Source organism: Medicago truncatula, chromosome 5 (assembly GCF_003473485.1).
Source record: "Medicago truncatula cultivar Jemalong A17 chromosome 5, MtrunA17r5.0-ANR, whole genome shotgun sequence".
NCBI classification, from domain to species: domain Eukaryota; kingdom Viridiplantae; phylum Streptophyta; class Magnoliopsida; order Fabales; family Fabaceae; genus Medicago; species Medicago truncatula.
In genome coordinates this window covers 40,606,607-40,750,785 of record NC_053046.1, presented here as the reverse complement: position 1 = coordinate 40,750,785, position 144,179 = coordinate 40,606,607, and the positions used below count along the sequence as shown (strand labels likewise).

Sequence of the window (144,179 nt, the reverse complement as noted above, 5' to 3'; positions counted from 1 at the left end):
CCTAAAATCACCCCTCCTCGATGAGTGAAAGAGGAAGAAAACTTAAAGAGAAGACGGTGTTTCTCTCACTAAAAAATTAGGGCCGACTATTTTTCTTGAACAATTTGCTTTTAGTCACCAATAAGATTGCAGCTTAATTTTATCAAGTAATTGTCGTAATGAATCCTCTTTTTGTTGAAGAACACGAGTATTCTTTCATTCTAGATCACCCACACACAAGAGAGTCAAATGAGATTGAGAGCTAAGCGAATACTCATTGGAAAGCCACCTAAAGTCCCAAAGTGAATTAAATGATCTGATAAATGAGAAGGGAGAACCGTAAAGATACCAGGTCAGCTAGTTACGCCATACCAAATTTTCCCTAAAAAATCGCATAAGAGAAATAAGTGATTAACATCCTCCATTATACCACACCTACCCACACAAATATGAATATTTGGTTGAATGACGTGTCTCCTAATTAAGTTGTTTGTTGTAGGTAATCGATTACGCAGAAGACGCCAAACAAATAAATTGACTTTGAGAGGAACCTCGTTGTTCCAAATTGAGACATTGTTATATCAGTTGGTGAAGTGTTGTCTGATGACATCAAATAGTTGTAAGCACTTGAGATATTGTAATTTTTGAAAACATGTAATTGCCAAAGCCACCTGTCAGAAAGATTAGGTTGTAAAACAATATTAGCTAAAATCACACTACACTCCCTAACCTTATCCTCGTCCCTAACTACTCCCTCCATTTCAAAATGAGTGTCGCTTTAACCAATTACACACATATTAAGGAATGAAATAAAGTAGTCAAATGTCATAACAATTTTACCAAATTATCCTAATCAACTATTGATTTGTTTTTCATTAAAGAGAAAATAATACTTTGGAAGTAGTGTAACATATTATTAATTGAAGGGTACAATTGAAAAGAAAAAGTTATTATTGCATTGGAAACTGAAAGTGACATTCATTTTAAAACAAATTTTTTGGGCTAAAACGACACTCATTTTAAAATGGATGGAGTACTAAACTTCGCCTCCACTTCCACGCATCACCATTCTCCCTCCACCCTAGACAATACATTTCAACCACCGTATAGCCATTAAAAATATATAAACTTTTTTTTTTATTATAATCAAGTAATAATTACACAATTTTTTTTTTTTATAAAAACGTATATATTTTGGTTGTTTAACCAATGACCACATGACAAAAAAGGCCTAATATATCTGGTTGCTGGAAAAAAATGCATGTCTATCTTATTAGATGCGGAAACAAATGAAGGCTAATGATTTATTTTAAAATAATGTAAATCTAATAAAAAATACTTTTTTTTGAAAGAATCTAATAAAAATATTTAAAATATATAATTTATTTTAATAATTAGGTTAAATACATTTTTTAAAAGGTTAAGCATATTATTATATTTTTATATAACTTTGTCGTTTTAATATTTGTCCTTTGTTTTCTACACAGTTATCTTTATATAGGTTTCTTTTACAATTATCTAAGTTTTGTTTTTTTGAAGGACAATTATCTAAGTTTTGTTTTTTTGAAGGACAATTATCTAAGTTTTATTTAGGCCTTTTATTTATATGTAATATACTTTATATTTAATAAATATAAGCTAATTTTAATATCTTAGGGAGTTACGAATCAAGATAAATGTCCGTAAAAAATAAATCGAGATAAATGCTTGTATTTTTTTCTGAACAAATTAAAATGGAATATATGCTCAAATGAAAATTGATTCACCCGCACAAGATTTGCTAAAAGTGATGAATCGCACAATATCTTTATACTAACAATTTAGAGTTTTTAGAAATAGCCTATTCCAAAATCCTCTCCTCTAAAGATGTCCACATCATCATAATCCTACGTGGCATTTGTTCCAAAAATTTCTCCTAATTTTTAATACAAGCTTAATAATTATAATTATTAATAAAAACCGTTTTTTATTAATCATTAAATTGTACATAAAATACATAGTTGGTTACAATCAAATAATTATTAATATAATAATGGTTTTGATTAAAATTTATATGTTACATTAAAATTTTGTATGTTAGAATCAAATGATTATTAATATAATTATTATTCAATTAACATTTATATGATACATTAAAAATTTGGTAGGTTACAAAATTATAATAAATAACTTGAATAAATTATATTTTGAATTTTGGTCCGTTACAGTATGACAGTAACCTACTAATTAAAATTTTAATTGTAGTAATTAATTTTTAAGGTTATATAATTAATTTTTATTCGTTACAAAATTATATTACTTAATATTAATAAGATATTATTAAATTTCAAATGTTATGAAGTTAATTTTTTGTAGGTTACATGAAATATAATCTAATTGTTTAATGCACATTTTATAATATTAAATACGTTGATAATGTTAATTTTAAAACGGTCAAATTAATAATTATTAGATATTAACCGTTATGGTACTATTTTTTTATATAAATAGTAGCGTTTTTGGGTCGAGTACACAACAATCACAAAATATAGTTCTTCTTTTTCTGTTCTTTGGTTCTATGATATCTATTCTAAGTAATTTCTGTAATTTTTTCTATTGCAAAGAAAAATGTCTACGAAACACTATTTCATCTCTGATGTTTCGCCAAGAAAATAATCGTGGACATTGTTTGTGAGGGTTGTTCGTCTCAAGACTACAAAAATAAAAAAACTACCATTTTCTAAGGAGTTGGTTCTAATGGATCGAAAGGTACTTTTTTCATACCGTTTTTGTTTTTTGTATTTTTTTATTTTTATTTTTTGTATTTTTGTGTTTAAAGTATAGTGTTTTAATCTTTGTTATCTAGGGTGATCGAATAGGTGAGTTTATACAAAGAATATTGATCTAAAAGTTCAAGGAGCAGCACTAAGAGGGAATGGTGTTCACGGTTTCCTCATTTGATTTTGCTTGCAATATTGGTTCGTATAGACCATCACACAACGAATACAAACTGAATTTTACAATTAACACAAAAGTCAAAATATATAAATCTTCTTTGGTCCCTACAAACATCTATTCGTTTACACTGCATATGATGTTTTCAATGACTCTTAGGACATGAAATGTAATTTGAATCATATTTTTATCATCAAACTAATTTCAAACCCTCATCCCTTTCTAACAACATGAAATAAATTAAATATTTATGTAGTTGGTGTCTTGACTGGGATGGATTTTGTTTGTATGAAGACCTCAAATCAATTATATTAAAAACCCTTCAAGCACAAGATGTGCCTAATAAAGGAAAATACAAAGTTCAAGATGCATAGATACAAAAGAACCAAATCATGAGGTAGAATAACCAAGACAAGTAGAAAGATTATTCCACCAACATTTCAACTCAAAATACATACATGATTTCTTAGCATTTTGTATCCAGTAAACGAGAAATGTAAATTTATCTAACAACACCATAAACTGGTTCTTGTGACAAATAGTAAGAATTTTTGTCTTTCCAAATAATCCAAATGCAAGTCAGCAAAATCAACTAAAAACTAAAACGAATTTTTTTTTGGAACAATTGAGAACCACTGAAATGAAGAGTACCCTCACAATAATTTCAACTACTTTAGAGTATTATGGCATATGCTACTAAAGAATTCACACTAAAAATAAAAAAGATAATTCTCCTCTTTTTCACATCTGCCAGAACATAAAAATAAGTCCATATTTTAACTACTCCATCAAGCTAAGTTGTCATTTATTAGAATTCAGATATTCAAGAGCCTCCACGAAAAGAGAGAGACATTTAGAGGAGCTACTTTGTTCCTAATGAGATTTTTTAGAGTCATAGGTTCATCATGCTCCACTTGCAACTAGATGATATACCCCTTTGTCAGGGTACCTTTCACCATGATCAACTTTAAAGAAACTTATAAAAAACGCTAGCCTAACTTAAAAATAATGTTGTCCAACAAATAACAACAATATATCCCCTGCACCTCATTCCAAGAAAAATTCTATGGCATCGTCTCCACCGCATTCAACCCTAACCTACGTATCTCCTTAAATGGCATATAGTTATTTTGATATAACTCAAAAGTTCTTCTAAATATATCACACAAAGGACCACTCTACAACCACGAATCATTGTAAAAAAATGAGTATTTTTCCCATTCTGTCCACTATCATCAAGTTGTCATCAAACCAATTTCTAATACCCATCTCCGCCCCTATTTTAACACCATGGAAGTAATTTTACCACACATATGCCTAATTGTCCCCACTCTTCACATGAACTCACCCAACCTATTCTAAGAAGCTAAAACTTTAAAATGCAAACTCATTGATCCATGTTAGCCTCCAAAACTATTCACGTAACAAAGATAAGTTGAAATTCTGCATTATACGAACCCTCAAGCAACAACTATATCGATAAAATATTAAGGATTCAATAAAATAATTTTTACTTGAGTAAGCCTTGAAGAATGAAAGAAATTAAACCAATTGTGGTGGATATTGAAGGAGAATGCAAAGATACATTTCAAGAACATTTAATTGAATTCGAATTGGTGAAATCGATTTGTTTTTATTTTTGATATATAATATATTATGATATTTAATTATTATTTTAATTATTTGTGGATTAATTTTTAAGAGATATCAGTTTGTACGTACTCTTTTTTCTATCTTTCGGTAAATTTAAAAAGTCGAATCTGACAATTTTGTTGGCAAAAGTTAAGTTGTTCCTAGGTATGTATTTATAACTATCAACTTGATTATTTAATATCATTGAAACGTACATATTTATTCATTTACTTGAACCATTTTATTTGTTTCTTTAGAGATTGGAATACGATGTTACAAAATTCATTTCAATCAACTAAGATCAAATTCAACCGTTAAATTATGGAGACAAAAAGAACTAAGGAAAATGTATGCTTATTTTGATGAAGGAGATTTTTTCCACAATCCTTTTAGTAAATACATTTTCTAATAAATGGTAAAACAATTACCTTTATTTTTAGTTGCCTGATCTATCCCACATTAGCATACCAGAAGAATTTTTTAACCTTACTCTTAGGATCGCCATTGAGGAGTTGAAGAACTTGCATGAAATTGAGTGGGTTGACATAGATCTCCTACCTTTTTCTTCCCATGTTTGATGGAGGTTTTAGTTTGTGGATTTTGGTTAGGAACATTAAGAAGGATGAAGTGTTTGCTTGGAAAGAAGGGGAAATGATGAATTCGAAATCATAACTACACTAAAACATAACGAAATTCGGTTAGATTATTTTAATTTGTGACCCTTGATCTCTAATTAAAAAAAATGAAGAGAGAAGATTAAATAAAATTATTTTCTCAAATTTTTCTCACTAGAGATAATTTGCTTCCGAGAGAAATACTCACTCTCTCCAATATTTTTTTAGGAACACTCTCCAATCTTAGATATAAAAAATAAACAACTACCTTATATTATCTTAAATTAAAAAAAATATATATAACTTACTTTGACTCTATTTAATGTTATTTATCCTAATATACATTTTAATTCATGTAAGTTTTATTTTAATATTTTTTTATGCTCATGAAACAAGTTTCAATAGATGGTACTTTTCATAAATTTATCTTTTTTTTGGAAACATTTGAGAAAACTAATTGCATATAAGTAAATTTTTTAACATAGATATTTTTTTTATAATTGAAATCCGAGAGAGTATTGTGATTAAATAAAAAAAGTAATAGCTTTATTCAAAGTGGTAGATTTTTTATTATATTTTTATAAGACAAGAGCAAAAAGAATAATCTCAATTAAGTTGGTACCCTACTTTAATCGATTGTCAATTGCTTATATATATTATTAAAAAAAGAAAAAAATTATATGAAATTTGGGAAGACAAAAAATCTGATCCAGTCAATCCAAGTAGATCCAACCTAATGGGTAATACATAAAAAAAAAAAGATCAACAAAGTGGATTCAACCCTAATTAATTTTAACAAACAAATATCATTAACGATAGACGTTTGTGAGGGCAAAGCGGGTCTATAATTTGGCGAATTGATCGATCTTCAACACAAAATCGGATCACGTGCCATAAACTCCCTGCAACAACGGCAACAAGCATTAACGACTCTTTCAAGTCCACACAGTCTCATGCCAATCAAGGATTAATCGGATACGAAACACATACATATTCTTGAGAGTGTGGAGTAGATTCAACCGCCAACACGGTAATTAACAAATCCATACGCACTAACAGTTTACTGCTATGATCAACATCAAATTAACAGTCATTTCTGGCCCATAGCAGATGCGGTACTGGTTGAATCGGAAACCAACGACACAAATTGTTATGGGAACCGGAAAAAGGGTGGTGTGGGGGACGACGCCACTCATCGCACCATCGTTGCATGTTGGTACATCGTAAGTGATGAAGGTATCGAGAAAAAGGGGTGAGGTGGCGGAAGATTTCTAAAGAGAGGGCAGAGCCATAATGGTAGATTATAAGAGAGGTAATCATACCTCTTATTAATTAGATATATTTTTAAGAATATAGTAATTATTTATGTATTTTTGTATTTTAAGCATAGTTGTACTTTTTCTCACTATTTTAAGCTGAGTTGGCATGTCCCCGTCAATTCTGTCTCAATTTTAAATATGAAGATAAAAGTACTACATAATATCAAAATTCTGAATCAAATCAAACTAAAAAAGTCAAATAATATCTAAAAAACTTATTTATGTGTAAACCCTGTTAAAACATTTTAAATAAAATGTATCCCGTGCTTGGCACGGGGCGTTACACTAGTATGTTACAAAGTCATGGCACCTAGCGAATAGATAAATGCTTGCATTTTTGCCCATTCAAAAAAAAAAAAAAAAAGATAAATGCTTGCATTTTACTACTGAAATTACATGAAATATTTTTTATACTTTAAAGTATAAAAAAATATGAAACTCTAATACTCCTAAAAAAAATAAAGTTTATACTTTATATTATATTATTTGTTTTAATATCTAACGAAATATTTTTTATATACATCTTTTATAAATAGTTTATCAATCTTTTGTTAATTTAAAACACATTTTATTTATTTCTATTTTTTAAAGAAATTTTATTCATTACTTAATCTCAACCATATGATTTGGTAAAAATAATACGGCTGATTTAATTAGTTTATTTTGTACATTTTTAGTCAAGTTTTTTTGTATAGTTTAATTAGAGTTAACGACTTCAATTCAACGATTAAGAACTTGTTTAAAATTTTCAGAAATACAAAGACTCTTTAAAATCTGTAAACTATAAAGACCCAATTGACAATTCAATGTAAAACTCGGTTTAAACTACCCCCACCTAATATTTTCGAGGTTTCCCATTTTGTCATTCATTTTAATACTCGAAATTTAAAGATGTATACACCAAAAAATGAGTATTAAATTAACATTAATAAAAAGTCTCCTTCCTTTTAATTTTTTTTTTAATAAAAGGTCTCCTAAAAAACAGTACTATAAAAAAGTAGGTATACCTAGCGACTCCAAGGTCAGAAAGACTAGGGAGTATATGAAGAGTTCAGCTCTTGAAATGGATAAGAATGTAGTGCAGTCTTAATCAAAAAGAAAAGAAGAATGTAGTACAGTATTTGAGATGATTGATAACCCAACTCTTCTCTATAAAAAGAATATAAGTTTGACTGGATCCATTTCATTCCCGTCAATAGTCATAGTCCAATTTCGTGTGCAAAATTGAATTTCCAATGTTAACTGAAGATTAATATATAGCAAATTTAAATCTAATCAAATCTAAATGGCATAACTACATTTGGTTTGAAAAAAAAAATGGCCCAACTAAAAAAATGACGCACAAATTGAGTAATGATACATATTTCTCACCATTTGGAGATGATATTACTGAATTTTGGTTAGTTATACAGAGGGAAAACATTGCTATAATTTATTTATTTTTAAAACTCTGGTGTTGACTTAAATAACGGTCTTTATAAACTTAACTTAATTAATAGAAACAATGTATAATATATGCAAAGTTTGAGGTCCGTAATTCGAATCTCAATCACCACAAAAAGAAAAAAAATCAAAGACAACGATCACTCATACTTTAGTACATATAGCCATATTCTTGGTTAACTTCATTGACGTACACCAACATGTATTGCAAAGTTGTTGCTGGTTGTTGTAAACATCCTTTCCTAAAAATACAAGTCTCAACACCCTTCATATTTGGTTAATCACGTTATAATATGTGGTTAATGCCAATTGATAGTTTATATTAAGGGACTTGTTAAAGAGTGCCCCCGGACACTCTTTAAGTATTCCATATTTAGTAATTATTCATTTAAAAATTCAACTGTTACAATTTCCAATGCATTTGATACACGACTTTTCAATAAAAACTTACTATTTAAAATGCTTAAGAAGTGCTCCGAAGACACTCGTTAACATTTCCCTTATATTAATTCACGACCAAAATTATGGATAGTTCAATTATGTGATCTAAGTTAATTATATACCCAATGTCCAATGATTTTTTTCTCTCCTTCTCTCTTTTCTCTTTGAACAAATCTTAACTGACCCCACTTTTCTTTTTCTTGATTTATTTAAGAGGGATGATTTTGGATCAATTGTTTTTCTTTTTCTTTTAGTTAAATAATTGATTTTCATATAATTAAAGTCTTCTTTCGTTTGTTTTGTGATTTTGTTGTTTTAACACGAATCTATTTATTTTGAGTTATAGTCTTTGTGTAATGCGTTGTTGATTTCCCGTCTTAGTACGATACTTATTTAATTCATGTTAAAAGATTAATTTTGATCAAGTGTAGATCCAACCAATGTTTAACATCTAGAAATATAAGTATTTTGGAGACTTGAATATAATCATACTTGTATGCATATTGTTTTATGCTATTAACATAAATGTTGTCAATTTGTTTGCAAATTCATACTTTTAGTTTTTAGCGACTTTGGATTTGTATTATATCAATGTACTCTATTAATTTGAATGGATGAATATTTTTTATATTTGTAAAAAAAAAAAAAAAAACATATACTCACTTAAATGAACCATAGTTTTATATGTTATTAACCAAGTTTAATCCAATGATTTTTAAAGTATACCCAAATTAGCGATGGGATGATGGATGGATGATGGATCTATATTCTACTGGATCGCCCTTAAGTGGTCGTGATGATAGCAACAACATTGTGTAATCCCGTATATCCTCATGCAACCCTAAGTATGACATATATTCACAAATATGAGATTTCTATATATAGTCTATAGGCACTAAAAATATAAAAATATATACTTAGCTACCACCATTATTTTGGATTGAGTTTGATCATCTTCTCCTTCTTATATTATATTTGCAAGTTGATGCCATATTTATCAACCTTCTCCTTTTTATATTTGAATTGTCATATTATTTATGCGAGTTGGTGCCCAAATATAGCTTTCCGCGAAAAACCTATAGCATATTTCTAAACGACGGCAAACTTTTGGAAAATAAAAAATAAACAACTTTGTTTTTCTTTTTTTTCTTCTCAGGGAAAACAAGTTGGTTTGTTACCTACTTATGGACAATCATAGGTGGTAATACACCTCTTAACATCCACACAAAAATCTGACACGTGATCACATGGACCCCATACAATCACACTTTCTCTTTTATCTCCTCTTCTCTCTTCCTAATACATGAGGTGTACATGGATCTATGAGAATAAAAGGGTGTATCTATGAAACATTTTCCATACATGATATCTGTCTTAAAAATCATATAAATAGTATTTTGTGACTGTTTGACGATATAAATTATTTTACATGAAAGTGCATCAAAGTTAATTTCTAAAAAAATAAAAAAATGTGATAGATTATATGTTAAAAAGAGATATGCGAAATTCAATTCCAAAATAAGCAATGTGAAAATTCAAGGGCCATTTGTTTCAAAATAGGACTTATACAAATCTTTAGGCTAAAAGCTTAAAAAAATCAATTTAGTTATAAATATATAATATAAAAAAATAATTGTATATGTTTGTTCAACTCAATCAGTCAAGATGAGTGTCTCATATTCCTTGTTTTAAGTTCAAAGTTTGGACTTAACAAATATATTTTTTTTAAACTGATTTGTTCGGTGAAGATTAGAGACATGTAGTGGTGGTTCTCCAGTAAGGATGGTTGTTGTCGCGGTGGTGCATGGTGCTCCGGTGTGGAGGAAAACAACTTCCTTCTTGAAGGAGAATGGTGCATGTTGGTGCGTTAGTACTACAACGCTCAAGTCAACATGTGTAAGAGGTGGATTGTGTGCGAAATAGGTAAAGTTAATTATATCTTGAGTGTGACGCTGAGTCACGCTTATATAGGCGAGCTAGTTGATAATTGCCTCCTTTGTTTTGCGACGTGACACCATGAGTCACGAAAGCCGTTAGAGATGGCTTTGACGACAATTTGATATGGGTGTGTTCCTGTGTGGTAATCCGAGCAGGGCTTTACATACGCCTTCACGAGGATTTTCTCCAAGTGATGCAAGCCTTTGCTTGTTGGGCCGTTCTTAATGGGATTTATGCCGGTCCGAAACAGAAAGCTTGTGTTATTTTTGAAGTTATTTTAAAATGTCTCACTACGTATGTGTTGTATCAACCTTGAAAAATATTAGAAATATGCTCCTATATTAAAACAATCACCTATATTCATGGATAAAGGGGTAGTCAAGGAGTGACTCTTGCCTCTCCATCTCACAACTTAGCCCATGTTTGGTTTAATTTTTGAAAGACTCAAATATGATTCTAGAGTTGTAGAATTATTTTTTACATGTTTGTTTGCTCACATGTAGAATTAATTTTGCCACCAAAATTGATTCTAATTTGAAACTAAAAATTGAAAATTTTGCTTCATGAATTGAATTTTATGCAAGAAAAAATATTGATGAAAAATTTATTTTATTATTAACTATTTTGGCTCCAGTACAATATGTTTTTGGATGTGTTACATAATAAAAAAATAAAAAAATAATATTGTACACTTAAATGCTAAAGTGCTTCGCTACAGTTTGTTCTTTAGATTAATAAAAAAAATGATTGATCGACATTCATATGAATGTATATCTATCTTTGGAGAGAAAGAGATAGAGTAAGTGAGTAATATGATAGATATGATAGTTGGTGATTTGATAAGAAGAAAGAGCTAGACAAAAAGTGATCTCTCTTCTCTTGTTTTTTGTTTTGTTTTTGTTTTTGACTCAATCAAATTAAAGGCATTTCATTAATGATAATAGTAACAATATAATGTGGAATTGAATTAATCAAAAACAATGCGAGAAGCGGAAGATTAAGCTGCTCGTGCAAAAGCATGAGCGCTACCATTTGCTTGACGCCCCGTAAACATAACTTTGTAATTATTGTGATGTGAGAAGAGATATTTACAATATTTCAAGATCACATCATCCTTGTTTTTATTGACATCATCAACGATCGATTTACAATCCATTTCCAATATGACGTTGTGGTGTTCCAACGTATCAAGCCATTCAAGTGTCCTTTTCAAACCCCCAACATTCTACCTCTGAAGTTATCATAACAACATTGCAAACATCTGTTATAGCTCCCAAAAAATGTCTCGTTGCATTCCTAAGGCAAGCACCCATACCTACTTTTTGAAAATATGTAGAGATTGCCACATCTATGTTGCATTTGACATATCCTAGCGATGTAGGTTGCCATATGATATTCCGATCGGCCTGGCTAATAGTATTTGTACTCATACCGATTCGACGTGCTTGCTGCCATGTGTGAAGCATTCCAAAAGCACGTTGTATCATATTATCAACTGATTCATGTTTGTCCTCCCATAATTTTAGATTGTGTTTCTTCCATAAACCTCCAAGCGGTCATGGTAAATGTAACTAGTTGCTCTTGACTTATATGTTGCCATATTTTTTTTTTTTTGTCAAGTAGTCTAGTGACTATAGCTCACATAATTAAATTGTGAAGAAGTAGAGTGTCCATGATTCGAACTCTGATCCCTGCATATAATATACAATATCCCTATAGTATATTAAAAATGACATCTTATTTTTTTAAATACGGAAAATTAAATCTTGTCAAAACTTCAAAATTTCAGCAAAATTACAATATTAAAAATAATTTCAGACTTTGATTTTATTAATTACTAATAAGAGTGAATGTGCTAACAACAATGTCTCCAAAATAGATATAGAAAATTAGCATATGATTATATTTGTTCACTACTAAAATTACCATAATTCTTATGAACAGTGAAATAAAATTTCTTAAATCCCAAGAGTTGACTAATAACTCGTATTATGCCATTGTTTTTTTGTAAGAAAAAAAAACACACCAAATTGTTCATAATTTATTTGACTACCCTACAAGCTCCAAACAAAATATCCCATATATAATTCTTTTCACATGCTACCAAGATTGACTTTGATTCTGAATAGTAAAATAAATGCTCCTACCTACCAAATTCACCTTGCTCTACGTTATTCTATAAATACATGCATGCACCCTTCTACCTTATTCACCAAACAAGGCAAATACTCAACTACTAGTAGTGAAACATTCTCCTAATCTAGTCCCCAAAATGTGTATTGGAAAAGGAGAATTCACCGTGAAAGTTACCAACAAAGAAATAGTGGCTGCTGCTCTGCCAATGCAAGAGCACTGGCTTCCACTATCAAACCTTGATTTAATTCTTCCCCCAGTTGATGTTGGTGTGTTCTTCTGTTACAAAAATCCTATAATTACTACTGCCACCCACCATAGCATTGTGGGATGTTTGAAAAATTCTTTAACTGAGGCTCTTGTTTCTTATTATGCCTTTGCTGGTGAAGTGATGACTAACTCCATGGGTGAACCTGAGTTACTTTGCAACAATCGTGGAGTGGATTTTGTTGAAGCTTTTGCTGATGTTGAGTTACAATCTCTCAATTTGTATAATCCAGATGAAACTGTTGAAGGGAAACTTGTTCCAAAGAAGAAACATGGTGTGCTTGCTGTTCAGGTAAAATATTATTCATTTAAAAATCAATGCAACATGTCTACAAATTTATTAGTATTATTTATAGTGTTTTAATTATCATTGTTACTATGCAGGCAACTTGGATGAAATGTGGTGGTTTAGTAGTGGCTTGCACTTTTGACCATCGTATAGCTGATGCCTATTCTGCAAACATGTTCCTTGTATCATGGGCCGAGATAGCTCGGCCCAATGATAACAAGTCTTTGATCCCAACAACGCAACCTTGTTTTCGACGGTCACTTCTGACCCCACGACGCCCACCTTCCATCCATCCTTCAATTTATGACATGTATGTCCCCATCTCTGATCTACCTCCACCACCAGAACCTGAATCTGATATTAAAACCGACCCAATAATAAGTCGCATATACTATGTAACAAGCAAAGAACTCAACAACATGCAGTCACTAGCCAACTCAAACAATAATGGTGGTAGTTCCAAGCGCTCAAAACTCGAGTCCTTTTCTGCTTTCTTGTGGAAAATGGTTGCCGAAGCGGCTTCAATCAATAATGAAAATATTGTTGCAAAAATGGGGCTTGTGGTTGACGGAAGAAAGAGGCTAAGCAACGGTGACAAAAACAAAGAAGAGCTTATGAATTCATATTTTGGGAATGTGCTTTCGATTCCCTATGGTGGTAGATTAGCAGAAGAGCTGGTTGATAATCCGCTATGTTGGGTGGCTGATCGAGTTCATGAGTTTTTGGAGGCAGCAGTGACAGAGGAGCATTTCTTGGGTCTAATTGATTGGGTGGAAGAGCATCGACCAGTTCCTGGATTGGCTAGGATTTATTGTGGCAGCACTGGTGGAGAAGAAGGACCAACATTTGTTGTATCTTCAGGGCAGAGGTTTCCAGAGTCGAAGGTTGATTTTGGATGGGGGAAGCCTGTGTTTGGATCTTATCATTTTCCTTGGGGAGGTAGTGCTGGCTATGTTATGCCAATGCCAAGCCCTAAAAGGAATGGTGATTGGTTGCTCTACATGCACCTTCCTAAGGGACACTTGCACTTCATGGAGGCTCAAGCTCCCCATTTCTTTAGACCAATCTCTTGGGATTACCTCATCAATTAAAGTTTGTGCTACTAAATTCATTTGTTTGTTTATTGTATTATTCCTACATCCACATGGGTTCATCATATAGTAACTATAATAAATTTGCATTATGCTATTAATTTGCTTTGAATTTAAGATGAATGATAATGTAATGTTCCTTGCTAAGGTTGTAAAATATTTATCAAAAATCCGATCTTCACCCTCTCTATATGTCTTGTGTGTGGATTATGCACTCCAATCATGCAGGAGGAAAATAGTACGTAACTTAAAGTGCTTGAATTTGCATGACTTGAAATAAAATGTGAAAAATAAAAAGACTTGGAATTAAAATTGTGAATAAGAGTAAATAAAAAGAAAGATTGAATTGAAATGTCAAAGAAATTAAAGATATGAAAGACATACTTAATGTTCTTAGAAACTTGAATTTGTTCTTAAAAACTTGAATTTGTTTCTATACTTATCATATTGCTATAGTTTGTCGATGTTCTCCACTTTTTGGTTGAAATATTGACTTTCATTAGATTTCTTGTCATCACCTTTGAACTCATTAGATTTCTTTGATGAACATAATTGAAACAAGGTTGAGCATGCATGATTTTGTGTTAGGTGAATACTATAGTATTCTGAAATTCTGTTTGGTGTGTTAACTATCATGTAATATATCATGTCATTTTTTTATATTTAATTATTTTAAAATAAATTCAATTTTGAATTAATTCTTCCTATGAAATACTGGTATCCAACAAAACTTCAAAATAATATTTTTTTTTATTATAAATTTGCAGTAGTATAAATCAAAATCTGAAGAAAACACAATTGAAACAAAAACCTAAAAACAAGTTGAACACTAAACAGAAGTGAAACACATTAGATGATCAAGCCACCTAAAATGATAGTCAAAAGCAAGTGTAGCATAATTCGTTTTTAACCATAAAAAAGATCGTAACTTAAAAGAAAATATATATAATTTTGTTTGCAATAAAAGAAAATATTGTTTGTTTTTAAATAATTGTTTCGCAAAAAAAAAAAATCTGAAAAGATCCTCACTTTTAGTTTTTAAATCAGGTGTTTGCTTTAAATAATTGTATGTTTTAAATAGTTGTTTCAAATAAGGCGTTTTTAAAGGGATTTGGAGTTAAGAAGAGAAATTTGATGGTGAAGAAGATGTTTGATTTTGAGAAACATATACTTGAAGATAGTTCAGATTTTATAATCTCAACTGAAAAAAAATATATGCTCTAGGTTATAAAATTTGAAGTACCTAATTTTTTTTTGGTAAATCAAAGTATGTAATTTTGTTAAAAGAAAAAGATTTTTTATTTTTTGTTTTTGCAAAGGAGGGGTTCTAAAGGTAATACAAGATAAGTTCAAGTTCTAAAACCCTAAACAGCAAAAACACATGGGTAATTCCTAGTGTGCGTGAGAAATTGGGGTGAAAAGAATTTGACCGTGGTCTTCCCTTTGTATCGTTGACTAACTTTTATGAATGCTAAGCTTTCTTTGTTTATAAATAAAATACTGTAGGTAAGTGTGAGTGTGACCAATACCATTCTACGTCAAATTACTAATATACATGCTTTAACGACTGTATACCAAATCCAAATGTGTATAGTTTAATGAGAGATTTTACGACTTCATTGATTAAGAACTTGTGTTGGAATTGTTCAGAAATGCAAAAACAATTTAAAATTTGTAAGCTTTAATGACCCACTTGCCAATTCAATGACAAACTCGGTATACAACTACCCCCACCCGGAACATCATCTTTTGGAGGTTTCCCATTTTGTTATTCATTTTAATACTCGAAAATTAAAGAAGTTACACAAAAATTTATTAAATTAACATTGTAAAAAAGTAGGTATACCTAGCGATATATTACACCAAGGTCAGAAAGACTAGTACTAGTTAATATATGTAGTGTCAGGGGATAAAGATGTAGTACAATATTAGAGATAGTTTAGGAATTTAGGCACTTACATTATAATGTTTGGAATGAAAGCATTGATAAGCTCCACTTGTGTGTCATCAAGAAAGGAATGGTTGATATTGACCAATTTAATTATGATATATAAGTCAACTTAACTATTTTTATTTTTCAACGTATTTTATATTTAAAAAAATTATATTGCTACATGTCACACTTGAATTATCAATGTCATGTGATATTATCTAATACAAGTATATAACCCAAACATTGATAAATAGCAACAAAAAAAAATTGGCAGTGACATAGCTAATCTCATCTAAATGACCTAATTAAATTTGGTTAGAAAAAAAAAAAGTTTGGCGCAACTCCAAAAATAAGCATAAATTCACATAGTTTGACCCAGTAACGCTTTCACACATAATTTATTTTTTAGGCTAAATTACATCATGGATCATTTAAATTTTACGATTGTAATAGATTTACATTTAAGTTATTTTTGTTTCATATCAGTCCTTTAAATTTACAAACATGTGCAAAGTTACCCTTCTATTAAAGTGACATTACAAACATTGGTTGTTAAGTGTGTGACATGGCATAGTGGAGTTCAAAACATAGTGTTTTGTGTATCTGACGTGTCTAACTTCATTTTCATCATTCTTTCAAACCATTTTCCCCCAAATTTCAAATTCTAAACTCAATTTTTATTCATACCAGAGCTTAAATTTCTCAAATCAATGGCTTTCAAGTGCGTCAATGGTTCAAATTCGGTTGCAAATTGAAGAAAACACATATTAGTGGTTCAAATCGAGTTACCTTTGAGCAATTTGTGTTTTTAAGCAAATCAAAAGGGTTTTTAAGCAAAGCAGATGGGTAACTCTACACACGTTTGTAAACTTAACGGATTCATATGAGACAAAAATAATTTAAAGAACTAATATGTTACAAATATGAAACTTAAAAGACCCCTGAGTAATTTAGCCTTTTTCTACACGTGTAACGTTTATTTATTTACTTTTTCATCTTGTTTTTTTAGAGGACTTTTTTCTCTTGTTGAAAGGGAAACATTTAGATTTTGTTTGCGAGTTTGGAGGGGGGTGTTTGAAAAAAAAGGAAGGAGCAAGTTGAAGAAATAGAGGAGATTGGGAGGGGAGGGAATTTTGAGGGATTAATTTTGCTTCATAATACAAAACCCTCCTTATTTGAGGTAACTAAAAAAAATTGTATTAGAAAATGGTTTTGGAGGATTTTTATATGAATTTTTCAAATTTAATCTGTTATAATATTCTTAAGATTAAAAATATTTGAATCATATTCATTAGTTTATCATTTTCTATAAACATACTCTTTCAGAAAAATGTGAAGATTTGTCAATTTCCCTCTATATTTTCCACCTCCAAAGTCCTCCCTTCCCATCCCCTTCAAACTATCAAACAAAGCCTTAGTTAATCATGTTTTTTAGGGATTAATTAATCATGTTATATATGTAGTTATTTCTATATTTACATCGAAAATTGTTAATATTTCAATTACGCGATTAACTATAATTTCACAGTTTATAATGCGATTAATCATAGTTTTGTATGTGCTTAATTAGATGTAGCTAGCTGATGTTGGGAAAATTAGGTGTTGGTTACATATTTTTATTTAAAAAATAGAGTAATGATATTTGAACAGTTAAAAGTTGACAATTTTTGAAAACTCTCTTATACTCTTATTGTATTCTTATTCGCTCTCTATTACTTTTAACTCAAAAGAAGAATGGAAAAAAATGTTGTCGTAAAAGTTGTTAATTTTTTGTTTTTCAAATATTATTAGTCTTAAAAGTATACTCAAATTAGTAGTGATAACACTGATAAGGAATGGATTTTCTCATGTGTATAATTTACACATGAAATATTAAAGCGCGATATATAACCATTCAAAACCCACTTTATTTAAATTTTTGGTGTGCTTCTCTTTTCTGATGAATGATAGGAAATTACATTTTACTCTTTGATGTGAAAATTACATGTAAGAAGATCTATTTCCGTAATAAGGGATGTTATTTAAAAGTGATAGGATATATATATATATATATATATATATAGAGTTTGTTAGAACACACCTCCTAGTTTTTATGTAGGAGTGTTTTAGCAAGCTACATCTTAAGGTATATTTAACTACTTTTTAGTTATAACTTGCTAAAACACACCTTCTAAAAAATAAGTGGGTGTATCCTAGCAAATGGCTATAGAAGTTGCTAACATACACCACTTATTTTTTTGATGGTGTGTTTATCAACATTCACCTTAAGATGTATTTAACAACTTTTTAATTATATCTTTGCTAAAACACATCTTAATAAAAACTATATATATATATATATATATATATATGTGTGTGTGTGTGTGTGTGTGGACCACCAGGACCACCCTCAAGTGGTTGTGACATATATCCTCATGCACTCCGAAGTATTTGACATATTCACAACTACGAGGTTTCTAACTTTAGCAACTAACAATAGGCTTAAATGCTCTTTTGGTCCCTTAAGTATTTATTTTGTATCGTTTTGGTCCCTTAACTAAAAAAAAGATTGTTTGAGTACTTTATCTTCATCTCTGTTACCTGTTTTGGTCTCTTCTGTTAAAAAAAATCAAAAAAACGTTAGGGTTTGTACTATTCCTCTTCTTCCTTCTCCTTTGATCCTCTTCTTCATGATCTTCATCATCAACAACACACCAACCCAGGAAAAAAAAATATTTCATTAATCTTTACCAATTTAGAACCCAAAATCCATCATTTCTTCAATCTTATTCTTCATAGTTTCCTAAAACCATTTCCATTTTTCTCTCTCACCAAAACCTTCAATTTAGAAAAACGACATTGGATAGTAGATCCTCCCATAAACGGCGACGATGACTGTTGATGATGAGTTATTGAACTCGAAAATGAATCAATGTCCTGCAAGATGAATTTGGGCATGGTTAAATAAAATAGGGGTTATGGATTTGGGTTGAAGATGAATCAATGTCCTGCAAGATGAATCAGTGGATATTTTTTTTTTTAGTTTTTTTCGATTATTTCCTTTTTTTTCTGGATTTAATTGATGAATATGATGAAGGTTTTGATGAAGATGAAGAAGATGATAAAAAAAGCTTAAATTCTCTTTTCGTCCCTTAAGTATTTATTTGGTATCACTTTGGTCCCTTAATGTTTCCAGAGCCAATGTCAAAACGACACGTGTACCACACTTAACGTTTTTTATTAAACCTAACAGAAACCTAGCGGAAGGGACCAAAAAATGTAACGAAAATTAAATTAAAGTGCTAAAACAATCTTTTTTTTAGTTAAAGGACCAAAGCGATACCAAATAAATATTTAAGGGACCAAAAAAGCATTTAAGCCCTAACAATATAAAGAGACTTCGCTACCGGTCCTACTACTACTGTCTAGTACTATGAATTGAGTTTGATCATCTTCTCCTTATATTTGAATTGTGTCGTACTATAAGAGTTTATGCCATATATATCACACATCATGCACCCAAACAAAGCTTGCCATGAAAGACCTATAGCAAGAACAATAAAGCATTACAAACGACGACAAACATTTGAAAAAATAAACAAGTTAGTTTTTTTAGCAGCAATTTTTTTTATTAATTATGAAAATAAGTACAAGAGATATTTAAACACGAACTTTAATAAAGTACATGAAGTATTCACCCCCACCAAAACCATGGTTAGACTACAATAAAAAATTTAGGTCTTACTTCATTAGAATATTTGATTTTAATCATATCTATTTCAAAATTCATACAAATAATGATGTGTTATTGTTTGATAGTGTAAATGATTTTACATGAAAGAAGATAAAAATTAATTTCTAAAAAACAGATGGATCATATAATAAAAAGGGTATTTATAAATTTGAAGACTGATCCAAGGATCAAACGTTCTAAACTAAAACTTTAGACCTCAAAATTTTAGGTCAAAATAAAGCCTAAAAAAATCAATTTCCTTATAAATATATAATATGGAAAATTCATTGTACATGTTTGCCAACTCAATTAGTCATATACTTGCCTTGGGATTCAAACCTTGTACTTTGCGAATTTTATGTTTTTTTTCTTCTGAAACGTAACTTTGTATTATTTTTTAAAGTTATTTTAAAATGCATGTATTTATAAAATAATGTAAAGCAAGCTGAATTTGATAAAAATTGATTTCAAGTGAAATGATTTTATAAGATTTGAAGATTTGTCGGACGAGCTCGAGTGAGGTGTCAAAATGAAGGACTCCAGAGAAGTTTTAGGGAGATGCAAGCATATTCGCTAGGTGAGCAACAATTTCCTATCGAATCAAGACAGTTTTAGTGACCATTTGGATGAAGTATTTTTCCTCCATATGAAGAAACCTCGTATTCGCTGGGCAAACGTATTATGCTAGGCGAATATGCACTTTACAGACTTGTATATAAATAGATGTAAATCATTTTAAAAAAACAAATCAATGTACCATATAAGTCTTTATTTAGATAGAGAAATATAAGAGGAAGAGTTTAGTTTCACCATTTAAGACTATTTGGAGCTTGTGTTCAAGCCTCAAATGCTTCTTAGTATAGTTAGCTAGGATTTCAATGTAAACTTTTAGTCTGCCTGTGTGAAAGATATAATTCTCCTTTTCACTTTTTTATTTGGTGCTGTCCTTTTTGGATGTTCTTTTGGCTTTTTACCAACAAAACCAAAACAATAAAACTGGACCACGGTAGAGTACGATCCAGCTCAATAGCATGTGATAGGTAAAAGGTGATCAACACAGTCAAAATAATGATTATTACTTTACTTGATCATTTCCTCTTGTCTCAAAAAAGATTGAATGCGTTAGGGTTAATATATTTTTTAATATAAGAGGGCTAATTAGATTTTTTGTTACATGAAATCAAAGAAAAATGGTTAAAGAAGTGTCTAATTAGCATATTGATTTGAGTTGCTAATGTAGTACCCAAGTTATTTTCTGTTAGCATAACCGGTCATTGTTAATAGTCAGGCTAATGTGCAAAATTCATAGATAAATAGAATAGATCACACTAATATGCATGAAATTAAACACATTTTCGTAGCAAGTATCGTGCTGGTTGCATGAGAGATTTAACCACTGGCACCGTAAAATAAAGCTACAATGATGATTGATAAGGATTATTACTAGTTATGATCCACTATTTCATGGAAAAATTGGATGCAATGCTTTGAGTATTGAGGAAAAAAGGTTAAGCTCCTCATAAGTGTGGTTTTAAGAGCTGAGATAATGAAGAAAATAATTTAATGTTAAACAGTCTATATAATAATATAATACACTGTTCTGTATCCGACGGTATAAAATACTTGCTCATAATAAGAGATTAGTGACACTCTCTCACCGGAGACAGCGTCTTAGAATATTGAAACTATATGCATATCTCTATAAAAAAACATTAAATATTGTAAAAAATTTAAAAATTTGAGCCCTAAAGAGAATGACGAACTTCAACAAATGATGAATCGTTTAAGATAACATAAGTTTATTTATCTGTCGGCCGAACTCCAGACTCCTAGAACCCCTTCCTCTAGAATCTGATAGGTAAAAAATAAAATAAAAGCCAAACAACTATATTCACTTATTGTTTAGAAAAAACACCAAAACCATTCAATTTATTTGCGTACCGTACTCCGTACAAGCTCAAAATAAAATATCTCGTATTTAATTGTTTTCACATGTTATCACGATTGACTTTGATAAAGAATAGTAAAATAAAAAGGAAAAATACCACCTACAGAATTCACTTTGCTTTACATTATTATTCTATAAATACATGCAATGTCACCCTTCTACCTTATTCACTAAACTAGAGGTGAAACATTCTCCTAATCTAGTCCCCAAAATGTGTATTGGAAAAGGAGAATTCACCGTGAAAGTTACCAACAAAGAAATAGTGGCTGCTGCTCTGCCAATGCAAGAGCACTGGCTTCCACTATCAAACCTTGATTTAATTCTTCCCCCAGTTGATGTTGGTGTGTTCTTCTGTTACAAAAATCCTATAATTACTACTGCCACCCACCATAGCATTGTGGGATGTTTGAAAAATTCTTTAACTGAGGCTCTTGTTTCTTATTATGCCTTTGCTGGTGAAGTGATGACTAACTCCATGGGTGAACCTGAGTTACTTTGCAACAATCGTGGAGTGGATTTTGTTGAAGCTTTTGCTGATGTTGAGTTACAATCTCTCAATTTGTATAATCCAGATGAAACTGTTGAAGGGAAGCTTGTTCCAAAGAAGAAACATGGTGTGCTTGCTGCTCAGGTGAAAAAAGATTTATTTTATTAACAAAACATTTTGTTCTCAAGGGAATATTCCAATTGGCAAAGAATTACTATAAGCATGTATTGTTATAATAATCATTATCAGGGCCGTCCCAATAAAAATGGAGGCTCGGCTCTCAAATAAAAATAGGCCCCTAGTCAAAATAAAAATACAATTTTTTTAAAAGAGCAAAAAAAATTATAATGTTTTTTATTTTATATTTTTAAAAAATAATTATAATGTTTGTTGTTAGAGCTTATTGTAATAAGAGGAGATAGTATTTAGGATATATAAACCTCAAACCCATCAAAATTAGGCAAAAAAAGACCCTATAATGCTGGAAAAATAAATAAATGATAAAAACACAAAAATCAACACCCACAGGAATTGAATCGGAGTACATAAGTTCAATATCTCCAAAATTTATCACTGGGGCGCGCCTTCAATTTTGTTAAGATTACAATGTTATCTGTATATATATTATAATTTCAGTGCATTATATATATATATATAAAAAAAATTGGGCCCCAAAATTTGGGGAGGCCCAGCTCAGTAGAGCTGTTTGCACCTCCCCAGGGATGGCCCTGATCATTATCATAATTAGTACCAGCGTTTAGACGGACATTCATTACCCGTCAGTCTTATCTTTTTATTGCACCGATGTGGATAAATTACAAACAATAGATTTTATTAAATTTTAATTTTTAACGACTTGGTTGGTCTAGTGGTGTAGGTTTGGGACCGCTTTGTATATAGTATAGATTATAAGTGTTTTAATCGTCATTGTTACTATGCAGACAACATGGATGAAATGTGGTGGATTAGTAGTGGCTTGCACTTTTGACCATCGTATAGCGGACGCATATTCTGCAAACATGTTCCTTGTATCATGGGCCGAGATAGCTCGACCCAACAATAACAAGTCTTTGATCCCAACAATGCAACCTTGTTTTAGACGGTCACTTATGACCCCACGACGCCCACCTTCCATACATCCTTCACTTTATGACATGTATGTCCCCATCTCTGATATGCCTCCACCACCTCAACTTGAATCTGATCAAAAAACTGACCCAATAATAAGTCGCATATATTATGTAACAAGCAAAGAACTCAACAACATGCAGTCACTTGCCAACTCAAACAATAATGGTGGTAGTTCCAAACGCTCAAAACTCGAGTCCTTTTCTGCTTTCTTGTGGAAAATGGTTGCCGAAGCGGCTTCAATCAATAATGAAAATATTGTTGCAAAAATGGGGCTTGTGGTTGACGGAAGAAAGAGGCTAAGCAACGGTGACAAAAACAAAGAAGAGCTTATGAATTCATATTTTGGGAATGTGCTTTCGATTCCCTATGGTGGTAGATTAGCAGAAGAGCTGGTTGATAATCCGCTATGTTGGGTGGCTGATCGAGTTCATGAGTTTTTGGAGGCAGCAGTGACAGAGGAGCATTTCTTGGGTCTAATTGATTGGGTGGAAGAGCATCGACCAGTTCCTGGATTGGCTAGGATTTATTGTGGCAGCACTGGTGGAGAAGAAGGACCAACATTTGTGGTATCTTCAGGGCAGAGGTTTCCAGAGTCGAAGGTTGATTTTGGATGGGGGAAGCCTGTGTTTGGATCTTATCATTTTCCTTGGGGAGGTAGTGCTGGCTATGTTATGCCAATGCCAAGCCCTAAAAGGAATGGTGATTGGTTGCTCTACATGCACCTTCCTAAGGGACACTTGCACTTCATGGAGGTCCAAGCCCCTCATTTCTTTAGACCAGTCTCTTGGGATTACCTCCTTAATTAAAGTGTGTTACTAAGTTTGTTTGTTTGTTAAACGTATTCTTCCTACATCCTCATGGGTTCAACACATAGTAATTATCAACAATTTGCAACTTGCTAGTAATTTGATTTGAATTTAAGATGAATGATAATGTAATATTCCTCGTTAATGTTGTAAAGTGTTTATTGTTTTCTTTTCCGGTGAATATATACACACACATAAAGACTTTTCTTAATTGGTTTATCATACATGGTTAAGAATGATTAAATCTCAATCTTATGATCTTCACCCTCTACGATATATGATTTATAAAATATATAAATAATACATATATCCAAATTATTAAGTTAGATAACTTTTTTTCCTTTTTAAAATAGATAAATATTAATATATTAATTGTTAATTTGTAGGTGTGAATCAAATTCGAGATCTCTCTTATTACTTCACTCCTTACGGGGTCGGTCTTAATATTTTTGGTGCCCTATGCGAATTAATAAAATTGTGCCCTTTTAATTATATGAATGTCTTTCTTCTTGCATTTTTTATTGTAAAAGTTTATTCATAATCAAAGTTCTTTAAAAACATATTTTCAATATAATCAATAAACACGCTTTAAAAAATATATATTCATATAGTACTAACTACTACGTAAAAATAATAATTTTGATGCCCCTGTAAAAATGGTGCTATGGGCTGCCGTCCACCCACAGAGCCACCCCTAACTTCTTAACTTTTTCACATTTGTCATCAAGTCAACTTTATAACTCTCAAGGTAACTCTTTTGAGAGTTCTGATTAAAATTTAGCAATAATATATTAACTAGGATCACACTATTTAATACACGTTAACATATTTTTAATGGTTAAAATTCACACAAATCTCGATAAACATCAAGGATCTACTCATATAAGTTTTGACTAACCAAAAAAATTCGTGATGAGTATACGTCAAAGTGCGAGTTGCTAATACCTAGTATTATTCTTTCTTAATAAGATCATAAGGATGGCTCTAATTTTGATATGCAAAAAGATATTACATATGTCTTTATGTGTTTTATTTTTTTTTCATCCCATCTTTATTTAAGTCTTCTTGTTTTTCATTTTTAAAGAAAAAAAATTTATTATTGGCAATGAAAAGCTAATATATCCAAGTGTGTATATATACACTAATCTAAACACAAGTGTGCTTGGATGCCAAAGCTAATATATACAAATTACATCAAAAACAGGTGTGCTAAACAACAAAAAGAACCTGAAAATTGTACATGAATCTCGAGCTTTGTCAAAAAAATTCCATAAAGATTAAAAGTCCTAAATGATAATTTGACTAATAGTTTTTTTCTAAATTTTAGAAACTTAATTCAACATTGGTAGCATAAGAATGGTGATAATGCTTCAACTAGCCTTATTCGCAATGAATGGTGTGGTGGCCGACAATAAAATGGGTAAATTTGTATCATATGAAATTTCTTTCACGAGCTAGACTTAAAATTCAGAAAATATCAATCACATAGCCTTGGAGCATGATCAACAGAAGAAAGCATAAACATGCATGCATGTAGAGTACAAATGCTTGCAAATCATTGAAGAGAAAATCCCATCATCATCGGAACGCTGCCATGGGTTACTAGAAAATTGATCGGAGAACTGTCGTGTATCCGCCAGGGTCCGTCGTGGTTAGTGGCGGCCATTGACCACAGCAGCCACCCCATCACATTTGTTTTTGGAATTGAGCCACCCCATCACGTTTTTTATTATTTAATTAATATTATGAAATATTTCTGAATTATTTAATTCATTGGCCTTTCCTAAAAAAAATCACCGGGCTAAACAGAAAAATTATTATTTGGTCTTGCTACATAAAATATGTTTGGACATGTTTCAAATTAATAATACACTAGGTTACTACCCCCCACCCCTCTTAAAAAAATACAGTAGGTTATTAAATTAGGCAAATTCTATTGTACACCCAATAAATTTGGATGTATCGATACACCAAATCATAAAATTAATAATAAATGAGTTGTTTTTTTGAAGAAAAATAATTATTTTCTATCATTGACAACTAAGATAATTAAATTTTATATACCAAAAGTTTCGACGAAATAAAATTTAATTTTTAAGAATTTTTATTACTCATAACAATGAATATTGATTATTTTTTATGATAAAATGTAAATTTTGTAATATGATCCTTATAAACAATGAAATGATGGTTTTTCTTATGAAATGATGTTTTCTAAAATATAAATATTGACAAATACATTTTTATTTTATTAAAGTGATCTTTAATTTATATATTTTATGAAACAAGAATAACGGTACACTCAAAATTGTGAGTGTACCATAGAAGTTCCCATTAAATTAATGTGTAGTGGGTTATTAAATTAGTTTATGGAGAAAAAAATTAATACACTTTAAAATATAGATTGGATGGACATTCATCTATTAATAATCTAATAATGGATGGATCATATGGATTTTATACTTAACATATTGGATTGAATGGACTTTTTTGAAAAACATTTATTGAAGTTTAATGGATAAATGGATTGTTTTTATTCATATATTAGGATCCAAATTCATATCCATCCAATCCAATCCATCCATTTGTAAATGTTATTTTTATTTGTGGAAGATGATCAAAAGGTTGAATCACCAAGTCTTCCGATTTCATCCTTCTTCTTCTCTCTTAGAAGAAAAAAAATTATTTTTATTAGTAGTTTTTCCTTGTTGTTTCTGCTTCACCCATCTCAAGGAGAATTTATCATCATTAGGATATATTTTGGAAAATGCTTAATGTCGCAAAACATTATTTCTTGAAAAAACACGAATAGGCTGACAAAGGGTAAAACGTTGAAAACAAGTATTTTTTCAACCGCTCATGTATTGTGCCAAAGAGAATATCTTACGTTGACAAGGCTTTTTTGAAGCATTTGTGAAATTGTCGTCGTGATATATAGCAACGCTCATATATTTTTCTACCATTATCATCTGCACTACAACACATGCTCGTTTGAAGACATATGCCTTTACTCTTGATGGATCAAATGCATACCTCGCATGGTCTAGTATCTTTTGGATTGCATGCTTCTGCATCCATTCTCACGCTTCCAATCATATCTGCTCCAACTCTGAAGACTTGAGAATTCTCTGATGTTGTGCAACATATCTATAGAGAGGCTTAAGGAGCCTTCTGAAGGGATTTCAAGAGGGGTTTATCGAAAATTTTAATCCGCTTAATGGAACAAATCTCATGAAACGGATCTTGATTAAATAATTAATCACAAATCATAAGCACATACTTAAACACTTTAAGGATTCCTGAGTTTATCCCTTGAAGTGCAGAACCTTTGTAGCAGAATAGTTTCTGATCACAAGCAAAGCAACGTAGCGATGTCTCTACTCAGTCCACACAAACAGATTTAGAGAGCGACGACTAGGGTTTCTAACTTTTTAGAATTTAGTTAAGCATTTTCAACTCATAACTTGTTTCAACACAAGGGTTCTATTTATAGAACCACTTGTATCCTCATAAAGCCAAACACTTAAGTATATATTGTACCTTACGGTGCACTATATATAACTTAAACACATTATACCTTACGGTAGACCGCAATTCTCTACTTTCATAAATTAAATAATAAATCATACTTAATTATTTAATTATTAATAAGTCCTACTTATTATTTTATAAATAAATCTTACTTATTTATTTCTCTCACTTATATGTCCTTTGTGTGTGACCCCTGTAGAATCCAATAACATTGGCAATAATATTAAATCACATATTTAATATTATAAATAGTTAGCGGTATCTAGCAACACAACACCGCTACCCAAGTGACGAGAATATCATGTGATCTGACGAAACATTTATGTGAAAATGATCATGTGTATAATTATCATTTTGCACTCATGTCTATATTGAACACAAGGCATAACATATGTCACCCTTGTCCAATTTATTATTGGGTTTGTAGACATTTCTCTTGTTATGTAGGAGGGGAAAATTCCATCTAGGTCACTCATGTCCCTCAACATGATTCGTGGAGTACCTACCAACCAACTTTATAATCATCCTATTCCAAACAACATTTGAATGGTGATAAAGCACTCGACTGAATATACCACTATCACTATGAGAATATTTTATGACACTTTTCATAACTTTTACTATGTAGTATTTTCATGGTGGGTCAATCCAATATAAATATTACTCCTAATATTTATATCTATGTGAAGACTTGATAACTCTTTATCCATGATCTGTGAAATATGACCATCAGTCTACCCACATAATAGTCTTCATGCTTTAATGATATCCCACTTCACAATAAAGCTTAACTATGGATATTTTAAGAATAGTGTCCTTACATTTACACTGTGTTTGGTTCTAAAGAGAAATTGTGAAGATAGAAATTGGTGAGGGAGAATGTGAAAAGAGAGAAATAAAAGAGAAATTGAGTAGATTTAGTGTATTGTTTGGTAGAAGAGAAAGATGATAGAAATGAAAGAGAGAGAATGGTTGATTGTTCATAAAAGTACAAAAATAACCTTGAATTTTAAAAACATGTCATTAAAGTAATTATTACTAACTTTTTTTTAACTTTAATTAACTTGTAGGAATTAATTCAATTAGTTTAAACTATGACAATTGATTATCAAATAAATTCATTGATTTAATAGTATTTTTATAATTTAATTTGTTCATTAAATAATCCTAGACCCAAAAAAAAAAAAAATCAACTTGATGATATATTGATATAGATGTGTAGTACGGTAGTAGTATATCCAAGGAGAGAGATGGGCAATATTGGAAACAGTGGACTCTCTCCTCTTTCTTCCCACAAGTGGAGAGAAACAAAATGTTGCTGGGACCCACACTGTTTAATTTCTCTGCCGTATTTCTTCGGTGCTCCAAACTGAAGAAATCATATGTTTCTTTGCTTTTTCTCTCTTCCCTTTCTCTTTCACGCCTATTTCTTGCCTACCAAACAAAGCATTAATGAGGTCTCACAATTAAGTTATACTTAATGTTCCATTAAACGAACCAACTATTCTAAGGACTTAACCATTTTGAAACAAAACAAAATCATTAAAGAAATGGCTTGTTATTATATATTCACAATATATATCTATATCAATATTATGATACAAAGCTAAACTCAGTCAACATAGATTGGCTATTAGGGCTTAATCCAACACCTTCATGTAATAATGGAGGAGGGCAGGGCCGGCCCTAGGGCATAGGCCGCAAGTGCGACGGCCTAGGGCCTTTGCCGGTAGGGGGCCCAAATTTTTTTTAAGGAGGGGGTGTATGTAAAAATATTTGGATTTTGGGGTATATATAGCAAAATTCTCTGAAAAGGCGCAAACTTTGACATGATATAAAAATGGGCTGAAATCTGTTTATTTTTTTGGCCCTTTAGTGAGATTTGCTATATATATCCCATGCAGCACAAAATTTCTATATACACCCTCCTATAAAAAACATTGATTGTTCTTAATAATATGCTCGAAAATATATTATCGAAGAAATTGGTGATATTTTTTTGGGCCCTTTGTTCCTAATAATGTGCTTCACTGATATTAAAAATATCGACGCTATTTATTATCGAATAATTTTCATAACAAAGCAAATTTTATTTTAGTTGAAAATGGGGTGCTAAAATTTCAGTTTACTTCGCATGTGCTATTTTTCTCTACTTCTAAGATATTTTATTTTGTTTTGGTGTATATAGAATATTTAATTTATTTTCAGATGTTTAAAAAACATTTATTTGGTTGTAAAAAACGAAATGAAGAGCTAAAAAAACACAAGAATGAGCTAAAAAACACTTATGATGTATTATGTAAGGGCCCTTTTTCATATTATGCATAAGGCCTGCAAAACTCTAGGAACGGCCCTGAAGGAGGGTTGGAAGTGTTTGTGCGACCTAGTAGCATATTACGTTATGTTTGGATATTTTCATTTCGATGATTTGTATATTATATTGTATTTGGATATTTTCATTTGCATATTTTATGGATGTATCATATTGTATTTGGATCTAAACTTGTCTTGCAACACATATCCTATAACCACTAATCTAACCAGAATAAAATCTTGGTCCCATCACCAACCACCCTTACCAGTCTCTCATCAAACCAATTTCCCACCCTCCAATCTTACACCTTTAGAATGGCTAAAATATCCCTCCACTAACTGGATCTTGTTCTCCCTCCCTCCTTCACCATGCCGTCCTTCTCACACTCCATCACTGCATCTTTTTACAGCTTCACAACAATTGCTCAACTTGTTTGACAAAATCAACAATAACAATCATTATTAGTTCCAAATAACTACCTAACAACTAAAACTTAATCAATTCCTATAATCCTAAATAGACATATATTAGATGATTTAGGTCATGCAATCACACAATACATCATTAAATTAAGGGAATAATTAAAAGGTAATGACCAACAATATCGTCCATGCGTGTAAAGGAACCCCAAATAACCGAAACCAAATTCATTTTTCTTGATTTGACAACGTTGGATACAAAACACTAAATTCCTCGAAGAAAGAGATAAACCAAAGACTTTTGTTCAACTCGTAGACACAATCTAAATGTCGGTAAATCTCGCATCTATAATTTGTTGTTGTAACTACGTATTATATCACAATCAGCCAGCGTTTGTACCACCCCATTACACGCCTACTGCCTATCCGTCAAAGCAACTTTAAAAGATAACATATACCTTCTCTTGAAGGAAAATCGAATTACAGAATAAACAACGGAATAAAATTTTTGTTTTTCTTTCCTTTGATCATCACAAAGTTGTCACGAATCCGTGATCGATTGTTACCTCGAAGTGTGCAGTCTGGAATCTTGATCACAGCTAAGCAAGCAGCAGAGCCTCTAGCAAGTCCACACAAACGGTGCTTCTCCAGGTCTCGGTGCTAGCTAAGCAATCAACAGTTTCATATTGTTAGGGTTTCTAAAAAACGTGTAACTCTGACTTCAGCACAAGGGTTCTATTTATAGAACTCCAAGTGTGCTATGCAAGTCAGATTTCAGTATTGGGCTTCCATAAGCCCAATAACGAGTTTAGTCTTTTGCTAACTAATTTTGTTATTTACTAAACGCACCCATCATATAAGTCATACTTATATTTCTCTTTTGACTATTCATTGTGTGTGACCCCATAGGTTCTAGTCACGTTGGCAATAATATTATATTTAATATTATAAACAATGAGCGGTATCTAGCAACACATCATTGCTACCAGTGTGACAAGAATGTCAAGTGATCTGACGAAACCTTTTCCATGATAATATTCATTTGTACAATTACTCTTTTGTCCTCGTATTTATATTGATCACAAGGCATAGATATTGTCCCCCTTGTATTGAACAATATTTATATTTCTTGATCCCGAAATATAATGAATAACGAATAAGTCTAATATCTCATATTGACTTAGTTCGGCATGACCATGCAACTTTACAGTCATATTTCATCAAGCCTAAAGATATATCTCCTGTTATGAGGAGCGACAAATCCCATCTAGGACACTCATGACCTATGAGATGTGGTCATCAGTCTACATACATAATAGTCTTGACGCTTTATTATTATCCCAATTCATATTAAAGTTTGAGTACGGATACATTTAAGAATATCGTTCTTTAAGGTAATGTAATCTCATGATTAAGTCACACTTAATATACCATTATATGAACTATCTATTCCAGGGACTTTATTAACATTATAACAAATATAATAAAGAGTGTCATATATTATTTAATAAAAAAAATTCATGATACATAACGTAAATTTAACATAAACTATTGACCTCTAGGGCATACACCAACATCCCTTGCCAGTCTCAATGTTGTTATTCTTTTCCCTCCCTCATAATAATTTTTTTTTCACCTCACCCTCACCAAATAACTCTCTTTTTTCTCCCTCACCTCCACCTTGTGCAACCCATTATTCCCCCTACCATCACCCTTACCAAAGAAATATTCTCCTTTGTTATAATGATATTATCATTTGTCTCTCGATGCTATCACTCGAGAGATCGCGAGTAGAGGTAGGTCTATATTCATGTATAACTTTTCGAGCTTATGTCATATAAATAATCGACTATTTTGCCACTGATGCATCAGAAGTCAGTTGTTCTACGGATCTCGTGTGACACACGATATTAATAGCGTCAAAGTTAATTCAAAGTAAAATTTTGATAAAAAAAAAAAACATTACACAATGTGCCTAAGTTATACACTGTTTTGTTCAAACAATATTATGACATTGCAAAATGGTAAAATATGATTTGACTGATATATATATAATTTTTTTTATATAGTGATTGTATGCGTAATTATTAAACTAACTTTTTTAATACCACGGGTTTGACCAACTCTCGTTACGTGTATCTAGTCATTTTTATATTACCTTCCTTTTATACTTATATCATTTTTTTTAAATATAAACAAAGAGTTCAGGACTATGAAATTTTTATCATATAGCCGACTAGTCTCTTCTGAATTTTCTTGAGCTTACTTTAGAGTATTATTTTTCATAGTCATGGTGAATAATTTTTGGGCTTTGCGTAGAGAATTAACCCAAAACAATGGCTCTAGCCCTCATGTTCAGCCTGATAGTCAAACTCCTAATAACCATCAATCAACAAATGGTTACATCACAATACCACAAACCATGATGCAAAGACCCCAAAACCATCATCTAATGGATGTCAACAATCAATCAACAAATGGTTTTACTCATCCTATTCAGCATGACGGTCAAACTCACAGTAACCATCAATCAACAAATGGTTACCTCACAACACCACAAATCATGCTCCAAAGACCCCAAAATCATCTCATGGGTGTCAACAATTTCAATCAAGGTATCAATCTTATTACTAATGTCTTTTTTTTAAACTTCATATCTTAAAAATAAAAATTTGTTTTAGTGATAGTAATCCACCATAAATTTGTGTCTTCATTTAATTTTTGCACGTCATTTGGGTTTGTTTGTATATGAATTTTCAAACATCAAATGTACAATATATGTGAACACGTGAGTGAAGAACAATAGATTTAAACACCAAAAGCTCATATTAAAAAAAATCATAGATTTGAATTTCGAAAGTTCATAGCAAATCGATCAAAACACGAAAAATGACATGAAAAAGTAAAGGTAAAGAACGAAACCGCTACATGAAAGTAGATTAAAGAACGTTGAGGCTCTCTAATATATTATAACTTTAAGTTAATATTTGTTTCACATGTCAAATGCAGAGAGGTACCAGAGGAATAACACTGCTGATGTTGGAACTATGTCAATGAGGAATTTTTCCTTTTCTGCCAATGATACTACATCATTCATAACAGCAACTCGATATGGTCGAGAGCTACCCTTAGGCTCAGGTCTAACAAGTAGCCCACAACAACATATGAGCTCAACCAACACTACTCTTCTTTCTTCATATCATCCAAACTTAGCTCGAAATTCCACATCCAATACTGTTGGTTCCCAAGGTTTTGCAAATTGGTCTCGAAATCATTCGAGACCGATTATTCAGAATCAAAGGAACTCTCGATATCTTCCATATGGAGAGGGTTCAAATCGTAGGAATAATTATTTTTTATCAAATGATTCCAACCTTCGTCCAACTGGTCATACGAATAGATTTCACAGTGTGAATGATGGCTCTATTCCAAGTTCAACTCCTACTCCATTTTGTCCTATTAACAATAATGATTTGAACGTGCTTCTTTCTTCTGGCAATGCTAACTGGGATTCAACTCGTGATACATCAACGAGTCATCGTGTGTTCGACATTCGAGACAACGAAGCTAGGAATAGATCAACTCCTCCTCCATTTTGTCCTATTAACCGTAATGACTTCAATCCTCATGCAGATGTTGATATGAATAGATTTCATGTGAATTATGGCTCGATACCAATTACAACTCCTCCATTTTGTCCTATTAACACTGAGGATATGAGCATGTTTCTCTCTTCTGGTAATGATAATTTGGATTCAGCTCATGAGACATCAACGAGCCAGAGAAGGCCAATGACTCCTCCTAATAACTGTTTTGAAACAATACAAACTGAAAAGAAAGAGCTACTTCTTTTCAAGGATACAGATCCTACAAGCCCAGTGCCTGAAGCTGCTGATGCAAATCAAAATAATGATGAGCGTTTGGATCTCTCGCTTCACTTATAAATTATGCAAATCCTATGTACTTTTGGTTTATTGAATCGTCACTTTTTCTACCTCATAATAAAATTTATGTGTTACAACTCTCATTAGAGATGACTCTCATTGCTGTATGTTTTTTGTTTTGTTTTGTCCACCATGTAATAGAATGAATTACTTTATGATTACAATCGAAATACTAGCGACTTACTTTTATTTAAAAATATATTTTTCTTTCGGTGTGTTACTTTATACATAGCTTTGTTTTAAAGGTGTTCTCATAAATAGACGGTAAAATTAAACCTCTTGAATTAATCAATCATTGTGTCACTACCGAGTTTTATAAAAATATACATACTTTCAAGCAAACATAATTTTAATGAAAACAAAAGTTTCTGGGTAGTTTTAAACAAAAAATATTTTGTTTCAAAATAGGTGCATTAATAATTTATGGATTTCTTTATCAAATTAAAAATAAAAATAATATATGGATTTGTATAGCGACAACACAATTTGCGAGTAATACGACTTTGTTTATTTTGATTTCCTGTCTTTGTGCGGTGTATTTTTTATTTTCCGTCTTTGTACTGTGTTTATTATATTCAGGTTGAAAGATTATTATCTTTGATCAAATGCAAATTCAATAAATGACTTTTGCGTCGTTAACTTTGCAGATTCGAAAACATTAGTATTTCGGTGGCTTGAATATAGTCATATTTGTAGGCATATGTACTCGACCGTTTTATGCTATTAAAATTGATGTTGTGAGTTTGCTCGCAGATTCATCGTTTTTCTTAGCGACTTTGAATATGTATTATATCGATGTACTTAATTAATTTAATTGAATGAATATCGTTTATTTGTCTATTTTAAAAATAAAAAAACAAGCTGATGAATTTAAAAGGTAATTTTTGCTCTCTAATGAGTTCTATAAAATCTGTTATTGGAGTAATATAAATATGTAGTATTTTTTTAATAATATCCTTACATAAATAAATTTTTTAAGGATGGTATAAATAACTTATAAGCTTGTGAAAAAAACTTATATGCTAACTTTAATTATTGTTCGAAATTAAAATGGTATAATTCTATCCGTTAAAAAGTGATTTCTTTGGCTAGAATACGACTTTGTTTATTTTGCTTTCCAGTTTTTGTTCGGTGAATTTTTTTTATTTTCCGTCTTAGTACAATGCTTATTTGATTCAGGTTGAAAGATTAGCTTTAATCAAGTGCAAATTCAAACCATACTGATTCTCCCCTTTCTTCCTCTCCCTCTTCTCTCCTTCTCAAACCCTAGCCGTCACCCCTTTATTCTTCATCTTCTCAGATGGGTGATTTAAGGTCAATTTTGACCCAAAATCATCCCTCCGAGTTGTTTTCCTTCTATCGTAATTGAATAAGTGATTTCACATATTTCTGTTTTCTTTTGTTTGTTTTTGTGATTTCGTTGAACGACTCTGATTGTTTTGATTTCCCGTCTTTGGACGGTGTGTTTTTTATTTCCACTCTTAGTACGATGTTTATTTGATTCGGGTTGAAAGATTAGCTTTGAGAAAGTGCAGATCCGATCAATGAATGACTTTGGCGTCGTCAACGTTGCAGATCCAGAGACATGAGTATTCCGGAGACTTGAATATAATCATGTTAGTCATATTTGTAGGCATATGTACTTTGCCGTTTTATGCTATTAACATGGATGATGTGAGTTTGTTCACAAATTCATCCTTTTCGTTTTTAGCTAGCGAATTTGGATTCATATTGTATCGATGTACTCTATCAATTTGAATGAATGAATATCGTTTATTTTTGTAAAAAAAAAAAGTGCAAATTCAATCAATGACTTTTACTTTGTTAGTGTTGCAGATTCGAAAACATGAGTATTTCGGTAGCTTGAATATAATTATATTTGTAGGCATATGTACCATGCCGTTTTATGCTGTTAACATGATGATGTGAGTTTATTTTTATATTCATCCTTTTTGTTTTTAGTGATTTTAAATATGTACTGTATCGATATACCCTATCAATTTGAATGAATAAATATCGTTTATTTGTAAAAAAAAAAAAAAAATTAAAATAAAATCAAGCTGATGAATTTAAAAGGTAATTTTCGCTCTCAAATGGATTTTAATAAAATCTATTACTAGGGTAATATACATATATAGTATTTTCATAATAATATCCTTACATATTTTTTTTAAGGATGGAATAAATATAAATTTGTCAAAAAAAAAATACTTATAAGTTAAACTTTAATAATTATTTGAAATTAAATTGGTGTAATTCTATCTGTTAAAAAGTGACTTCTTTTACTTTCTTTTTTTGTTAATTTTAAAAAAGTGATTTTTTTCCTTTAAAAAATTAAAAAAAGGTGATTGCTAGACCCTCATAATTAACATAACAACATTTTTATTTTTATAGAAAACCTTTTAACCTAAAATATAATGAACAAACATTCTCAAAATTATACATAAATATGTTAATTATGAAATAAAAATTAGCAAAAGTGCAAGTCCAGAAATGTTATTGTGTAATGAAGAAATTAAAGCTTATTCCTAAATATTTTTTTATAATAGTTTAAATCAAATATATGTGAAAATATATTTTATTCTACCTTATTTAACATTTAAACTATCATTCAAAAAAAAAAAAAATCCAAACTAATATAATTACCTTAATTTTAAATAATTCTATAAGAGGACGTCTAGTATTGACACGGTTCAAAGGTGAATCTTACTAGTTTTAGTAAATTTTAATAAAATATTATATCTAATCTCTATTTTCTATTATTATAAAATTCTTTTTTTTGTAAAAGATAGTAAGATTCCACATTTGGAACATTTTTAAATGGTCAATATTATATTAGCTTGACTCATAATAAAAATTACTTCTTTAAAAAAAAATTACTTACTTTTTATTTTAAATTTGTAAATTTTCCTTTAACTCATTTTTTAAGACTTTTTTCTTTTAAATATAAAGTAAGGAATTGAAAAAGATAATTAAAAATCAAAACCTTCTTAACCTATATATTTCAATTTAATTAATAATTATTTCTCAAAATAAAATAAAATTAATGAAATTTTTGCAATTATTAGTATATTTAAGAGGATTTCATAATTACTAGTATACTAAATATATTATTATATTGCTATAATTTTTATTTTTTTTGGTTACTAATTATTATTATTTTTAAGAAATAATTACATTTTTTTAAAAATATAATTTCTCTAAGGAATCTTATTAATGGTTTTGAATTGAATTGATCGGAAGGATTTAGAATGATATTAATAATGGTCAACTAGCTATTTTTTCTAAAAATTGAAGAAGGAGAAAAAAATTATCATTTTTTTTATGGTGGCCGGAGTTTGAACCCCGACCTTGCATATTTTTATGCATTGTCCCTGCTAACTGAGCTAAGCTCACGAGAACAAAAAAAAATCATTTAAAATAACATTTACAATCGTTTTAGAATTTTCAAATTAAATATTTACTACTGGTATTTTAGGACTCGTTTTTTTTATAGATTAAAAAAATATGATTTTTCATTTATATTGTTAAAAATGATATTTTGAGAATTTTTTCATTCACTAACTTAGATATATAATGTAAATAAATTTAACGTAAAAAAATAATTTATTTTTTTCAAAGTAAAAATGTTTTTACAATTTTTTTTTAAAAGTAATTCAAAATGTTTTTTAAATTTTATTATTCTTGGACACCACCAAAATAAAGTTTTACTCTTTGTCAAAACTTAAATCATGAACATCTAACTTATTAATCATTAGTTTAAAGGCTTAATTACACTTTTGGACCCCTATCTTTCCAAAAGTTGCGGTTATGGATTCCTAACTAATTTAAATACAAAACAGCCCCCTATGTTTTGATTCTTTGGCAGTTTTGGACCCCAAAGGCAAAAAAAAATAAAAAATTGACATGTGGCACCTCACTTAGGGTGTCACGTCAGCGTTGACCGAGTCAACAATAGACTGGGGGTCCAAAACTGCCAAAGAATCAAAACATAGGGGGCTGTTTTGTATTTAAATTAGTTAGGGGTCCATAACCGCAACTTTTAAAAAGATAGGGGTTCAAAAGTGCAATTAAGCCCAGTTTAAATTAGTTAAACTATCTAACCTACGCATGGGTGTGGCTAATGGGTAGTCCTTATGTGTTTTTAAGTCAATTTTAAACTTTTGTACATTTGTTTTTGTTGAAGGGATTTGACTTTTGTACATAAAATTGATTCGTAAAATTGAGTTTACGACGTGTATAAATAAATACGAGGGGGGAAATAGCAATAACAATAACAGTCATTAGCTTCTTTCAAAATAATAATAATAATAACAACAGCCATTAACTAGAAATTGGAATCGTGGCCTTTCCTTGATCACCTAGTTGCCCACATGTGTTCAAATCGAATGGTTCAAAAATGTCTTTTAGGATAAAAGAGCTTAGGTTTTTACAAATCAAGATTTATTTTTATTTTTTTTGGTCAGGAAAAAAAGTGAAAGAGGTGCAACACAAAGACTTCTCAGAAAGTCATCCATCTTAGAATCAATATTTATTTTTAATGATGAATATTAATAGTGAATTGTTAGATTAATATTTATTCACTCTTTCTGTTTGCATCCCCTTCATAACTTTTAACATTTATTAGTTGAGTTAGTCAACCATGAATTTGGAGAAAATGCGCACAAATGACACAACTGAACTTCTACTCCGATAGTTTGTTTAAAAATCACACCCCTTCATATAGATAAATATAGAACAACAATGTTTTTTCTGTTTGAATTCTTTTTTTTTTTTTTTTTTTGGTAGATAGACGAAATGGCAAAGCCATTATAAACTCACACACAAGTGGAGGTACCGGGGTTCGAACCCCGGTCATGGCATCCAGCCTAACAATTTCGGCATTTTACCAGTTGAACTAGGACTTCTGAATTCTAAAGATCGAGGATGTGAAAATGAAATTTATGACACAATCATGGAAACCCTAATAACACGGATATTAAAAAATTTAAACTACGTTCAATTCCATGTTTCATAAATGCAGTTCTACCACATTCTAGCCGAAGTTTTACACGTCATTCATTCTGCAACGACTTTTCCAACATTTCTAACTAGCTAGCTGCTCTTTCCACAATTAGAAGTTTTCTTTTACTCCCTCCGTCCAAATTGTATGGCGTTTTGGCCATTTCAAACATATTAAGAAATGTAATTAATATTGTGTGGGGAAGAGAAATTATGAGTTGTTTTACAAAATTATCCTTAATAAATGGTATGGAAAAGATAAATGAAATAATTGAAAGAAGGGAGAGTAATTAATAGTTAAGGATATAATAGGAAAAATAACATTAATATTTCATTGGTATTGTAAAGCGACATATAATTTGGGACAAATTTTTTTTCCAAAGCGACATATAATTTAGGACGGAGGGAGTAGAAACTATACGTCATGGTAGCTTATTATTTCACAAGTTAATTACTTTGGTTTGCTTTGTGTAGAATATAATATAATGGATTGCCAATGATGTATAAGAATGTTAATAAGTACTGTCATAGGAGAATTCTTTAAAGAACTTAAAAAAGAAATTTTATTTTAGAAATACAAATCAAATATTAATTTGTCATGTGAGTTATAATCAAATAATATTGATTAGGAGAGATACTCATATTTATTGTTGGACACGCTTCAAATATGATAATTACTTTATGTGAAAGAAATCTAAAAAATCAAAATAAAAACCATAGTCACAACTATGATTTTAATAATCCGTTAAATATTATACAACTCATTTCAAATTAGGGTTCAAAAATTTATAGAAGTTTAACGTCAAGGCATCTTGTAGTGTGACCAAAGGGAATATGAGTCCAACATTTCATCGTGTGATGATGAATATAAACATTACATAGTAAAAGTTTACGACTCTGAATCTAAACATAAGTAGGCCATGCAATTAATGCATATAACAAAATGACATCAATTGAAGCCATCCAAGCATGACCACATCTTTTCAATAGGAAAATATTGGACCACATGCAGATGCAAGGTAACCCTTTTTTCCGAGTCAATGTAAAATAAAAAAATAATAAAAATACCCGAAATTGAGACATAAAAACAAACAAGTTGATCAAGTTTAAGATTACAACACCACTGTCCATACATTTTCACACGTATATGCTACAATTGAACACATAAAATAAAAGCTTATATAAAAAAAAAATGATGAACGCATAAAAGCCTTACAATCACATATTTTTTTTCTATATATCTTTGAGAACCATCGAGATTAAAAAAAAAGTGCAGCTTCTGAAAAAGACTTTTCAAAGTTTCCTAACTCATTCTTTTCTCCCTCTCTTTTTTATAGTGTCCACTAAAAAAATTCTTCATTTCAAGAACAATTTCCTAGAGATGTCTAGTGTTGTTGTTAGGGTGAATTGTGATGCAAAATCATTTGTGGGTATATCTAGAATTGGAAGAAGAGAAAGGAGTGTAAGACTGTGTTCTAAGGTAAGGTTTGGAAGTGGGGGTGCAGTGGTAGCAGAACCTTCAAGAAGTTCAGAGGAGAGGGTGTATGAAGTAGTTTTGAAGCAAGCAGGTTTGGTGAGAGAAGAGAAGAGGGGTGCAAATATAGAATTTGATTTTGAGAAAACAATTGAAGGTGATTTTAGCAATGGAGATTTATTGAATTCTGCTTATGATCGGTGTGGTGAAGTTTGTGCTGAGTATGCCAAGACTTTTTACCTAGGTATTTTTCTTTTATTCTCATTTCTCTATGCCACAATATTCAATTGAATTGAATTTAATCCATTTTTGGTAAGTTTCATTGTGGGCTGAATCATCCACACATAGGCAAGAATGAAGAATCATTATCTCATTTCTGTTTTATTTTACAAAAGAAATTGTTTCTATTTACATGTTGTTTTAAAAATTAATATTGCACTAATTAATTTTTAAAAAATATACTCAAAAGAGCTTCTCATTTAAAGAAATTTTTAGATTTTTTTTTTCAATTCTCATTTTTATATATTTTTAACAAACATATAAATATTTAAAAAATATTTTTTTTGTTAAAAAACCGTTTTTTTTCACACAAAAAACGTAACAAACAAAAGAGCCGCAGTGAGTTGGATTGAAAAAAGAAGTTAGTAATATCACGACGATTACTTTTCTCACATTCATTGTTTCTTAAAAATACATGAAAATGATCAAAAACATTCCATCGATAGTTAGGTTCATATATTTATTGTTGATTTGACTCATCTTTCGAATTGGACGGATTTGGGTTTAGAATTGTCTAATGATAAGTACTATATTTATTGTTGATTTGACTCATCTTTCAATTTTACAATTTAGGTACACAATTGATGACACAAGAACGCCGGAAAGCTATATGGGCAATCTATGGTATGTAGATTAGATTAACATTCCAAATTAGAATATTATTTTTTCACCCTATTGCATTCTTCCGTCCACTCTAAAATTTTTAAAAATGCCTTTATGCATTCCGGATTTTAAAATTCGGATTCATATTTACTATTTTGGATTTTATAATCCGGACAATTCTATGTATAATCAGCCATCAGATTCTCTTATATTTCAGTAGTTTTGAGTTTTGCTTTTAAAAACAACAAAAAAACTAAGTAAAAAATGCTAAAAACCTATCAAATAAAATCATAAAAATAGCACCAAAAAATTCTAAAAATCAAATAAAACTAATACAAATTTTTTCGGATTTTTATGAGAATATGAAAAATTGGTCTAAACGATGGAATTTTGGATTTTGAGGGGCAGAGTCCCACAAGAAGTTCCTTCTAAGGGAGTCATGGTCCTTGAATTTTTTCTGATTTTCTGGGGAAATTTCGGAGCAATCTGATCAAGTAGTTCGAAAACCCAATTTTGGACTAAGAACAAGTAACAATGACCCAAAACAGAAGGATGAGAGTTAGGAAGATTAATATTGTTCCTAAAATGACTATACATATTACAAATATGTTTAGAATTTGTGATGATACAGTTCGGATTATATAATCCGAACTGTTTTACCTTGAAAAAGGGTGTTTAGGGGGTTTCCGAATTATGTAATCCGAAAACATCATGTAACACGCCCTATTTTTTTAAGTTTCCGGATTACAAAATCCGGAAAAATCCATTGCTCATTTTTTCACCCTTTAACAAAAGAAAACATCATTTCGGATTACATAATTCGGAATGCTCCGAAGATAATTTTGAAAAAAATAGGACGCGCAAGGAAAGGCATAGGGCGAGAAAAGTAATGCTTTCCAAATTATGATATCATCAACAAAAAATAAAACTAACATTCTAATAACTATTAAGTCCATTTTTTTATTTTTGGAATTGACAATTTCATTGTGCATTGCAGTTTGGTGTAGAAGAACTGATGAACTAGTAGATGGCCCAAATTCTTCACACATTACACCAGCAGCCTTGGACAGATGGGAGCAACGGTTAACTGATGTTTTTGAATGTCGACCATATGATATGTTTGATGCTGCTCTCTCACTCAGTGTCTCTAAGTACCCCGTTGATATTCAGGTACTACTTCACATCACATGCCCAAAATTTAAATTTCAACCTTAACAATATCGACATTGAGTCCAAATAAAGGTGTCAAATTTAACAATATCGATATTGTCTGTTAAGTTAGGCCTTACGGACCACATAATTGTCTTACTTTTAATAATTTATGTTGGAACATTGATGTGATGTTGGATGAAAAATTGAAAGATTAAACACCAAATAAATATACTTTGATCTAATGTTGTGTGAATTGAAAAAATAGAGTGTGGGGGTCCAGCATAAAATAGAACACACACATTAAATTGTGGTATTTAATTTTAAATACTTGATAGTGATAAAAATAATAGTAATTATTATTTTATTCGAGAATATCACTTTCCATAAATTTAGCTTATGGTAGTTGTGATAAGAATAATAATTTAATTATTATTATATTTCCTTCATTCAAATCCAATAGTTTGGTTCCTCCACTTTTGTGGATTTGTTTATTTTGATCCTATCCACAAGTGTTGTTGAACTGATTAATGGATAAACTTCATTTTAATCTTATCCACTAGAGTAACTGTTGTCGCAATTTTTGCTAAAACAGTTACAGAATCTCTATATAAATAGAGGACTCCACTCAGTTCAAAAAACACACCAAAGAATTTTATCGAGTTGTCGGGAACTCTTTCTCTCTTCTCCCTTGACTTGTGTTGACGAGTCTTTCTTCTCTTCATCTCCTTTTTCTGTCCCTTCGGAATAAAGAGTGTTCTTAAGACCATAGTCCCTATTCGGTTTAAATGTCCCTTCGGAATTAAGAATGGTCTTAAGTTCATAGTCCCTTCGATATTTTTATGTCCTTCGGAATAAATAATAATTTAAGATCATAGTCCCTTTTCGGTATAATGTCCCTTCAAAAATATGAATGATCTTAAAATATATTCTTCTTCGATTCTTGAAGAAGTTAGACGTTAGAATGGTGTAAAACCATATTTGAGTGATCATAGTATCATAGTTGGAGAAGTTAATAATTAGAATGGTGGTAACACCATATTTGAGTGGTCTCAGCACCATATAGAGTGGTAACAGTGCCATATTAAAGTGGTTTCAGTATTAAAGAGTGGTCTTAGTACCATATTTGGAGGTGTAATTCTTGAACGGTTTTCTACAGTGCAGTAGTTAACCGCACAGTTGCAGCTGGACTTGTTTTATCCTGGAGGCGGCGTGGTTGATAGTCTGTCTTGCACAATTTTGGGCGGTGCCACGAAACGTCTTAAAGAGAGCGACCTGGTCGTGACTCAACCTAGTAACAACTTCGATAGATAATAGAATTTGGAAATCCAAATACTAACAGTTTGGAAATCCAAAAACAACAATTTTAAGACGTTTGGTACTGCTATGTCTACCGAAGAAGTTACTTGTTGAGCTTCAATTGTCCCTAAATACAAGAAGGATAAATCAAGTCATAGAATTACATCCTTCGACTGAAACAACAAAGTGCTTGTTGTAAACAACACTATGAAATTCACAATACGTTCTGTGAATAAATAACCTTAATTGGTACATGAATAGAACCCACATGTGTTGCTGCATCGTTTCTAATTTTCTACTGAATCCTTGACAATCGACAAAGATATAACAAACTACTTGAAACAACATATCAAGGTCGGTAAAGTATGGTGGTCAAGTATTGGAAAATTTGTGTACAGTGCAGTGGCAAATTATGTTAAGGTTCTAATTTAATTAAGTGTATGTTAGAAGCATCTTGGGCACTGTGTATGTTATATACATCTCGTGCCTTCTTTATCAAAGCTCGGCACATGAACCAAATATTTTGGTAAATTAATGTAACAACATTACGTCATCGAAAATAACTATATGCTAGAGCATCAATTTTGGTAAATGGATATAGACTCGAGCACTTAATTATTTTGTGATTTTGATCCTATAAGAACAAGTCAAGTGACTTGTACACCATACATTCTTGTGGAAAAAAGACTGCATCTTTGAGTAACTTTGACTTAATCTCAAAGTTATATAATTAGACAATTTTAATTTTTTTTTTACAGTCAAGATATATGAACCAAAAGTTCATATAAATTAATGTTTAGAGAATTGAATCTCTAAACTTAATAGATTATGATATGTGTGAACTTGATGGGACATAAATTAGAAATGATAAAATGATATTTTATCATATTTATTGATGACTGTGAATTTTGGAAAATAAAATTGATATGCTTGATATGCTCAATTTTTATAACGAAAATTGAAATTTATAGAGTACCCAAGTTTAAGAACAAAAATTCTAATTAAGAAATTTTGGAAGAAAAGACAACTCAACTTGTCTTATTTTTTGAACTTGGAATTGTGTGGACTATATTTAGATTCTGGACCCCAAGAGAGTTGAACTCACTAGTAGAGCCTATGAATGTATATTCATTGGGTATGCTATAAATAGCGAAACATATAGGTTTTATGACCTAAATGTTAAAGTGATCATAGAATTAAAAGACGCCGATTTCTATGTAAATATTTACCCCTTTAAACTAAAGAATAGTGGGGGCACTAGTGGGAGCACAACATTATCGGGGGAAAAATAAATTTCCTTCTAAAAATTAAGAACTAGTGGGGGCACTATATCTGATCACATTCATGTAATCAGAAATAGTTATGAAAACATCGTACCAGATGTTATAGAACCTCGAGGAGGTAGGAAAGCTAGAATAGCTAAAGAGTATGAACTCAGTTTATACATTGGAAGAATATCCATTAAGCCTTAAAGAAGTTATATCCTTATTGGATGCTGAATTATGGCAAGAAGCAATAAACGATGAAATGGATTTTCTAGAGTCTAACAAAACAAGACACTTGGTTGACTTGTCTCATAGTTGCAAACTAATCGGTTGTATTTGGATTTTAGGAAAAAGAACTAAAACCTGATGGTACGGTTGATGAATACAAGGCTCTCCTTGTAGTCAAAGGTTTTAGATAGAGAAAAAAATATAGTCTTCTTCGACATTTATTCACCAGTCACTAGAATCATATCCATAAGAGTACTAGTCCCTTTAGCCGCCGTTCATAACTCGATAGTACTCCAAATGGATGTGAAAGTTGCCTTCTTTATGGTGAACTAGAAGAAGAAGTCTATATTAAACAACCTAAAGGTTTTGTGATTCATGGACTAGAAAACAAGTTCTGTAAGTTAGATAATTCTTTGTGAGGTCTAAAATAAACTCTTAAGGAATGACATGAAAAATTCGACATTCTAATTCTATCGAATGAGTATAAAGTGAATGAAAGTGACAAATAATATTTTCACGATCATATGTCTCTATGAAGACGACTTGCTCATATTTGGTTTAAAGATTCATGTTATGAATTATATGAAATCATTGTTTATCAATAACATTGATAAGAAAGACCTAGACAAAGTTGAAGTAATTCTTGGTTTCAAGATTACTAGATCAGAAAAGAGAACTTTTCTGATGAATCTCACAAAGTTGAGAATATCTTAAGAAAATGTAATTCTTTGACTGTAAACTTGCAAGTGTAAAACTTTTCAAGAACACTTAAGTGTGAGCATCATTGGCAGTCTTTAGACATGCCATTGAATGTATTAGAATCGACGTTGGCCACGTCGTGAGACTTTTGTTCAAGTTTACTAGTAGACAGATGAGAAGCATTGTCATGCTACTGAAAGAGTCATGAGGTGCCTTAAGAAGATTATGACTCTAGGATTACATTATGAGAAGTATCTTATTGTACTTGAATGGTACAAGATACAAATGAGAAGTATCATATTGTACATTTTTTGAACAAAGTATCATATTGTACATGAGTGGTACAAGATAAAAAAAAAAAAAAAAAATTTTTGAACATCCTTCAGATGAGTTTCAAAGCGACTAGTGACTTCCCATTGAGCATCACTGGAGGAGTTATTTGTTGAAACAAATAATATTATGGAATGAATCTGAGATGAGAACACTAGACAAAACTAGTGAAGAAGCAAGTTGATAAGATGCTTGCTAGCTAAGAACCTTCAGTGGGTGAAACCGTTGTCCGAAGTGTTGATTTTTTGTGATAGTCTGCAGCTATTATAAAATTGAGAATCGTTACCACAATGGTGAGAGACGATAATTAAGGCACGAACACAGAATGATTAGAGAGCTCTAAAAGGAACGGTTAAAGTATATCGTGCACGTACGAAGAAAGAATCAGTCAATCCTTTGACGAAAGGAATTACTAGAAAGAAAGTCCTAAACACATCCAATAGGATGAGACTAATGCCCAAAGATCACAAGTGATGGTAACCCGACCTACATGATTGGAGATCCCAAGAAATAGGTTCAATGGGTAATAACAAGTCATGAGTGATAGAACATGCTATGAGAAAAATAAGAAAGCATGATTCCTGGAGTGACAGAAGGATGAGATAATAGAAACTCTTAATGAGATCTCTACTCTATGTGGAGTGGAGTACCTAGCTACAGGAGTACTCTTGATAGACTCACCTATGCGAATGTGGAACTTAGGCCGATTCCTATGGTATTCGGGGCAGAATACCTAGAACGTTCGTTAAAACTGGGATAGACGTGCAGGGCCATAAAACGCACGAGCTTTTAGAATACACCTTAGGAAAAGGTTTGTGTGTGGGTTCTATGTCTGAGATAGAGTTCAATGCTGTAAGCAACTCTTGTTAAATCAGAATATTATCCGCTATGCAAAGGTTCAAGTTATAGGCGACACCTTTGTTTATTAGCAACCTTATAGAAACATTTTGACGTTATTATTGAAACCATTTTTTAAATTCAAGTGGGGGATTGTTGGAACATTGATGTGATGTTGGATGAAAAATTGAAAGATTAAACACCAAGTAAATATACTTTGATCTAATGTTGTGTGAATTGAAAAAATAGAGTGTGGGGGTCCCGCATAAAATAGAACACACACATTAAATTGTGGTATTTAATTTTAAATACTTGATAGTGATAAAAATAATAGTAATTATTATTTTATTCGAGAATATCACTTTCCATAAATTTAGCTTATGGTAGTTGTGATAAGAATAATAATTTAATTATTATTATATTTCCTTCATTCAAATCCAATAGTTTGGTTCCTCCACTTTTGTGGATTTGTTTATTTTGATCCTATCCACAAGTGTTGTTGAACTGATTAATGGATAAACTTCATTTTAATCTTATCCACTAGAGTAACTGTTGTCACAATTTTTGCTAAAACAGTTACAGAATCTCTATATAAATAGAGGACTCCACTCAGTTCAAAAAACACACCAAAGAGTTTTATTGAGTTGTCGGGAACTCTTTCTCTCTTCTCCCTTGACTTGTGTTGACGAGTCTTTCTTCTCTTCATCTCCTTTTTCTGTCCCTTCGGAATAAAGAGTGTTCTTAAGACCATAGTCCCTATTCGGTTTAAATGTCCCTTCGGAATTAAGAATGGTCTTAAGTTCATAGTCCCTTCGATATTTTTATGTCCTTCGGAATAAATAATAATTTAAGATCATAGTCCCTTTTCGGTATAATGTCCCTTCAAAAATATGAATGATCTTAAAATATATTCTTCTTCGATTCTTGAAGAAGTTAGACGTTAGAATGGTGTAAAACCATATTTGAGTGATCATAGTATCATAGTTGGAGAAGTTAATAATTAGAATGGTGGTAACACCATATTTGAGTGGTCTCAGCACCATATAGAGTGGTAACAGTGCCATATTAAAGTGGTTTCAGTATTAAAGAGTGGTCTTAGTACCATATTTGGAGGTGTAATTCTTGAACGGTTTTCTACACTGCAGTAGTTAACCGCACAGTTGCAGCTGGACTTGTTTTATCCTGGAGGCGGCGTGGTTGATAGTCTGCCATGCACAATTTTGGGCGGTGCCACGAAACGTCTTAAAGAGAGCGACCTGGTCGTGACTCAACCTAGTAACAACTTCGATAGATAATAGAATTTGGAAATCCAAATACAACAGTTTGGAAATCCAAAAACAACAATTTACATACACAAAATAAATGACAAAATTGAAAAACAAAGCACAAAAGAAGAAAACTTGAATCTTATTTTTATGTGCTAGCTAAAATTGATCTTGTTGACATTGGAATGTTTATTTGAAATAGCCATTCAAGGACATGATAGAAGGGATGAGGATGGATTTGACAAAGTCAAGATACAACAATTTTGATGAGCTCTACCTTTATTGTTACTATGTTGCTGGAACAGTAGGTCTTATGAGTGTTCCTGTAATGGGGATAGCACCTGAATCCAAGGCTTCAACAGAGAGCATTTATAATGCAGCATTGGCACTAGGAATTGCAAATCAACTCACCAATATACTCAGAGATGTTGGAGAAGAGTAAGTTCTTTGAACTCATAAATATCATATAATTGAACCAAAAACTATATACTATTTCAATGATTCTCACTTTCATTTCTTTCCAACCCACCGAAACTAGGGTCTTATACCACCATAGACGCCTTAATGTTTTCCGACAACTCACATCTTTTTAGCCCACTATGAGACTAATCTTTGAGTCGGCTGCGAGACATCGATTTCTTTTTTTTTTTTATATGGGGTTGAACTACCTCTCAGATTGACTTCAAAAATTGAAATTAAATTCCTTTCTTCGGGAAGAGTGTTACCAACTCCCTGGCCATCATGTTGGTTTCTTAATACCTTCTAACTAAAGGGCTTCTCACATTTTGAATTTTTTTATTGATAGAAATAAATAAAAATAGTTAAATAAAAAGGTTTTCCTTTTCGTGATCGGTACTTAAACTATTTGAAATTTTTTAAATAAGCCTTTGAACATTTTTTTTATAATTAAATCCATGAATTTGTCAATACATTATAATTTTCCCATGGCTTTAATTAGGTTCATAAACTTTTTAAATTATTTGTAATCAATGATTATTGACAAGTTCAAATATATAATTAGTAATTACAAACTTTTTTTAGTCTAATTAGAATTCTCAAATAGTTCAACATGTAGTAAACTATTTAATTCAATTGTGCATTATTCTAATTGTTTCTTCTTGTTGAATATGATAGTGCTAGAAGAGGAAGAGTGTATCTCCCTCAAGATGAGCTAGCACAAGCTGGCATATCAGATGAAGACATTATGCGTGGAAAAGTAACAGACAAATGGAGAAATTTCATGAAGGGACAAATAAAAAGGGCAAGAATGTTTTTTGATGAAGCAGAAAAGGGTGTTTCAGAGCTCAGTTCTGCTAGTAGATGGCCTGTATGGGCAGCATTGTTGTTATATAGGCAGATATTAGATTCTATTGAAGCCAATGATTATAATAACTTCACTAAAAGGGCTTATGTCGGAAAAGTCAATAAGCTATTATCCCTACCAGCTGCTTATGGAGTTGCACTTTTAGGTCCTAAAAAGTTAACCAAATTGTTTATGAGATGATGTCTATTTTAATAATGTGTCTATGATTAGCAAGTGCTACTTTTTTTGTTTGAAAATATAGATTTTAAGATATAGAGTTATGATGTTTATACCTTTTTTTTTGAGTTATGATTACATACATCTCAAGTAACCAACATGTATAGAAGAGTAACACATTCATGAATCATTGCATGAAGTAGGTTTTTCCTTTGGTATTCCTTCCTCTACACTCATGAATTAGGTATTTTTCCGTCTTAACCCTCTGATTAAGTGAAAAGAGATTCTGATAATCTAAAATTCGATGCAAAAGTAAGTAAAAGTTAATCAATAATTGTTTCAATCAAAGTTTGAATTGGATGACAACATATTGTACAACCTTTAGATAAATAAAAAAAAAAACATGTGATTTTGGACTCAGATTTAACTGTCCTATACAGTCCAACATGTGTATGGTTGTGTGTGTACATGTGGGATTTTGTTTGTTATGTTACTTTTCTTTGTAGAGAGAGATGTGTGAAATGTGAATGTGAGTGTGCCCCACTCCTGTCCTTGGACTCCTTGATAATACTTTATTTTCTGTCCCTTTCTAATGGCAGCACACAATCAGCTGTTGCATGTTGGTAATTAAAAAACCTTCCAGTAAGGTAGGTGGATCCAACTTGTTCTATGGATAACAAATCTTACACAATATTTTATGAGTTTTTATATAGACTATTAGACAAATTATTCTGCATGATTCAGTTAATCTACCAAATTAGAAAACTTAAGCATTTTTTTCCCTTTTTCTATGTAATGGAGATGAGTCAGCAATCAGCTGACCTCACAAACAAACACTTTTTTAACTTTTTGTTTAAGAATCTTCATGGAAATTATTAGTATTATTAACAACCAAACAATGCCTAGTGACAAATCTTGTTATTGCAATGAAGTTTCTATATCCCATTGGAAGAAATTACAAAGCAAATTCCTAATTATATCCAATTGCAACTAAAATTGTGTGACATAGTTTCTAGGTAATAAAATTCCTTAATTATATTACATGATTATAAGCAAGTACATTGACTTAGTAAAAATATCTCATGTGCATTTGTAAAACAACTAAAGTAACATAGCATCTTATTAGCAAAACATGCTACTGTTGGCTACTTGCAAGTTACAACATTACATCAAAAGGCCAAAACTTATATAGCAACTACTCTTGAACAAAATGGACTTCATTTTCTCCTCACTTTGTGGTTAAGACTTTCCCTACGGGCTGACGATGATGTAGACGACAATGCAGATGAAAAACCTGATTGGTTATTTTCAGCCATATCCTTGTGAAATGCCTTCTGCACCTCATCTTTAAGTTCCATGAACCGCGCTTTCTTTGCTCTCTGCTCTTCTTCCGTTCCCTTCTCTAGGACAAAAACATCCGGCATATCATCGTCTAGATACTTATCAAGCACTTCAGAACAATGCGGAAAAAAACGCCTACCATTCTCAACTGCACACAGTTTAATTGGAGGAGTTTTAGTAACTTCAAAGCTATTTGACGATCATATAAAGATTATGGATAAACTATTATAAGCAAGATAATGAAAAATGCATTTGATCATACCTATTTTTAAAAGGGATTGTAATCTTAATTGGAGTTTTCTTGTTCTAACAGAAGGAGTTTCATTTAGATCTACTTCTTTTATATTGCCCTTCAAAGCTGTTGAACTTGCATAGCGTGGTGTTGAATCTGCCCCAGCATTCTCTATGGCTACCCTAGCCTCAGCAGGATAGAACAGCGTAGCAAATGCAACTGCAACATATGAAGAATGTAATTTTCTTGTCCATAATAAGCTTCCAAATTCAAAAGTTTCATGCAAATATTTTGGTGAGGTTCATATGCATGGATTGGATATTCCTAAAGTATAATAGCAACTAACTATGTGTTTGATTATGCGGTGACAAAAAATTAACATTTAATGAATTGATTCTGGCTAAAATTGAGTTAAATGTAAAGTGATTGAATTTTCGATAAATTTATGTAGGAGTGAATTGAATATTATATTCGATGCTAAAAATCAACTGTAGAGATAAACAAGTCAAAATCAATTCTACACCTCTAGAATCAATTATAAAGGTATGGATATAATTGAAGGAATGTGAAAAGGACAAATACCTCTATTTTCAAGGTAATCCAGTCTCATGTGTAAATCATCAGCAGTTAATTGTGACAAAACTTCCATGTTCACTGACATGGAACTTCTTCTCATCTCTCTCTCAAGTACATCAACACAAAGCCTATCCTTGTGAGACTCCTTCCCCGTCGCCGTTTTCTCATGATAATCCTTTCGCCTTGTCAATCTCTGACAAATTGAAAGAGCAGTTTGTCCATCAAGAGTGGTTTCTGATGCACAAGCTCCGTTTTTCAATAGTGCAACCAAAATGGATGGATCCTTTCGTCTTGCGGCAACATGAAGAACCGTGTATCCGCGAGGATTTTTAAGGAGAATATCAGCCAATCCAAGTGTAAGAACTTCTTGAACAACCTTAGAATCACAATATGCACAAGCATAGTGCAGTGCATAGGCATCATCAAGAGTCACACTAGATTCGTCTAAAAGAAGCTTCAGTAACTCGACGTCATCAGAGTCCAATGCCTTAAGGATTTTCCTGATACTCTTATCACTCACAATCACAGGTTCCACTTCCATTGAATCCGGTGTTGATTCCGGCAGAGATTGGACTCGGAGGGATTTGATTTCAGTCACAACTTCATGAGGAAGTTCTCTTTCCAAATATATGATTTCCATGTCAGACCTTGCTACTCTCTGAATGCAATGAGAGAGAAGTTGGTCTTGTTTGCAGTGATGTGCAGCCATTAGAATTGGAATGACATCTTCTACAAGAGCCTTGTCAACATAATTTAGGAGACACCTCTGCATCAGTAAAGAGATATTTACATTAGATTAGTTCAAAAAAGACTCAAGTTTTTCTTTTTCTTCTGGCCTATTCCATGTAGCACAAAGGAAAAGAAAGAGATTTCTTTTGAAAATTATAGTATCAAGTCTTGATAGATACACCAAAACACAGGAAAACATATTTGGATTGTCAAGCTGTGTGAATGAGGGGAATTGCTGACTGAAAAATGTATAAATAAAATGAGGTGATGAACTACTCAAAATGTATAAATAAAATGCCAATCTGCTGTTGCTTATTAGTCTAAGCTAAGCTTTGGAACTACTCAAATAGTGAATGCTTTACGTAGTTTTGTAGGTCTTTTGTTAGAGCAACAACCCTAGATCAAAAGCAAACAGATACGAAAAACGCAAACAGAGAACAAACAAGATTTGATCACAGAATTCAGCCAAAATGCCTAGGTCTCCCGACTACAGAGCAGCTGCAGTACCTTTCTATTATTCAAGCTTAGGATTTACATTTTACGGTCCATTTCACAAGATGGATCCTAAACTTGTCAGATTTCCTCTCTTCTACACAAAATATGAGCAATAAAAATAAAGGAGAAAGTACAAGAAAATGATGCTTAAGGAATTATAGTATTTATACCTGAAAAACTAAAGCGAGCTCTTTCATCTGAAAAGTGGAAGAAGCATACATAAGTTCCAAAGCAAAGTTAATAGCAGGACGACATGAATCATGAATACACGCTTCATCAACACATGTTGTCACTTCTGGTGGTGGAGCCTTTAACTTTCCAGTATACAAATAATGCAAGAAAACAATGAAAGCTTCATATCCAACACTACCATAAGGCACCAATTCTTTCATGAGATACCTTGGCTTTCCCTTTCCATCCTTAACTTCTCCATCTTTTCCTTTCTTAAAAAGTTCATGAAAAAATTGACTTCGTGAAGCCAGTATACATCGATGAATACCGACCGGGATTTCTTCAACAAGAATCTCAGCATCACAATAATCATAATCAACATCACTCAATAACTTCTCAAGGCTTCCACTGAGCTTATTCAAACTCACAATTTCAGTATTTGCCATTGCCACATGTTCATTGTTGGTTGAGGAAGTTATGTTGTGATTATTACTTGAAGCATTTGATAATTGAGATGATACAAAACTCAATGATGATGATGCTTCATTTGAATTATTATCCATGACCTCAAGTAAATCAAAGGCTTCAATTGAGTCAATGGATTGGTTGACTTAATCTTGAACCAAAAAACAAAGAAATCAGATTCATACCCCTTTAAGGAAACAAATCAATGCAAAAGCTATAACAACATATTCTAATTCTAGCTAAACAAAGCTCAAAACTCAAAAGAACAAACTTTTTTTATAAAGAACTTTCTCCACAATCACTTGTACTTCAAGCAACAAAAGTCAGATTCCAATCATTCCATGAAACAAAAACTAACATTTACTTAATACCATTTTGGTCCATTTGATGACCCATTAAATATATTCAAGATTAAGAATGAAAAGGTTAGACTTTAAGCACTTAAATGAAATTTAATGACCTTGGTAAGAGATTAAAAGAAAAACTACATACATGGTCACCCTTTGATTTGAGATTGAAGATGAAACCACTCAAAATAGCAAGCTTGTGAGAGAAACAAATCTTGAGGAACAGTAACAAGTTGACCCTGAAGCTTATAAAAGACTTATACAAAGATAGAAATATATGGATAGTTTTGCACCAAGAATGTTTAAAGGATTCTAAGTCCATTCAACCAAAGAAGCCATGACCAAGAAAGGAAAGAGAAAGTGAGACAATGAACTAAGGTTGACCCAACAAAATGATGAGAGAGATTGTTTGGCCAATGATGTTGGTAACTGAGTCTAATGGGTTACTTTAAAGGGAAAGAAAACTTGGAACTATATATGTGTTTTATTTTATTTATTATTCTCACAATTTTCTCATGTATGTTTAATTAAAGTTTATAGTATAGTATATAATTATTTTTTTTGTTTAAAAAAAAGCATATAATATTTTTATGTCCATGTCAATGTTTATCAGCATAAGTTTTTATTTGGAGTGTATGTAGTGATAGTGATTGATTGCATGCACTTAGTTATATCTAGGTTGTTCCATTGATATTGAACGGTCCAGATTTTGGCTATTTTAAATTAAGAATATTGAATTTAAATTTTTTATGATTAGATATTGATTAAACGGTTCAGATGTTATTGAATGCATGCAGTGATATGGTTGTGACCGTACACATATGTGATTGGAAAAGGGGAATGAATCTAAGCATAAAGAAGCTAAATCTATTAGTGTACGGAAAAATGTTATTTAATTATTTTTTTTTGAAAGAGGAAAAATGTTATTTAATGTAATGTCCCTTTATTTACCTTTCATATTTGGAAAAAAAATATTCTCAATGTCTATGTTTGTCTTCTATGGGTATGAAAATGCAAACACAAATGCTTGATGGTATATATTAGCTTTCTCTCCAAAAATAAAAAAAAAAATCGAAATATATATTAGCTTGTTTTTAGATATTGAGAAGAAAAAAAAAACTTGTGTTCAGATGGACCGGCTATATAGTTAAAAATGCCTCTTGATTAAAATCGATTATTGATGTCTCGACTACATGAATACAAGATCTTCTTATAGTAGGGATTTCAAATTTGTGTTTAGATTTGCGTTGTAGTTATAATTCTTGCTTTTTTATGACTAAAACTTCAAATTAAATTTGTGTTTGAATTTTGCGTTCTATTTTGGACTCTTGCTTCTTGGTGCTATTTTAATGTAAATATACTGAAGTTACAAATTCAAGCTTTTGATGGTTGCATGTTCGAAGGGATTCACCATGGTTTCATATGTAAGCTCGCGCTTATGACGCATGTGGGTTGAGAGGGATTCATACCTACTTGTTCCAAATGTGTGCGTAGAGTTTTCTTATCTAAAAAATTTAATTTTTAGAGAAGAGAATTTTGGAGAGCTAAGTATATATTTTAGCATATATATATTTAAGGGAAAAAGAAAAGTTATTTGTAAAAGGTCTAACACACAAAAAATCACGAATTGAAAATAATCTTTGAATGTAATATTTAGTTTAAATTTTTTCTGACTGGTTTATTTCAAAAATATAAAATCGGTTGTCCAGGTGTATTTGTAGTAAATTGTGCTTTATTTTCATCATGCTATACAACAATTTGCGTATGTGAAGTTTTAAAAAATTAAAAGAATGACATGATAAATGATCATATATCATTTTTTATTTTAACAAAAGATGATCGTATATCATCTCCATAACACCTTAATTTATCTTTAAAAGTAAAAAAGGAAATTAATCATTTTTTAGAAAGAATTAATCAATATATGAATTATCACGTTAAAGTGGAACATTATTGTTCCGTTTGCTCGTCTATTTATGTTAAGATGCTATTTTGAAAAATATGTTTGATGATTCTCCGATGTAAAAATAAAATTTATTGGATTATTCTTCAAAAATGTTGATGGCTTTCACTGGCACAAGAATTGAATCTTATGGAGGTATTTTTCGAAAAGCAAATCGATTATGTGGCCAGCATAAATTTGTTATTTATTTTTTTGTCAGATAGCATAAATTTTTTGTTATTACTATGATACTATCATGTATTTGGTTTTATGTGGTTAAAATTAGTTTGCAATGAATCATTTTTATAAGATATATGTGGACAAAACGAAATCATTTTAATTTTGTACGCGCTACTTTTGTCAAAAATTTGTACCCACTACTATTTTTAGTTGGATAAAAAAACACTATTCTGCATCATCAATGTAGTTAAAATGAACGTGCAAATAACAAATTTGAAAGGAATACTGAATATTGTTTGAGTCAAAAAGAAAAAAAGAATATTGAATATTGCGGACATTTTTGTTCTACAAATAAGGAACATGTCTGATTCTGAACCGTTAATATTGTTCGGATTTACTTCCAATTAGCAGCATCTGATTCTCAGAAAGCTTTTCAATTTCAACGTTAGTGCAGTAATAATGTTCCACATGAAAATTATTACTAGGAAATCATAACACATGTGACATTTTATATAAATGTAAAGTCACTGATGTCATGTCATGATCCATCCACGGGACTAATCAAATGGGTTTGGTATAAAAATAAAAAAATTCAAGTTTTTTTTTTTTTAACAAGCTGATGTCACGTTGCTTTATAACCAGTTATTGTGACTTTATGTAACCCAATATCTATAGTGCATCCTAAATCTCCAATGTCAAAGGATGAAATGAGAACTATAGTGCATCTAATCTAAGGAGGAAATCCATAAATGAATGCACAAAACATGAGACGTGTTAAAACAACTTTAGATTTTTTTACTCAAATTATATTGTTAGTATGATGAAGGTATCCAAGCAAATATATTCAATGCACAACCTACATATTACAAGAGTGAATGTCAAGTACAACTTTGATACTTACTATCACATATTGACATAGCGTGAACATGAGTCTATTTTTCACATATCCTACACAATAGGGTTATGCTGTCATGTTAAATGAATTTAGCTCATGGGGCGGATGCATTGTGTGGCTAAAGCCATACATCCACTCCTCAAAGTTTTTTAAAAAATAAAACACACAACTATATCAAAATATTTCTCTCTCACGCGAAATAAATAAGTGCAACATATTTGTTACGATTTATAAACTTTTGAAGTTGGCTTTGCCCTTGTGGGTAACAATTACAAGTGTTGAACTTGTTTTTTGAGCTACTAAATGTTCTTTTAAAAATCAGCAACATTGTTATTTCAGTTCATTTTCAACAAATTGATGGAAGACAATTTTCATTGTAATTGTATTGTATCAAACAATGTTATATCTTATTTTTCATATAATTTGCATTATTATTTTTTCTTCAGTTTTAGCTACACATATACCGAATATCCAAATCCATCCCTCTCATGGTCTTAAAAACTAGGCCAAAAAATAATGTTTCCCATACAAGATTTTGATTCTATGTCTTTTGGCTCAAGAGAATATGAAAGGTAATAATATTTAACATGAGAGAGAAAGTAAATCAAGAGAGAGATTGAAAGAAAAAATATTGATAATATGAAGAAACTCAAATACATCTTTAATAAGACGTAGAATGAATTACAAAACGTTAATGTATCTTTAATAAAATGTATGTTTAAAATTTAGATCAAATATATTAATTTTTGCTTATAGTTAAGAATCTCATTTAGTTTTAGTTACTTAACAACGTTAATGTGGAATTTAAACGTAAAAGATGAAGCAAACAAAGTTATTGAATATGTGGTCAATGATGCAAGATGGTTTCTAACAGAAAAAGTGGTGAAACAAAGAATAGGATGAACCGCGTAAGAAAAAACAAGACAATAATCTAGTGGTTCAATTTTGTCACTATGTCGTGTTAAAGATGAGATGCTACGTGTGTGAAGTGTTAGCATAATAGACTAATAGTCTGTTTGTTTATGCGGTACAACAAACTTAAACCACGTTTTGGCTAAAGCTTCAAATTGGAATTTCTATTTTTTCACGTTTTTTATGCATTGGGAAGTGAGAATAGTGCATTGGGAAGTGGTTTTAGTTTCCAAAAGCCTTCCCATGTTTGAAATAGTTTTTGTTTTCAGTTTTTGAAATATACAAGTCTTTTTCTCACAATAGTTATTCTTTTACATGTTTTAGTTTTAGTCCCCAAAACTAAAAAATTCAAAACAGTTTCCAAAACTGTAATTTAAAAAATAGTTTAGCAAAAAAGTTTTTAATTTTCAAGTTTTTAAAAATTGAAAAAGAGTTTTTGAGAAGTGTTCTATCCCAGATTCATAACTAGAAAGTTTTTCTGGCCCTTTTCTAATTGGAGCTAAAATTCCAGAAATCAGAAATGCCAAAATAGGAATAAAGATCGATATTATTAGAAATGTCCAAAAAATATCATATTCATAAAGCAAAAACATAAATGTACTCCTATGAATGTGAAAAATATACCGGATTCTTATTAATTTTTAGTCGATTTGAATTGAAATTTTCAAATTATTAAATTAATGAAAATTAATCTAATCTAAATACTAAATAGAAATGCTTTTTATTTTATTAAATTTACATTATTTCGGATCAAATTCGTACTAGTATCTGAGTATACTAATAGAAATATTATTCTATCCAATATTAATCTATTCAAATAAAAATTGATTCATTTTTAATAATACTAATTAACTAAAAATATAGTGTATTTAAACTAGTAATATTACAAGTATGGAGTATTTAGTATTCCATATAATATTAATATAATTAATATTATATTATATAGTACTAAATAATATATAGTACTATATCAAATATATCTACTATTATATAGTATAGGTAGCAATATTATGGCTATACGGACTCGAACCGTAGAGCTTCTCGGTAAAATAGATTAAACTATTATTATCAAAATGATTTGAATTGTTTTAAAAACCCAACATGCATTTTTTTTTTTTTTTTTTTTTTGCATTGGGCTTTTTCATTAACCGATAGAAATATCAATTAGTTTACCATCTTTTTTCTTTACACAAAGAAAAAGGAAATGATTCCCTGTGCTCTGATTTATTTTTTTCTGACGTAGGTCTGCTTTTGGCCTGGATCAACTAAAGTTAAATGGACTCTCTATCAACCCACTTAAATAAAAATATCAAATAGGAAATGAAACTTCATACACCTTAAAGTTCATAAGATAGGAAGAAAAGAGAATTTTTTTGAGGTCCCTAGACTCATTTGCCTAGCATTGAATAGATTAAGTATTCACCTTATCAATATCTCAAATCCATTATGAATTTTATTTTACGTTTAAATCCTTTCTCAGGCTATTGTCCTCTTATTATATTCCTGGAGTAAGACATGGATTTCTCAATAAGATCAACTCTTTTAATTACATGATGGACTCCTATGAAGAAAAAAAAACATTGGCGCGTGTGTAAACGAGGTGCTCTACCAACTGAGCTATAGCCCTTGTGCTTTTGATACATATTTTATTCGATAAATAAATTCTTGTCAAGATTAATATTACATGATCGAATCTCTTTGATTGATAGTGTGTTGGTATTGTTTATAAGTAATATAACATTTATAATCCATTGATCTGATAGATGGGTACTTTTTTTTATTTAGGATGATAAACGACCTACTTAACTCAGTGGTTAGAGTATTGCTTTCATACGGCAGGAGTCATTGGTTCAAATCCAATAGTAGGTAAGGTATAGATAGAACTTATTAGATACCATTGATTCTGGTATCTAATAAGTTTTTCTACTCACCCTTTCTTTTTTTATTGTAATTTTCTATCTTTTTCTATTTTTTCAATTTTTAATTATTTTGCTGGACCAACTTGTTACGAGATCCTATTGATAGCCTCTACTCGTGTCCTAGCTCATCGGAGAGCTAGATTTGCCTCAATTTTTTGTCTTTTCCCTTCAGCCTTATTCAAGTTAGCTTATGCTATTTTTAGAGTTTGTTGTGCTTCTTGTGGATCAATGTCAATACTCTTTTCCGCATCATTTGCTAAAATAGTGATCTCATTATTGCCTATTTTAGCAAAACCGCCCATCAGAGCCATCGTTACCCATTGTCGGTTGTTATTGTTAAGGCGTATTTTCAAAATACCTATATCTAAAGCTGTGGCAATAGGCGCATGATTTTTTAATACCCCAATTTGTCCACTATTAGTAGATAAAATAATTTCCTTCACTTCCGAATCCCAAACAGTTCGATTTGGGGTCAGTACACAAAGATTTAAAGTCATTTCTTGAATTTATTCTCCATTTACAAGTTCGCAGCCTTCACAGTAGCTTCATCGATATTACCCACCAAATAAAAGGCTTGTTCAGGAAGACTATCTAATTCTCCAGAAAGAATCAATTTAAACCCTCTTATTGTTTATGCTAGACCAACATATTTTCTTGGGGAACCTATAAATACTTCTGCTACGAAAAAAGGTTGGGATAAGAAACGTTCAATTTTTCGTGCTCTTGCTACGGTTAAACGATCCTCTTCGGATAATTCGTCCAACCCAAGAATAGCTGTAATATCCTGAAGTTCTTTGTAACGTTTGTTTAACCCTTTGCGCAATTTCATAACGTTCTTCACCAACGTTTGAGGTTGTTTTTGCATATTTGTAAATTTGATACACGGACAAGGAAATAAGATATGCGGATGCTATATTTTGAATATGAGATTTTTCATGTGAAATTTTGATCATTAAACTATTTAACAATAAAAAAAATGGTTAACATTTAAACTTAACTACCTTATATTTAACGCAGACACTACTATTTTTTTTGGTTGCAATATACTACTACATACAAAGAACGAACTTAATTTTTTTATTAGAAAAAGCTTACTATTTTCACCTTTCAAAAACAAAATTATTATTTTCAAGAAAACAAAGCAAACATTGTAAAATATGCATTTTTTTAATGATAAAATGATAACAGTTATTGAAAACTACTCCCTCCGTCTTGAAATATAAGCAAAAAAAATTCATTTTCTTTGTCCCAAAATATAAGCAAAAAAGACAAACTTTTATTTTATTTAATCTTATTTTTAAAAAAAATATCTTTTCCAATAAAAACTTTTTCTTATTCTCATGAAATTAAATGCAAATTACATTTAATTTTCTCTCTCTTTTATTTTTCCATAACGAATTGCCAATGAAAATTGTTTTTACATCTTACCATAAAACTTATTCCAAAGAAAACACAAAAAAACTATGCTACAAATTCTTATACTTTAATTTTTTTAATAAGTGTGATTTTTGTTTTTTTTTTTATAATTTAGAACGGAGGGAGTATATATAAACGAAGGAGTCGAGGTCACGAAACTCAATCTAATAAATTAAGCATTGTTTTTTTTTGAAGGGGATAAAATAAGCATTGTTTTTTTTTTTGAAGGGGATAAATTATCTACATAATTTTTATATCCAACATAGAAACTACAATCAAATAAAATTATAGCAAGAGTTGAACTTCTAATCTTGAATGAGTTAACACTTTCACCTTTTAAAAAATAATACTCCATCCGTTTTAAAATGAGTGTCGCTTTAGTCAATTACGTACATATTAAAGAATGAAATAAAGTAGTAAAATGTCGTAACAATTTTACCAAATTATTCTAATCAACTATTAGTTTGTTTTTCAATAAAGAAAAAAAATAATATTTTGGAAGTAGTGTAACATAATATTAATTAAAGGATACAATTGAAAAGAAAAAGTTATTAATTGCATTGGAAACTGAAAGTGACATTCATTTTAAAACAATTTTTTTTAACTAAAACGACATTTATTTTGAAATGGAGGGAGTATTATTTTCAAGAAAATGAAGCAAACATTACAAAATATGCATTCTTTTTTTTAAGGGTACAAAGTATACATTTTTTTCTTCTTCTTTCTTTTGAGGCAAGAATATAGTACATGTTTATTTGTATAATAACTTTTCAGCCGTATTAAAAATACTACTTACTCAATATTCCTAACAAATATTATCATCAACGACGAAAGACACGTGGCTAAATCACAAGGACTTAACAGCATGATCTTCGATAAACTCCAAAGCATGAGAACACAGCTTCTCCAAATCCACATCCTCCGTCGTATCCATCACCAACTTCGGCACACCCCCCACATCATACTCATCGCACCCCCCATACCCTTCCACAATCTTCTCCAGCTCCTCCCACGTCGCCGGCTTATGTCCCCCTCCACCACCTCTTTCCTCCACCCTCCTCCTCCACAAACCCTTATCTCCCGGCCTACACTCAATAATCACAACCCTTGCGCCATACTCACCGGCGAGGCTTCGAAGACGGTCGAGGTGGGACCTACGAGAGAGAGGAGAGTCGATGATGAGGCTGAGACCAACGCGGAGTTGAGTTGAAGCGATTTGAAAGATGGCGGAGTATGATAGTTCGTTGAGAAGTGAAGGGGGTGTGGTTTGAATAAGGGGGGTGGTAATACAGTCTTTGATGTCGTCCTTGTCGATTAGAGGGATTTTGAGAGATGATGCTATTGATTTTGCTAATGTGCTTTTTCCAGTTCCTGGATGGCCTTTCATTGCTATTATCACCCCCACTTTCACTTTCTCCATTTTCTTTCCTTAGTTGATTACTTGATCTTCAAATAAATAAAGAGATTGAAATTATGAAAGGTTGTTGGAAATTTCTAATTTTGCATGTATATCCGATAAACTTTCTGTTGGACACGTATTTTCTATGGTGACATTTTCGTGGTACATTTAAATATTCAGAAAAGATGTTTTTGTCTTGATGCTGAGAAATGGATATTGCAATAATTGTTAATTTTTCTGTCAATTACATTACGGATATAAAATGGTGTTTTCAGTTTATTTTGTTTCTCTCAAATTGTTTTTTTTCTTTTTCTTTCTCAGCTATGGGAATATAGCAATGTTAAATTTCCTGAGGGAGAACCTTGTTCCATTGTGGTCATAATCGGTTCGAGGTATTAGTATGTGCATTTGTGCGCAAAGGATACCAGTTAAAAAAAACTATATAAAAATATTTAGTTTGAGTCCATTTGTATGGTCAACACCAAAGTAAATATCTCAAGGAAACCTTTGAATTTGAATCACATTGAACAGTGAGGAATCAGGATAGTGAGGTTGCTAGAATTATATCATGGTCTCATGATCCTCACCCGAAGAGTCTCTTTGACTTGGTCTTAGATTTTTCATCATGTAACGCTTATTTACCATTATGAGACTTCCGAATCTTATTTCACCCTCATATTTTAGGCTTCCAAATTGGTAGACCAAATATAGAATTAGAAAGACATTTCTTGACTTGAGAAGTAGTCCCTAGATGAAATCTTTGCATAATAACTTCTCTACCTCATCATAAATGGAAATAGCTATGCAACTTGATTCGATGACATAGTTTGGCAGCCCCATGATACCACTTTGTGTGAAAGTAATGCAATGAGAACCATACAATCTTTTATTGAGTATTTCTTTGAAACATTTACTATACAATTTTTTTTCTTTGGCAACGATATTCTAAACATGCATTTAAAATGTATTACATCATAAATGTTTCTTTATGTTAATGAAAATTATTAGTGGTGCTAATTTACTCCTTTTTTCTATCAAGGTTGAGGGAGCACCATTCAAAGAAGGATCCATTTCAGGATGGTGGTGGTGTTCATGTTGATCCGAACAGAGTGACATACACATTTGAAGTGGCACACCTTCGTCTACGATGGAAGTGGCACACACAGATACAAAGGATTCATGTATCTCTCCACACTGTTGGAACAAAATGTGTTTCACAATGAACCTTATTAAGTTTTGATGATAACAAAGTATTAAAAATTGTCAATTGGTTATTACTAATAATTGTTCAAGTGTACAGGACCAAAGGCTACTCAAGTTATTTCAATAGGTCTTGGAAGAACAATGGAAAGAAAAAAGAAATTCTGAGCATCTGAAGAAAACTGCTCCTGAAGCTAAACTGCTCCTGAAGAGATGACGTCATCAGAAGCAGAAAGTCATCAGAAGCAGAAAGTCATCAGAAGCAATATCTTCACCAGAAGCTACTTTTGATCCTTTAATCAAACTGAAGATTCAAAGTTGCTGATTCTCAATTCAGTCTTATCAAAGAAGAACAAAGAATTGAAAGGGAGGTATCAACGGATATATGGATAGCACTGAGCTCTTGTCTCTCGTTAATAGAGTTGACAAAGTACAAGTGTACAACCACTACCTCCACTACTCTGTTTTCTGTCTACGCTACAAGACAAAACAACAGCCATGCCTGCAGAATTTGTACACTCAAGATGGGAATGAATTTGAAGTTTATTCTTCAAAGGACTACACCCAAATCAGGCAAAGGATCACTGGTGGATAATCAAAGGATTTCAAACGACTCTTTAGACGTGCTGATTATCTCAACGTCTCTTTCACGCCTCTATATAAAGGAGTGAAGACTTGAAGATAAAAGATAGAGATACATAAGTTCAAAAGCGCCAAAACTCTGTCAATTTGATTCTACAAAGCACACTGAATTTCTGCACTGATTTGATACATCTTAGAAATTCAAAGTCTAGAGTCTTTTCTGTATTGTATTGTGAACACCACTGATTGTATATCAAGTGTTCAATTCAAACTCAATTCTCTGTATTTTTGTTTGATTAGAAGTCTCTCGCCTGCGTGCTTGAGCATTAGAAGTCTCTTGCTTAGTGCTTGAGCATTGGAAGACTCTTGCGTGTGTGCTTGAGCATAGTTTTGTGAAGTCTCATACTTAGAAAGTATTGAGCAGTTGTAATCTTTGTGATTATAGTGAAATCTCCTTGGAAGTGCAAGGGGGACTGGACTACTTCCGTGTTGTGGAAGGAACCAGGATAACTGCTTGTGTCTTTGTCTTTCTTTTCTCTGCTCTGTTCTTTTCCGCTGCAATCTGACTCTGATCATTTCATCAGAAGCAATCAAACTGCTTCTGAAGTTTTATCAGAAGAAGTTTTAATTAAGAGAAAAAGAAAACACAATTCAACCCCCCCTTCTTGTGTTTTTCACCTTCACACACAAGCTATTGAAAGTTTGAAACTCAAATCTCTACATCAGTTAAGAAAAATAAACGGACATTTTTACCATAAAACACTTTATCCTCAACGATAACGTTTTTTTAGGGTTGTAAATATTGGTCGGTCTTGTTCATCTATTTCCCATTAAAAATGTGCATATTGAATACACAACAAACTTTAGTGTCATTTTAGTTTAGTTGAAAAAGAAGAAACTTAAGAGGCATTGACGAAAAAGTAAATGTAAAAGAATATTAATGACAAAAAAGAGGTATTTTGAAATACCTCAATTAATCAAGGGATGCAATCAAAATTTGCCTGTCTCGAACCCAGTCTCGGTAGGTTGTGAGTGAATCAAACCAACCAACCAACCACTGGGGAAATGGCGAACAAAGTTAGCTAAAAGTTGTAGATAAACATGTATGTTCCTTTTGATGGTTACAAAAAGAAGATATGAAAAAAGTGAGATACTCCATACCCTGCAGTCCTTGAGTCAGTCTAACAACTTCGCTGTTCTTTCACATTTTGGTGATAGTTTCTCTGTTGGGGATGATAGTACAGGCACTGATGAACGAACGTAAAAGGTCTTTGGTTCGGCATTACCTAACCCCAAACGTGAGTTCCGCTCCTGAAACACGATTTCACCAATTCCTTTGATGTTTGGGTAAATGCAAATGTGATTCCCTATATCGTGCATCTAGACCCAAATGCGAGTTCACTTCAAAGCCACAAATTGGAGCTTCCACGACAAAGCAATAAATTTTCAATGATAGGTCTACTTCAACACCAAGCTTTAAATTTTCAATGATAGGGCAAGCTCCAAAGTTTAATGGAGATCCAGAAGAGTTTTCATGGTGGAAAACTAATATGTACAGCTTTATCATGGGATTGGATGAAGAGCTATGGGATATACTGGAAGATGGAGTTGATGATCTGGATTTGGATGAAGAAGGAGCTGCTATAGACAGAAGAATACATACTCCTGCTCAGAAGAAGCTTTATAAGAAACACCACAAGATAAGAGGAATCATTGTGGCTTCTATACCTCGCACCGAATACATGAAAATGAGTGACAAATCTACTGCGAAGGCTATGTTTGCTTCTCTATGTGCAAACTTTGAAGGCAGCAAGAAAGTAAAAGAGGCTAAAGCTTTGATGCTAGTTCATCAGTATGAACTTTTCAGAATGAAAGATGATGAGAGTATAGAAGAAATGTACTCAAGATTTCAAACTTTAGTTTCTGGATTGCAAATACTGAAGAAAAGCTATGTTGCTTCTGATCATGTTAGTAAGATTTTGAGAAGCTTACCTTCAAGATGGAGACCCAAAGTAACTGCTATTGAGGAAGCTAAGGATCTAAATACTTTAAGTGTTGAAGATCTTGTTAGCTCACTCAAAGTGCATGAAATGAGTTTAAATGAGCATGAAACCTCTAAGAAGAGTAAATCCATTGCTTTACCATCTAAAGGAAAGATCTCAAAATCTTCCAAAGCCTACAAAGCCAGTGAATCTGAAGAAGAATCACCTGATGGAGATTCTGATGAAGATCAATCTGTAAAAATGGCTATGCTGTCCAACAAGCTTGAGTATCTGGCAAGGAAGCAGAAGAAATTTTTGAGCAAGAGAGGTAGCTACAAGAACTCCAAGAAAGAAGATCAGAAGGGATGCTTCAATTGTAAGAAGCCTGGTCATTTCATTGCTGATTGCCCTGATCTTCAGAAGGAGAAGTTTAAAGGCAAATCCAAGAAATCAAGCTTCAATTCCAGTAAATTCAGAAAGCAAATCAAAAAGAGCTTGATGGCGACCTGGGAAGATTTGGATAGTGAATCTGGTTCTGATAAAGAAGAAGCTGATGATGATGCTAAGGCAGCCGTTGGGTTAGTGGCAACAGTATCATCAGAAGCAGTATCAGAAGCTGAATCAGATTCAGAAGATGAAAATGAGGTATATTCCAAAATCCCTAGACAAGAACTTGTTGATTCTCTAAAAGAACTTTTATCACTGTTTGAACACAGAACCAATGAGTTGACAGATTTAAAAGAAAAATATGTTGATTTGATGAAACAACAAAAATCAACTCTATTGGAACTGAAAGCTTCTGAAGAAGAACTCAAAGGGTTTAACCTCATATCAACAACATATGAAGATAGACTCAAGAGTCTTTGTCAGAAGCTACAAGAAAAATGTGATAAAGGTTCAGGCAATAAACATGAGATTGCCTTGGATGATTTTATTATGGCTGGAATAGACAGAAGCAAAGTTGCTTCTATGATCTACAGCACATACAAGAACAAAGGCAAAGGGATTGGATATTCTGAGGAGAAATCCAAAGAATACAGTCTCAAGAGCTACTGTGATTGTATCAAGGATGGATTGAAATCCACCTTTGTGCTTGAAGGTACAAATGCTATAACTGCTGTTCAGTCAAAACCTGAAGCTTCAGGTTCACAGGCTAAGATCACATCAAAGCCAGAGAATCTTAAGATCAAGGTAATGAAAAAATCTGATCCTAAGAGTCAAAAGATTAAAATTCTGAAAAGATCAGAACCTGTTCATCAGAATCTGATTAAACCAGAATCTAAAATTCCAAAACAAAAGGATCAGAAGAACAAAGCAGCTACTGCTTCTGAGAAAACAATACCAAAAGGTGTCAAACCTAAAGTATTGAATGATCAGAAGCCACTCAGCATTCACCCTAAGGTACAAGGGAGGAAAAGTAAAACCTCCAAAACTAACCCAAAAGGACCCATGAAGATATGGGTACCTAAATCTGAATTGGCCAAAAATGCAGGTGTGCTTAAGGGCAAGAGAGAAACAAAGGTCATGGTACCTAGACAGCGGATGTTCAAGGCACATGACTGGAGAGAAAGCTTTGTTCCTTACCCTTACAATGAAAGATGGAGGAGAAGTGAAGTTTGGTGGCAACCAAACTGGAAAGATCATTGGTACAGGTACTATTGGTAATTCCTCCATCTCAATTAATAATGTGTGGCTAGTAGATGGTCTGAAGCATAATCTATTGAGCATTAGTCAATTTTGTGACAATGGGTATGATGTAACGTTCAGTAAGACCAACTGCACACTAGTCAACAAGGATGACAAATCCATTACATTCAAGGGAAAGAGAGTTGAGAATGTCTATAAAATAAATTTCTCTGATCTGGCTGATCAGAAGGTAGTTTGCCTTCTGTCAATGAATGATAAAAAATGGGTATGGCATAAAAGGTTGGGACATGCTAATTGGAGATTAATTTCTAAAATTAGCAAGTTACAACTGGTCAAAGGATTGCCTAACATTGATTATCATTCAGATGCACTTTGTGGTGCATGTCAGAAAGGGAAAATTGTGAAAAGTTCTTTCAAATCTAAAGACATTGTATCAACCTCCAGACCCTTAGAATTACTCCATATTGATCTTTTTGGTCCAGTTAACACTGCATCTTTATATGGAAGTAAATACGGATTAGTCATTGTTGATGATTACAGCAGATGGACTTGGGTAAAATTCATTAAAAGTAAAGACTATGCATGTGAAGTGTTTAGCAGCTTCTGCACTCAAATACAATCTGAAAAAGAATTGAAAATTTTGAAAGTCAGAAGTGATCATGGTGGAGAATTTGAAAATGAGCCATTTGAACTTTTTTGTGAAAAACATGGGATTCTCCATGAGTTTTCTTCTCCTAGAACTCCACAACAAAATGGGGTTGTAGAAAGAAAGAACAGAACCTTACAAGAAATGGCCAGAACCATGATCCATGAAAACAACTTAGCTAAACATTTCTGGGCAGAAGCAGTCAATACTTCATGTTATATTCAAAATAGGATCTATATCAGACCTATGTTGGAGAAAACAGCATATGAACTCTTTAAAGGAAGAAGACTCAATATCTCTTACTTTCATCAGTTTGGATGTACTTGTTACATCTTAAACACTAAAGACTATCTGAAGAAATTTGATGCCAAGGCTCAAAGAGGAATCTTTTTAGGTTACTCTGAAAGGTCAAAGGCATACAGAGTGTATAATTCAGAAACACAATGTGTTGAAGAATCTATGCATGTAAAATTTGATGATAGAGAGCCTGGAAGTAAAACTTCAGAGCAAAGTGAAAGTAATGCAGGTACAACTGATTCTGAAGATGCATCAGAATCTGATCAACCTTCTGATTCTGAAAAGTATACAGAAGTTGAATCTTGTCCAGAAGCTGAAATCACTCCAGAAGCTGAGTCTAATTCAGAAGCAGAACCTAGCCCAAAAGTACAGAATGAAAGTGCTTCTGAGGACTTTCAAGATAACACTCAGCAGGTTATTCAACCTAAATTCAAGCACAAATCTTCACATCCTGAGGAGTTAATCATTGGAAGCAAAGATAGTCCTAGAAGAACAAGATCACATTTTAGACAAGAAGAGTCTTTAATAGGACTGCTTTCAATAATTGAGCCTAAAACTGTTGAAGAAGCTCTCTCAGATGATGGATGGATATTAGCTATGCAAGAAGAGCTAAATCAATTCCAAAGGAATGATGTGTGGGATCTGGTACCCAAACCTTCTCAGAAGAACATTATTGGAACAAAATGGGTATTCAGAAACAAGCTGAATGAACAAGGAGAAGTAACCAGAAACAAAGCCAGACTTGTTGCTCAAGGCTACAGTCAACAAGAAGGCATTGATTACACTGAAACATTTGCTCCAGTTGCAAGATTGGAAGCAATCAGGTTACTTCTATCCTACGCAATTAATCATGGCATAATATTATATCAAATGGATGTCAAAAGTGCTTTTCTTAATGGTGTCATTGAAGAAGAAGTGTATGTTAAACAACCTCCTGGGTTTGAGGATCTTAAGCATCCTGACCATGTTTATAAACTTAAGAAATCACTATATGGCTTGAAACAAGCTCCCAGAGCTTGGTATGATAGACTAAGTAATTTCTTAATTAAAAATGATTTTGAAAGAGGACAAGTTGACACAACACTCTTCAGAAGGACTCTTAAGAAAGATATTTTGATTGTGCAAATATATGTTGATGATATAATATTTGGTTCTACTAATGCATCTCTTTGCAAAGAATTTTCTAAGTTAATGCAGGATGAATTTGAAATGAGTATGTTGGGAGAATTGAAATTCTTTCTGGGAATTCAAATCAACCAAAGTAAAGAAGGAGTATATGTTCATCAAACAAAATATACAAAGGAGCTTCTGAAGAAGTTCAAGCTAGAAGATTGTAAAGTGATGAACACTCCAATGCATCCAACCTGCACCTTAAGCAAAGAAGATACTGGAACAGTAGTAGACCAGAAGCTATACAGAGGTATGATTGGTTCTCTGTTATACCTCACTGCATCTAGACCTGATATTTTATTCAGTGTATGCTTGTGTGCAAGATTTCAATCAGATCCTAGAGAATCTCATTTAACTGCAGTTAAGAGAATCTTCAGGTATCTGAAAGGAACAACTAATCTTGGACTCCTGTATAGGAAATCCCTAGATTATAAGTTGATTGGATTCTGTGATGCTGATTATGCTGGTGATAGGATTGAAAGAAAATCAACCAGTGGAAATTGTCAATTCCTGGGAGAGAATCTGATATCCTGGGCAAGCAAAAGACAAGCAACTATTGCTATGTCTACAGCAGAAGCAGAGTACATTTCAGCTGCAAGTTGTTGCACACAACTACTTTGGATGAAACATCAGTTGGAAGACTATCAGATCAATGCTAACAGTATTCCCATTTATTGTGATAATACTGCTGCTATTTGTTTGTCAAAGAATCCAATTCTACATTCAAGAGCCAAGCATATTGAAATTAAACACCATTTTATCAGAGACTATGTTCAAAAAGGAATTTTAGATATACAATTCATTGATACTGAACATCAATGGGCTGATATATTTACAAAACCTTTGTCTGTTGAAAGATTTGATTTTATTAAGAAAAATTTGAACATGCATTTTGTGTCTGATTGAAAAATTGCTTGCCTCTGAATAAGAAGTTTGGTTCTGAAGTTTATTCAGGAGCATTTTGGTTCATCAGAAGCTCTTAACTGAGGTTCTGAGGAAAATGTGCTTCTGAAGATGACGTCAGCACTAAAACTTCAGAAGTGTTATTCTTTGCTTCTGAATAGCTTGGTTAGTGGGAACGTTGGTAGTTACTTTATGTAAACAGCTGTCCCATTACCCAAAAAGTAGTTTTCTGAAGAGTCTCTGACGTGGTCTATTTGTATTGGAGTATAACAAAAAGGGCAATGATGTTTTATTCGCTTTTTAACATACTTACACGCGCCCCCAATTTGTCATTAATGCTATGTTTGTTTGTCTCTATTGAATTGCAAACGGTTTAATAAAAACACTAAGTCAATTCACACACTACTCACTTCACAACAAACACTTTCTATTTTTCGTCTTAACCCTCTGCGAAAGTAAACGCATTCTCTCATCCTCTCAAAAACTCTTTAGAACCCTAAAACCACTTCATATCAATGGCATCTTCAAGTTCTGCCGGTGGTTCTTCATCGAATGTGGATATAGATACTCCTGCTTATGAAATCAAAGGAAGAACTATGTCGATTGAGGAATGGGATCTAATCATTCAAGCGGAAAATCCAGTGGATTTCACTTCTCTAACTCATCATGGATGCGACTTGGTAAGATTCTACAAAAAGCAGAAGCTGATGAGTTACTTCAGTCTTCTCAACGGTCCTACTTATGAAGTGCTTGTCAGACAATTCTGGGTAAGAGCTTCAGTGTTTGACAAAGTTGCTGCTAAACAGGAAGAAGCTCAGATGATTCTGGTTGATCCTACTTTGGAGGGAAAAACCAGAGAAGAAATGGGTCTACTCGCCTTCACTGGGACTGAGATTAGATCAAACGTCATGGGGATTCCTGTAACAATCAATGAGCATGTGATTGCTCAAGCCATGAGAAGGGATGCTTCTGGGACATACGATGGAGAAGAGATTCCTAACCCCAGAACAAGCCCATGGAAGGAGATAGTAAACAACACTATCTACGGATCAAAGGATGCTAAGCCTTACAGCACCTTAAGCATGGAAAAGAAAATGCTGCTGAAGATCCAAAATGAAAACATTTTTCCCAAAGGTGGAGGAAATGATCAACCTTCACTTGGTCACAAAGTCTTTCTGCATCACACCATCTCTCAGGAAACAACAATGAACGTTCCCAAGTATATGTTTAAATACATGATCAAGGAACTCAAGAAGAGCCAGATGGAGAACAGGAAGTTTGTTCCCTATGGAAGGCTGCTCTCCATAATCTTTCAAGAAGGAGGACTCCTAAGTGCCCTGAAAGACGTGGGTATTTATGATAATCAGAAGCTGGGAGCAGTCACAGGAAAAATAATCAATGGGGCAACTCTAGTCAAGATGAGGCTGATTTCAACTTGCAAGAAACTAGATACAGATATGCATGAATCTGATGTCATATCTGATCTAGTCACTCATCACATCCCTATCTGCAAGAAAGATCCCCTGGATGTGCAGAGGGCCTACATCTTGGACTACTACAAGAGCTACAACAAGAAAATCAGCCTGAAAGATATCCCAGAAGAAATGTATGGTGGTGATCTGCCTGTGGCCAAAGGCAGAAAATCTAAAAAGAAGCAGATCACCAAGGAAGAATACCTTGCTGAAGATGCTACTGAGGTGGGTGCTCAGAAGCATAAGAAAGCTAAGAAGGAAAAATCTGCTATGTCCACCATTCTTGAGGAAGTGGAGGATTTGGATGATGTCCCTCTTATCAGAAAAAGGACAAGGAGTACTCAAGAAACAGCAGAACAGCCTGCTTCTGAACAAGCTGGTTCTGAACAAGCTGCTTCTGATCAAGCTGCTTCTGAAAAGCCTTCAAGTCCCAAAAATAAAAGAGAAGCTGCTCTTCAGACCATCAAAAGGAAGAGGTCTAATTTAACAAGAAATCTGAAGACAGCTGAAGGAAGAAGGGAAGAAATGTTGAAAGAACTGGAAGAGAACTGGGATGAAGACTCTAGCCCCAAGAAGGCAAAAAGGACTGCAACTTCTGAGCCCATAGTCATGCCCAGTTTTGAAATGACTGAAGAAATGAGGCAGTACGCTAGAGAGGTTTCTGCATCCAAGATAGCAGAAAAGAAAAGGTTGAAGGAAGTGTTTGAGAAAGAAAGGGATGAGCGTCTCAAGGCTGCAGGGTATGTGCCTACTCCTGACATTGCTGCTTTAGCGTCTGAGTTAGAAACAGTTCAGTATGGAGCAACTCTGCTTTCTCAAGCCTTGAAGAATAAGCAAGCTTCAGGAGCAACTTCATCAGATCCAGTTTCAACAGCTCCAGAAGCAATTCATCCAGAAGCTCAGTCCTCAGGTAATCCATCTAAAGCTCCAACTAATACTCAGTCTCTATCTCTACCCTCTTCACCCTCTTCATCATCCACAGAATCAGATGACCAACCCCTTAGCCAACATATAGACAAGCTTCTAAAAACCAAACCTACCAAACTAACAGAATTTGGAACACTTGACTATGAGAGTACTCAAATAGAATTTTCAAAAAATAGGATAAAACTTTGTGAGAAATTCAATTTGCCTACTACTCATCCACTATATCCAGATACTCCAGAACCTGTTAGTATACAACAACCTGAACCTACCCAAACAAACTCACCAAATAACCAATCTCCACAAAAAGCCTCTGAAGTAGCTTCAGATGCAACTACTTCAGAAACCCCCCAACACCAAGAATCCTCAACCCTTCACAACTTAGAAAAACATCTAGGTGGTGAAATGCAACCAACACCCACTAAGGCCTCGAAGACAGTTTCTGAAAAGACTGTCTTGGAAACCCAAACAGAAACCCAAACCATCCCTGAGCAAACTGTTCAGGAGCAAACTGCTTCTGAACAAGTTGCTCCTGACCAAACAACTTCTGACCAAACAACAGAACAACAACAACAACCAGACTCACCCACTATAATAGACTTAACCTCTGACCAACCTTCCACATCACATACAACTCAAACTGAACCTTCACCCATCCCTGACCATATCCTGGAGTCTGAGTATATAGAGGAACAGCTGATTAGACTTAGTGATGAGATTCAGGCACTGATTCTTCGCAGAACAGTTCCTGCACCTCCTATTCACTATTATGATCAGTGGATGGATCTACAGAAGAGCTTTGATGAGCTGCTGGATCAGCTTAGAACTAAATGTGTGTCATCTCACTCTGCTATGCTGAAAAAGCTTTTGAATGATATGCATGAAGCAGCTAAGGAGAAAGAGCTGAATTTTGTGCCTCTGCTGGACATCACTCCTTTCTATCCAGAAGAAGAGTACATCACTAGGGCTGCTAGAATTCAGGCTGGATTTAAACGAAGAATGAGGAAAAAGGATGAGCTACTTCAGAAGAAGGATGATCAGATCAAGTATCTCTTAGAACAGTTGTATAAGCAAGCCCAACCTTAGTTGCACACCCAACTCTAGCTTGTTTTTTACTTTTGTTCTTCGTAGCTGTGTCCTTGTATCTTAATCTTCTTTATATATATTATCATTGTTTCTGGATCTTGTGCTTTTTCACCTTCAATATGTTTTACAAGCTTTAACTCTGATGATATTTACTGTTTAATGCTGCTTGCTCTGATACTCTTTCTTTTGTTTCTATTCTTTTTGTTGATGACAAAAGGGGGAGTAAATGTATAGTATTTGTTAAGGCACTGAGCCCTACTATAACCACTTCTAAATTTCTTTTAAATACTTCTGATTTGATTTTATAAGTATTTTATTGAAATTTAATTAATAAGAATAGAACTTAGGGGGAGCTTACAAACCTCACCTTAAAGAACTATTAGACTCAGGGGGAGCTTACAAACCTCTGTCCCAGTAGTCAACTTATTAATTAGATCAACAACAATTGAACATTTTAAATACTATTGTTTGTCATCATCAAAAAGGGGGAGATTGTTGGAACAAAATGTGTTTCACAATGAACCTTATTAAGTTTTGATGATAACAAAGTATTAAAAATTGTCAATTGGTTATTACTAATAATTGTTCAAGTGTACAGGACCAAAGGCTACTCAAGTTATTTCAATAGGTCTTGGAAGAACAATGGAAAGAAAAAAGAAATTCTGAGCATCTGAAGAAAACTGCTCCTGAAGCTAAACTGCTCCTGAAGAGATGACGTCATCAGAAGCAGAAAGTCATCAGAAGCAATATCTTCACCAGAAGCTACTTTTGATCCTTTAATCAAACTGAAGATTCAAAGTTGCTGATTCTCAATTCAGTCTTATCAAAGAAGAACAAAGAATTGAAAGGGAGGTATCAACGGATATATGGATAGCACTGAGCTCTTGTCTCTCGTTAATAGAGTTGACAAAGTACAAGTGTACAACCACTACCTCCACTACTCTGTTTTCTGTCTACGCTACAAGACAAAACAACAGCCATGCCTGCAGAATTTGTACACTCAAGATGGGAATGAATTTGAAGTTTATTCTTCAAAGGACTACACCCAAATCAGGCAAAGGATCACTGGTGGATAATCAAAGGATTTCAAACGACTCTTTAGACGTGCTGATTATCTCAACGTCTCTTTCACGCCTCTATATAAAGGAGTGAAGACTTGAAGATAAAAGATAGAGATACATAAGTTCAAAAGCGCCAAAACTCTGTCAATTTGATTCTACAAAGCACACTGAATTTCTGCACTGATTTGATACATCTTAGAAATTCAAAGTCTAGAGTCTTTTCTGTATTGTATTGTGAACACCACTGATTGTATATCAAGTGTTCAATTCAAACTCAATTCTCTGTATTTTTGTTTGATTAGAAGTCTCTCGCCTGCGTGCTTGAGCATTAGAAGTCTCTTGCTTAGTGCTTGAGCATTGGAAGACTCTTGCGTGTGTGCTTGAGCATAGTTTTGTGAAGTCTCATACTTAGAAAGTATTGAGCAGTTGTAATCTTTGTGATTATAGTGAAATCTCCTTGGAAGTGCAAGGGGGACTGGACTACTTCCGTGTTGTGGAAGGAACCAGGATAACTGCTTGTGTCTTTGTCTTTCTTTTCTCTGCTCTGTTCTTTTCCGCTGCAATCTGACTCTGATCATTTCATCAGAAGCAATCAAACTGCTTCTGAAGTTTTATCAGAAGAAGTTTTAATTAAGAGAAAAAGAAAACACAATTCAACCCCCCCTTCTTGTGTTTTTCACCTTCACACACAAGCTATTGAAAGTTTGAAACTCAAATCTCTACATCAGTTAAGAAAAATAAACGGACATTTTTACCATAAAACACTTTATCCTCAACGATAACGTTTTTTTAGGGTTGTAAATATTGGTCGGTCTTGTTCATCTATTTCCCATTAAAAATGTGCATATTGAATACACAACAAACTTTAGTGTCATTTTAGTTTAGTTGAAAAAGAAGAAACTTAAGAGGCATTGACGAAAAAGTAAATGTAAAAGAATATTAATGACAAAAAAGAGGTATTTTGAAATACCTCAATTAATCAAGGGATGCAATCAAAATTTGCCTGTCTCGAACCCAGTCTCGGTAGGTTGTGAGTGAATCAAACCAACCAACCAACCACTGGGGAAATGGCGAACAAAGTTAGCTAAAAGTTGTAGATAAACATGTATGTTCCTTTTGATGGTTACAAAAAGAAGATATGAAAAAAGTGAGATACTCCATACCCTGCAGTCCTTGAGTCAGTCTAACAACTTCGCTGTTCTTTCACATTTTGGTGATAGTTTCTCTGTTGGGGATGATAGTACAGGCACTGATGAACGAACGTAAAAGGTCTTTGGTTCGGCATTACCTAACCCCAAACGTGAGTTCCGCTCCTGAAACACGATTTCACCAATTCCTTTGATGTTTGGGTAAATGCAAATGTGATTCCCTATATCGTGCATCTAGACCCAAATGCGAGTTCACTTCAAAGCCACAAATTGGAGCTTCCACGACAAAGCAATAAATTTTCAATGATAGGTCTACTTCAACACCAAGCTTTAAATTTTCAATGATAGGGCAAGCCTAATCTGCACATCACTTCAAGCTTCAAATTTTTTTCTTCTGTTTGCAGATTTGGTGAATCTGTAATTCACTGCATATCCCTTTTTATTTATTGCTACCAGCTGCATATAATCCTCATTACTCATGGTAGATTGTTTTTGTTGTTTGAATTTATTGCATATTCCTCATTATATATGATGTGTGTGAGCTACTTGCGAGAAACAAAATTCATTGCTCCTCCAAGGTCTATAGGCGAGCAATTTTCATTTATACATCATATTCTTTTGTGTCTATTAAATTGATAATAATTGTATATAATAATCTTTGAATCCAATGCAGATTATTTATGGTTAGCAACACCATAATAATATTTGAAGGAAGCCTTCGAGTCACATTGGACAGTAGGGAATTGGGATAGTGAAATTGCCAGAGTTATAATTTATATTCTCATTCACCTCAAGAGTCTCTGAACTAATCTTAATTCGGTGTCAATAATTTATATCAGATAGGCATTGTTTACCATTTTGAAACTTCTAAATCCTAGGCAACCCACGGAGACATATGGATAGCTTGAATTCTATATAGGATCAAATATTATGTTTCACAATAATATATGTAAATGATCAAGTCTTTTTTTTCTTTCTAAATTATGAGTGCAGGTGCTAATTTTTTCTCTTTTCTATCATGATTGAGGCAGCACCATTCAAAGAAGTGGACCCATTTCAGGATGGTGGTGGTGGTGTTCATGGTGATCCTGACAATGTGACAGATCCAACTGAAGTAGCACAAACAGTCTGAAACTTCTCCACTCAATTGAAGGTTATTTTTGTGTACGGTGTACTTGATCCTTCTATATTGTATTAATTTCTACTCAATGAATGAAGCTTGTGCACACTCAGCTTATTTTGTATGCAAACTCAATTTGGTTAGGAATAGAAATGTAGCACTAACAAAAGCAGATTCAATTTTATCAATATTGCTTTTCTTAATGATCCAGGAAATTGAGTACAAAATGTGCTCAATCCTGCTAAAAAAATGCAGTACAAGCTAAAACTTATGTAACACAACAAAACAAATTCCCAAACCAAAAACAGAAACAGAACTACAGACTTGCCCGCTCGGCATATAAGAAACAAAATTTTAAGAAAAATTTAAAAAGAGAAAATTATTATCAATTAGAGTGACACTAATAGTTATTTTACAAAGAAATTTGAACTTCGTCTTTTGAGGTTACAAGTCAAATCTCTTAAGACTAATATACAACTAAAAAAACAAAATAAGTTTTTATAATATACTCAAATGGGTTGTTGAGTGAGTGATTGAAATTGGTGAACTTTAATATCACCCTTTCATCATCATTGAATCCCCTTTAATGAACTTCAATCATGTATAGTTTAAGGCTTACAATTACAGGATTCAAATAGCTTATGGAACGTTATCACTAAGAGGAACAGTTAAACTGAACAATTGCATAAATCACCAGTTCTATAACAGCAAAAAAGTGAACAACCAAAGTGAAATTTGATTAATCTTGTTACATTGATTAATGTCGAAAATTAAACAATGCCCTCCAACATTTTTGTATGTAGGTGATAAGATAATTTAATTTGATACCTGATTCATAATATAATCAATCAAATGACCTAAATAAGTGTAGGAAGATCCACCCTCTAACAAAGTCTTCTTACTCTTTTCACTCATCTCTATCACTTTTTTCCTGAATTCTCCATCCTTATCCAACAAATTCCTTATTCCTCTCTCAATCTTATCCGCAGTTACAAGATAGTTAGGCCCTTCATTAAACCCCACCTTATAATCCAAAGCAATTTCCACACCTATTTTCAGTTCACACACCAATTCAAAAGCATTAGCCTGTTGCTCAGCATAGAGTGGCCACGCGGCAATAGGCACACCAAAATATATGCTCTCGAGTGTTGAATTCCAACCACAATGCGAAACAAATCCTCCAGTGGCTGGATGAGCTAGTATTTGGGCCTGTTGGGCCCATCCAATTACCCTTCCAATCCCTGTTGTTCGATCTAAGAATCCTTCAGGTAAAACCGATTCCAAATCAGAAAGAGGGTAATCAGAGGGTGAAACCATGATTCCCTTCGGTGAGGGTTTACGCAGAGACCACACAAAACGGGCTCCACAATTCTCAATAGCATGTGCAATCTCTTTAACCTGATCCTCATCGAAAGAGCCCCTGCTCCCGAAGCAGAGGAAAACTACCGAGGAAGGAGGTTGATCATCAAGCCACTTGATGATATCATCAGACTCATCGGTGCCCTTAGTTTTGGGCTCGGGGTTTAATAAGGGTCCCACTGGATATACCGGTAATTCTGCTAGATCAGGATGAGAGAAAAAGGATTGAACAGCATGTGATTCTAACTCTTCAAATGAATTTACTATAATGGCATTTGCTTTTTTGATGCCACCGGCAAAGTTCATGAAAAACGATTCATATTCCTTGTGTAGCAGGAAACTGGGCAACGAGTTAATTGGAATCGAGTTGGCAAAACTTGGGATGGCTACCTCGTTCTGCTGCAGCAACTGAGTTGAATCGATGTTGTCTCGTTCAAACAGAGTGTGAAGATGGAGCATCAAACCAAGAAAAGCAACACCGGAAGTGAAGAAGATGAGCGCAGGGATGGAAAATTCTTTGGCAATATCAATCATGGTGGTGCAGAACATGTCAACAACGAAGGCGGCAAGGTGTCCAGGTGGTTGTCCTTCTCTAGTAGTGAGGTTGGATACAGCTTGTTTGACGTTTGGTTTCTGAGCTTCAAGGAGAGCGTTCATGACAAAACGTGGTTCGGTGTTTGGGGGAAGAGAACATTCTGGAAGGTTGATGACCTGGAGAGAATCGGAAATGGGAAGGGATTTTGTGTAGACATCGACATCGTCATCTGTGGTGTGTGGGAATTTGATGACCAAGATGGTTATTCGGAGACGGTTATCACGGTTGATTAGAAGCTTTGCAAATTCAAGGGTGGAAACTAGATGACCAACACCAGGTGAAGGGATAATCACCACTTCTGCTTTCTTCATCTTGGATGGATATACACTTACTCTGTGAGTGACTGTTTTTTGAATTGTTTGATATTCCTGAGTTTTTTTTTTATATATATGACTAGGAATAGTGTAGAGAATTATTAGTATGATTATTGAAGGGGTGTTTGAGTTGAAGTATGTCCTTGTCAGTCACCACCATTACTAATATACATGGTTTAGATTCCATCACTTTATTTTGGGAGTGATGTCATGGCTTTGCTGGCTAGTATAGGATGACAACTATGTGGAATGAAAGTGAGGTGATATTGAAAAGTTTGTCTGTCATTGGAGAAAGGATGGACAGTGGGAGGTACGTATTTTTTTACCTAATTATCATTCCTCACTGGTATTATTTAATAATTCCTAATATGTGGTTTAAAAGAAACCAAATTACTTTACTTTATTAATAATAAAAGGTTTTCCATAAAGACAGTGGTAGTGCATGTGAATATTCAAAAAAGATATTTTGTCTTGATGCTGAAATAAGGAAAATGAAATAATTGTTGATTTTGTTGAACAATTTTTTCTAATCACGTAGAGAAAATTAATTTTTCAGTTGTTTCTCTACTATGGTTTATCATGCATTTATATTCTTTTGATGCAAATTTATGGCATATTATACTCCTTACTGATTTATTATACCAACTTTTATTTGTTTTACACAATTCAGATTCCTTTCTTATTCTTGTGTGTCAATCTAATCTAATTGATTATGATTGTATATCATTAACGTCGAATCTAATTCAGCTTCAGATTAGATTACATATGGGTTAACTGGTAAGCACCAAAGTAATATTTCAAGGAAACCTTCGAGCTACATTGTCCAGAGCAGTTGGAAAAGGTGTCAACAATTTCCTTAAGCTTCTCAGCTTGAATAACCAAAGCCTCTGACATAAGGAGGATCTCATAAGGTAATAGTTGATCCCTTTGTCAAATGGTAAGGTTAATTGTAAACTGTGTTTTGATTTAATTATGCGTGCTCCTTTGTTTTAATGTTGTATACCATGCTTACCTGCATTTGGCAGTTTCATAGAACATTCATTTAATTTAGTTGAAATCTTTGAGATATTTTGCTTAATTTAATTTAGTTTCAACTTATATTGTATTATGACTTATTATTTCTGTGTACTCGGTGAACTTGGTCCTTCTATATTGTATTAACTTCTACTCAATGGATGAAACTTGTGCACACTATTCTTATTTTTTTAATTTTTGTGTGTATACTCAATTTGGTTAAGAATGAAAATGTAACAGCACCAAAAAAGAAGCAGAATCAATTTTGTCAGTACTGCTTTTCTTAATGATCCAAAAAACTTCATAAAGACCAGCAGAACTTGAGTACAGAACATGCTTAAGGTGTGTGTAGTACCAGATAAAACAGCAAACCGAAACAGAACTACAAACTTGTCTCCTACATAAATACCAGGTCAAATTCTTACTATTGAATCGACATTAACAATATACTAAACATAACTACAAAAATGATAGTTTCAGTTTTTATAATATACTTAAATGTGTTGTTGAGTGACAGATAAAGTTGGTTCACTTTAAAATTACCCTTATATGAAATTCAATCGGGCATGGCTTAAGGCATTACAAATTACAGGATTAAAAAAATGGAACGTTATCACTAGTAGGAACAGCTGAAATGAACAGACTTTCAGCCAAGTGAAATTGGCTAATCCTTATTATATTGATTAGTGTTGAAAATTAAACCAATACCCTCAAACCTTATTTACTCGAATAATTTAATTTGATACCTGATTCATAATATAATCAATCAGATGACCTAAATAAGTGTAGGAAGATCCACCCTCTAACAAAGTCTTCCTACTCTTCTCACTCATTTTTTTCACTTTCTTCTTAACCTCTCCATCCTTATACAACACACTCCTTATTACTCTCTCAATCTTGTCGGCACTTACAAGATAGTTAGACTCACCACTAAACTCCATCCTATAATCCAATGCAATCTCCACACACCTATCTGCAGCTCACACACCAATTCAAAAGCATTAGCCTGTTGTTCAACAAAGAGTGGCCATGCGGCAATAGGCACACCAAAATATATGCTCTCGAGTGTTGAATTCCAACCATAATGTGAAACAAATCCTCCTATGGCTGGGTGGGCTAGTATTTGGGCTTGTTGGGCCCATCTAATTATCCTTCCAATCTCGGCAGTTCGATCTAAGAATCCTTCAGGTAAAACCGGACCCAAATCATAAAGAGAGTAATCAGAGGGTGCAGCCATGGTGCCCTTTACTAGAGGTTTACGCAGAGACCACACGAAGCGTGCCCCACTATTCTCAACAACATGTGCGATCTCCTTAACCTGATCTTCATCAAAATAACCCCTACTCCCAAAGCAGAGGAAAACTACGGAGGAAGGAGGTTGATTATGAAGCCACTTCATTATATCATCAGAATCAGCGTCAACAGTGCCCTTTGTTTTAGGCTCAGGGTTTAATAAAGGTCCCACCGGATATATCTGTATATCCGATAGATCTGGATGAGTGAAAAAAGAGTGAACCGCGTGAGATTCTAGCTCTTAAAATGAATTTACTATAATGCCATTTACTTTCTTGAGGCCTCTTGCAAGGCTCATGAAAAATGGCTCCCGTTCTTTGTTTCGCACAAAGCTAGGCAATGGATTTGAAGGAATGGGGTTGGCAAAACTCGGGATGGCTGCCTCTTTCTCTTGCAGCAGCTGAGTCAAATCGATATTGTCTCGTTCACGAAGAGTGTGAAGATAAAGATTCAAACCAAGGGAAGCAACACTGAAAGTGTAGAAAACGAGCGTAGGGACATTGAACTCATTGGCAACATCAATCATGGTGGTGCAGAACATGTCAACAACGAAGGCGGAGAGGTGTCCATGTTGTCCTTCTCTAGTAGTGAGGTTGGAGACAGCTTGTATTATGTTTGGTTTCTGAGCTTCAAGGAGAGCGTTGATGGCAGAAACTAGATCGAAGTTTGGGGGAAGATAACATTCTGGAAGGTTGATTACATTAAGAAAATCAAAGATGGGAAGGGATTTAGGGTAGACATTGGTTTATGTTGTGTATGGAAACTAGACTTTCCACCCGTGCTACCGCACAGATCATACGAAAGCAAAGTTTAATAACTCAATTACAACTTATAATTTTAATGTCATCATTTTTAGTACAACAACTATCCATTCTGATTTTTCATGCTTACAAATTACAAACTATTTCTTGAAACACTACGTTCCAAGTACTATCAATATGCAAATACCATCTTTATATATTACCAATATTTTCAAATTATTCCTTGAGTAACTCTTGATATTGCTACATAAAGTTGACTATGCGAGAAAACTGGCTCTGGAAGATATATGTCAACTTGTTTAAGTGACTGTCCTTAACTTTCGGTGATATTTGCTATATATACCCTCCATGAACCATGACTTCTATATGCACCCTCTCCAAAAAAATTGGCCACCTACCAGCATGGGCCCTAGGCCGTCGTACCACCGACCTATACCTAGGGTCGGCCTTGATATAACATATAAGATATTGTTGAATTCGTCTTGATATATATTTTTAAAATATCAGATTTTTATAATTTTTTCTAATAGATTATTAAATATATTTAAGATCATAATTGTTCATTGATATACGTGACAGTGTCAACTATGTCACATGATTTAAGATGGAGTATTCAACAATGCTGGAGTATTTAGGTTTTGCTATTCAACAAAAAAAAAAAAAAAAAAGGTGCAAGATTGAGTCATAATTGTTCATTGGCACGTATAGTATACCTTGAGCAACTAAAATAGGTTGAGTCATTGAACTTATCAATTGAAGTAGTTGTACTCCAATCTTCTAGAGAAAATTTGAAAATTGAAGTAGTTACGTTGTACTCCTATCTTATAGGGAAAATTTGAATAAATCAAGATTAACAAAATTAATTATAGACAATTAGGTTGTTGTAGATGATTTTTTGTTAGTTATAGGTGTCAATAATTTTGGGAATCCTTGTTGGCAAAGCATGACATATAGGTATTCATATTTGAGGAATGCTATTTTTCACGAAAGGCAATTCCATAAATAGCACGATGGTGTGCAAATTTGCTATCACAATTTTGTTTTTAATATAAAAAAGAAATATACAAAAAGCGGATTTGGTGGAAAACATGGATGGATAGTGCTATTTGCAGATTTCGTGTTTTGCCATTCCTAGCAAAAAGTATTTCCCTTCATATTAATATTAGGTGCAAAATTAACATCTAAGAGCAATCAATAAAAAAAGTGCAAGGCATTGAGTTGACTTTTTAGGATTAAATTGCTACGATCATATGGTCATATTATTAAATAAGGTATCAATAGAAAGTTTTTTTTTAAAGCTAGGTAGATGCTGTCAAATTATATCCTCTTTCTATCAAAAACTTTATTAACATTTCATCAAAAAAAACTTTTTTTTTTTACAAGGAAAAAAAAAAAAACTTTATTAACATAACATTCTATCAAGACATAAAGCTCATTTTTTTAATCGAACAGTATACGTTTTTTTTTTTTTTTTTACAGAAGCAGTGGATACGTTTCTTGGTAAAAATGCTATAATAATATACTATTAATGCATGGTGTAGTAAAAAATATATAAATTTATTCAAATGCTATTATAATAACCAATCATAGAGAAAAAACTCACAATTCATTTAAAAGTTGGATTGTATTAAAATTGCAACAACAAAACAAAGATTTTAAAGTAGAACAAATATTGAATCCAAAATATAAACTAATGCTTGAAACCAACATCTCATCTAAAGCGCTTTTGATGAACTCCAAGAAACAGCATGTCAATTAAAAAGACTAAAGCATAATTTGAAATTCTTGTAGGAGAGGTCACCATGTGTGTTGTTGGTTTTCCTTTTGCAAGCATGATTGTGAATCAGTGAAGTTGAGGAATAATAATCTTCACAGGAATATAATTGTCTCCATAGCTATAAGCTCATTGCATAAGAGGCACAAAATTCAGAATTTGGAACATTCTGCAGAATGGTAAATTCTTGGTTTATATATATTTTCTGTTTTGTAAAAATTAAAAGTCTCTCTTCCATATTTTATCTTCTTACCAGATCCCTTTTATCTTTCTCTCGCGTCTCCCTCCCCCACCCACCTTCTTCTCCGATTAACTCCTATCCAACCTCACCACCATCATTACCATCCTCACCTCAAACACTATTAACGTCATCTATCACCATCTCATCTCACCGTCACCACCACCGCCACCGCCGTCCGCACCCTCTCTCGCATTCATATTTGTTCTCTCTGCCTCACTCTCTTCTCCAAAACCCAACATCAGTGAGAGAAGAAAGAGCGCATCAGTGAGAGAAGTGAAATTCAATTTTTTCTAGGATTGGGATCCAAAGGTGCTGCCATGTAAACACAACAAAAAATCATCATAAAAAAACAGTCAAGTGGATATAGATAGAGTATGTTTAATTTTTTTACCATGGAGAATAGATAATTACCTGTCCAGCAATGGTATTTGAGCAAAGCCTAGACATTGTTGTGAGCCATTGCTTGATGAACGTGAGATGAGAGTTGGGGGTAGGACAAAGGATGCTCAGTAGAGTAGTATATATATAGGGAGAGGACATGACAGATGAGAAGATGAATGGTGCATTGGAATTACGCACTTATCTACCTCTTCCACTAACACAAGGCATACCACAACTTTTATCTTCCACCTACATTAGAATTTGAATTTGAATATTAGCATTTAATGTAGTTAGAATATGTATGGGCCAGAAGCTTCTTGGGTTAGTAGTGGGATTGTTTTGGGGGGAAAGTTTGAATTCTGATAATGACTAACCAAGTAGGCCCGCATTAAGTCTGGTTAGCTAGGGGGAAAATGTGTTTAGCGCCAAAGAATCTAGTTTTAGGGTTTTGTTAGTGTTGTTTGCAAATGTACCTTTGGATTAGATATAAAGATTTCATGACCAAAACAGTTATTCGGAGACGGTTATCACGGTTGATTAGAAGCTTCGCGAATTCAAGGGTGGAAACTAGATGACCAACACCAGGTGAAGGGATAATCACCACTTCTGCTTTCTTCATCCTGGATATGCACTTACTCAGTGTGAGTGACTGTGTTTTCTATTGTTCTTTGATGTTTCTTTTTGTTACACAGAAATATAAATAATGTAGAGAATTATTAATTAGTATGATTATTGGTGTTTAATGTATGTCCCTGTGAAACAGTACACTATTAGAAATATACATGGTTTACATTGCATTACTTTGTTTTTTCAATTATTATTCATATCTACATATGAATAGGTAGGTGGGATTGGTAGTAAATATCTACTGCTTACTAGCTCTATATGGACCGTGCAATTTACTAGGTCTGTTTGATGTATGTCCTTGTTCTCAGTAGAGCTGTCAAAATGGGCGGCCCAGCTCTAACGGGCTTCAGGCTTTATCGGGTCGGACCAAAAAGTCCGGTTGAAAAAATGGGTTTGAAATATACTACCCGAGCCCGGCCCTACACGGGCTAACGGGCTGGCCCTTATTAAAAATTACATTTTTTTTATATAAAAAAGTACTATAAAATACTCCTATAGATTTTTTTTATAAATAAATTTTTAATATGTTTAAATAATGTCTAGCACAAAAATAAATTGTAAACATTTTCGTACACTAGTCGTAAACTAAAACGGAGAGGAAAACAATTTTAAATTAATAAATTAGATACACCATGGTTATAAATATTTACTTCCCTAAAAAAAAAGTTATAGATATTTATATAATTGATCTTTAAAATTATAAATAACTAAACGAGTATATATAATTTTATATTACATTCATATGTGTTAATTCATTGAATTTTCAATTTTATTTTTTAGTTTGATAAAGAATTATTTGAAAAATATATATAATTTATAGGATTTTTTTTGTTACGCGGGCTAACGGGCTACCCGCGGCCCGTTCGGGCTAGCCCTAACGGGTACCGGGCTTTTTAGGGCCGGGCTAAAAAGCCATATTAAAATTCGGGCTCAATATTTAAGGTCCAAACCCTATAATTAATCGGGCTAAACGGGCCGGCCCGTAAGGCCCGGCCTGTTTTGACAGCTCTAGTTCTCATGCACCACCATTACTTATGTACATTGTTTACATTTCATTACTTTATTTTTTTTACAATTATTATTTGTGTCTAGGTGTCATTGTCGTGTTTTGTGTATGTGTATCATAACCTTCTAATTAAGGATGAATAAAATGGATACCGCTAAAATTACATTCGAAAGTGTATAATTAGATCATCGGCGAGTTTGATGAAATTACACCGTGCCACCATAATTTTAGCGAAAAATACTCTTTAGAGTTTCAACAAAACTACCGCGGTGTCATAATTTTGTCAATTTCAAGTCTAATTCCAAAAAAGAACCACGCAAGAGGAATCTTGGGAGGGATGTCATGGCTTTGCTGGCTGGTTTGGGACCAAAACTATGTGGAATAAAAGTGAGGTGAGATTGAATTTTTTTGTCTTTGTATCATAGGAGAAAGAAGGGACAGTGGGAGAAGGTAGAGGCTGTTATCTAGTTATCTTTTCTGACAGAAACCAAACTTCTTTATTTTATTATTTATAATAGAAGGTTTCCATGCTGACAGTGGTAGTGCATGTCAATATCCAAAAAAGATATTTTGTCTTGATGCTGAGAGAAGGAAAATGAAATAATTGTTGAAAAAATTTCTCCGTCAATTACGTAGAGAAAATTATGTTATCAGTTGTTTCTCTGAAAAGGTATATCATGCATTTGTATTCTTTTGATTTGATGCAAATTTATGGCATTTGATACTCCTTACTGATTTATCATATGAACTTATATTTGTTTTACACAAGTCACATTCCATTCTTATTCTTGTGTGTCAATCTAATCTAATTGATAATAATTATATATCATAAACTTTGAATTTGATGCAGATGAGATTACATATTGTAACAGGTAAGCACCAATGTAATAATAATTCAAGGTTGCCTTCGAGCCACATTGTCCAGAGCAGTCGCAAAAGGTGTCAACAATTTCCTTAAGCTTCTCAGCTTGACTAACCAAAGCCTCTGAAATAAGGAGGATCTCATCAGGTGAGAAATATCTGGCACTATCTTATGAGACTATGATAAATATACAAGGGAATAGTTGATCCCCTTGTCAATTGGTTTACGGTTTGTAAACTGTTTTTTGATTTCATCATGCATGCTTCTTTGTTTATCTACATTATTCATTTAATTTAGTTGAACTCTGAGATATTTTGCTTAAAAGAAATGAAAATGAAAATTAGAATGAGCAATATCCCTAGGAGAAATGATATTGACACATAATTTGTTTCAACTCATTAATCATCCACTTAACACAATTAACCACGATTTTCAATTGCATGTTTGAATCCAAATCATGGTTAATGAATATCTCCTATATTTGAACACAGCTGATGACAATTTTCAAAAGTTTTTTTCTGCTTATTTTCAGAAGTTCTCTAACATAGCTTATAAAAATAACTTATATCATGATAAGCGCTTGTCCTATAAGCTGCAAATAAGCTGCTTATCCCAACAGGCCCAAAGTCTGTTATTGAGTATTTTTCCGAGACAAAAAACACTATAGTATTATTTATTTGGAAAGTGCTGTACAAAAAAAAAACACCGTGATAGTGATATTCTAAAAGTAAACTTAAAAAGTCAATCATTGTAAGTTGTAACTTCTTTTCCTACTTCAACTTTTAATGTATTATGACCTATTATTTCTGTGTACTCGGTGAACTTGGTCCTTCTATATTGTATTAACTTCTAATCAACGAATGAAACTTGTGCACATTATTCTTATTTTTAATTTTTGTATGTATAATCAATTTGGTTAAGAATGAAAATGTAACAGCAACAAAAATGAAGCAGAATCAATTTTGTCAGTACTGCTTTTCTTAATGATTCAAAAAACCTCATAAAGACCAACAGAACTTGAGTACAGAACATGCTCAATCAATCCTACTAAAAAGGTGTAGTATCAGATAAAACAAAAAAGCCAAAGGAATACAATACAGAAAAATTCTCAAACCAGAAATCAAACAGCAATCCAAAACAGAACTACAAACTTGCCTCCTACATAAATACAAGGTCAAACTTTTACTATTGAACAGACGACATTCACAATATACTCATCATAACTATAAAAATGATAGTTTCAATTTTTATAATATACTTAAATGTGTTTTTGAGTGACAGATCAAAGTTGGTTCACTTTAAAATTACCCTTATATGAAATTCAATCGGGCATGGTTTAAGGCCTTACATATTACAAGAGTGACGACACAATGAAATGTTATCACTAGTAGGAACAGCTAAAATGAACAAGACTTTCAGCCAAGTGAAATTGGCTAATCCTTGTTATATTATATAGATTAGTGTTGAAAATTAAACCAATACCCTCCAACCTTTTTTTTTTGAAGAAGCCCAATACCCTCCAACCTTATATACTAGGATAATTTAATTTCATACCTCATACATAATATAATCAATCAAACGACCTAAATAATTGTAAGAAGATCCACCTTCTAACAAAGTCTTCTTACTCTTTTCACTCATCTCTTTCACTTTCTTCCTTACATCTGCATCCTTATCCAACACACTCCTTATTCCTCGCTCAATTTTATCGGCAGTTACAAGATAGTTAGGCCTACCACTTAACTCCACCCTATAATCCAATGCGATATCCACACCTATCTTCAGCTCACACACCAATTCAAAAGCATTAGCCTGTTGTTCAGCAAAGAGTGGCCATGCGGCAATTGGTACACCAAAATATATGCTCTCGAGTGTTGAATTCCAACCACAATGTGAAACAAATCCTCCTATGGCTGGGTGGGCTAGTATTTGGGCCTGTTGGGCCCATCCAACTATCCTTCCAATCTCAGCAGTTCTATCTAAGAATCCTTCAGGTAAAACCAGACCCAAATCATAAAGAGGGTAATCCGAGGGTGCAGCCATAGTGCCCTTTGCTGGAGGTTTACGCAGAGACCACACGAAGCGTGCCCCACTATTCTCAACAGCATGTGCGATCTCCTTAACCTGATCTTCATCAAAATAACCCCTACTCCCGAAGCAGAGGAAAACTACGGAGGAAGGAGGTTGATCATCAAGCCACTTCATTACATCATCAGAATCAGCGTCAACAGTGCCCTTTGTTTTGGGCTCAAGGTTTAATAAAGGTCCCACCGGATATATCAGTATATCCGATAGATCAGGATGAGAGAAAAAAGAGTGAACCGCATGTGATTCTAGCTCTTCAAATGAGTTTACTATAATGCCATTTACTTTCTTGAGGCCTCTTGCAAGTCTCATGAAAAACGACTCCCATTCCTTGTGTAGCACAAAACTGGGCAATGATTTTGAAGGAACGGGGTTGGCGAAACTCGGGATGGCTACCTCGTTCTGCAGCAGCAGCTGAGTCGAATCGACATTGTCTCGTTCACGAAGAGTGTAAAGGTAAAGATTCAAACCAAGGGAAGCAACACCAGAAGTGAAGAAAACGAGCGTAGGGACATTGAACTCATTGGCAACATTGATCATGGTGGTGCAGAACATGTCAACAACGAAGGCGGCGAGGTGTCCATGTTGTCCTTCTCTAGTAGTGAGGTTGGAGACAGCTTGTTTTACGTTTGGTTTCTGAGCTTCGAGGAGAGCTGTCATGGAAGAGAAACCTGGATCGGTGTTTGGGGGAAGAGAAACTTCTGGAAGGTTGATGATGTTGAGAGATTCTGAGATAGGAAGGGATTTAGTGTTGACATCATTTTCTGTTATGTGTGGGAATTTGATAACTAAAACAGTTACTCGGAGACGGTTATCACGATTGATTAGAAGCTTCACAAACTCAAGTGTGGAAATTAGATGGCTCAGACCGGGAAAAGGGATAAACACCACTTCTGCTTTCTTCATCTTGGATATACACTTGATCAGTGTGACTGTGTTTTGAATTGTTGTTTTGATGTTCCTGTTATTTAAATAGGAATAGGAATAGTGTAGATAATTATTAGTATGAATATAATTATATTATACTAGGAGTGTTTGATGCATGTTCTTGTCAGGCACCACCATTACTTATATACATTGTTTATTTCATTACTTTAGATTTTTTCTTAACTATTATTTGTGTCTAGGTGTCATTGTCGTGTCTTGTGTATGTGTATCATAACCTTATAAGTAAGGATGAATAAAATGGATACTGCTAAAATTACTTTCGAAGAAGACAGGAGACTTAATTAATTTAAGTGTATATTTAGATCAACGGCGAGTTTGATGGAACTACACCGTGCCACCATAATTACCGCGGTGTCATAATTTTGTCAATTTCAAGTTTAATTCCAAAAAAGAACAATGCAAGAGAAATCTTGGGAGTGATGTCATGGCTTTGCTGGCTGGTTTGGAACCAAAACTATGTGGAATGAAAGTGAGGTGAGATTGAATTTTTTTGTCTTTGTATCATAGGAGAAAGAAGGGACAGTGGGAGAAGGTAGAGGCTGTTATCTAGTTATCTTTTCTGACAGAAACCAAACTTCTTTATTTTATTATTTATAATAGAAGGTTTCCATGCTGACAGTGGTAGTGCATGTCAATATCCAAAAAAGATATTTTGTCTTGATGCTGAGAGAAGGAAAATGAAATAATTGTTGAAAAATTTCTCCGTCAATTACGTAGAGAAAATTATGTTATCAGTTGTTTCTCTAAAATGGTTTTTCATGCATTTATACTCTTTTTGATGCAAATTTATGGCATTTGATACTCCTTACTGATTTATCATATGAACTTGTATTTGTTTTACACAAGTCACATTCCATTCTTATTCTTGTGTGTCAATCTAATCTAATTGATAATAGTTATATATCATAAACTTTGAATCTGATGCAGATGAGATTACATATTGTAACAGGTAAGCACCAATGTAATAATTCAAGGATGCCTTCAGGCCACATTCATTATCCAGAGCAGTCGCAAAAGGTGTCAACAATTTCCTTAAGCTTCTCAGCTTGAGTAACCAAAGCCTCTGACATGAGGAGGAACTCATCAGGTGAGAAATATCTGTACTTTGCTTAAAAGAAATGAAAATGAGAATGAGCACTGAACCCTGGAGAAATGGTATTTCGACACACAATTTGAAAGTAAAAGTCGACAACAATTAAATGGTTAACGTAATTAAAATATTTGTTTAATTACGTTCAGTGGATGGTTAATGAATGTAATATTCACTCAATGAAATTAACTGCAATTTTGAAGGTCAGAAACCATGATTTTCAAATGTATACTTGAACCTAAATCATTGTTAATGAATATCACGTGTATTTGAGCACCTAAAATCATGTACTTAATCATTTAAGTTGTCGTTGAATTTTAATGTCAAATTTGTGTGTCAAATTAATATAACAGGCTACCAGAGAGTTGAAGAAAACACCAAAGAGTTAGGTTACAGATGAGAAGAAAACATCACATCTCTCTGGTTTGAATTCACAGGATACCAGAGAGTTGAAGAGAGTAGTAATAGTAGTAATGTATATTTTTTCAATGCAGTGCAGAACTTCTTTGTTGACATATTTTTAACTTTTCAATAATTTTTTATTCCTATGGATGAGAATGAAATCGATAGAATCATTTGGAAACTGCTATACAAAAAAAAATGTATTTGACAAAGATATCTAAAAAGTAAACTTAAAAGTAATTTTAAAATAGTAAACACTAAAGAAAATAGATCATTTAGCATCAGACAAAAAAATTTGGAATCGATAGAATCATTTGGAAACAGCTACACAAAAAAAGAAATTGTATTTGACAATGATATTCTAAATCTAAAAAGTAAACTTAAAAGATCAATGGGTTTTGTTACTCAAAAGAAGCAATGGGATCAACTGCAGCCTACTACAATTAAGTCTGCCCTTATAAAAAATGGTAAAAAAGGCTTGCTCACATAACAACATCCTTTTACTTCATACCTGATTCATAATATAATCAACCAATCGACCTAAATATGCGTAAGAAGATCCACCTTCTAACAAAGTCTTCTTACTTTTTTCACTCATCTCTTTCACTTTCTTCCTTACATCTCCATCCTTATCCAACACACTCCTTATTCCTCTCTCAATCTTATCGGCAGTTACAAGATAGTTAGGCGCACCATTAAACTCCGCCCTATAATCCAACGAAATTTCAACTCCTATTTTCAACTCACACACCAATTCAAAAGCATTAGTCTGTTGTTCTGCATAAAGTGGCCATGCGGCTATAGGCACACCAAAATAAATGCTCTCGAGTACTGAATTCCAACCACAATGCGAAGCAAATCCTCCAATGGCTGGGTGGGCTAGTATTTGGACTTGTGGGGCCCATCCAACAACCCTTCCAATCTCTGCTGTCCGCTCTAAAAATCCTTCGGGTAAACTTGAACCCAAATCAAAAAGAGGGTAATCAGAGGGCGAGGCCATGGTGCCCTCCGGTGGAGGTTTACGAAGAGACCATATGAACCGGGCCCCACTATTCTCAATAGCGCATGCAATCTGCGTAACCTGATCCTCGTCGAAAGAACCCATACTTCCGAAGCAGAGGAAAACTACTGAGGATGCAGGTTGATCATCAAGCCACTTGATGATGTCATCGGAATCAACGGTGCCCTTGGTTTTGGGCTCCAGGTTCAGTATGGGCCCTACCGGATATATAGGTAAACCAGCTGGACCAGGATCAGATGAAATCGAGTGAACTGCGTGGGATTCTAGCTCTTCAAATGAATTTACTATAAAGCCATCAGCGTTCTTGAGGCCTTTCCAATAGCCCATCATAAACGACTCCCATTCTTTGCTTAGCACAGCACTGGGCAATGCTTTTGTTGGAACCAAGTTAGCGAAACTCGGGACAGCCAAGTCAGTGAGTTGTAACAACTTAGTTGAATAGACATTGTCTCGTTGACGAAGAGTGTAAAGATGAAAACTCAATCCAAGGAACGCAACACCGGAAGTGAAGAAGACAAGCGTAGGGACAGAGAACTCTTTGGCAACATCAATCATGTTTGTGCAGAACATGTCAACAACAAAAGCGGCAAGGACTCCATTTTCTGATCTGGTAATGAGGTTAGATACTACTTGTTTGACGTTTGGTTTCTGAGCTTCGAGGAGCGCAGTCATAGAGGGACCTTGATCTGTGTTTGGGGCAAGAGAACATTCTGGAAGGTTGATGATGTGGAGTGAATCGGAGATAGGAAGGGATTTAGTGTAGACATCGGTTTCTGTGATGTGTGGGAATTTGATAACTAAAACAGTTATTCGGAGACGGTTATCACGGTTGATTAGAAGCTTCGCAAACTCGAGAGCAGAAACTATATGACCCTCAGCCGGAAAAGGGACAAACACCACTTCTGCTTTCTTCATCTTGGAGCACAGGAAAATGGTTATACACTTAGTATGAGTGACTCTCTTTTTCTTTGTGTTAGAAGTGTGTGTGAGTGACTATGTGACTGTGTTTGACATTTGATATACATGTTTTATTATATAGGATTAGGATGAATTAGTGTACATAATTAGTATCATTTATTTACCCAAAAAAAAGAATCAATATCATTTATATATGTCGTGTCTATAGAGATCGTTAAAAACTATGTAGGACAAAGACATTGCAGTCTACCTCTTTTTTCAATTAGATTTTGGGTTGTTTTGGAGCTTTGTATACCAGTCTCTTTTACAAGATCCTCTCTGGACTAAGTCTCTAACATTGTGTTTTCGAAGTATTGTTTGTTTTGGGTTTCGTTTTGTGTGAGGGGTTGTTATTTTTTTGGAGTTCATTTTGTGAGTTAGTTTTTCACCTGATAAGATTATATTTGGAAAATAACACAAATATAAGAAACATAAAATTGCAGTCAGGACCATGTCAAAAATACAGGTCTACAAAGCTCCAAAACAGTCCACATCCATATATAGTAAAAACAAGTGGTAGCCTGCACTGCATTGTCCTTTGTCATACGCATGCCCACACACCACACACCACACATATTATTGAATAATAAATAATTCCAACAAGATAATAACAACAATCCAGTTTTACATTTTTTTTTCCTTTTTTCAGATAGTTTTTACATATTCTTGTACACCACAAAAACTTGCACGGTCCATATATAAGGTAGTAGTAAATAGCCTTCACCATCCATCAATTCTCCCATAAATAATATAAAGACAAACATTTCAATCTCATGCCATAAAGTTCTCATATCATGCCATCCCGCAAAGCCATGACATCACTCACAAAGGTTTCTTTTATTATGATACTAAATCTCTACACGAATTCATCTATTCCTGTTCCTAAAGAAAGGAAAAAAAAAACAGGTATATCAAAGAACAATTCAGAGAAACAGTAACTCACACTGAGTAAGTGTATGTCTTGTGCTCCAACATGAAGAAAGTGGAAGTGGTGTTTATCCCTTTTCCCGCTGTAGGTCATCTAGTTTCTGCCTTAGAGTTCGCCAAGCTTCTAATCAACCATGATAACCGCCTCTGAATAACTGTCTTAGTCATGAAATTCCCACACACTGCAGAATCTGATGTCTACGCTAAATCCATTCCCATCTCTGATTCTCTCCATGTCATCAACCTTCCAGAAGTTTCTGTTCTCCCAACCTCTGATCCAGGTTCGGATATGAACGCTCTCCTCGAAGCTCATAAAGCAAACGTCAAACAAGCTATCTCCAACCTCACTACTGGAGAACAACATGGACCCCTCGCCGCTGTCATTGTTGACATGTTCTGCACAAACATGATTGATGTTGCCAAAGAATTTTCCCTCCCTGCGTTTGTGTTGTTCACTTCCGGCATTGCTTTCCTTGGTTTGAATCTCTATATTCAATATCTGTTTGAACGAGACAGCACCGATTCGACTCAGTTGATGCAACTCACAGAGCTGCCCATTCCGAGTTTTGCTAATCCGTTTCCTTTAAACTCGTTGCCCAGTTCAGTGCTACACAAGGAATACAAATCCGTCTTCATGAGCTTCGCCAAAGGCCTCAAGAATGCCGATGGCATTATTGTCAATTCATTTGAAGAGCTAGAATCCTATGCGGTTCACTCCTTTTTCTCTCATCCCGAACTAGCTGGTTTATCCATATATCCAATAGGACCCATATTAAACCTAGAGCCCAAAACCAAGGGCACCGTTGATTCTGACGATATTGTCAAGTGGCTTGATGATCAGCCTCCTTCCTCGGTAGTTTTCCTCTGCTTCGGGAGCAGGGTTTTTTCGATGAGGATCAGGTTAAGGGGATCGCACTTGCTGTAGAGAATACTGGGGTCCGTATTGTGTGGTCTCTACGTAAACCACCACCTAAGGGCACCATGGTTGCGCCATCTGATTACCCTCTTTCTGATTTGAGTTCGGTTTTACCAGAAGGATTCTTAGATAGGACAGAAGAGATTGGAAGGGTTATTGGATGGGCTCCACAGACACAGACACAATTTTAGGAGAAGAATTCCATTAGCACTTGGCATTTATATTGAGTGTTTAGTGAAAGACACAAAAAGTAACTCTTTCACCCCCTTAATGTTCTGTAACACAAAAGTAACCCGAAATATAGAAGATTTTGATTGAGGATGAGACATAAAGGGAGGAGAGAAATTTTATTTGTATGCTGTTGGGTTGAGAGGAAAGGTGGTGACTGGTGAGTGAAGATAACCCTCAATTTCTTTTATTCATAAGAAGAAAGGAATAATTTTAAAATTATTAGTATTATTTTCTATATTCTGTGTTGTTGTGATTCTAAAATGCAACATTTCATGTTACATTTTTTTTGTTAAAGAAAATTTAGGCGAGTTTGGTTTCTGGAGCAGGGCTTCCTCAAACATAATTTGGTTAAATTAAATTTGCATTATCTTTATAATTTAGACCCTAATGCGAACTCTTTTTTTTTCTTTCTTTCCTCAAGCGCTACATTCTTACTAACCACAACCCTCACTGTCTCAAGATCAAATAGCCTGTAACCCTTTGACTCATCAATCACACCCAACATTTTACTAGAAAAGCTTTTATCATCAAGTTTACTTTATTTTGATTATGGTATATGCACATGAGTTATGAACTTCAGTCATGTACACTTTACAACGCCGCACAGCTACAAGATTCAAACAATGAATGTTATCACCGCTGAAGTGAACAATTGCATAATTTGACTAAAAAAGATTCCCTACTGTAACTATTTCATACAGCTACAGATCTCGACCGTTCAATCTCAAATCAGGTGTCAAGTTCATTTAAAGCTAATTTACTCGAAGGAATCTGTTGTTTATGTCTTCAAATTGCAAAGTTGGGAAAACTTTAAATCGTGACACGATTTGTGAAGCGTGTCATGATTTTGCAATGTCGAGAGCTGTTTTGCAGGATGCCCAATCGTGACACGATTTTCGGCTTGCTGGACACGTTTTTAGGATAAGGTTGGTCGTACCTTGGGTCGTATGCACCAAACGTGTCATGATTTTGGCTGAAGACTGCTATATAAGTTGAAGGAGAGCTTATATATTTTGAAGGAGAGCTTGAAGAGAGAGAAACTTGGGAAATCAAAGGAGGTAACTTTAGGGTTGAGGGTCTTTCATTAGAGTTCTCTTGGGTTGGGAAACATTGTAAACACCTTGAGTGAGTGAAAATCATTGAGTGTCTTGTTCATTAGTGAGATTGGGAAAATGGGTAGAAATTAGGGTTGTTCTTTGTGAACTTGTTGAAGCTAATTTCTTGTAACCCATTTGTATCTCTTTGTAAGAACTCATTGATAGTGGATTAGAGAGATCAATCTCTCCCCCATATTAGGTTAAATTGGACTGAACTGGGTCAACAATCTTTAGTGTGTTTGTTCCTCTCTTCTCTCCCTTTATCTTGTGCTCGTGGTTTTGTGCTTTTCACTTTGATTTCTAGATTAGATCTAGGTGCTGTTATTGTTGATTATTGTTTGTGTTCACTTTGATATTGGTTACTACTTTCCTTTGCTCCACACATCATAGTTTGTATTGGTGTAAGTTTTGAGTTCGAATTCACAACAGAATCCATGCCCATAATTCATCAATTCAATGAACTACTCCATTCTCATTCCTCTCATCTTGCCGCCATCATTGTTTCTTCAATCTGCTTTTACATATTCTCCTTTGTCTAATCGCTTTGATATTGCTTTTATCATCTTCTTGAATCTGCTTTTTTTATATTCTCTCTTGTCTAATCCCTTTGATTCTGCTTCATCATCCTCTTCAATCTATTTCTTCATCAACTTCTTGTAGTCTTATTTTTAGAACTAGCATAATTCCAAGACCTCTCGACTTCGATAAACACGTCCAGTTCACTACGTTTTCCAGTTATGAACGGTTTGAGCCGGTTTCTCTAATCCAATAAAGAGATAAGAAAATAGGGTACATTGGCGAGAGGGACTTAATTGGACCCTCACCCTAGAATTCAACACAGTTCGTGCAACATAGTTCAACACAAGGGCTTTGAATATGATAAAAAAAGTTGAATAAAAATAAGCTAAATTAATCAATGATATATAATATTTGGATTAAATAAGTTTTTAGTCCCTCTAAATATAACAAATTTCATTATTTATGTTTTGAATGACAAATATTAATAGCTAGTTTGTTATATTAATAAGTATATTATATTGATATTTTTTTTTCGTTCACATTGTATATTTCACGTATATTAATAATTGAGTGAATTCTAGGGTGAGGGTTTAATTAAGTCCCTCATCGGTGGATCACTTATAATAACAAATAAGAACCATTAGATTAATCAAACATATACATCCTATTATACATTGTATACACTAGATCACACATCTTTTTCAATACCCTCCTCCTCTCCTTTCTCTGCTACCAAACGTCCATGTCCACCAATGTTGCCCTTGCATTAACATTTTTTGGGGTGCTTAATTGCTTATGATGGCAGCCATGGAGAAGATGAATCAAGGTATTTCCCAAATGAAAGATCTTGAAATATCATTTGGACCAATGTAAAGAAATAACTCCTTGGTTCATCGACACACCTTTATTTTTCCATTCAATTTTGTTTAAGAAAAAAAGTAATAGAATTGAAAAAGATGTTGCAATGAAATGAAATCAAAAGAAATGAGAATAATTGCTTGCTGCTCACTTTGTTTTATTTCTAAATCACTGAAATTATTAAAAGAAATTATTTATGTATATGTTTTCCATTGTTGCCACATGCCAAGGCATCAAGGACACAAACACAAAGTTCAATTTAGGAAGGTTCAATTTCATTTTCTAGTCGGAACAATATCTTCTCTGTATGCTTAACTTACGCGACAACCGCATATGAAGTATTCAGATCTCCTATGAGTATTGTGGAAGATATGGGGGGCATGATTGTGTGTAGCACCCTTTCAAAGTTCTATTTTTATTTTTAAAAAATTCAAACCTTTCATCAAATCTGATGATGTATAAAAAGTGGTCCACCGGTGAGGGACTTAATTGGACCCTCACCCTAGAATTCACCTAATAATTGATGGTGTCTTATCATCTATATTATTTGTATAATTATTACCCTGCGTTTATTTTTAAGTTTCGTTTTTTCATAAAAAAAACTTTATTTTATAATTTTGATTTTCATACTTTAAGAGTCCGTTTGGTGCGCATGATATGATAGAGTCGGAATATGATAAGAAGTAGGACAAAGATATGATATGATAGTAACAGGATATACATTTATCATATCACATGTTTGGGGCACATATGATATAAAAGATGATAGCATTGTTTTATCAAATCACATGTTTGGTGTACACTTATTATTGACATGATAAGATACAGAAATCATGATTTTTTTTTTCAATAAACAAATTTAAAAAGGAACATTACTAAAAAAATAAAATAAAAAGGAACAGAACAAATCTTGCGTATTTCAATTAACGTGAACTTTTTTTTTTCCAATCGTAATATGGATTATGATCAATGGAAAGAAACAAAAATAGAGGAAGCACAAAATTGTTTGTATAGAACAACAAAGCAAAGGAACTGAACAGTATTTGTATCGATTGAAGCTATAGTAAAGGACAAACAAAAACTATTAATAAGCGATTAAAAAAAAAATTGGATTTGTTGATTAAAAGTAGGATCAACTTGCTTTCTCAAAAAGAGTATTTCTGTGTATTTATTGCATAGAGATAAATAAATATTTACGAGATAATAAATAATTAAGAGTAATATAAGAAATATATGAAATTGTTGCGAAAATTTTATAGCTCTTTTGATGTGTGTACACTGTACACAACAACATAGACGTCACAAACCCAACACTACCATCACATCTTTCGAAAGCTCCTTATGTAACTAATTTTATCTTTGCCTTTGCCTTTAATAAGTTTTTAATCTCTGATAATATACTAATTTTATATATTTTTTGGAATCATTTTGTGATTTCATCCGTATCAATTTTTTCTCACATTTTAGTTTCGAGCACTGCTAAGCAAAGCGAATTATTTTATCGCGGAAACGTCACGAGCGTGTTAATTTTTAATTGCAGCAGCCTTAAACTTTGACCTGGTCAGAAAAAACGGGAGATTGATGTTAAATGGCTAATCAAAACATGCCACATAATGTCGTGAAATTGTCGGGAATGGTTTTTCCGCTATACACAGCATTTCCCCATAAGTTTAGAGTTTTTTAGTAAAAAAGAAAACACATGAAATTGCAACAATGTTTACAATGGAATAAGTAATTTTCAATTAGTAAACACTAAAGAAAATACTAAGCTTACATCACATATACACATAAGTTTACATTGTATTTAGCATCGGACAAAAACTCTAACTTGATGGTAAAAGAGCCAAACATCAATGTTGTGGTCAATACTAAGCACATAGTACATCTTTTTTTTCTTACCTTAAAAGCACATATTTTTTTGTGTGTGTTCTGGAACAAATCCTACTCAGGAGTTGGAACCAAATTGCTTTGCTAATTCCACTAAATTATGGACAGCAGCATTTTTACATCTTCTAATAAAAACTACCTTACAATTACTCAACTTAGATAATATTTCACAACATTATCAATAGTAGCTATGTGAAAACACACAAAATGATTTTGAAAAGCCAAAATATATAAAAAAAATAAGTATGGACACAACATTTTTGCTAACTCCACTAAATCTGACCATATATGAACATTACTTTACAGAACTTGAAAAACAAAATTGTATGTACTATAACAATCTAGAACCATAAAATTGCAGTCTAGGGGACCATGTTAAAAAATACAGGTCTACAAAGCTCCAAAACAGTTCATATCCATTACCATGTCCATGTCCATATATAATAAAAAAAAGGTATAGCCTGCACTGCATATAATTTAATAATTCCAACTAGATATTAACAATTCAGTTTTACAAATCCTTGTCCACCAAAAAAATTTGCATAATAAAAAGACAAACATTTCAATCTCACCTCACTTTCATGCCACATAATTTGTCACCCCAACCCAACCAGCAAAGCCATGACATCACTCACAAAGATTCCTCTTATTATGATACTGTTTCATCTATTCCTGTTCCTATATCAAAAAACAGATATATCAAACAACAATTCAGAAAAACATCAACTCAAACCGAGTAAGTGCATGTCCTGTGCTTCAAAATGAAGAAAGCAGAAGTAGTGTTTATCCCTTTTCCCGCTGTAGGTCATCTAGTTTCTGCCCTTGAGTTTGCGAAGCTTCTAATCAACCGTGATAACCGTCTCCGAATAACCATCTTAGTCATCAAACTCCCACAAACCGCAGAATCCGATGTCTACACTAAATCCATTCCCATATCTGATTCTCTTAATGTCATCAACCTTCCAGAAGTTTCTCTTCCCCAAACCTCTGATCCAGGTTCCGCTATGAACGCTCTCCTTGATGCTCACAAACCAAACGTCAAACAAGCCGTCTCTAACCTCGATGTCACCACCTTCGTTGTTGACATGTTCTGCACCAACATGATTGATGTTGCCAAGGAATTTTCCGTCCCTGCGTTTGTGTTCTTCACTTCGAGTGTTGCTTTCCTTGGTTTGAATCTTCATATTCACACTTTGTTTGAACGAGACAACGTCGATTCAACTCAGCTGGAGCAACTGACTGAATTGTCCCTCCCGAGTTTCGCTAACTCCGTTCCTACAAAATCGTTGCCCAGTGCAGTAATACGCAAGGAATCCGAGTCGTTTTTCATGAGCTATGCAAAAGGCCTCAAGAAGGCTGATGGTTTTATAGTAAATTCATTTGAAGAGCTAGAATCCCATGCAGTTCATTCATTTTTATCTGATACTATTCTAGCTGGTTTACGGATATATCCTGTGGGACCCATATTAAACCCAGAGCCCAAAACCAAGGACCCCATTGATTATGATGATATCATCAAGTGGCTTGATGATCAACCTCCTTCCTCAGTAGTTTTCCTCTGCTTCGGGAGCAGAGGTTCTTTCGATGAAGATCAGGTTAAGGAGATTGCACTTGCTATTGAGAATAGTGGGGCTCGCTTTGTTTGGTCTCTACGTAAACCCCCACCAAAGGGCGCCATGATTGCGCCATCTGATTACCCTCTTTCTGATTTAGGTTCCGTTTTACCCGAAGGATTCTTATATCGGACTGTAGAGATTGGAAGGGTGATTGGTTGGGCTCCACAGGCCCAAATACTAGCCCACCCGGCCACGGGAGGATTTGTCTCACATTGTGGCTGGAATTCGACACTGGAGAGCATATATTTTGGTGTTCCACTTGCCACTTGGCCGATCTTTGCTGAACAACAGACAAATGCTTTTGAACTGGTGTGTGAGTTAAAGATGGCGGTGGAGATTTCATTGGATTACAGAGTGGAGTTTCTTGGCGAGCCTAACTATCTTGTAACTGCTGATAAGATTGAGAGAGGAATAAGGAGTGTGTTAGATAAGGATGGAGAAGTAAGGAAGAAAGTGAAAGAGATGAGTGAAAAAAGTAAGAAGACTTTGTTAGAGGGAGGATCTTCCTACACTTATTTAGGTCGTTTGATTGATTATATTATTGATGAGGTATGAGATTAGCAACATAAATCAATCTATCAAGTTTTTTATCTTTCTTTTCTTGTACTACATCTTTTTAGTAGGATTGAGAACATTTTGTACTCAACTTCTGTTGGTCTTTAATTAAGATTTTTGGATCATTAGTATTGATAAAATTGACTCTTCTTCTATTTACTGTTACATTTTTCTAAAATTGAGTTTACATGCACAAAAATAACAGATCACAGTACAAATACAATCAACGACCTTCAGTTAGGTGCAGAAGTTTTGTACTATTTTGTGTCTATTATTTTGGTGCTTGCTGATTATATATAATCTGCAATGGTTTCCGAGTTAATAATACTTAATAATGCTATATGTATAAAGCAAAACACATATTTGACACACACATTCACAAGTATAGTAAACAAATACAATCAACAATTTAAAATTTTTGAAGCAAGTAGTCCTTATATTAGTAACTCAGAAACTATTCATCAACCATTTCGAAATTTCATCGACAGAGGCTACTTCACACATAGTGATGTTTTCCAAATATAATTCAGAAAATTTAGTCATAGAATGAACTCCAAAAATATTAGGTCTTTAGCTACAAATCTGCAACTAACAGTTAACTAATCAAAGAAAATATATAGGCTAGAGTGAAACTGCTGCTTGAAACACTATTTGATGCCTTATTTTTCATTTTGAGGCAATTCTAATCAATATTTTGGAAATAGAAATCCAAAAATTTCCTAGGGAAAATATATATTCGAACTCATGTTTTGCAGTCATCACCTTAAAAATGTTGCGTATACATCAGATTGTATAATATCTAGCATGGTTTCAAATTGCAGTCCACATCCGCAATTGCAGCAGCAATATTGCTGTTGCAATGACATTGCACCACAATTGCAGTGTGATATTCAATCACATGTTACGACCTATGACTTCATCAGGCCGCACATCGGACCATTTTAGCTACCACAGCAGCCAAACCAACCCACAAACAAATCGCCTTGGCAGTGTTTGTTCAAATTAAAAAAATGAATTTTTAAGCCTCACAATAGTATATGTCAAGCGCCTCCCTACCAACACCGTAAATAAAAGGTATCTGTAAAGAATTATACTAAAATGGATATTTGTATAGTTTGTGTAAATGTGTAATTATTTCACGCCGTAATGCGCATCATAGAGACCGCAATATCCACAACGACTGGAACCATGGTATCTAGTACAATGGTGCATTGGTGCTAAAGAGAAGTAGTGAAAATCCCAACTCTAGTCTCTCAAGTGTGCCATTCAAAAACAACATTAAATAAGAATTCAGTAAAATACTAACGTCAATTTTGCCGAGTAATCTTCATCAAGAAGCTGCAGAACGTCAAGCACAATTTCTACAAACTGCAGTATGAGCTGCATCCTCTGCTAATGTGACAGATTGATATTGGTGCAATTTAAAACCATCATTTGAATCCCCTTTTCTGAACTATAATTGTGTATAGTTTAAGGCCTTACAATTAGAGGGTTCAAATAATGGAACATTATCACAAGCAGGAACAACTGAAGTAATCAAGTGCACAATTCATAAGTTCTATAAAGCAAAAAGGTGAATAACCAAGCCTTCTAGTCACGGAAAATTGTGATTAATCATTGTTTTATTGATGATTGTTGTTGAAACTTAAAACAATATCCTCTCACCATTTTCGCAGGTGGATACTAGGATAATTTAGTTCATATTTGATTCACAATAAAATCTATTAAACGACCTAAATGACTGTAAGAAGATCCACCCTCTAACAAAGTTTTCCTACTCTTTTCACTCATCTCTTTCACTTTCTTTCTGACCTCTCCATCCTTTTCCAACACATTCCTTATTCCTCTCTCAATCTTGTCAGCAGTTACAAGATAGTTAGGCTCACCATTGAACTCCACTCTATAATCTAACACAATCTCCACAGCCATCTTCAGCTCATGCACCAACTGAAAAGCATTAGTCTGTTGTTCAGCAAAGAGCGGCCACGTGGCAATGGGCACACCAAAATACATGCTCTCGAGTATTGAATTCCAGCCACAATGGGAAACGAATCCTCCCGTGGCTGGGTGGGCCAATATTTGAGTCTGCGGAGCCCATCCAATGACCCTTCCAATCCCTGCTGTCCGATCTAAGAACCCTTCGGGTAAAACCAAGCCCAATTCAGTAAGAGAGTAATCAGAGGGTGCAACCATGGCGACACCCTTCGGTTTGGGTTTACGAAGAGACCATATGAAATGGACGCCACTATCCTCAATGGCATGTGCGATCTCCTTAATCTGATCCTCATCGAAGGTACCCCTAGTCCCAAAGCAGAGGAAAACTACGGAGGAAAGAGGTTGATCATCAAGCCACTTGATGATATCATCTGAACCAACTGTTCCCTTGGTTTTGGGCTCAGGGTTTATAATGGGTCCTGCCGGATAAATAACCGGTAAACTAGCTAGATCAGGGTGAGAGAAAAATGATTGAACTGCATGGGATTCTAGCTCTTCAAATGAATTTACTATAATACCATTTGCTTTCTTGAGGCCACCAGCATAGTTCATAAAAAAGGATTCCCATTCCTTGTTTAGCATGGAACTGGGCAGCGAGTATATAGGAACCGAGTTGGCGAAAGTTGGTATGGCCAATTCAGTCTGCTGCTGCAACTGATTTGAATCTACGTTGTCTCTTTCACGAAGAGTGTGGATATGAAGATTTGAACCAAGGGAAGCAACACCGGAAGTGAAGAAGACAAGCGTAGGGACTGAAAATTCTTTGGCAATATCAATCATTTTAGTGCAGAACATGTCAACAACAAAGGCTGTGAGGGTTCCATGTTTTTCTCTAGTAGTAGTGAGATTAGATACGGCTTGTTTGACGTTTGATTTCTGAGCTTCGAGGAAAGCCATCATTCTGGAAGTTGGTTCGATGTTTGGGGGAAGAGAAACTTCTGGAAGGTTGATGATGTCGAGAGAATCAGAAGTGGGAAGTGATTTAGTGTTAACATCGGATTCTGATGTGTATGGGAGTTTCATGACTAGGACAGTAATTCGGAGGCGCTTATCACGGTTGGTTAGAAGCTTTGCGAACTCAAGGGTGGAATCTAGATGGCTCGGACCGGGAAAAGGGATAAACACAACTTCTGCTTTCTTCATCTTGGAGCACAGGATATACCCTTACTCTGTAAGTTACTGTTTTTTGAATTGTTCTTTGATATACTTGTATATTTATTTAGGAAATAGGAGTGTAGGAAACTCTCATTTTCGGTAGGACTAGTCAGTGTACGTAGAAATTCTAGAGGCGTTTGTTGAGCATCATTATTTTTCTTTTTTGATATGAATTGTGTTGTCACCATTACTAATATACTATATAGTTTACGTTACATTAAATTTATAACTTTCATTTTTATTTTATATTTATTATCGATTCTACGTATTATTGTCGCACCTTCTAATTAAGGATGAATACAACGAATACAACCGAAACCATTAATTTAAATACATGTTTAAATTGACAGTGAGATTTGTATAATCACCACGTACTATTTAAACAAAAACCATTTTGTATTGTGATTTTGTCAAATTCATTGAAGTTTCAAACAAGACTAAGTAACGAATCTTAGAGTTGGAAGTGATGTCATGGCTTTGCTGGCTGGTATGAGATGCAATTTACGTGGAATGAAAGTCACGTGAGATTCACATGTTTGTCTTTATATTATGGGGACAATGGATGCATGGGTGGCGGCTATTGGCTAATGTGCAGGCTGCCTCTTTTTTTCTATTTTATTTTGGATTGTTTTGGAACACTTTTCAACTACAAATCATCTCAAAATCCTTGTTCCCCATGAATATATATATTTTTTTTTAAAACTCAGTATCTGACCAATGACCAACTAATCCGAGGGGATTAATCTCACCGTCCACTTGAGGGGGCTCCGTTTTAAGCCAGAGCAAAATTGACACCATAGAAAATCGAACCTGAGACCTTTAAAGAAGCACATTCCAAGATCCTAAGTCAACTACTATGCCAACCCCAATAGGTTGTTCCCCATGAAAAATTAAACTGTCACAATTCAATTTTACAAATCCTTGTTCACCATGAAAAATTGCACGGTCCATATATAAAGTTAGTAAGGAGTAAATATTTACTATCAATCCCACCTACCTACACCACTATCCATCCTATCTTCTATGATACAAAGACACAAGCATTTCAATCTCACCTCACTTTTCTTATTCCACATAATTTCCATCCTATACCAGTAAGCAAAGCCATGACATCACTCCTAGGCTGAATTGACAAAACCATCACACCGCAATTATTTTGTTGAAACTTTAAAGTGTATTACTTGCTAAAGTTATGGTGGTGACACGGTGTAATTCCATCAAAAACTCGTCGTTATGCACTTAAACTATTCCAGTTTGCCTCTTCTTCAAAAGTGATTTTAGTTGTATCCATTTTATTCATCCTTAATTAGAAGGTTATAATACATTCAAAGACACGACAATGATACATAGATACTAATTATAAATATGAGTAGTGTTATTTAAACAACCATATTATACAATTTTTGTGACAACTTTTTTTTTATCTCTTTTCATTGGTCAAAAACAATGGAGAGAGAATAAGAGGATAATGTGAGTATGAGAGAGAAAGTTGTCAAAAACTGGTTGTACAGATATCATTTCTCTAATAATAATTGAAAAAACAAAGTAATGCAATGTAAACCATGTATACTTCTAATAATTGTCTACACACTATTTCTATTTCTATTTCTATATAACAAAAAGGACATCAAAGAACAATTGAGAACACAGTCACTCACACTGAGTAAGTGCATATCCAGGATGAAGAAAGCAGAAGTGGTGATTATCTCTTCACCTGGTGTTGGTCATCTAGTTTCCACCCTCGAATTTGCAAAGCTTCTAATCAACCGTGATAACCGTCTCCGAATAACTATCTTGGTCATGAAATTTCCACACACAACAGAAATAGATGTCTACACTAAATCCCTTGCCATCGACGATTCTCTTAACATTGTCGACCTTCCAGAATGTTCTCTTCCCCCAAACTCCAATATAACTTCCGGCATGGTGGATCTCCTCAAAGCTCAGAAACCAAACGTCAAAAAAGCCGTCTCCAACCTCACTAAAGCACCAGAAAATGGAGTCCTAGCTGCATTCATTGTTGACATGTTCTGCACCACCATGATTGATGTTGTAAAAGAATTTTCTGTCCCTACGCTCGTCTTCTTCACTTCCGGTGTTGCTTTCCTTGGTTTGAAATCTTCATATTCATAATATGTTTGAACGAGACAACGTTGATTCCACTCAGTTGCTGCAGCAGACTGAGTTGGCCATCCGAGGTTTCGCTAACTCAGTTCCTTCAAACACTTTGCCCAGTTCAGTGCTACGCAAGGAATGGGAGTCCTTCTTCATGAGCTATGCGAAAGGTCTCAAGAATGCTGATGCCATTATTGTAAATTCATTTGAAGAGCTAGAATCCTATGCCGTTCACTCCTTTGTCTCTCATCCTGATCTAGCAGGTTTACCCATATATCCGGTAGGACCAATATTAAACCCCAAGCCCAAAACCAAGAGCGCCATTGATTCTGACGATATTGTCAAGTGGCTTGATGATCAACCTCCTTCCTCGGAAGTTTTCCTCTGCTTCGGGAGCAGGGGGTTTTTCGATGAGGATCAGGTTAAGGAGATCGCCCTTGCTGTAGAGAATACTGGGGTCCGATTTGTGTGGTCTCTACGTAAACCACCACCGAAGGACACCATGAATGCGCCATCTGATTACACTCTTTCTGATTTGAGTTCGGTTTTACCAGAAGGATTCTTAGATAGGACAGCAGAGATTGGAAGGGTTATTGGATGGGCCCCACAGACGCACATACTAGCCCACCCAGCCACGGGAGGATTTGTTTCTCATTGTGGCTGGAATTCCACACTCGAGAACATATATTTTGGTGTGCCTGTTGCCACGTGGCCGCTCTTTGCTGATCAGCAGACAAATGCATTTCAATTGGTATGTGAGCTGAAGATGGCTGTGGAGATTGCATTAGATTATAGGTTAGAGTTTAATGGCGAGTCTAACTATCTTTTAACTGCCGACAAGATTGAGAGAGGAATAAAGAGTGTGTTGGATAAGGATGGAGAGGTAAGGAAGAAAGTGAAAGAGATGAGTGCAGCAAGTAAGAAGACTCTGTTAGATGGAGGATCTTCCTACACTTATTTAGGTCGTTTGATCGATTATATTAGGTATCAGGTATCAAAATAAATTATGGTAGTACCCACTTTCAAAAAGGTTAGAGGCTGTGGTTTTATTATCAACATAGGTCAATCTAACAAGTTGTTGTTCTTTCTTTTCTTTGATTAAAGATTTTAGTATATTTCAACGCTTTCAACCAATGACTAATCAATTGCAATGCGTAAGTGATGATGATCAAATTTGTTTTTGACAATCAAAATTCAAACTTAGAAATCGTTCTGTTTTGTATATGCAGGTAGTTCTGTTTAAGATTGCTCTTTGGTTTCTGGTTTGGGAATTTTTCCATTTCGTATTACATTGGTTTTATTGTGTACTACATCTTTTTGGATCATTAAGAAAAACAGTGTTGATAAAATTGACTCTTCTATGCTACTGTTACAATTTTATTCTTAACCAAATTGAGTTTACATACAAAAATCAAAATAAGTTGAGTGTGCACAAGCTTCATTCATTGACTAGAAGTTAATACAATATAGAAGGATCACGGACACCATACACAAAAATAACATATCATAGTACAATAAAAGCTAAAACAGAAAAATAAGCTACAATTTTGTGTCTACCTTAGATGCATCTATTTGGGCTACTTTCATCTTCAATTTGTTGAAGAAGTTTCGTACTGGTTTGTACCACTTCCATATCCTAGATGAAGGTTTGCCACTTCAATTGTGACATACATAGATACATTTATGATGTAACTGTACCATTGAGCAGAAAAATATATTACTATTATGCAAGATTTCATCTCTGGATGCTAAACTATATCATCCAATCAGCCTACATAGCTAAAGAAGTTATTATGTAAGTCTAACATTGTTTGCAAAAAGATCAAAGGAATGCATCAAACATGAAGTCGATGTCTATTTATCTATCAAAAAATAATTTTACTTTAAATGTACATTACTAACTTTAAACCAAACATGCAAACATATATAATAGAATATAAAAAGTGAAACAGCAATGTATATTTACCACATTAAACAGCTCTTTCTTTGAGAGATTGTCGGGCACTAAATATGTGCACCTCTGACCTTTTTGTATGTGGATACTTGGACAATTTAATTTGATACCTGGTTCATAATATAATCAATTAAACGACCTAAATAAGTGGAAGAAGATCCTCCCTCTAACAAAGTCTTCTTGCTCTTTTCACTCATCTCTTTCACTGTTTTCCTAAACTCTCCATCCTTATCCAATACACTCCTTATTCCTCTCTCAATCTTGTCCGAAGTTAAAAGATAGTTAGGCCCACTACTATACTCCACCCTATAATCTAGCGCAATCTCCACAGCAATCTTCAGCTCACACACCAATTCAAAAGCAGTAACCTGTTGTTCAGCAAAGAGCGGCCATGTTGCAATGGGCACACCAAAGTATATGCCCTCGAGTGTGGAATTCCAACCACAATGTGAAACAAATCCTCCTGTGGCTGGATGGGCTAGTATTTGGGTTTGTGGAGCCCAACCAATCACCCTTCCAATCTCTGCCGTACGATCTAAGAATCCTTCGGGTAAAATCGAACACAAATCAGAAAGAGTGTAATCAGAAGGTGCAGCCCTGGCGCCCCTTCGGTACAGGTTTACGGAGAGACCATATGAAGTGGGACTTACTATTCTCAATAGCACATGCGATCTCCTTAACCTGATCCTCATCAAAACAACCTTTGCTTCCGAAGCAAAGGAAAACGACGGAGGAAAGAGGTTGATCATCAAGCCACTTGATGATATCAGAACCAACAATGTCCTTGGTTTTGGGCTCAGGACTTAATATAGGTCCTACCGGATATATAATTGGTAAACTTGTTAATTCAGGATGAGAGAAAAAGGAGTGAACCGCATGAGATTCAAGATCTTCAAATGAATTTACTATGATTCCATCGGCATTCTTGAGGCCTCTTGCATAGCTCTTGAAAACCGGTTTCCATTCCTTGCTTAGCAGGGAACGTGGCAATGAGTTTGAAGGAAACAAATTGGTGAAAGTCGGAATGGCTAACTCGTTCTGCTGCAGCAACTGAGTTGAATCTACTTGTTCAAACATATTGTGAAGATAGAGAGTCAAACCAAGGAAAGCTACACTGGAAGTGAAGAAGACGAGTGTAGGGATGGAGAACTCTTTGGCAACATCAATCATGGCTGTGCAGGACATGTCAACAACGAAAGCTGCGAGGACTCCACTTGCTTCACCAGTAATGAGGTTAGATACGGCTTGTTTGACGTTTGGTTTCTGAGCTTCAAGGTGAGCGGACATGGAGGAAACTGGATTAGTGTTTGGGGGAAGAGAGCATTCTGGAAGGTTGATGATGCGGATTGAATCGGAGATTGGAAGAGATTTACTGTATACATCAGTTTCAGTGGCGTGTGGAAATTTGAGGACTAAAACAGTTATTCGGAGACGGTTATCACGGTTGATTAGAAGTTTCGCGAACTCAAGGGTGGAAACTAAATGGCCAACACCAGGAGAAGGGATAAACACCACTTCTGCTTTCTTCATGTTGTGAGTGGCTCTCTCTTTTTTGGTGGTAGAAGTGTGTGTGTGACTCTATGAATTTGATATTTGATGTACATGTTTTATTACATAGGAACAAAATGAATTAGTGTACAGAATTAGCATCATTTATTTACCAAAAAAAAGAATCAGTATCATTTATCATCATTTATATATGTCATGTGTATATGGATCATGAAAATTATGTGCTGAAAAAGAATTAGTATAATTTATCTTGTTGGAATTTTTTCTCACATTTTAGTTTTTAATCTAAAACAACATTATCAATAGTAGCTTGCTGGCTGGTAGTGATGTCATGGCTTTGCTGGCTGGAATGAAAGTCAGGTGAGATTTAAATGTTTGTCTTTAAATTATTCAATGGATAGATGGCTAGCAGCTATTAAAGTGCATGTATTGACCGTGGAAAGTCATAAAATAATTCACACTATGAGGTTTGTGGGCATGTGTTTGACTAAGGACAATGCAGTGCAGTGCAGGCTGCCTCTTTTTTCTATAATATTTTGGATTGGTTTGGAGCTTTGTGGATTGAATTTTTTACAATAATTTCCTCTTGACTGCAATCTCATGGTTCTAGCTTCTCATAATAAATGTTTTTGTTTTTTATAGTTCTGTAAAATGAAGTTCATAAATGTCAGGATTCGGACTAATCGGTGTGATCCCGTTGAAACCGTCGAGGGAATCATGGCACAAGTCTTGGCATGATCATAAATGTGGCCTGTGGATCATCCTGTGATGTGGAAGCTTCTAACACACACCTATCCATGGTTTAATCCCTCCTATAAGCAACCTCTAATTTCTTTATATCTTTTATCACTCAGACTCTAACATGTATGGTGGTTATATAATTAAGGCTTAAATATGTATTTCATCCTTGCAATTAGGGGTCATTTAAAAATTGGTCCCTGTATTCGCTAATCTTTGCAAACTAGCCTTGCAATCATTAATCATTTAAAATTTCGTCCTTTGACCAACTTAATCACTGCCACGTCACTAATTCGATGACGTGGCAATCACTACCACACATGAAATTCCAATTTTGCCCTTAAGAAGAGGACAAATATTGAAGAAAGAATTGGAAACTCAGGGGTAAAATTGGAATTTCATGTATGGCAGTGATTGCCACGTCATCAAATTAGTGACATGCCAGTGATTAAGTGGGGAGAGGGACGAAATTTTAAATGATTAAACAATGCAAGGGTAAATTGCCAGGATTAGCGATTACAGAGACCAATTTTTAAACGACCCCTAATTGCAAGGATGAAATACATATTTAAGTCTATAATTAATTGCATTTGTTCCGGTTGTATCACTTGCATCGGTTAATAAGATTTTATGCCAGGAAATAAATGTGTTAAAACCATTTCTTCACAATTGATTCATCTGACTGGGGCATCGACTGGCAAGGATCCATCAACATGCGGCACCCTTTGAAAATTGACTCTGGACTTAAACATTTGAACCATTACAGTTTTCTTAGTATCTAAAGCATCAAATCGAATACATGTCTAATTAGAAGAAATAGCCGTTGGAGTAGAATTTGCAAGGGGGTGGTTAGATCAATGTATAAGTATGTGTGAGTTGAAGATGGTCGTGGAGATTACGTTAGATTAGAGGTTGGAGTTTATTGGTGAGTCTAACTCTCTTTTAACTGCGGACAAAATTGAGAGAGGAATAAAGAGTGTGTTGTATAAGGATGGAGAGGTAAGAAAGAAAGTGCAAGAGATAAGTGAAACATGTAAGAAGACTAGATCTATTAGAGGGAGGATCTTTGGTTTCTGATGTGGGAATTTTTCGGTTTTGTATTACCTTGGTTTTATCAGATACATCTTTTTCAGTGGGATTGAGAACATTTTGTATGCAATTTGTGCTGGTCTGTAAGGAAGTTTTTTGGATCATTAAAAAAAGCAGGGTTGATAGAATTGATTCTTCCTGTATGTTACTGATACATTTTTATTCTTAACCAAATTGTGTTTACATAAAAAAATTAAAGGCCAAATACCTCCTGCAATCTTTTAAGTTAGATGTTTATAACAAACTAGTTATTTTAAGTTTTTTTGTTACAATTTGTGCACAAGCTTCATTCATTGAGTAGAAGTTATTACAATATATAAGGATGAGTACACTGGACACAAAAATAACATGTGCACCTCTTACATTTTTGTAAGTAGGTACTAGGATAGTTTAATTTCATACCTGGTTCATAATATAATCAATTAAACGACTTAAATAAATGGAGGAAGATCCTCCTTCTAACAGAGTCTTCTTACTCTTTTCACTCATCTCTTTCATTTTTTTCCTGAACTCTCCATCCTTATCCAACACACTCCTTATTCCTTTCTCAATCTTGTCAGCAGTCAAAAGATAGTTAGGACCACTGTTAAACTCCACCCTATAATCTAACGCAATCTCCACGGAAATCTTCAACTCACACACCAATTCAAAAGCATTAACCTGTTGCTCAGCAAAGAGCGGCCATGTTGCAATGGGCACACCAAAATATATGCTCTCGAGTGTGGAATTCCAGCCACAATGTGAAACAAATCCTCCTATGGCTGGATGTGCTAGTATTTGGGCTTGTGGGGCCCAACCAATCACCCTTCCAATCTCTTCCGTTCGATCTAAGAATCCTTCTGGTAAAACCGAACACAGATCAGAAAGAGTGTAATCAGAAGGTGCAGCCATGGCGCCCTTTGGTGCTGGTTTACGGAGAGACCATACGAAGTGGGCCCCACTATTCTCAATAGCATGTGCGATCTCCTTAACCTGGTCCTCATCGAAACAACCCCTGCTCCCAAAGCAGAGGAAAACAACAGAAGAAAGAGGTTGATCATCAAGCCAGTTGATGATATCAGAACCAACAACGTCCTTGGTTTTGGGCTCAGGACTTAATATAGGTCCTACCGGATATATAATTGGTAAACTTGTTAATTCAGGATGATTGAAAAAGGAGTGAACCGCGTGTGATTCTAGCTCTTCAAATGAATTTACTATAATGCCATCGGCATTCTTGAGGCCTTCTATGAAGCTCATGAAAAACGGTTCCCATTCCTTGCTTAGGACGGAACCAGGCAATGAGCTTGAAGGAAACAAGTGAGCGAAAGTCGGGATGGCTAACTCTTTCTGCTGCTGCAACTGAGTTGAATCAACGTTGTCTCGTTCACGGAGGGTATGAATATGAAGATTCAAACCAAGGGAAGCAACGCCAGAAGTGAAGAAGACGAGCATAGGAACTGAAAATTCTTTGGCAATATCAATCATGGTGGTGCAGAACATGTCAACAACGATGGTGGCGAGGACTCCATTTTCTCCTCCTCCAGTAGTGAGGTTAGAAACGGCTTGTTTGACATTTGGTTTCTGAGCTTCGAGGAGAGCAGGCATGGAAGCGAAACCTGGATTGGTGTTTGGAGGAAGAGAAACTTCTGGAAGGTTGATGATGTTGAGAGAATCTGAGATAGGAAGGGATTTAGTGTTGACATCATTTTCTGATATATGTGGGAATTTGATAACTAAAACAGTTACTCGGAGACGGTTATCACGATTGATTAGAAGCTTCGCGAATTCAAGGGTGGAAACTAGATGGCTCACACCAGGAAAAGGGATAAACACCACTTCTGCTTTCTTCATCTTGAAGCACAGGATAATAGGATATACACTTACTGTGTTACTATTTTTTATTTTTTGAATTGTTCTTTGATATGTTTATTTATATAGGAAATAGGAATAGGAAACCTCCAAACTCAGTAGGACTGATTAGTGTAGAGATTCTAGAGAATTGGTTAGAATATTGAAGGCGTGACAGCATTATTTATATATGGTAAACATTACATTTGATAACTTATATTTTTCTTTTAAATTATTATCAACGTATCATTGACATACTTTCTGGATAGAATGGATAGAAACGATGCAGTAAGTATTGTTCATGTGGTAAAAAGACAGAAAAATAGTTGACGTACTGGGTGTAAATTCGAATAAGCAATTATCTATTTTTCAATATTTAGTGTATATGAATTTGGTTACTAGATTATTTAGAAATAAAAAATAATACTATTGAAATCACTTTTGGAAGAAGAGAAGAGATTTAATTAACTTAAGTGTATGTTTAGACAGACGATGAGTCCGGTAAAATTAAGGCTTTACTAGTTTGCAGGCTGTACTACTGTGATTTAAACCAAAAACATACTTTAGACAAAATGACACATGAGTTGTGACTTGGTCAAATTCATTGAAATTTCAAACGACAGTGAGTAAAAAGAGTCTTGGAAGTGATGTCATGGCTATGCTGGATGGCATGTGATGAGAACTTTGTGGAATGAAAGTGAGGTGATGTTGAAATGTTGTCTTTATATCATCGTGCATGTATGGACTGTGGAAAATTATATTCAATAATTCTTGATATGTGGTTTGTAAGCATGTGTATGACTAAGAATAATGGAGTGCAGGCTGCCTCTTTTTTCTCTTATATTTTGGAGCTTTGTAGACCGAATTTTTTAAGTGATGATATCCTCTAGAGTGCACTCTTTTGGTCCTAGATTCTTAGAATATACTCCTATGTTTTTGTTTATTTTTTAGTTCTGTAAAATGAAGTTAGATATCCGGACTCAATAAAAAGGGGTGATGTACACGCATACATTCGAATGCTCAGATTAGTATATGATAATTAAATAGAGTGAGATGTTTATGAGGAAAAAATGTGTGTACCTTATGGTGATCCCATTGAGACCAATGAGGGAATTACGACGCGAGTCTCGGTGTTGTCTACCGATCATTGTGTGATACTATTAATCACCTGGTGTTTGCCAGCTAGGGATGTATGTTGAGCAGGGCCTTCGTGTGCGTTCCCTGTGTGAGTCCAATTTAAATTGGGCTTGGGCCAAGTCCGTCACACTTTTTGAAAATTGCTCTTCTCCCAACTACTTTTGCTCATTACCATCTCAAACTACCAAAAATAACTCCAACGTGAATTAAATTTGAACACCAACGTGAGTTAAAACACGTTGGTAACATATTCTCTTTCAATCATTTTTCCATTTCCACACATCTTGACTAATGCACATGACATTGACACACACATCCCACTCCCACTTCAAGCATATATCGAAAGTCTTTGTCTTGGTCTTGTTTGGATTAGACCTATTTTGCCATCTTCCTAAGAAGATTATAACCCGCTTATGAAGTGGAAGTGGGATGTGTGTCAATGTCATGTGCATTAGCCAAGATGTATGGGAATGGAAAAGTGATTGAAAGAGAATATGTTACCAACGTGAGTTAACTCATGCTGGTGTTCTGAACGTGATTTAGCTCACGTTGAAACAACATGAGTTAATTGATGTTGGTTAAACCGAACATAAGTTAACTCGCGTTCGAGTTATTTTTGTAGTTTGAAGTAGGATCGAGCAAAAGTGTTTGAAAGAAGAGCAATTTTCACACTTTTCAACCACAAACCATCTCGATCTCTTGTCTCAGAAGATAAACATATATCAAAACAAAAACCTATGTTAGAATGCATATGAAAATGAAGGTATTGTAATAAGTGTGGAAATTGTATAACCATAAAGCATAACAGAGAAATCACAGTTAACCAATCAAAGAAAAATATATAAGCCGAATTAACTGCTGCTTGAAACACTATTCTGGGTAAATTATCATTCCCTTAACATCACCAGTTCTTGAATTATTTAAAGCAAGACCATGTATTACTAATCAAAGTATAATCCTATTTGCACATGAGTTTTTTAAGACATAATATTGTTTAATACATATTACATGCCGTCACACTGCATCTGATATAAATCCAACACCAACTAGTACAGGTGGCCAATGAATAGTATCAAAAGTACACGTGTCATGACACGACACAAACAAATCCAAAACTCAGATAAGAAAACAAAACCTTAATAAGGAAAAGGGAAAGTGATGCATCGTCATGCATGTTAAATTTGATTTTGAACAACCTTAAACAACAATGGATTTGAATTTCTACCTTAAATACTCAAAGTGGGTATCAACAGTAGCAAGCATATGGATTCAATGCACAAGTGGATCACTCTACACTTTCTCAATCTACTCACAAACACTAAAGTCAACGCAGCATTACGATCAGTCAACGCTCGACATAGTTTCTGTTTCCAAAGACATTGGTGCAAACATCGGTGTCTTGTCTGGTCTCATATACGATTTTCTTGCCACGAGAACAAGAACTGGGCCGTGGGTTGTTCATTTGTTTGGCTCGGCCCAATGCTTCTTGGGCTATTTTCTTATGTGGGCTGCTGTCTCCGGTGTCCTGCCGCCGGTGCCGGTGCCGGTCATGTGTCTGTTTATGTTTGTGGCTGCTCATGCTCAGAGTTACTTTAATACTTCTAATGTTGTTACTGGTGTTCGCAACTTTCCTAATTATGGTGGAACCATTGTTGGTATCTTGAAGGTGTTCTCTTTTTCTCATAATTCTTTTGGGTGTTGATATGATAATAGGTGTTTAGTTTACTAATGATTAGTATAGCATTAGTACTTTTACAAATGGCTTTTGTGTTTTTTTAATCGGGTATTCTCTGCACGCAATTGCAGAGACTAATCTCGGCTCAGCTGGATTTGAACCCAAGATCTTTGTTAAGTTTGAAAAGATCTCTTACGATTTTATCCAAGTGTTTACTTTTGTGTTTTTGATGTAAATAGAAGCTCTAGTTTGAAGTGAGTCATGACCAATTAGTCTCCACATTTAAGAAATGGCAAATTAGTTATTGAAATATTGAAGGTAAAGATTGTCAATCTATTTAACATTTTGATAAATTTGGACTAAGAAATAGAGCTTAATAGAAGTCCTAAGCAAGTTTTTAGAAACATTTTACAGCTAAGCATATCCTAAATATTTGTGGTAACTTAGCATTGTTGACCCTATTAGATTGACAGAGAGACAAATCAATTGAGGTCTTCAATTTCAGGGACTAATTTACTGTATCAAAATTTTGAAGACCAAATTGACTGGCCTTACTCTTTTGTTGTTGACCCACCAGAGTCTTTAACCCACTAGGCACCTCAAGGGCCCACTATAAGATTAATCATCTAGTGAGCAGCGGAACGACCTTTTTTTTTGGGTTGGGCTGCTTCCCAAACGGCGAGACTCCATGAATGGAATTCATGTTCTTTTTCAGGGGATAGTCGTGTTACCAACTCCCGCAACACCAACATGGTGGTGTTCGCTCTTTTAGGCTTCATTGAACTAATCTATTATATGCTGGCATGCTGCATATACATGCTTGAATATTTATTTTCAATTTGCTTTTTATATTTCATGATTTTAATAAATGCAATGTTGATGAAATGCAGAAATAAGCAACATCAAGTTGCAGAAATAGTTGGGTGTTAATGATGGGTGTTAAGTTTTATGATTGCTTAATAATGGGTATTACCATTGAGTTTAGTTTTTTGATATAATTGAAGTTTTAAGATCACGAAGTTATTTTACATTATTTTCTTAACAACTGTTTAGCATATAGCCTTCAATTTTTGGTGTCTAGCATTGCATCGTGTTCATATTTGGGCATTTGATGTCTTTGTTGATAGGGATTTCTAGGTCTAAGTGGAGCAATATTAATTCAAGTGTATCGAACTGTATTCAACAACAACCCTATGTCATATTTGCTGATGCTATCACTCTTACCACCTATCAACACTTTGATCCTTATGTGGTTTGTAAGAATTCACAACACTCGTCGTGAGGGAGAGTCAGAAAAGAAATATCTCAACATATTTTCTTTGATGGCTCTAGTTATTGCTGCATATCTTATGATTGTGATAATCCTAGAGAACATCCTTACTCTACAATTATCAATTCGCATATTTACATTCATTGTTCTTATGGTGTTGCTAGCCTCACTTCTTTGCATCGCATTTAAAGCACACGAAAAGAACTCTTCCAATAGCGCTTCAAAAAGTTTCCTTGCTGAAGGGTCCAACTTAATTGCAAGAGAAGATTCTTCCAACAACCTTTTACCAGCTGATGATACCAACAGCCAAAGGACTTTGCAACAAGGAGGAAACCTAAATCTTTTCCAAGCAGTGAAAACATTGAACTTTTGGATTCTGTTTGTTTCTATGGCATGTGGAATGGGATCAGGGCTGGCAACGGTTAATAATATGAGCCAAATAGGGGAATCCCTTGGCTATTCAACTCTTGAGACAGGTTCTTTGGTTGCTTTGTGGAGCATATGGAATTTTCTTGGCCGTTTTGGAGCTGGTTATGTCTCGGACTATTTTTTACACACAAGAGGATGGGCAAGACCTTTTTTTATGGTGATCACTTTGATGACCATGAGCATTGGTCATGTAGTGATTGCTTATGGACTTCCAGGCGCTCTATATGTCGGTTCGATATTAGTCGGTATTTGTTATGGTTCTCAGTGGTCCTTAATGCCTACAATCACGTCTGAGATATTTGGTGTGGGACATATGGGTAGCATTTTCAACACCATTACTATAGCAAGTCCAGTGGGATCATATATATTCTCTGTAAGAGTACTTGGTTATATATATGATAAAGAAGCATCAGGCACAGAAGGAAATAAATGTGCTGGGACTCATTGTTTTAAGTTTTCTTTTCTCATTATGGCATCTGCTGCTATTCTTGGTTCTCTGACAGCTTTGTGTTTGTTTTTGCGGACTAGACACTTTTATGGTCAGGTTGTTCTTAGAAGAATTCAAAATGTTATGTGATGAAATTAAAAGTAATTTTTTCTCTTTACGGAGTACTGAGCTTGTTGAGGTTGAGAAACTTAACAGTTTGTATGTGCTTCCTTCACTTTGTGTGTGTGGGCATGCATATTTGTGTAACTCACCACCTATGTAGCAATGACACAAATATGGACATCAAACATGATGCTGACATCGACACATCAGTACCGGTATTAATTTGGGAAAATGGAATAAGTGAAGGTAACAACATGTGTTGGTGCTACATAGAACTCACTCTCTTTGATTTTCTATATACTACAGTTTGTTGTGGTCTTGTGGATCATCCTCATAAGTGTCATGTACATGTGATCAATATGCTGCATACAGGTTAGATTTGAAATTAAGGTTTGAGTGTTTATTTCTTGCAGTAATCTTCCTGCACTTCACGTTATCCTTGTTTTTTGTAACTCCTGTTAGAGGGTTGTTGGGGAGTTTGGGGGAGTGCCGACAGCAACAACAGGCTAAAGATATGGACCGCCAGAGATCTGGATACCACATCTCCACCCCGGAGATTCAGGATTTGATGTCAAGGTTTCTTAGGATGCTAGTCATTTTCCCTTTGTTGCTTCCGGTGCTCCCTCGGACTCTCCATCAAGAGTATGACTACCTGAGGTTGTGTCTATTCTATTCTATATAGATATGATCAACGTTACGCAGCTGTTTAGATCACTATTTAACATGATATGTGTCCATTCCAAGACTTGTTACATGTTATGGCCAAATGAGAAGATTAGTACATGGAGTGAGGAAATTTTAGGATCTAAACCTTGGTTCCTCTCATGACAAATGGATCAACAACATATGCAGAGGAACAAAGCTGTGGCAATGCACTTCTGTTTGAGCTAAGTTTCCTAGTCTGATCCTTATAAAATGAAAAGAACACAAATTGTCGATTATATTTCGAGACTCAGTTTATAATAGCAGGACTACTAGTAGTTGTAGATTTGTTTTCCTACTTGTGTTTAAGGCCTTGCTATGCGCGGGGGCACATGTATTTTTATGCTTGTATATAAAGGAATTTATTTTGGTATATTGCACATCAACCACTTGTTCTAGACCCTTGTGTAAGGGCAAAAACATATCTATTATAAATGATTCCACATTTATTAAGGTTACATCGCATCACATTCACAGGGCAAGCATGTCTATTATCAAAGATTTTACAACATTTATAAAGTTCTGTCACATCACACCAGACAGCTTATTTTTACTGCAACAACGCCAGACTAAATCTTAAGTAAAATAATCTACGAAAATTAGCATGGGGAGAATCTAACATGAGGACAGCACACTTTAAGGTCTCAAATCAAAACACGAGACCAACACAAGTAGGTTGCCACTAGAAATGTTAAGGTTGATGGGCAATATTAGGTGGTAGCAGTAGTGTTGGAATTAATATATAAAATTAATTCCAACACTCTTCAGCACAAGTTTTCATGTTTAAGTTTTTCTTTTTTCTAAGTAAAATAGTGATTAGAAATTGGGCTTTTAAAATAAATATGTTTAGTTTTGTTTACACCGGTGGAATGAGATTCTTTTTAAAAGTTGTTTTGTTTGGATTAAATGTTGATTATGATGTATTTCATGTTAGTTTTTTTTGCGTACACCGTCACCGTCACATTTAAAGCATGAAACTCTTTTCTGTTGCAATGCAACAAAAGATTCCCCCTTCTTCGCCGCTTTTACTTTTCTTTACTTCAAGTACTCAAAATCCTTTTTATCGGATTTTCGGATCCATTGCAACAGAACTCCACTTTAGTTTAGGTCATATGCAACATACTTGACACTTCCACTTTCAACAAAACTCATCAACTATTCAATTTAGTGTCACGTAATTTTTTATGTTTAAATTATTTACTAGTTAATTTAATTCTTTAATTAGTTTTACTTCCAACCAAATTTCAAAGCCGCCCAGAATTTTTCTATATTTTATATTTTTTTTCAATTGATAAAAATATCAAAATAAAATTGTTAAATCACAAACGTGTGTGTTTGGGATTCCAAACCTGAGTTTTCAATAAATATTACTACTATCATTTTATTCATTTACCAAAAATATATATAAACATGTCACTATCATTCTTAAATGACTCTTCAAAGCTCAAAAAAATTCTTCAAATGTGTCAAAAAAACTAGTCAAAGATCAAATAGAGGGACAACAAATCTTAAAACTCGTTATTTTTATTTAGTTATTTTATTATAATTATTATTTTGAATATTTGGAAAACATCTTTGAATTAAGAAGAGCCAAGTACTTGTATAAATTGATGACAGAAGTTCGAATATTTTTTCCAAATCCTGATGCTTGACTTTCAGACCAAGCCAGTCATATACAACAATGTAGTTTTTATATAACCTCCTTGGCTTCTTATTATGTGACTTTTATATCCCTTTCTCAATCACCTGAATCCATCTTATCAACTATATTTAATTTATCGACTATTTATTTACTCAGTTATTTTAGTTGAGAGAAAGTGTCAATTGTAAAGTCTAAAGTTTTTATTTGATGGTGTCCGGGATTTGAACTTCATATCTTATATATTTTATGCATTATTCCTATCAGATAAGCTAAGTTCGATAAAGTCTAAAATTTAAATTGGGCAAAAGTGTTCAACATAATAATATCAATGTTTATCAGCTAAGTTAAACCTTACGTATGGTTCAAATATTTCTGGATGGATGCTGAAAAATATACACTTTCTTTTTTTAATTTTAAAATAAAGTGAAAATCCAAAATAGCATATCATTATCATATATATTGAAAATGAATACAACAAATTACATTAATTGCTGAATACGAAAGCTACTATTTTTACGTATTAGCTGAACCGATTTTGACAAAAAATGGTATAAAATCCAAAATGTTATTATATTATTATCAAATATCAATTAATTTTTGCCAAATATTATAAAAAAAAAAAAAAAATATAACTGCAATGTCGGTGTAAAGTTATTTTACACATACAATATTTTGTTACATCATTTAGTTTATTTAAAAACGCATGAGTTATCATATTCAATAAATTGTTATATTAATTGATTGATATGTTCACACATCATAGTATAAAATAATTTTACATCGAGGTACAAAACAATTAAACTCTATTGTCAAATATTAAATATGAATGTTATATATAGAAAACTATTACTATAATGAGAGTGTAAAAGAAAGAAGACGCGGTTGCGAAACATCATAGTTTGTGGGTTTTCTGTTGCTATTGTTATCTTCCTCCTCCACCATACCTCACTTCTTCCCATTCCCAAAATCTCAATCCATCGATTTAGGGTTTTCACAAATCTCACTGCGATCGGTACGTTTCTCTTTTCCTTCATCTTCTCACTACTCTCATACGTTAAACGATTCGGTTTTTCTAATCATACTTTAATCTCAACTTTTTTCATTGATTTTCGTAATTGTTACTCATATTCATATTAACAATAGTAACCTCCTTGCTATTATTACTAAATATATTGATTAAATACATTGATTATAGTGAATCGTAATTTGTAACTGATAACTGTTGAAGCTTGATTGGTTTTAATGAACAAACTTAATTACTAACTGGTATATTCTTTTTGTCGTGTACCGTCTCGATACGAGTGATTTTTTAATTTCTGATGTTAATAGTTTTATTTCGGTTGGTTTAGTTGGTGGATCTGTGGTAATGTTGCTTGCTTGTTTGCTACTTTTTGTTTACATTGCTTGGTATATACATTTGGAATTTAAGATGGAGTTTTCAGGGTTGTTGGTGAAATTTCGGTATGTAGAAAGGGCTTGAAGCATTTCTTATCCTTTTGATTAATTTCAGAGGTTTTGACCTATGTGGCATTGACACTGACACCGGACATGACACTGTCATGATAATAATTTCAAAAAATTATATAATTAAATGTAATCACATTGGTGTGGACTCTGGCACGTGTCGGACTGGACACTCCTTTGCAAGTGTTGGTGTTACAGAGGTTTAAGTTAAGAGGAAGGAAGGAAGGAGTGTTGTTATGGGCAAAGATGTGTGTTTTTCTGGGAAGTTGTTATTTAACTTCTGATGTGGACTTCTGATGTGGACTTCTATTCTTGATCATGAATCATGATGTCCTTTTCTGCAAGGAATATCTCATCATCAAATTACCTGCATTTCTTTTGTTTTCTTCTGTGAATATTCTTGCTTTGTCTATAAGAAAGTCGTGATCAGTTTTATTTTCATTGCCTATTTGTCACACAATTGACATGTATTTTATTTCATATAACTCTTTTCTACTTGTTATTTAACTTTTGTAGTAGTTGTTGTTATACTTGAAAGTTGTTTTCATAGGAAATCAAGTTGTGTTCATCTCTGGCTGACATCGAGGTTCAATCTTGTAATTATTCATATATAACAGGTGAGTGGAGAAAAGGTGCAAAGCGCGAACAAACTTCAAGATATTTATCGTTAAAAGGATAGTGTCGCAATGTTGGCTTCTAAAGAAATCATGAAATTCAAATCATACCAGAACCAGGCTAATTTGTTTGTGAAGGAATATTTATTAGCAGACCCTCTGATACCATATACTTCCATTATTGGTGGCATTTTTGCTTGCAAGATGGTATGTTGTACTGTACTATGTTACTATTCTATTTTCTGTAGTATTTTCTTAAGACAATTTAAGGTTACTATCATTATTTTATTTGTTATTATCGTTACATATATCTCAAAATATTCATTCGCCAAAAATAAAAATAAAAATAAAAACTCTAAATTTTCTATTTTTCCAGGTCTATGATCTTACTCAGCTTTTTAGCACTATCCATTTTAAGAGCTATTCCAGCCTCACTAGAATCCAACGTATTGAGTGGAATAACCGGTGAGTGAGTTTTTTCATTTAGTAGGAAATATCTTCTTTTGTTTTTGATGACATAATTTAATGATTTGTTTTTCTATTTTCTGCGCAGTGCTATGTCAACTATCCATTCCATTTTTATAACAACTATGTCTTTGTACTTGGTGTTTTGCTCAAATCTATATTCTGATAGCGAGTCAGCTGAACTTCTTACAGAACGGAGTTCTGCGTTGTCTACGTTTGCTCTGGGGGTAAGAATGGTCTTGGTATTTTTTCATTTTGTTTTCCTTTTCTTTACCTCTTTGCAAGACTCAATTTTGTAAACAATAGTAGTAATCACATAAATGAGGAGGGGATTTCAACATTTGAAGTTATGAGTTTTAGATAAATTAGGGGGGATAATAAGAAGAAATACGACCACGATGAAATATCATTGATAATCAACTTGATGCGGACTCTTTCTTTTAATCTTCCAATGTTAGTATCATTAGTAATTGTTAATACTACGCGGGGAGTTGGGATCGAACCCTCGACCTCCTTATCACGCTGCTCTTAACTCCTCCACCCCAGCCATCAAACCAGGTTTACGTCCCCTAATATTTGATACTGTCAAGTAAAGTCAAGTCACTGACTTCTTACAAAAGACTACACACTAGCCCCTACTTTTAGGAATACATGAACTCGCAATCTAAACAAATAGGGAAATAAGGAAATGAAGCGTAGTAATAGCCAAGTAATATGAAAACTAATTCTAAGTGATAAGCTAAAATACTATAATATAGAAACTAAAATTAGGAAGTAAACTACTCTAACATAGTATCAAATATATTATAAGATATTCTTATATAATAACACTCCCCCTCAAGCTAAAGCTTACTAAGCTTCAAGTTTATTACAATTACAACATTTGAAAGAGAGAGTGTCACATTTAACATAATTAGACCCAAAAGATATCTTGGATAAACCAACTAATAAATGCAAAACAATCGACCAATAAGGTTCATGCTGAAGAAAAAACCAGACTAATATAATGTGAACCATATGAATCCAGGATGTGTGATGAATGAAATTGGCTTACTAGTTGTTTTAGAAGAAAGGTTGTCATCAGTTTTTCATTATACTGGTGTCTCATTGTAGTTTGTAAAAGCAATATCAAATGTTATTACAAATGTATATCATATTATTTTTATTCCTATGCACAATTTTAAGGTCATATATATTTTCTGCTAAAATTTCCTTTTTTAGTAATTCTTTCTATCTGTTAGTAATTATTTAAATCAAATATGGAATTATCACTGCCTTCATTTTGCTAATAGAGCCACTGTAGAAAAACTTAATTAACGTGTTAAGAATTGTAGCTCATATTTTTCTTGGAAACACTTTTTTTTCTTCATCTGGTCATGAAGTCTGTATTACTTACGTTTTATTTTATTTATTGCGACAGGTTTCTGTTGGTTACTTCATGGCTGACCTGGGAATGATATTTTGGTTTTTTCCTGCTCTTGGTGGATATGAGTATGTAAGGATCATGTCTTTTGATGAACATAATTTATTTAGCTGAAGCCTCCTATTTGAATTTAAGATTGTTCCCTTGATAGCAACACATCTGGAGATGATTTAATGTGACTTCATATTTGGTTCAGGTGATTCATCATCTCTTTTCTTTAGTAGCAGTAGCCTATTCAATGTTGAGTGGAGAAGGACAGCTGTACACATACATGGTTCTCATCTCTGAGACAACAACTCCTGGAATCAATTTGAGATGGTATTCTTGCACTGAAATTTGAACTCCATTATGTCGTGATTTTTTTTTTTATTTGTTGATGATTTCCGTATTTTGTTTGTGAAGGTATCTTGATGTAGCTGGAATGAAAAGGTCAAAAGCTTATCTCATCAATGGGGTTGTGATATTCATTGCTTGGCTGGTAGGTCAAATCATTGCAGATTTAAATATATTTGTGAATCAAATTTATGTTCGTGTACATGTTTTATCATGCTTACCGAAATTATTTGCAGGTTGCCAGAATACTTTTGTTCGTGTACATGTTTTATCATGCTTACTTGCACTTTGATCAGGTAATAACTACCGACGCACTGAGTTTAAGAATTGTCTTGTGTCTCTGGTGCTTTTGTAGCAGACAGCTCTTTATTCTGAAATTTTGGTCTGTTAATGTAACTTCATATTTACTTCTATGATAATTGACACAGAACATGCATCCATTTTTTTCCTACAAGATCGCTTTCTCAACATCTATTTCTATGATGTACTATAAGGGAGTAATTTGTTGTTTTCATGTGGGGAAGAAGTTGGATCTTGGCCTACAAATTTTAGGTGCAAAGGACAGTATTTAGTTTAGTGGTATATTTTCTCCATTTGGTTTTGTTGAGATGTGGTAGGAGTGAATCTTGAATATTGGATTTTACATGCATGGATTAGAGATTAGTGGCAAGTCACATGACTATATACTCTGATCTTCACCATGCATACACATAGTTCGTATTTTATCCTCTGACTACCACTTGATAAATATTTGTATAGGTTTTCTAACTATACTTAAGTCAAATGTGGTCTTTTTTTGCAACATGTTTGTGATAAATACTGTAGACTTGTACTGTTGTTTGGGATTCGGAATAATTTTCATTCATTTCTTTTGTAATCTCTTCTGTAATTTCCGGTCAAGCAAAATTTGCATGGTAAATCTGAGGGTCTAATGCCAATATTCAATGATATAACAGGTTCAGCAGATGCACCCATTTGGGCAAATACTAGTTGTTGTTGTACCGGTGGTGCTGTCAGTTATGAACTTGATTTGGTTTTCAAAGATTATCAAAGGGCTAATGAAGACATTAGCGAAGAGGCAGTGAATTTTTTTTGTGAAAGTAAATATAGGTTATGCTGATGTTCAGGTCACCTTGTCTCTGTGTCCTTTCCCTCTGGGTAAAAACATAGATGATGTGTACTGAAAAATGTGACAGAGCAGAAAAGAACATGTTTGGATCAATTGTGGATCTGAACTTATATTGTATAAATATGTTAGTTCTGTTTTTTAATATTCCTATTCTTTATGTACATTAATTAGTTCAATTTAATCTTTATTCTGTATCTACATCTATGTAATCCAAAAAATTTCAAGTCACATAATATTCTGAGGTGGTGGCACCTTCCAAAACAAACCACACTTCTATGTTCTTCTGATTCCTTTCTTCTCCGTTTCACTAACTATGTAATGTACATCCTTTCACTTGCCCATCCCACCACTGCTATTTCATGCACTAAGAAACTTCAACTCCAATTTACTACTTTCTAATGCTTCTGATTAAATTCTCTGCTAACTGATCAATCCTTACATTTCTTTGACTAACAAAACAAAACCATTTGTTAAGTGTCCGTCACTTTTTTGAAGCCATCCTCAGAGACTCACTGCAACTAAACTTCTTCTTCCTGCAAATCTACGCAAGGATGCAGGCACCCAACCCGCCACTAGAGGGTGAGAATATATTCAACATTAGAAATGTATAAACACATGTCTAGATCGAGATAAAAAGAACACTTCAATTACATTTAGGTATGTATGCATCACCGTCAGATAATATTCACATTTAAATATAAAATTTCAATTAATAAAAAATCAAACTGACATCAATCAACATCTTATATAATAGCATATAAGCATCAACAACATTTAAGAATATCAAGTAGACATTAGTAAAATACAATCATTCACACATAATCATATAGAAGCATATCATTGAATATCGTATCTTTAAATAGTTACACATTTTAAAATATCACATCTTTTAATTACACATCTTCAAATAGACATGCAGTTATGTATGCAATGTCTCTAACTCGACTTTATATGCATGTGGTACCGGTTTTGGATATTAGAGTTATATTACTGATTTATCCCACATCTTTAAACACATCTTTAAATCGGACTGACCATGAATGCATGAACACCAAATAATGACTCAACAAATGCACATCTTTAAAATGATTCAACAAATACACATCTTTAAATAACACATCTTCATATGGTAGATCTTTATATAACACATCTCTAAATCACACATCTTTAAATAACACATCGTCAAATAATACATCAATAAATAAATCATCAACATTTTCATTTTCAAATATTTTATCATTTACACATCGTTGAATGACACATCAATTATTCATCGTCGAATAATACATGAATTAATTCAATTTTTCCACATGTGAGTTACTATTAAAAAAAACATGTGTAATCAATCTGAGCAAGTCATAAGGATCAAAACATGATTAGATAAAACAGAATATAATCTCTTTAGCTAAAAGGCTAACTAAGCAATAAAATAAGACAACACAATTCTTGTCAAGTTGCAACATTATGAAGTACAAGAAATTCCACTAAAGTCATGTTTCCAATTAATTAACTATCAATTCAATAGTGAATGAAACTAAGAGATAGCAAAGGATCCTAAATGTCTTACAGCGGAAAGTAAAACTAGAGTTCAACCATTCTTTCAAATTTTCATATATGAACAGATAAGTGAATCAATAATATCAACAGAACAAGGAAATTGGCACCGATAATAAATCAAGGAAAAGAACATTATTTGTTTATTTATTTATTTTAAGACCGATTCACAAATAGGCATCGATAACAAAAACAATTCATGTAGGCATGGATAGGCATCAGTGTCATGTATATCAAATAGGCTTTGTAAACAATAGGTAAAATTAAATCCATCTCAAATATGTATCACGCCACACCAAAAATATTTAACCGAAACATGGATGATTGATCAATAATATCAATCGCATATATTTAAACAAAAAAAATCTCAAAAGATTAAAAATATTATTATAGAAAGTTTAATAACGATAAACTCAAATAGGATAATCATGCTATAACCAAATATTAATAAAAAATTCAATCATGAAGATTATGAAAAATAATGGAAAACAAAAGTCTTTCGCTACCCATATGTTCATACAGTCTTATGGTGAATAGAGACTCCCCCTTACCTCTAGTTTTGTGAAATTGATGATTTCCTACGGTGAAATCTCTCTTTAGATTCTTCTTACTATGCCTTCTTGCATCTTCTCTCCAAAATCCTAGATTCGAAGCAGTGGCGGAGCCAGGAAATTTATGGAGCCCGGGCAAAAAATTAATCGTAAATTCACATGTGAAATAATATATAAACAGTCATAAATCAATTATTATTTTTATTTTTATTATTTTACCTAAAAAAAATCAAAATAAAAGAGGTTTATCATTTTATCAACAAAAGTACAATTTAAAATAGGGTTATTAATTGAAATTGACCACGTAATATACGTGAAGTCTGAAAATTGTCCCTGTAATTAAATAACAACATGTATTCTGACCATGTAATTCGAGATTTTTATTATTTATAACCTGTAAGATACGTGAAGTCCAAAAAAGCAACTGAGAGATTGAATTTTTTCATGATTTCCCAGCGGCGAGTTAAGAACGTTAAAATATGGCTTTAACAAAAAAATTATAAATTTTCGACAAACGACAAATTAATTATGAATTTTTAAAGTGTCAAAAGCTCAAAAAAGAAAACAACAGAAATCTCGATCTATAAATCAAATTTTGAGCTCATTATTTGCAAAGACATCTATAAAAATACATAAAAGGGATTTGTAAAGTTTCATAGCATTTCGAAGTCGTTTAAATTTATTTTGATTTTTCAACTGAAACATGCAAAATTGAAATTTTGTTCCGCGTAAGCTTATACCCACAAGTCAAATTTAGTTCCCTAATTTTGTAGGTATGACTAGAACATGATAAGAAACCTTCACAATGAAATTTTGTAAATTTTAAACGAGATACAAATTAATTATAAATTGTTTAAGAAATTCATAATTATGAGGGAATAAAAATTCATAATTAATTTATCCCTGGTCGAAGAAATTTAATTTTGTGCAAAGCTATATTTTAACGTGCTAAACATGTAAGAAAAAAATAGTGAAAAAATTCAACATGTAGGTCACATTTTTAGACTACACGTATATTATAGGGTGATCAAAATTAAATAAGAAGAAATTCAAGTTACAGTGCTAGAATATATGTTTTGTATTTTATTGGGTCATTTTTCAAACATAAAGTATATTACAGAGTCAATTTGAACAATTAACCCGTTAAAATAAGAGAGATGAAACTGTCAATAGTGTGCTAAATAAAATTCAAAGACCTATTTACATGTGACAATTTTCAGATTGCCCAAATTTTTCATTTTGTAAATGTGTTAATGGGCTTTTGGGTTGAGTCTAATGTGAAAAAATTATCGATCGAGCCCGGGCGACCGCCCAGGGTCGCCACACGGTAGAACCGCCCATGATTCGAAGAATCCTAACCGTTGCTTACTTTTCTGCAAACAAAACAGGTAAACTTGCAAACAGATAAAAATTGCAATTCTTTTTAACCCTTAACTTTTATATCGTCAAGTTAATAAAAATAAGTAACGCGAATTGTTTGGACAAAAGGACAATCCATGTGGATACGATTTTCTACTTATCAATTTATTACTTGGTAAACGATTGGTACACTTGTCATTAGTCTGACCGTGCATCAAGTTTTTGGCGCCGTTGCCGGGTATTGTTGATATTTTTGAATAAACAATTTAAATTACTTATTTTTATCTATCTTTTATTTTTCGGTCATTTATTTTTTCCGCAATTTATTTTTCTGTTTTAAAAATACCAAAAAAATCAAAAAATTTAAAAATACCAAAAATATTTAGTCCTAGTTGAGTCATTTTTTATTTTTATTTTTTAGAGTCTAGTTTTCATTTAGTTTATTTCCGTCATACTAAAACATGTTAAAAAAAATTGTATTGGTTTGTAGGGTCTATCGACAATACTTAAAATCGTATAAGGTATTACAAAATTCTAGAAGTAATATTAAAAAAAAAATTATATTGCATTTACATCATTCCTTTCCAAATGATTTTCCTAAATTTTCTCATGGGCTTTTATTTTCTATCTTTTTTACTTTTTATTTTATATATTTCTATCTTGAAATATTAATTATGATACAATGTAATTAATAGCCTCAAAGTTGATTCAGAGTAAAAATTTAATAAAAACAAAAACCGTAGACGGTATTCCTAAGTTATACACTGTTTTATTCAAAGAATATTATGACGGTATAAAATGGTAAAATATGATTTGACTTATGTATAATTTTTTATACATTGTTTTGACCAACTTTCATTACGTGTATCGAGTCACCAACTCTCGTTACGTGTATCAAGACATTCATATTATACGACCTTCCTTATATACTTTATTTAAAGCACTATAAAGAGTTCGGGACTGTGAAATTTTTATCATATAGTCAACTAGTCACTTCTGAATTTTCTTGAGCTTACTTTAGAGTATTATTTTTCATAGCCATGGTGAATAATTTTTGGGCTTTGCGTAGAGAAATAACTGATAACAATGACAATACCCGTCATGTTCATCCTGGTACTCAAACTCGCAATAACCATCAATCAGAAAATGGTCTCCTCACAACAGCACAAACCATGCAACAAAGACCCCAAAATTATAATCTAATGGGCGTCAACAATTTCAACCAAGGTATCATTCTTGTTATTAATGTCCTTTTTTTTTTTTAAAATGTCATATCTTAAAAATAAGGTTTTATGTCAATGGAATAACCCACTATAAATTATCAGTATTATTTGGTTCATTTGCAAGTGAACTTTGACGGATCAAATCTAAAATTCATACAAAAACCTGAGTGAAGGACAATAGATTTGAACAGTAAGAGCTCTTATCCATATAAAATCGAATCTTAAAAATTTATATGCAAATCGATCAAAATTATGAAAATAACGTAAAAAAATAAACAACGAAATCGTTATTATTATAATAATTATTGTTGTTGTTGCTGTTGTTGTTGTTTTTGTTGGCTTTATTATTATTATTATTATTACTACTACTACTTTAAGTTAATATTTGTTTCACATGTCAAATGCAGAGAGGTACCACATGAACAACAGTGTTGATGCTACAGCTCTGTCAATGACGAATTTTCCCTTTTCTGCCAATGATAGTAGATCATTCATGACAGTAGCTCGTTATGGTCGAGCACTACCCTTAGGCTCGGGTCTAACAAGTATCCCACAGCAACATCGAGCACTGCCCTTAGGCTCGGGTCTAACAAGTAGCCACCAACAACATCAAGCAATGCCCTTAGGCTCGGGTCTAACAAGTAGCGCACAACAACATATGCGAGCACTGCCCTTAGGCTCCGGTCTAACAAGTAGCCCGCAACAACATCAAGCACTACCCTTAGGCTCGGGTCTAACAAGTAGCCACCAACAACATCGAGCACTGCCCTTAGGCTCGGGTTTAACAAGTAGCCACCAACAACATATGCGAGCACTGCCCTTAGGCTCAGGTCTTACAAGTAGCCCGCAACAACATCAAGCACTGCCCTTAGGCTCGGGTATAACAAGTAGCCACCAACAACATCGAGCACTGCCCTTAGGCTCGGGTATAACAAGTATCCCACAACAACATATGAGACAACAACATCGAGCACTTCCCTTAGGCTTGGGTCTAACAAGTAGCCCACAACAACATCGAGCACTTCCCTTAGGCTCGGGTCTAACAAGTAGCCATCAACAACATCGAGCATTGCCCTTAGGCTCGGGTCTAACAAGTAGCCATCAACAACATCGAGCACTTCCCTTAGGCTCGGGTCTAACAAGTAGCTCACAACAACATATGAGCTCATCCAATGTTGATGGTTCCCAAGCTTCTGCAAATTGGTCTCAAAATCCTTCAAGACCAATTTTTCAGAATCAAAGGAACTCTCGATATCTTCCATATGGAGAGGGTTCAATACGTAGGAATAATTATCATTTATCCAACAATTTCAACCTTCGTCCAAGTGGTAATACGAATAGATTTCACAATGTGAATGATGGCTCTATTCCGAGTGAAACTCGTCCTCCATTTCATCCTATTAACAATAATGATTTGAGCATTCTTTCTTCTGGAAATGCTAATTGGGATTCAACTCGTGATACATCAACGAGTCATCGTGTGTTCAACATTCGAGATAGTGAAGCTAGGAATAGATCAATGATACCCCCTAATAATGGTTCCGAAGCAATACAAACTGAAACGAAAGAGCTACTTCTTTTCAAGGATACAATTCCTACAAGCCCAGTGACTGAAGCTGATGATGCAAATGAAAATGATGATAATGAGCATTTGGATCTCCTGCTTCACCTTTGAATGGTGAATGAACATTTTATGTCCTTTTGGTTTAATGTATCGTTACTTCTTTTTTTTTCTCATAATAAATTTTAGATATGTTGCAACTCTCATTAGACATGGCTCTCATTGTCGTATTTGTAGCTTTGTCCACCATACAATATAATGAATTACTTTATGATTACAAAATAAATCCTCATGGTTTATTAGTATACGAAAATATACTTTTCTTTCAGTGAGTTATTCTATACAAAATTTTGTTTTAAATGGGGTTCTCGCAAATAGACGATGAGATTGAACTTCTCAAATGAATTGGTCATTAGACCATATACTAGGTTTTAAAAATATATACTTTCAAGCATGCATAATTTTAATGAAAACAAAAGTGTGTGTACTTTTAAACAGAAATAATTTTGTCTCAAAATAGTTGAATTAATAATATATGGATTTGCACGGACTGACAAAACAATTTGGTAGTAATATTTTTAAAATGAAATTAAGCTGATGAATTTAAAAGGTAATTTTCGCTCTCTAAAGTTTTTTTTTTATAAAATCTACTATTATTGAAAGATAATATTAAAAAAATGTTCTCGTGCGCTTAGTTTATAATTTGGTAGAAACAATGCATAATATATGCAACGTCTGAGATTCAAATCCTGACCACCACAAAAAAAAAAAAAAAGATAGTATCAAAAAATAACGTATTGAAAGATAGTAATTTACTGAAAGCATGTCATTGTTTTAACATATTAACATGAATGTCTTTTAAAAAATTTAAATTAAATTATATATAGTTGATAATTCTTAATAATATCCTTATATAAATAAAATTTCATAAACAACTTATAAGTTAAACTTTAATTATTGTTTGAAAATAAAATGGTATAATTTTATTCGTTAAAAAAAGTGATTTATTTTTCTCTTTTTTTAAATAATAAAAAAGTGATTTCTCTATTCTCGCATGGAGACTTCTCCGTAACCGGTTGCCAACTAAGGCAAATTTGGTGGCTCGTGGGATTATTTCTCAGGAGGCGCAAGTTTGTGTGACCGAGTGTTGGGAAGTGGAAACGGCTCATCATTTATTCTTCTCTTGTAGCGTTTTCTGAGACTTATGGCATTCAGTTCGTGGCTGGATTGGAGCTTCTGGGGTTGATCTGCATAGCATTCCTGACCATTTTCTTCAGCTTACTTATTCAACAGGAGGGTCGGCAACACGAAGATCATTTATGCAACTCATATGACTTTTATGTGTTTGGTATTGTGGAATGAACGTAATAATAGAATTTTTAGCAACAAGGAAAATAATATACACCAACTGTTGGATAAAGTTAAATTTCACTCGTACTGGTGGTTGAAGGCAGCTAATGCCGTTTTGTATTAGGTGTTCATAGTTGGATGGCGTGCCCACTTGCTTGTATGGGTATTGGTTAGTCATTATTGTTTTGTGGTTTGGTCTCTTTTGTAAACTTTAGCCGTTTTCTGTTGGCACGTCTTGTGCTTGAGATGCAGATTCGTTATTGTTACTATATAATCCATTTTTGCTTGTTGAAAAAGAAAAACAAAAAAGAAAAACCAAAAAATGACATAATAACATTTTTATAGAAAAACTTTTTTTACAAATAAAAAAAATATAGTTTGTATTAATTATAAAAAAAATAATTAACAAAACTAAGTCCATAAATGTTTTTTGAGGGAAAAACTTTTTTTTTTTTTTTTTGTTGAAGAAGCTAAACAATCCAATCCAAATTGGCATAGAGAGAAAGAAATAATTAGCAAAAGTCCAAGTCCATAAATGTTATTTGAGGGAAAAACTATTTTTTTAAGGTAAACTAGTCAACCCAAATTGACACCGAAGAGAATTGAGTAGACCATACTCCTAAGTCTCAAGCCAATACCACTAAGTCAACCCAAATCCATTAATGTTATTGCGTCAAGATGACATTAAAGCTTATTTCTGAATATATTTTTTTTATAATAGCTTAAATTAAATATATATGAAATATAAATTTTATTCTGCCATAATTAACATTAAGCTAAAAATAATTACCTAAATTTTAAATAATACTATATGAGGACGTCTGATATGTGGACACAGTTCAAAGGTAAATCTTACTAATTTTAATAAATTTTAATAAAATATTATATTTATTCTCTATATTTTATTATTAAGAAATTAATTATTTTGTTAAAAATGGTAAGATTCCACATCTGGAACATTTTTAATGGTTCGTATCATATTAGTTTGACTCATACTATAAATTATTTATTTTTCATTTTGAATTTCTAAATTATCCTAACTTCTTCTTTTTTAATAATTTTTTCCTTAGATTACAAAGCAAAGAGTAAAAGACAAAAAAGATAATAAAGAATTTTTTGTATGAGAATTCAGTTACTTTGTGTGTGCAATTGAAGGCACCAAAGATATTGTTACCGTGACTCTTGAAGAATTACAAAGTTCTTTGGAGGATTAAGAACTTAGGTCGACTGAAATAAGTCTAGTAGATAATATACTCATCAAGCATCACATTTGTTAAAAGGGGAATGAAGTGTTTTGGGAAGACATAAGTATATGAGAAAACTGGCAAATCAATTGTTGAAAGAGTATTTTTTAAGAGAGTGATAAATTAATTTTTATTTTGGTAGTGAGAGTGATAAATTAATGATTATGATTACTATATTTTTAATTTTAAGAATATTTTTTTAAGAATATTAAAACAACATATTTTAACAAAAAAAAAAAAAAAAACATATATTAAATTTGAAGAATTCATATAAACTTTCTCAAACCACCCAAAACCCTCCTCTAATACAATTTTTTAGTTCCTCAAATGAGGAAGATTTTATATTTTGAAGATAAATAAGCCGCTAAAGCCCATTCTCTCGATGTCATCTATTTCTTCCACTTACTCTTTCCTTCTTTTCCAAACTCTCCCCTCCCTTCCCCCAAACTCACAAACAAACTCTTAAAGAATTACAAAGTTCTTTAGAGAATTAAGAAATTAGGTTGACCGAAATAAGTCTAGTGGATAAATATACTCATCAAGCATCACAAGCCCAAATAAGTAATAAAGGAGGTGATTCAACGAAAAAGAGGAAGAAAGGTGTCAAGAAGATTCAAGAAAGGGGGTGATACACCTGAATCATCAACCAAAAAGGGAAGAGAACTTACCAAAGCCGAAGAAAGACCAAAGTGAAGGAAAATCGAATTGTAACAGAATAAAGCAGCGGATAAAATTTTCGATTTTCTTTCCTTGGATCATTACGAATTACACAAGTATCAGTGATTCAGTTGTTACCTCGAAGTGTGGAATCTAGAATCATGATCGCAGCAAACAAGCAACAAACAACAAAGCCTCTAGCAAGTCCACACGAACGGTGCTCATCCAAGTCTCGGTGCTAGCCAAGGAATAAAAAGTTTTAGAGAACTAGGGTTTCTCCAAAAATGTATAACCAAGACTTCAGCACCAGGGTTCTATTTATAGAACTCCTTGTGTGTTCTGCAAGTCAGAAGTCACTATTGGGCTTCAGTAAGCTCAATAACGTGTTTAGTAACTTTGCTAACTAATTAGTGTTATTTACTAAACACATTTCTTATATAAGTCACACTTATAAGGAGTTTAACCAAACCCCTTACACATACCATCACCCAACCTCACAGGCTTCTTAGACTTCTTTTTAGTAGAGAAAAAAAAATTAAACCCGTGTCGTCATGATTATGATCAATTAGCCACTCCATGCTCCATGGACCGGACAAAGTGGAACGAGCAACACCTGGTGGACATAAAGTTGTACAAATTCTTCACGGCCGAGTCGAACCTTATCTATAGGTACATTTGCGATGGAAACAAGCGTCGCTGCTTCTTGTAACCTTTATGCATCACCATCTACCGGAGCACCATTACACGGCCAGCGGAGAGTAATCTTAAGAACTTACGGAGCAACATCCATAGCTTGAACTACATATAGAAAAGAGGAAGCCATATGTGACACAGACTCATAACTATCCGGACTCCTTGGCTAATCTACCATAGTAGCTTGGAAATCATTAAGCGCCGTAGTTTTCGATTCCACTTGCACATGATGAACAATGTGTAGATTATGCAAGTCATTATGTTCCTCCTCTGCTAACTCTTCCACAATTTTATCAACCAAAATATCAACATGATTACCAGCTTCAAGATCCCCTTGCACATCTGCATGATATGAGTAAGAAGACTTAGACCCATCATCCTCTTCAAACATGCAATCATCCTCTCCCAAATTAAATCTCCATTCATCAATAATTTTAATCTCTATTAACACGCTGTAAACCAAAATCTTATCAACCATGTTCACAACATCCAAAGAAGACATTACAATCAATACCCGAGCAAAATCAAAGTGTTTCCTACTCAAGGAGAAGTTGTCCCTACGTAAGTAACATCTACAATCAAGAACACAAAGCTTGAAGCATTTTTCATTCCATGCATGTAAAGGTAACCCATACAGTCTCAGTCAAGCACCTCCCTGAAAAGGCATCACCTTCTTATCCCATCGTACAATATTAGAAAAAATATGATCAAAGAATTGTTTTGCATCACCCACTATTTTCATAACATCTGCCTCCGATAAACTGTGAATAAACACTTTATCCCCTCCCAAAGGAATAATGTTAAGGTCATTAAAACCCATGTCTTCCACTGTACTCCGAATTAACGGTATAGCCTCCTCTTTGATCACCGTTTCCACCAAACCATTTCTAGACCACTTCAAGTCGTCCTTCTGAGACCTATACATTCTCACCAGATCACCAGATTCTTGACATGCACCCCATTAAGGTCACGAGGCCGAGCTAACCCCGTCTCCCTCCCTTCTTCCACTGCCCCTCTCCATTTCTCACCACAACCTCCCCCTCACCCTCACACGGGACCCCCTTCCCCTTCTTGACACCCACCGAACCACCACCTCTCCCTCCCTCACCTCTCTCAATGTAGCCCCCTCGCCAACCACAACCTCCTTCGGCCCCACTCCCTCCACCCCGTGCAAACCCACACTTGCTTTATACAAAAAAAAGTTAATAACAAAATAATAAAATTCATTTTGTAAAATATAAATGTTAACGAGTGCTATCGGGACACTCTTTATGGATCATAAGTGATAAGTATTTATAAAAATACGTATATTCGATGCAAGGTTTTAAAAAACAGTCTGTTACCGAGAAAAAGGCCGCAACAAAAAGGTATTAGTAGCCAATGTTGCTGTTTTTTACAGTTTTTACAAAGTGAACAAAGATCACGAAATGCCGTTACAGCCGTGACAAAACACCGTTACGGCCGCAATAAAAAGGATAAAAGAAATAAATACTAAAAATTGAGGGAGGTGGGAAAGGTCCGGGCTCTTCTTTCTTTGATTTGAAAAGAAGGTGAGAGCCTTAACCCTCTGGTTTTGGGTAAACCATTTAAAGATAGAAAGCAAGTGTCCGGCCTGAGGAGCTATTTATGTAACATAATGTTCATGACAATAGACATAGAATCCAAATATTTTTTCAATTAAGATAGATGAAAATCATATATTTTAGTACATATTTGATCATAAATTACATAATGTCATCTCCTTATATAGTTTAGAATCCAAATATATCTATATTTAAGTTATTTACATTACTATCAATATGTATGAGTTGTGCAATGTTGTAATTAATTCACACCGCGACAACTACAACGTCCGTAACAGTCGAAATCGTCAAATTCTATACGCGACCTTATGTATTAGAAATCAAAATATTTATTGTGAGCTTAACTCTTGGTAGGGACAAATATATAAGTTCCGGCCTTCAACTTTATGAGAAATTAGTTAAATCAACTTCTCATTTGAAACTTTTTATTAACCATTTTCTTACGTTTCGTTCCCCGTTTCGTTTCCAAAACTGAACTCTGTTTCGTTGCTCCCATAACCACCATGGAAGGAGGCGGTGGAACGTTTTCGGAGATTCACCAAACCGCCAGAAAGCTTCTTCTCCGAACACGTGACGGACTCGAACGTCTCGAACGCCTTGAATATTCCAACTCATCTTCCTCCTCCGATCTCTCCTTCGCCGTTAGCAAAGACATCACTCAGATCCAATCCCTATGCGTCGAAATGAGTCAACTCTCGCGATCAATTGGCGCCAAATCTCAACGCGATCTCTGGAATAGGTTTTGCGAATCGTTCGCTTTTTCCATTGCTATGTAACTGTATCGATTATTAATCTTAACGGAATTTTAACTGAAATCTTCGTTTCTGTTAGATTTTAGTTTTGATCATTATGATGCTGTTGTTTCAATTCACTATATGTTTTAGAAGAATTTCTAGTTCTCAAGTTTTGTTAAATTTCAAGGATATTGAAATAATCGTGTGTATAATCTGTGATTTCAATGTTCGGTAGTGAAATTGAGAATCTGCATAATGCACCTACACATCTAATAGAAGGTGTGTCGGTGACACGTGTGTTATGAACAACGTGCAAGTGTCTGACACTGACACCGGAACCGGCACGTACACATGTGATTACATTGAATCCTGTCATTTTCTAAGATTATTATTGGTCTCGTCGTGTCAGTGTATGTGTCTATGTTTGTCCTTCAAACTGACAATTTAGATTGGAGGCATGCTGAATCGCGTCAATTTCTCAAGTTATCACTAATGCTGACTTGTCATGCCGTGTCTGGTGTCTTTGTTAATGCCTCATAGCTGTTTTTATATGATTCACGTGTTTTTCTAGTTGTTAGGATCTTGGTCTTCTAATTATTATGCTTTTAGGTGTCAGTGTAGTGTCAATGCTCCATAGCTATTATTTATATGATTCACGTATTCTAGTTATTAGGATCTTGGTGTTCTAACTATGATAATTATGATGCCGTTGTTTCAATTGACTCTATGTTTTAGAAGAATTTATAGTTCTTATAAGTTTTGTTAAATTTCAAGGATATTGAAATAACAGTGTATAATCTGCAATTTCAATATTCGGTTGTGAAATTGGGAGTCTGTATAATGCAGTTACTGTTTTTTCTAGGTAGATATAACACCATCGAAGGTGTGGCGGTGTATGACACGTGTCGGTGTCTGACATTGACAGATGTGAATACATTGAATCATGTCATTTTCTCAAATTATTATTGGTGTCGACGTGAGTGTCCGATATCTGTGCTTCATACCGACACTTTAGATTGGAGGTGTGTTTGGTGTCTGACACTGAATTATGTTAATTTCTTAAATTTTTACTGATGGTAACGTGTCATTGTTGTGTTTGTGTTTCATAGCTGTTTTTATATGATTTGCATGTTGTTCTAGTTGTTAGGATGTTTCTGTTCTAATTGTGATGATTTTGGTGCAGGAAAGTGGAACAAATAGCAGAAGAAGCCGAATCGTTAAGAGAGAGTTTGGAGAAATATAACTCAAGGAATCATAAACGAATGATGGAAGCTAAAGAAAGAGAAGAGCTTCTGGGAAGAGTTGTATGTGATTGTTGTTTAGCGATTCACTGCTTTTTTTTCTTTCTTTTACTTTGCTAAATCATGATTTTTGTTGTTAATTATGATGAAACAGAACGGGGATCCTAGTCATGTTTTGAGAATATTCGACGATGATACGCAAGCGATGCTGTCAGTTCGCAATTCTGCACGTGAATTGGAAAATGCTAATGCACTTGGAGAGACAATACTTTCATCTATTCATGGACAAAGGGAACGCTTGAAGGTATCTTCCTATTTTCTGCTTTCACTCAGCAACAAACAAGTGTATGTTTAATAGCTTGAATTGATGATTAGGAGGGCAATAATCACCATTATGCTATCGTTTAGGTTTACCTATAATGTCGTCTAGTTTCTATTGTGACTGGTGGATCATATTTCATGTTCGTTATTTTTGGGGGGTAGGGGGTGAACTGAAGTGGTCCTTTCCAGGAAAATGTATATTGTAATTGACAAGTAGCTATTCTGTTGTTGGTGATATCTCTGCTTTATGTCTCTCTCACATTCACTTTATCTTGTTTTGTTGCTCTGGCTTCTAAAGTAATGAAATGACAACTTAAACATGTAAGAGGATTTTTGGAACTGCACGCTACAATTACCATTTCTTGCTCCTAACCCAAGCTTTGAAACCACCACCCTTTCAGGGGGTGGTCTACTGCAGTTCCAAACAACCACTAGCTCCTCGAATTTGTTTTCCTTTTCTTTCAACTAAGAATATTTTTTGTCGATGTATTCATTAACCTTCCATTGAAATAAACGAGTAACCATATAAATCTCAGATCAGCAGATCCCTCATGGAACATGCATGATGTCTTCTTTACACACCCCGCCCCTGCTCAACTCTTAGATGTTATGTTCTTCATCAGCTTAGTTGGTTTTGGCATTTTTACATGTTTCTGTTTTGAAATTGAAAAATAACTTGTAGTTTTTGTTTTGTTTTTCTCCGTTCTAAACTTAATTATTATCAATATTAGCATTAATGTTAACACTCATGATCTACTAGTGTTACTTTTGGTATTGTTACTAACACACCTGTCATATTTGGTTGATATCTTTGTGCAGAGTGCGCATAGGAAAGCATTGGATGTTCTCAATACAGCGGGGATATCAAACCGTGTTTTGAGGCTAATTGAGAGACGTAACCGTGTTGATCAATGGATCAAATATGCAGGGATGATTTTGACTGTCATTTTCTTGTTTGCTTTTGTTCTATGGAGACGTTAACACTCCCAGTTGTTGAAAAATTGACATTTCTCAAGTTCCTCTGTGGAAAATGTATAAAATTTTGATTTAAGGTCTATCAAGGCTGACCAGCAGAGTAGGTTT

The 144,179-nt window shown here is 33.6% G+C and overlaps 13 protein-coding genes, 2 long non-coding RNA genes and 4 pseudogenes across 19 annotated transcripts in view; 10 read left to right on the top strand and 9 right to left on the bottom strand.

Moving 5' to 3' along the window:
- Nucleotides 1-12,501: 12,501 nt before the first annotated feature.
- Nucleotides 12,502-24,179, top strand: LOC11429956 (coniferyl alcohol acyltransferase). The gene is made up of 3 exons (XM_003617318.4): nucleotides 12,502-12,542; nucleotides 21,855-22,304; nucleotides 23,102-24,179. Exons 2-3 carry the CDS (start codon nucleotides 21,885-21,887, stop codon nucleotides 24,095-24,097), a joined length of 1,416 nt encoding a protein of 471 aa, XP_003617366.1. The 5' UTR covers nucleotides 12,502-12,542; nucleotides 21,855-21,884; the 3' UTR covers nucleotides 24,098-24,179.
- Nucleotides 12,517-14,270, top strand: LOC11433007 (coniferyl alcohol acyltransferase). The gene is made up of 2 exons (XM_003617320.4): nucleotides 12,517-12,992; nucleotides 13,085-14,270. The coding sequence occupies exons 1-2, from the start codon at nucleotides 12,573-12,575 to the stop codon at nucleotides 14,078-14,080; spliced, it is 1,416 nt and encodes a 471-aa protein (XP_003617368.1). The 5' UTR covers nucleotides 12,517-12,572; the 3' UTR covers nucleotides 14,081-14,270.
- A 16,508-nt stretch (nucleotides 24,180-40,687) lies between the features above and the next one.
- Nucleotides 40,688-50,329, top strand: LOC11426744 (phytoene synthase 2, chloroplastic). The gene is made up of 5 exons (XM_003617315.4): nucleotides 40,688-41,024; nucleotides 41,633-41,683; nucleotides 42,660-42,832; nucleotides 48,937-49,172; nucleotides 49,869-50,329. The coding sequence occupies exons 1-5, from the start codon at nucleotides 40,688-40,690 to the stop codon at nucleotides 50,236-50,238; spliced, it is 1,167 nt and encodes a 388-aa protein (XP_003617363.2). The 3' UTR covers nucleotides 50,239-50,329.
- Nucleotides 50,330-51,169: 840 nt separating this feature from the next.
- LOC11424081 (BTB/POZ domain and ankyrin repeat-containing protein NPR1) lies at nucleotides 51,170-55,026 on the bottom strand. The gene is made up of 5 exons (XM_003617314.4): nucleotides 54,716-55,026; nucleotides 53,758-54,374; nucleotides 52,370-53,129; nucleotides 51,818-52,006; nucleotides 51,170-51,703 (listed from the first exon to the last, which is right to left on the bottom strand). Exons 2-5 carry the CDS (start codon nucleotides 54,319-54,321, stop codon nucleotides 51,432-51,434), a joined length of 1,785 nt encoding a protein of 594 aa, XP_003617362.1. The 5' UTR covers nucleotides 54,322-54,374; nucleotides 54,716-55,026; the 3' UTR covers nucleotides 51,170-51,431.
- Nucleotides 55,027-78,949: 23,923 nt separating this feature from the next.
- LOC11431484 (anthocyanidin 3-O-glucosyltransferase 2) lies at nucleotides 78,950-80,883 on the bottom strand. The gene has a single exon (XM_003617309.3). The coding sequence runs from the start codon at nucleotides 80,734-80,736 to the stop codon at nucleotides 79,288-79,290; it is 1,449 nt and encodes a 482-aa protein (XP_003617357.2). The 5' UTR covers nucleotides 80,737-80,883; the 3' UTR covers nucleotides 78,950-79,287.
- Nucleotides 80,884-82,254: 1,371 nt separating this feature from the next.
- Nucleotides 82,255-86,959, bottom strand: LOC11435423 (anthocyanidin 3-O-glucosyltransferase 2-like; annotated as a pseudogene).
- Nucleotides 85,395-86,451, bottom strand: LOC112421978 (uncharacterized). The gene is made up of 2 exons (XR_003012386.2): nucleotides 86,234-86,451; nucleotides 85,395-86,134 (listed from the first exon to the last, which is right to left on the bottom strand). It is a non-coding gene; the product is annotated as an uncharacterized lncRNA (long non-coding RNA).
- On the top strand, nucleotides 86,714-93,373 carry LOC112421974 (uncharacterized). 4 transcript variants are annotated; one of them, XR_005646324.1, is made up of 4 exons: nucleotides 88,007-88,506; nucleotides 88,709-88,845; nucleotides 92,681-92,818; nucleotides 93,175-93,373. It is a non-coding gene; the product is annotated as an uncharacterized lncRNA (long non-coding RNA). The 4 variants fall into 4 exon arrangements; XR_005646323.1 differs by lacking the exon at nucleotides 88,007-88,506 and adding an exon at nucleotides 86,714-86,844 and having other exon boundaries at nucleotides 92,681-93,373; XR_003012383.2 differs by having other exon boundaries at nucleotides 92,681-93,373.
- On the bottom strand, nucleotides 89,923-91,827 carry LOC11431941 (putative UDP-glucose flavonoid 3-O-glucosyltransferase 3). The gene is made up of 2 exons (XM_039834464.1): nucleotides 90,223-91,827; nucleotides 89,923-90,188 (listed from the first exon to the last, which is right to left on the bottom strand). The coding sequence occupies exon 1, from the start codon at nucleotides 91,687-91,689 to the stop codon at nucleotides 90,247-90,249; it is 1,443 nt and encodes a 480-aa protein (XP_039690398.1). The 5' UTR covers nucleotides 91,690-91,827; the 3' UTR covers nucleotides 89,923-90,188; nucleotides 90,223-90,246.
- Nucleotides 93,374-93,705: 332 nt separating the features above from the next.
- Nucleotides 93,706-95,312, bottom strand: LOC11425822 (anthocyanidin 3-O-glucosyltransferase 2). The gene has a single exon (XM_024784416.2). It carries the CDS (start codon nucleotides 95,157-95,159, stop codon nucleotides 93,729-93,731), a length of 1,431 nt encoding a protein of 476 aa, XP_024640184.1. The 5' UTR covers nucleotides 95,160-95,312; the 3' UTR covers nucleotides 93,706-93,728.
- A 376-nt stretch (nucleotides 95,313-95,688) lies between these two features.
- LOC11423331 (UDP-glucose flavonoid 3-O-glucosyltransferase 6-like) lies at nucleotides 95,689-98,374 on the top strand (annotated as a pseudogene).
- A 3,830-nt stretch (nucleotides 98,375-102,204) lies between these two features.
- Nucleotides 102,205-103,947, top strand: LOC11432996 (anthocyanidin 3-O-glucosyltransferase 2). Its single transcript, XM_003617302.4, has one exon. The coding sequence runs from the start codon at nucleotides 102,398-102,400 to the stop codon at nucleotides 103,805-103,807; it is 1,410 nt and encodes a 469-aa protein (XP_003617350.1). The 5' UTR covers nucleotides 102,205-102,397; the 3' UTR covers nucleotides 103,808-103,947.
- A 1,393-nt stretch (nucleotides 103,948-105,340) lies between these two features.
- On the bottom strand, nucleotides 105,341-107,079 carry LOC11426743 (anthocyanidin 3-O-glucosyltransferase 2). The gene has a single exon (XM_003617301.4). The coding sequence runs from the start codon at nucleotides 106,943-106,945 to the stop codon at nucleotides 105,506-105,508; it is 1,440 nt and encodes a 479-aa protein (XP_003617349.1). The 5' UTR covers nucleotides 106,946-107,079; the 3' UTR covers nucleotides 105,341-105,505.
- A 1,440-nt stretch (nucleotides 107,080-108,519) lies between these two features.
- Nucleotides 108,520-110,193, top strand: LOC11429947 (anthocyanidin 3-O-glucosyltransferase 2-like; annotated as a pseudogene).
- Nucleotides 110,194-110,428: 235 nt separating this feature from the next.
- LOC11426742 (anthocyanidin 3-O-glucosyltransferase 6-like) lies at nucleotides 110,429-112,694 on the bottom strand (annotated as a pseudogene).
- A 1,769-nt stretch (nucleotides 112,695-114,463) lies between these two features.
- Nucleotides 114,464-116,373, bottom strand: LOC11428800 (anthocyanidin 3-O-glucosyltransferase 2). The gene has a single exon (XM_003617297.4). The coding sequence runs from the start codon at nucleotides 116,193-116,195 to the stop codon at nucleotides 114,759-114,761; it is 1,437 nt and encodes a 478-aa protein (XP_003617345.1). The 5' UTR covers nucleotides 116,196-116,373; the 3' UTR covers nucleotides 114,464-114,758.
- Nucleotides 116,374-118,401: 2,028 nt separating this feature from the next.
- On the top strand, nucleotides 118,402-122,838 carry LOC11436597 (protein NUCLEAR FUSION DEFECTIVE 4). The gene is made up of 2 exons (XM_003617296.4): nucleotides 118,402-118,995; nucleotides 120,132-122,838. Exons 1-2 carry the CDS (start codon nucleotides 118,537-118,539, stop codon nucleotides 121,278-121,280), a joined length of 1,608 nt encoding a protein of 535 aa, XP_003617344.1. The 5' UTR covers nucleotides 118,402-118,536; the 3' UTR covers nucleotides 121,281-122,838.
- A 1,577-nt stretch (nucleotides 122,839-124,415) lies between these two features.
- Nucleotides 124,416-129,292, top strand: LOC11436596 (TLC domain-containing protein 4). Its single transcript, XM_003617292.4, has 9 exons — nucleotides 124,416-124,609; nucleotides 125,679-125,882; nucleotides 126,052-126,140; nucleotides 126,229-126,367; nucleotides 127,561-127,635; nucleotides 127,760-127,881; nucleotides 127,966-128,041; nucleotides 128,133-128,192; nucleotides 128,853-129,292. The coding sequence occupies exons 2-9, from the start codon at nucleotides 125,748-125,750 to the stop codon at nucleotides 128,979-128,981; spliced, it is 825 nt and encodes a 274-aa protein (XP_003617340.1). The 5' UTR covers nucleotides 124,416-124,609; nucleotides 125,679-125,747; the 3' UTR covers nucleotides 128,982-129,292.
- Nucleotides 129,293-141,179: 11,887 nt separating this feature from the next.
- The window catches only part of LOC11431482 (membrin-11), a 3,334-nt gene continuing 334 nt past the window's right edge, over nucleotides 141,180-144,179 (top strand). The window contains exons 1-4 of one of the 2 annotated variants that reach the window (XM_003617289.4): nucleotides 141,180-141,539; nucleotides 142,718-142,838; nucleotides 142,930-143,079; nucleotides 143,916-144,179. The exon at nucleotides 143,916-144,179 is cut by the window's right edge and continues 305 nt beyond it. In XM_003617289.4, the coding sequence (XP_003617337.1) occupies nucleotides 141,304-141,539; nucleotides 142,718-142,838; nucleotides 142,930-143,079; nucleotides 143,916-144,077 (669 nt within the window). In that variant the 5' untranslated portion in view covers nucleotides 141,180-141,303 and the 3' untranslated portion in view covers nucleotides 144,078-144,179. Of the gene's footprint in view, nucleotides 141,540-141,561; nucleotides 142,557-142,717; nucleotides 142,839-142,929; nucleotides 143,080-143,915 lie in introns of those variants that run through there. The other variant, XM_013598910.3, reaches the window with a different exon arrangement.

What these genes read in the sequence shown, in the direction of transcription:
- LOC11433007 (XM_003617320.4), top strand. Translation starts at nt 12,573, where the DNA reads ATGTGTATTGGAAAAGGAGAATTCACCGTGAAAGTTACCAACAAAGAA. An exon ending in ATGGTGTGCTTGCTGTTCAG is followed by an intron (nt 12,993 to 13,084) that starts GTAAAATATTAT and finishes GTTACTATGCAG; the next exon opens with GCAACTTGGATGAAATGTGG.
- LOC11429956 (XM_003617318.4), top strand. Translation starts at nt 21,885, where the DNA reads ATGTGTATTGGAAAAGGAGAATTCACCGTGAAAGTTACCAACAAAGAA. An exon ending in ATGGTGTGCTTGCTGCTCAG is followed by an intron (nt 22,305 to 23,101) that starts GTGAAAAAAGAT and finishes GTTACTATGCAG; the next exon opens with ACAACATGGATGAAATGTGG.
- LOC11426743 (XM_003617301.4), bottom strand. Translation starts at nt 106,945, where the DNA reads ATGAAGAAAGCAGAAGTTGTGTTTATCCCTTTTCCCGGTCCGAGCCAT.
- LOC11432996 (XM_003617302.4), top strand. Translation starts at nt 102,398, where the DNA reads ATGAAGAAAGCAGAAGTAGTGTTTATCCCTTTTCCCGCTGTAGGTCAT.
- LOC11424081 (XM_003617314.4), bottom strand. Translation starts at nt 54,321, where the DNA reads ATGGATAATAATTCAAATGAAGCATCATCATCATTGAGTTTTGTATCA. An exon ending in AGCTCGCTTTAGTTTTTCAG is followed by an intron (nt 53,130 to 53,757) that starts GTATAAATACTA and finishes TTACTGATGCAG; the next exon opens with AGGTGTCTCCTAAATTATGT. An exon ending in ACAATCCCTTTTAAAAATAG is followed by an intron (nt 51,704 to 51,817) that starts GTATGATCAAAT and finishes AACTGTGTGCAG; the next exon opens with TTGAGAATGGTAGGCGTTTT.
- LOC11425822 (XM_024784416.2), bottom strand. Translation starts at nt 95,159, where the DNA reads ATGAAGAAAGCAGAAGTGGTGTTTGTCCCTTTTCCGGCTGAGGGTCAT.
- LOC11426744 (XM_003617315.4), top strand. Translation starts at nt 40,688, where the DNA reads ATGTCTAGTGTTGTTGTTAGGGTGAATTGTGATGCAAAATCATTTGTG. An exon ending in AGCTATATGGGCAATCTATG is followed by an intron (nt 41,684 to 42,659) that starts GTATGTAGATTA and finishes TGTGCATTGCAG; the next exon opens with TTTGGTGTAGAAGAACTGAT. An exon ending in CTCAGAGATGTTGGAGAAGA is followed by an intron (nt 49,173 to 49,868) that starts GTAAGTTCTTTG and finishes TGAATATGATAG; the next exon opens with TGCTAGAAGAGGAAGAGTGT.
- LOC11428800 (XM_003617297.4), bottom strand. Translation starts at nt 116,195, where the DNA reads ATGAAGAAAGCAGAAGTGGTGTTTATCCCTTTTCCTGGTGTGAGCCAT.
- LOC11436596 (XM_003617292.4), top strand. Translation starts at nt 125,748, where the DNA reads ATGTTGGCTTCTAAAGAAATCATGAAATTCAAATCATACCAGAACCAG. An exon ending in CCTGGAATCAATTTGAGATG is followed by an intron (nt 127,882 to 127,965) that starts GTATTCTTGCAC and finishes TTGTTTGTGAAG; the next exon opens with GTATCTTGATGTAGCTGGAA. An exon ending in CTTACTTGCACTTTGATCAG is followed by an intron (nt 128,193 to 128,852) that starts GTAATAACTACC and finishes ATGATATAACAG; the next exon opens with GTTCAGCAGATGCACCCATT.
- LOC11436597 (XM_003617296.4), top strand. Translation starts at nt 118,537, where the DNA reads ATGGATTTGAATTTCTACCTTAAATACTCAAAGTGGGTATCAACAGTA. An exon ending in CCATTGTTGGTATCTTGAAG is followed by an intron (nt 118,996 to 120,131) that starts GTGTTCTCTTTT and finishes CTTTGTTGATAG; the next exon opens with GGATTTCTAGGTCTAAGTGG.
- LOC11431484 (XM_003617309.3), bottom strand. Translation starts at nt 80,736, where the DNA reads ATGAAGAAAGCAGAAGTGGTGATTATCCCTTCACCTGGTGTTGGTCAT.
- LOC11431941 (XM_039834464.1), bottom strand. Translation starts at nt 91,689, where the DNA reads ATGAAGAAAGCAGAAGTGGTGTTTATCCCTTTTCCCGGTCTGAGCCAT.